Raw genomic sequence first — 144179 nt, 5'->3', positions numbered from 1 at the left:
AAAAAAAAAAAAAACAAAGAATAACCTTGGGAAAGGGAAGGAAGAACGGTTTCATTTTGCTTGCATCACTTCATTTCCTAGGACAGCATTGGTCAGCACAGAGGTAAGTTTCCCTGACTTGCCAGTTCTCCTCGTACGGAAAAGGAGAGTAGGGAAAACAACCAGATTCCCCAGCCATTGGGAGCACTCCAAATAATGAGCTTCAGTTTCACCACCACCAACACCACCACCCCTGAACACTGGGGTAGCTGGCATAGCTGAAGCACCTGGAGACAGCTGGGAGCAAAGAAGAGGTAGAGGGGCTGTCATATCAGCCATGTGGTTGGAATTGCTGCAGTTCACAGGTACCTGCTCTGTACAGGATGTCGTCTCAACAGCAGACTTCTGTGCTGAGGACCTCAATAGACTCACAGCCACTGTTTACTCCTCACAGCTTTCATAACTGTGTACCCTGCACTGTTCACTGTCCTGAGTCCCAGCAGCTTACTCCACTGAAGACTCTAGCAGATTTCATTGCTGATGAAACCAACAGCCAGAGCAAGTATAGAGGACTCCCTGAAGCTTTTACCACCAAGGGCCTGGCAGATTTTTCCTGATCCCCACCACTGAGCTTGCATGAGTATGCACACCTCCAGCTCAGGCTTTCAGTTGCCCTTGTACACATAGCTAACTGGACCCCTGCCACCAGACCTCAGCTATTCTCTATAGCCCTGCAGGTACACACTGCCAGCCTCCACCACCATTGGTGCTCCTATAGTCCATCCCAGCTATTGCCTCTGGCCATGGCCTTTGCCATCATGCACAGGCCCAAAGCTTGCCCAAGCCACCATGCACAGGCCTACAGCCAGCCCACAGATGAGCATGTGAACACCACTGGCTATGCCCCCACTTCTATCTGTCCTGGCCTTTTGCTGCTGGATGCTGAAACACTGTTGAGGGTCCCAATAGTCCTTGCAGCCACCACAGACCTCCCCCAGATCTTGCCACCAAGGAGCAAACAGTTGCTGACATTGGGGACCCCAGCTGCCTGAGTCAATGAAACACTGTCTTATATCTTCCCCATCCCCTGGACCTGGAGCTATAGGTAAAGGTCTTTACTTACCAAACCCAATCCATAAGGTCTGAAAGAAGTGATTGCTTCATCAAATGCAGATACCTTCACAAGGCTCTAAGGATCACAAAAAATCAGGAAAACCTGATACCACCAAAAGAACATAATAAACTTGTGTTAACTAATCCCAAAGACCTGGAGATCCTAATATTATCAGACAAAGAATTCAAAATTATTGTTCTAATGAAGTTCATTGAACTAAAAGACCACGATTAAACAGTATCAGGAAAACAATATAAGAACAAAACAACAAGCTCAACAGAGATTTAAAACCTGAAAAAAAGGAAAGAAATTTTAAAACTGGAGAATACAATGAACAAATAAACAAACAAAAAAAGCAATAGACAGCATCCACCACAGATTAAATCAAGCAGAAGAAAGAATAGGATACTCAAAGACAGAGTATTTTAAACCATACAGTTAGAGAAGAAACAAAAGAAATAATAAAAAGGAATGAAGAAAGCCTATAAAATCTATGTGAAATAATCAAGAAAGTTAAGTTTATATATAAGATTTTCAGAAGGAGAAGAGAAATAGAAAAGGATAGAATGCTGAGTAAGGAAATAATAGCTGAAAACATCTCCAAATTGGGAAAAGATGAGAATATCAAGATACATGAAGCTCAATGGTCCATCAAATTCAACCAGAGATTTTACCAAGAAACATTAAAATAAAACTTTTAAATATCAAAGACAAAGAGAGAATTTTGAAAGCAGTGAGAGAAAGAAAGTATATTACATACTAGGGAATCTTAATAAGTCTATCAATTGATTTCTCAGTAGAAACCGTTTAGACCAGGATGGAGTGAGATGATATATTCAAAATGCTGAAAGAAAAAAACCTGACAACCAAGAATAATTTACCTGGTAAAATTGCCTTTCAGAAATGAGGAGAAAAAAGATTTACCTAGGCAAAAATAAAGCCAAGGGAATTCATAACCCCTAGGCTTGTTTTACAAGAAATGCTAAAGGGAGAACTTTGAGCTGAAAGGAAATGCCACAGATAAGTAACATGGAAACATAAGAAAGTATAAAATTCACTGGTAAAGGTAAACATATAGTCAAATTCAGAATACTCTAATACTGTAATGATAGTATATAAACCACTTACAACTGTAGTATAAAAGTTAAAAGACAGAAGTGAGAAAAATAACTATAGTTATAATAATTTATAAGAGAAACAATATAAAAAGTTATAAATTGTGACATTGAAAACATAAAATGTGGAGCAGGGAAATACAAGATATAGCTTTTGTATCTAGTTGAATTAAGTTTTTATCAACTTAAAATAGACTGGTATATTCAAAAGAAGGCAGAATAATGGCCAGCAAACACATAAAAAATGCTCAACATCTCTAATCATTAGGGAAATGCAAATCAAAACCACAATGAGATATCACCTAACCCCAGTGAGAATGGCCTTTATCAAGAAATCCCAAAACAATAACTTTTTTTAAAGTATCCAAATTAGAAAGGAAGAAATGAAATTATCTCTGTTTGCAGATGACATGATCCAGTATGTAGGAATTCCTAGACTCCATTAAAAAAAAAAACTGTCAGAACTAATAAATGAATTTAGTAAAATTGTGAGATGCAAAATCAACATGCAAAAAACTAGTTGTATTTCTTTGCACCCATAAGGATCTATCCAAAAGAGAAATCAAGAAACAATCCCATTTATGACAATATCTAAATAAAAAATACTTAGGAATAAATTTAACCAAGGAAGTGAAAGAGCTATACACCAAAACATAATGAAATCTTGATGAAAGAAACTGAAGAAGGCACAAATAGATGGAAATATATCCCATGTTTATGAATTAGGAGAATCAATATTGTTAAAATGCCCATATAATACAAAGTATTATACATATTCAATCCAATCCCTATCAAAATCCCAATGTAATTTTTCACAGAAGCAGAAAAAAACAACTATAAAACGCACGTGTAACTACAAAAGACCCTGAGTAGCCTAAGGAATCCTAAGAAAGAAAAACAAAGTTGGTGACATCACACTCCCTGATTTCAAATTATATTACAAAGCTACAATAATGACAACAGTATGATGTTGGCATAAAGACAGACGTATAGACCAATGGCACAGAATAAAGAGCCTAGAAATAAATCCACATACATACAGTCAAGTGTTCTTAAACAAGGGTGCCAAGCACACATATGGGGAAAGCATACTCCCTTCAACAAACAGTGTTGGGAAAACTGGATATCCACATGCAAAAGGATGCAATTAGACCTATATCTTATATTAATACTACACACAAAATCTACTCACTGTAGATTAAAGGTCTAAAAGTAAGACCTGAACCCTTAAAATTCCTTGAAGAAAACATGGGAGTAAACCTTCTTGACAGCAGTCTTGGCAATGAGTTTTTGGATATCCCACCAAATTCCCAATGTAGAGAATGAAAGAAAATATTTGCAACCATATGTCTGATAAAGATTTAATATCCAAAATATATAAAGATCTCACACAACTCAATAGCAAGAAAACAAACAACCAAGCTATAAAAAAGTGGGCAAAGTTCCTGAATAGATATTTCTCCAAAGAATACATAAAAATGGTCAACAGGTATATGAAAAGGTGCTCAACATCACTAATCATCAGGGAAATGTAAATCAAAACTACAATAAGATATAACCTCATTCCTTTTAGATGGCTACAATCATAAAGACAAAAGACAAGTGTTGGTTGAGGCTGTGGAGAAAAGGGAATCCTTGTATACCATTGATGGAAATATAATTGGTCCAGCCTGTTTGAAAAACAGCACAGAGGAGAAAACAACTTAAGTGGCCATCGATAGATGAAAGGATAAGAAAATTGTGACACACACACACACACACACACACACACTGGCTTATTATTCAGCCTTTAAAAATAAGGAGATCCTGCCATTTGCAACAACATAATGAACCTGGAGGACATCATGCTAAGTGAAATCAGTCAGGCAAAGAAAGACAAACAAAAAGTCAAATATATGAAAATACAAACTATAACATTGGTTATCAGAGGCAGGGATGAGAGAAATGGAGAGATGTCTGTCAAAAGTTATAAAGTTGCAGTTATGTAGAATGCATAAGTCTACAGACCTAATGTACAGCATGAGGACTACAGATAATAATATTGTTTTGCATAATGGAAACTTGCTGAGTAGATTTTAGGTGCTCTTACAGCATACACACATATGCGTACACACACTTTAAAACAAGCAAACAGAAAAAGAAGTCTACTGGCCACACTATCCAGGGTTACTATAAAATATTAAAAGTGGAGGCAGGTTAAAAAACATCTCGAGAATCTATTTCTACCTCAATATCTTATTTTTCCCTCAGGCTTTGATCATGGAAAATGATGACTTTCAAAACCCTTTTTTTGAAGTTTTGTTTTGTTATCCTATTTCTATACTTGTTTTGATAGATTTCCATGTAATGTCATATGATGTAAAACAGGTGAAACATTAAGAATTCATCAAAAATTAAAAAAAAAGAAACTTAACACTATTAGTACTTAATGTTTAGATACCTATTGAGAACTTGCCAGAGCTACAACAAAAGGGAAGCAATAATTTTCTGGACAAGGCAACTGGTGCAGTGAAGTCATCTGATTTTCTGCACCAACTAGTATAATTCAAAGAATTCTGACAAAGCTTACTGCCAATATTCATTAAAAGAATCAGCTAGAAAGGGCACATTTTATATGCCAGTGAAAGCACAGTGGTTAATGTTAGTGTATTTTTTTCCTATGTATTTGTGTTATTCACTTAACAAATATGTATTGAACCCCTTGTATTTTGTTCCAGGCAATATTCTAGAAAACTGCAATGTATCTGTAAAGAAACATAGTTGCAATTTGTATTCCATATCTTGGATTCTAGTTGCTGAGGTTTCCTACTACAGTTGTTTAAGGTGGGATTAAACCCAACATGTTTTTGTCTTCATAAACAAGACCTATTTTTGCAGAGTTCCTCAACCCCTGCGTTATGAGAAAGTCCACCACAGAGTCTTCTATGGATGTCTAAAAGTGAAGAAAGGAAAGAAGGAGGAATGAGGGAGAGAAAAAATAGAACAAGAAAGAAAAAAGACCCAATTAACTTAAGGAAAGATGAATGCAAGAGTAATCTTCTTATCAACTATTTTTTTATATTAGAAATGCATTCATCTACTGAGGGCCTACTCTGGGCATTACGTGGTGTTCCAGGGATCAAATAGTAAGCAAAACATAGGCTATGTCCTCATGGAGCTTATAGTCTAGGGAGCAAACAGATATTTATACCATAAAAATGTGAATCTATAAATAGAAACTGTAAGCCATACTATTCAAAAAGTGTACAGGGTTGGTCTGGAAGACTTCCCTGCAGAAATGACATTAGAGCTAAGCTCCCAAGGATGTGAAGGAGGAGAGGGCACATTTCAAGCAAAGCAAATAGCAAATGCACAGGCTCTGAGTGGGGCATAACAAAATCTAGCAGCAGATGAAAGGTGCGTTCAGCTGGAGTACCGAAATGAAAAGGAGACCAATGGGCGCAAGAAGTGGAGGCAGTTTTTTCTGATACACCCAGAAAGTGAAAGTATTGAGCGGGTACAAAGTAGAAATGTCTGCCTAAATGTTCTTCTACTTTCTAGAGGAGAAATTTTGTTTTTTATTTTCCTACAACCTGGGAAGTAGTGAAGCTTGATGCTAACAGTTCTCTCATTTACCTTAGTGATAAAAGCAATTTCTTCACAAGAGTGTCATAATTCCAGATTGATGGGAAGGAAATGCTGATTGTCAGAATAAGCCATCTTATAAAAACATCTACTTCCTGGTTAGGTGGCAGTAGCAGAAATTTTGCTTTACTTATGTTTACAAATTGAAAATTTAGTTCAAAAAAATTATAACGTGTACCTGTCATGGGCATGTATACACTTACGCGTAAGGAAAAATGGGGACTTACAGCTTGAGGAAGTGGTTGATCCTTCTGAGTGGCTTTCACTGGCACAGGAAAACTGATTCTGTCCCTAAGGTGCTCTTCAAAGAGTGGAGTCAGAGAGTAGAATAGGAAATGAAGTGAAGGGCAGTGACCCTCGCTGGCCTGAACCGTAGGGGCCAGTAAACACAGGATTTCCACTTTATTCATAGCTTTCTTCTGGGAGGGCCCCGTGGCTATCTTTCCGCAGGCAAGCCTCTCTCCCTGAAAAAAAAATGCATAAACACATCGATATGTAAACTATACAATAGCATTATTTATCATATATTAACATGTTAATTTGAATTATTATCATAACTATTTTGGGGGCAGTGTCTAGTTTCCGAAATATGTTGGAAATAGAGTCCAAGTAGGTCATACAATTTCCTTTGGGTTTTATTAGTGATAAAACTGCAAGTTCTTCACCCAGGTCTCCTTGAAGAATGATATAAAATACAGCTTTCACCCTAGCCTATAATTTTCTGTGTAATGGAGGTGCTTCTTTTGTCACATATCAGAAACAATACTCAGGGAAAGAGATTATGAACACAGCCATCTCATGATGTCATACAAGAGAGGTTCGACCTTATCACCTAGATCCATTTTCATTCCCTTCCAGAAACTTTACTAACACTGATAAAAGGTTTAACTGTCATCCTATGTCTGTCCCTAAAATTATATGTACATGAACATATTATAAAACTGGACTATACACATATAAAAGCACATTGAGGCTATAAAAATGCCAAATGATCAAGCATTATATCCTCGTAAAGATCTTTTGTGTGTTTTGCTTTTCAGTAACTAGAGATCTCTTGATCTTTTAAACAACTACTAGATTTTGTAATGATTTCTTCTCAGGCAGAATACTTACATAATTAGATATAGTTTTACTAATATTGGATTGGCTTTTTTTTTTTAACGATGAAGAAACAACTCAGATTTAATTAGCTCATGGACACTCAGAAAGGGAAGGAGGGTTGAAGAGGCCGGCTATTTCAAAACATTTAAGAGAGTCATCATGCAAGTTTTTGCCTTGTGTTTTTCTTTCCTTTTTTAATTTTTACATCTTTTAATACAATCTTAGAAACTGTAGCTCAAAGACCAAGATGTAATGTCAAAGAAGAACTTATAAGAAAGTCTAGAATTTCTGATTCCAGCCATGACAGAATAGCAAATATTTGAATAGTCTCCCTTTATAAGCAACTCTAACACTGGACAAAGTATAGGAAACAACTGTTTTCAGGTGTCAGACAACAGGCAGTGGAGTGGAAAGAAACACAGGTGAGTGCTGCAATACCCCCAGCTCTCTGCCTGGAGGAATCTATCAGACTACAGCAGAAGGAGGAGAAGCTGAAGGAGAGTTTGAAGGTCACCCTCAGAGGAGGAGTCAGGGGTCACGTGTGGGGCTGCTGACGGGCAGGAACATGAGGAGCTCAGACTCAGAATAGCCAACTCAGTGTTGAAGGAGAAAAGCAAAGTCTTTCGGACTGACGACTTCCGACTTCACGTCTTACTATAAAGCTAGTGATTGAGACAGTGTGGTATTAGTGAAACAGATAAATAGATCAATGAAACAGCATAGAGAGCCCAGAAAAAGACCCACACAAATATAACCAATTGGTCTTTGACAAAGGAGCAAAGGCAATACAATGAAGAAACGATCATCTTTTCAACAAATGGTTCAGGAACAACTGGACATCCACATGCAAAAAAATGAATGCATCCACATGCAAAAAAATTAACTCAAAGTGATCATAGACTTACATGTAAAACACAAAACCATAAGCCTCCTAGAAGATAACGTAGGAGAAAATCTAGATACCTTTGGGGTTGATAATGACTTTTTACATACAATATCAAAGGCAAGTTTCATGAAAGAAGCAACTGATAAGTTGGACCCCTCATTTACATATTGTCTAGGGATGCTGTGATGCTACAATGGCAGAAGGGAATAGTGTAACAGAGATCTACCAACCCATACAGACCACAAAGACTAAATGTTTACTATATGGCTCTTTAAAAAAAAAAATTGTGCATTTTTACTCTGCACAATTAACTTTTTCTCAAAGGGTGAGTCTTTGATTAAAAAAAATAAAAATTAACTCGAAGCCCTTGCTCATAATGTTACACCAGGCAAGTTATTTAACCTCTCTGCATATGTTCATTCAGATGGATGGATATATAGATAAATAGATATTTAATAGACAGATAGATAGACAACTAAAGGAAATGATAGTTTGAAAACGATGTTCCATGTTTGATGGATTATTTGTTATATGGGCTATCAATTTATGTATCACAAAAAAATTGCATGTAAAATTACTGTTGCAAACAGTGGTTTAAAATAAACATCCTAAACTGAAATTTACAGAATCCCTCTAGCTTTTAATGCTATAAACTTCCAGAGAAGAATATATCATGCAGGGTATAAAAGCCTACCATGTAACCCCTGCTGTCTCTGAAGTATTGACAATTCTGCCTCCCATGCTTACTAATGGTGTGAACTTGGGCAAATTATTTAGCCTTTATAAACACATTTTTCCACCTATAAAATAGGGATAACAAGAGTACACATTTCACTAGGTTGTCTAGAAGATTAAATTAAATGAATAAAAGCTCATGCATAGAAGGGCACATAATGAGCACTCCAAAAACCAGGGTTCTCCTTTCCTTCTCCTGTCTCTCTTTGCCCTCCTCTTGCACTATTTCTTGATACCTCTTTAAACACTCAAAATTTCAGCTATTTGGGCCCAAATATTTTGTCTTAAAGATATTAACTAACTAGGTATTGATGTTTGATGTGTTTTTCTTTTTTGACTATTAAATATCTTTAAATTATTAGGGGAAAAAAGCAAGCAGTCATTCTATTCTTTGTGTTACAATAACTAATTTTTTTAAGGCTAATCCTTCACTTAATTTAGGAGAACCTCTATTTTCCCCTGTCGAGAAGACTTATTTATTTTTTAAATTATACCCTATATTAACATATAGCAGGACTTATGTTTTGGAGTTTGGCCTTTGCAAAATTGAAATTTCTTGACACAGAATTCTTACTTATAGCATTCGTTATTTTGATAAAGAAGAGAAGTCTCGTATAGAACAACATAATGCTCAATAAGGAACCTTGAAAGTAAGTGCTTTAGAAGGGAATCAATGTAGTTGTAATTAATTATGCACAATAGAGTGGTCAAAGTAGGAGTTCTTAGAAAACAATGGCGTTATTTAAATTCCACCTAGAAAACTAAGTGACGGTTTGCTTGGGGAACTATTGTGTTCCAAATCCCATCTCAGGACAAGTCCTGCCTTCCCATCAGCCACTGAAAAGCCTTTTATTTTGTCATCTTCTTCAAAAGGCTCCTTCAAAACCTTCCCCACAAACCAGGATTTTCTGCCATGAGAAACAAAGGCAATGTTTTTAAAGAAAAAGAAAATATCAACTCCTTCAAATTAAGCTTCGTGACAATGAAAATTCTAGTAATTTCTCAGCAGATTTCAGAAACTAAACAATCTGAACACTTTTTAAAGTTTTTCTTATACCTAATCATTTCGATTTCTTTTTATTCTTGCACTCTTTATTGCTTAGCTATTTTACAAAATAACTACTTAGCACTATATTGTAAAAGTAGACTTAGCTGGCTAATAAAATCAACGACACATTGTGGAACTTTCTTAAGAACCTGTGTTTAAGGACCACTCACTTAATCTGAAATTCCTAAATATTCACATAAACTTTTTAGAATAATTATATTTTTGGAAGGCACTCTCAGAGATTATTTCCCTAAAGAAAACACTATCAGTTTATAAAGAGTATTGTAAAATACATAAATTTAAATGCATACACACACACAGAGTTTGTAAAGCTATTTAGTACTTGTTAGGGTGGAAACTTAGTAGTTGCTCACGCCCTTTGGAGAAGGAATTCTCACACAGAGTTTAGGATAGAAAGAAGTACAAAGTGTATTTATTTTCCTGACCTTACTGTCCGCTTAGGGCTCTTCAAGGCTGAGAATGAACTCTTGAGATAACGGGTTAGGCCACAGGTGTTTTAATGTAACAACACAAAGGGCAGTTGTGTTCTGAGTTTCCTTTTCAAAGGGGCAATTATGTGCTATGAGTTTATTTCCTTACTTTCTGTTAGATAAGTTATTTTCCTCTGTTAGATAGGTTATAAGTAAGGCCACCTTTCAGTACTTTCATTAAAAAAATATATCCATAACCCAGAAGGATTGCTTCTGAGATCTATGACATGCTCTAGAATGAACATTAAGAACTTGAGTGACGGTGTTTTGTAAGTTACCCAAAGATAACTCCTTTCCCAAAGTCACCTTAAAGAGGAACCATGAAGGTACACATTTTCACAAGGCTCTGACTTACTGTCTGGACTCTAGGTAGACCCCTCCCACACTCACAGTATAAAAACACAGAATTCAAACTCGCTGTCCTCTTGGGCATCCTTTTCCACTAGCCTGGCATCTTTACTCCTACTAATTCTTCCCGCGCAGAACAGCTTCTTCTAAAAAGTTCTATCCTGTGTCGTGATCATGGCACCGGACCTTTTCAAGTCTCCCGAGGTGGCCTCCTGTAGACCGTATAAACCAACCAGGATAGTGGGGTGGCCGTGGGGCACTGTCAACCTTTCCACAAGCTTAGGTTGCAGGCAATCGCCACAACGCTGGCAGACAAGGGAGAACGGCAGCTGCAGCTCTTGCTGCACCACGCGATCTGGAGGGCTGCAGCCGTGACAGGTGCGGGGTCAGTGAACGCCATCTACCCGCCTTGAATACCAAAAAGTCACGCAGCCTCTGTGCACACAAAAAGTGTTAAGGTAATCTCACACTCCCTTCCCGGAAGACAGAACTCCGTGAAGAAAAGCCTCTGTGGAGAGAAACCACAAGGTTCAGCACTGAGACACTGGAGTTGGAAAACCTGGGGAACTTAATGCTCAGATAAAGCTCAGATCCCAGAAGTCATTGTACCAACAAAACACAAAATCTGAAACCAAAAGCATGGCACTGGACGGCAAGGTCAATAAAGCTCTATGATTGAGGCGTGCACCTGGACACAAAGATACTTCCTCAACATAATTATAATAACCCAGAAACAGGAAAACAACTGCAGGCCATATTTTGAATCCTTCCAAGTTAACTGAGTTGAGAGAACTAGATCAGCGAAGCTGGGAAAACTATATTCGCCCATTTCAGCTCCTGCCACCTCCCAGCCAGAACCTTTTCCTAAAACTCCAGGAAAATCCACTTCCTTTAAAGATAAATAGCTGCAAACACAACAACAAAAATACAAAGCTATCGAAAGAAAAGGGTGGAAATAGCTTTAACAATATGCAAACATACATGAACATACTAGAAAATGGTGGTTGAAAACACCTATAAGAAAAATATTTTAAAAATATTTTCATATTGGCCAATGAAGCCCAATCAATGCTATGTTGTATTAAAGAAATAATCCTCTATAACAAAGAGATTCAGAAAAGTAAAAATATAAGGGTAGGCAAATAATTATCAAGCAATGAAAATGGGCCATATACTTACTGTTAGACAAGTTAGAATTCATGTCAAAACATTTTAACAAGACAAAGACACTTAATAAAGTCTAAAATATACAATGAAAATATAACACTATTGAAACATGCAAAACAGAATTAAACCACCTCTTTAAGATCTAGGTAATTATAGATTAAGTGGACATTAACAATAAGGGCAAGAACCATTTATAGTATAGATACTATGCATATATATAATACAATGTGGTAATAGACAAGACACTTTCACTGTAAATGCACATGGACTATTTGTGAACATTTTCTATATATTAAGGCCTAAAAGACACCTCAATAAGTTAATAAAAAGAAATAATACAAATTGCATTTTCTAACTTTTATATACTATATCAAAAAGTTAGGACAATGAAAAGAGTCCTTGGAGTAAATTAATAGATTTTACTCATTAAACAATCTATGGGTCAAAAGAAAACTACAAAATTAAAGTGTAGGATTCCTAGAAATCATGATAATGAAAACTTAGCATTCCAGAGTATGAGATGTGGCTAATATTGTCATCAGAGGAAAGACCATAGCATAAAATAACTACATCAGTAAAAATAAAAATAAAATAATTAAATATCAAAATAAGAGTAATTAAAGCAGAAGGGTAAGAGTTCAAAAATGAAATAATAAATTCAAAAACAGCTTTTAAAACAAAAATCCTGCTGGTCAGCCTGTTTAGAAAGGGAGAGAGAACTTAAGTATATAAAACAAGAAATAACAAATGAAAAACAATCATTGGCAGAGGAAATTGTTTAAAACAATAACATTCAACACTACTATAAATTATTCAATACAAAATGAGAACAAATGATATGATAAAAAAGTTTGCAGGAAAAATATAATTCACTAAACCTGGCTTTAGTAGAGACAGAATGGCTAAACAGACCTATTACAATGGAAGGAATAGAATAAATTATTAAAGAAGTCCCCTAAAAACAAAAACAAAAAAGAAACAAAACAAGAAAACAAATAACAAACTTCCCCAAATAGATTCACAGGGGTGCTTTACTAAACCTTTAAAGATCATATTTTTCTAATGCTTTTTAAATAGACCAGAGCATCTAAAACAAAAAGATTTTCAATATTCTCAATTTGAAGTAAATGTTAGCATTGGTATCAAAACCTGATAATAACTTTGCTAAAAGGACAATTATAGACTGATATAAATTATGAATATTGATGCAAAAATTTAAATAAGTGATTAGAATATAGAATCTAATATCCTGTTAAGAAAAAAAAGTTGTCACCAAGTAAACTCCATACCAAAAATAAAAGGATGATACATTATTTATGAACCAACAGATATGATTTATTATTTTAATAAATTGAAGGAAAAATATTGTTTATTTTCACAGTTTAAAAAAAACACATAGGACAAAATTCAAAAATCCATCCTGATTTTTTTTTAGAAAACTCAGTAAGAAATAATTGAATACTTCCTGAACAGTCCCAAATCAACACCTCAATTAGGAATTGTTAATTAAAGGCATTGCTATCAACGTCTATCTTGAGCAACACACAGATGTCTACTATTACCTCTACCCTTTAACACAACCATGGAATTATTTGATACAGTAGCAATTAAATGCATAAGAATTGTAAAGAAAGAGGTACAACTATGATTTTCTATCAGAAAAAAATCAAGACAATTAAAGGAAAACCCAGTATGAAAAATAATAGAATTTAGTAAAGTAGCTTATAAAATTAGCATGTAAAAATTAAGATACTAAAATAGCCATCATACCTATAAAATATAGTTAATTAGAAGGTATACTAGAAAGGAACTCATTTTAATAGCAACAAAAGGATAAAGTGCTTAAAAAATATGTAAAAAATTTACATGAAGAAAATATTTAAAAAATGTTGTACTTTTCTGAAAAGCACAAAAGAAGAGTTGAACAAATGGAAGAGACCTAACTTAGTTTTGGATAGAAAGACTCATCTACAAAAGATCTCAATATCGCTAAGTTTAACATAAATTTACTGTGATCTCATAAGTATACCGAAATTTGTGTTTGTTTTTTAGCTAGAAAAGTAGATTATAACATTTATATGAAAAATAAACCAGCAGAAATAACCAGCAGAAAATCCTATAAAAGAAAAAATGGAATAACAAGATAGTATTGGTTAATGAATAGGTGAACAGAGCAATAAAAATGGTTACTTAATAAAAATGATTGTTCTCCAGTTCTTTAAATATATCATTCAGTTTTGACTATGTACACGTATAAATATATCATATATTTGAAAGATAAAGTAAATCAAAAAGAAAAGAGCAGCCATTGATTTAAAACAAACTGAAACTAACCAACTTAGTTATCAAGTTGGTGACATCATTCACAAAGAATAGGATTATTCTAATTGACTATAGAACATGATATATTAATTGTATACTTAATATGTACCCACAGCAACATGTTCTAAGAACAGAGTTATAAATTTATCTTAAGTTATTAATAAAAACAAATATTCTAGTGCAAGAGAAAAGCTTAAATATAAAAGCAAACAAGTTAACTAAAATTATTCATGTTAGATTTTAGTTCAGTAAAATTCTGTGTTATAGAAAGATCTATATAAGTTTGTATTTTGTTTAAAAAACAATTTACTAGCCTTGCTTTTAAAAATGTCCAGAAGCAATGATAACCTAATAGCAATGAGCATCCATATGCCCAGATTTTGTATCCCATATCCTATTCTCCACTAACATGAACTAGGGCTTCTTAGAGTAATGCCTAATTCCAGATGTAAAGCAAGAAATATACATGATGAGCTTAGAATGTTTTGTGACAGAAAATAAAAAAATGATCAAAGACTGATGGGTTGAGTCTAAAGGACAAAGAAGGCAACATAAAGGTCTTCCATAATGCAAACATAACAAAATCTTAGCATCAAAAAGAATAATTTCTTTAAATACATTGCCCCATAAGTTCACAGTGAACTTATGAAAGAAAGAGAGAAATATCTAAGACACCAAATCCTTGCACAAAAAAATTGAAAATGTCAATAAAAGGGAAAAAAATTAAGCATTTATTCCAACTCTCCTATATATACTATAATTCACAACAAATAAATAATTTGATGAAAGGAATTTCTCCACTACAAAAGAAATATAGCTAATAAATGTGCAAGAAATGACAAAATTCAAAAATCACCATTTTGCAACAGCTAATGAATTGGGGAGTGATTCTGTTGTCAAAACTGCAAGGGGTTTTGGCCTAGGTCTGATTACTCAGGGCACCAAATAACCAATTGTTGAAACAAGGAGGACTGCCAAGGAAGAAAGGAAATTTTAATACAAAAGGCATCTGTCAGGAGAACTGGAGAAGCAGCCTCAAATCCTTCTCCCTGGCTAAGGGAGAGTTGGGGGCTTTTTAAAGAGCTATATGCATTGGGGAAAGTTGTCTTGAAATTAACAAAAGTTTACATGGTAGGAGCAGGTTAATGAGGAATGGTGAGTGTTGGCATCAGGAAGTCTGTCCAGGGGCCTTTGGAATCTCAACTCTTTAGTCTTGCAGAAATTCTGTCATTTCTGGGAAACAACTCAAAAAGATCAAGTGGTTAGTCAAAAGTTACAGGTTTCTGGTCATCAAGCCCTACTGCCTGAGAATCTAAAACATGAAACAGAGAGGAATATTTATATATTTCAATGAGATATATATTCATATGACATGAATATATATCTCATTGAAATTTGTTCATAGAGCCCTTGTCAAGTCTCAGTGGGGTAAAAAGATTGATGAGAAATCTGGTAAGGAAGAGATCAGGATTTCAGCACCTGAAAATTATCAATTTCAGTATTTCTAAAAATGGGACAACCAGACTATTTGAAAGACACAACAATTGCTTGTGATGGGTTTTTTGTTTTTTGGAAAAAAAAATTGTACCTGAATTTAATCTAGTCTCTAGAGCCTCTAGGATTTTTTTTAATACAGTAAATATGCGAGTGTAGAGAGCAAAGGAAAAAAAAGACCCATGAGAAGTTGGCACAGCTATAGGACAACTGCCTATTTTCAGCAGCAAGTCACTGACATCAAAATAAATGAAAAGAAGGGAGTGAGGACAGGGGCTGCTCTAGATTTTAGAAGTTTGAAGTGTCATGTGACAAGTAAATATGATGTGTGGACTCTTTGGATCCTGATTTGGACAAAACAATTTTGCAGATATTTTTGAGACATCTCGTATCAAAGAATTATTGTTAATTCGTCAGGTGTGATAAAGGAAATGTTATCTGAGGGAAAATTACCTTCTTAAAATGCATACAAAAATATATAGGGGTGAAAAGACATGACATCTGAGATTAGCTTCAAAATCCTATAGCAAAGGAAAAGAAAAAGGAAGAGATACAAAGAAATAGATGAGGCAAGTGTGGCAGAATTTTCATAAACGTTAAATATGATTGATGAGTACATGACATTCATTATATTGCTCTCTGTGCTTTTGTGTTTATTTGAGAACATAATTCCAAAAATACTTTAAAAAAAAAAAAAAAAAGATTGTCTCAGAGAGCCTGGTAGCTCAGAAAAGCATTAGGCTTGAAATCAGACAGACCTGAATTCAAATCCAGCTCCACCACTTAATCTTTGGCTTGGAGAAAACTGTGTATGTCTATTAGACAATTCCTACTGGCCTCTGTTGCCGCATCTATAAAATAGGAAATAGATTTTCTAAGCTAGTACCTGAATAATGGAAAAAGAGTCTCCTCTTAACAATGTTTCCTGGGAACTACTGAGAAAGTTTCTCACAGTTCCTAAGATATCTATATTACCTTTAATCTCAAAGGAGTTGTTAGTTTTCCTTAATCTATGAAGGTTTTATAGAATATACCACCCCTATGCAGTGCTAGTCTAATTACCATTAACAGGAAACTCTCCTACTGAGGATTTCTTAGAAATAGTGCTGTTATTAAGGAAGCTAGAAAGATTATTGTGATATATTAACAAAATTGTGGTGTGTAATTACTTCACCGTATCAACACCAGCTAAAGCGAATTGCAGGGCCTTCAGGCATGTGTGCCTACTGATAGGAAGGGACTGAAGAAGGTCCAGAAAGCATTAAAATTAAGAACATTTGTGTATTATGAGAAAGTTTTAGAAAAATTGGGGTAAGGCATTGCTTATAGAGAAATGTAATGATCCTCTTCAAAATTATCTATGGTAATTTTAAGCAGCATGGGCTACACTGTGGGACAAAGGGTTAGAGGAAATACAAATAGAAAAATGATTCATGTTTCTCAATTACAACTCTGTGCAGAACATATAGGGTTATTTCACAAAAAGATTCTCTTAGCATATTATAGAAAAATGTTTATTTCTAAGAATGAGTGAGCAGAAAGATACAAATATTTCAGCTCTGAATGAGCCATTTCGAAAAAAAATTTTGAGAGTCTGTTAGCAAACAACATGGGCAGAGTTCAGGCTACAAGAGACAATTTTATAGGATCTTCTTAAAAAGGAAAGGGAAGAACAACCCAGGAGTCTCTTTAGTAAAAATTGCTGTTTAGGAAATCAGAAATTGTACACACATATGTATGTGTTATGTTCTGTATGTTAGGGTTTATAGCTGGATGGGATTGCAAAGGTTCAAAAATAAAACATGATCCAGTTTCTTAAGAAGCAGCAATTTATTAAAAGGGACTGAAAAAGAAAACAAATATTTAAAATATAATGTGATAAGGATTTGGCCTAAAGAGTTATGGAAAGGAGAACTAAGGAAGTGCCTCTGATTGATCAGGTGTGTCCACAGCAGAAATCACATTTGAGCTGAGCGTCCATGGAAGAGAGTGATTTCATCATGGGAAGAAGAGAATTTCATACAGAGGAAGAAGCATTCAAAAAGCCATAGAAGCTTGTGTTATAGGGAAGGCGAGTAGTTTTTTGTACTTAAGCACTCGACCACCAAGACCAAGGGTACAGATGGTTCACCTATTCTGAAAGTTTCCCATGACCCTTTGCAATCGGTCCCTACCACCTCCAGTGTAGGCCCCAAGCAACCACTGATCTGCTTTCTGTCATTTCTAGAATTTCACATAAATGGAATCATACTGAAGGTAGTTTTAGTGTGACTGACTGCTTTCTCTCAGCATACTATTTTTAAGATTCATTGTGTTATTTCATGTCTAATTAATTTTGTTTCTGTTTATTTCTGTGTAGTATTCCAGAGTATATTACAATTTGTTTATCTCTTTATCCATTGCTAGTCATTTCAGTTTAGGGGTATTATAAATAATGTTGATATGAACATTCACATACAGTTTTTGTGGATATATGTGTTTAATTTTCTTGGGTAAATACCTAGGACAGAATTAAGAAAAGGTATTTTGACTGTTTTCCAAGTGGCTGTACCATTTTGCATTCTCCCCAAAGTAATTCTTGAGAGCTCCAGTGGCTCCAAATCCCCACTCACACCTGGTGCTATCAGGCTTTTGAACGTTAGCAATTCTAGTGGGTGTATAGTGATATCATGGTGGCTTTCATTTGCATTTCTCCAATAACTAGTGATGTTGAGGATAATTTGATGCACTTTTGGCCATTTATATATCCTTTTTTGAGAAGTGTCCATTCAAACATTTTGTCCATTTTCATTGGCTCTTTTTCCCGTAAGGGTCCCACTCTATTCTATTAAGGGGTCATAGTTTGGCAGCTTCAGTTTTCTGGTTCTCCAGGGAAGAAAGTCCGGGCTATTCCATATGTACCTTTGCTGCTGTTATTCATGCCCCACCAACTAGCCTCAATCTCAGACACAAAGCTGGGGAGACAGGAATTTACTTATACAGCTCCCCTCTTCCAAACGTGACTTTCCTACCAGACCCTGTCTGCTTCTAATCACTCCCCAATACCTTTAGATGTTGCTTTTCTTTATTATGTCCAGGTTTTCTGCAGCAGGGAGTTATTCAGAAGGTTCTTAGACTATCATATATGAAAGTTTGGTATATTTTCATTTTCATTATCATTTCATTATCATTCAGTCTAAAATATTTTCTAAACCTCTTTGTTAAATTCCCTATATTTGCGATTTTCCTAGATATCTCATTGTAACTGCTTTCTAATTTAATTCTACTGTGGTTAAAAAAATGGACTTTGTATAATTCCAACCCTTTTACATGTATTAAGGTTTATTTTATCGTTATCAGGGTGAATGACCACGTGCGTGTGAAAGCCATGTGTACAGTACTCTGAAGTTGTTGTGTAGAGTATTATAAACGTCAATCGGGTTAAGCTATCATCCAAATCATCTACAACTTTGTTTATATTTTGTCTACTTATTTTTTATCCTTCTCCAGTGCCTTGGGAGAGTGTTTTGTATTTTGTCCAGAGTTTATAGTTGTTGTCTGTGAGAGGGCTGATTTGGTAAGTACTTTCTCAGTTATATGAAAAAGGATCTTGCCTCATTTACTTGTAAATTCTCTTGAGAGTATATTTATACTTCTTGAAATGTCTATTTTTAGTCTAATCAAAGATCTTTTTCTTAGTTTCTTCTAAGATTCCCCAAGCTATGCTTTATGAAAAAATATTCTTAGAGCTGTTAGTAATTGTTTTGTTAGTGCAACAGAGGTATAGAATGCTTTCGGAACACAAGTTTTGGGAAACACTATACTCCCTGGTCCCTGCTTAGAGATATACAAGACTCATTAGCAAGTAAGTTCTGAGAAATCTTGGAGTAGAGAAATACGCTAAACTTTGTTTAAATCATCAATTTCCTATACACTTGGATATAGGACCTTTCCTTCACGTTAACACTTCACCTGTAAGAAGGTTAGTGGGCCCATCTATTTCAACCCATTCAGTCTCTTGTGCCACCCTTTTCATGACAGTCCATTTTCATATGGCATTTTTTGTGTGTGTTCATTCCCACAATTTTTTTCTCTCTGAACTTAATGGAAGGTAAGTTAAATCTATGCAAACCCTTACTCACTGTTAGACACACACCTTTGTCATGAAGCTAAAGTATAAGAAAACAATGGTATCTCTCATTTGGGAGTTTGGGGAGGTTATAAGCAGTCTGATTTTCCACCATTGTGAGGCCCCAAATTTCTGGCATCTTTCTCTTCCTTTTTCATTTCTCTTGCAAACTGGCCAGTGTTTTGGGGTTTTTTTTGTTGTTTTTTGTTTTTTGTTTTTGTTGTTTTTTTGGGCTCATCTTTCTTTTTATACCTTGCCAAAGAGAGAGGTAATAGCAACTAAAACCCACAATTAACATTCTGTTTTCCAATCTTTTCCTCTTAAGCACAAATCTCTTAGGTAATATGAAGATCTGCCTCTCAAATATTTTGCAATGATTCACCATCTCTACAGAATGCTATATCATTTTCTTCACCACCCAGCATGTAGCAATAAGCCAATGCTAGACACCTTAGAGTTTTGTGGAACCCCATGTTCAGTACTAACTTTGGTGTTGTTTTATGGATTTTCTTTTAATATTCTTTAAATCGTACCCATTTGTAATTCCAAACAGGGTTTTTTCATACATATTCAGGATTATGATCAATTTTGTTTTATAGGATTTCTGTTCACCTGGAAAAGTATTTTATATCCATACTTTAATGTTTATAGATGGCATTACTAAAATTTCCAATTACTTCTAACAGGTTTTTATATTGCTTTTAGATTTTCTAGGTAATAATTTGGTCTAAAAAAAAGTATTTGTATTTTCTCTCTCATTGTATTGATTTATATCTCTAAGCCAATGTTAAAGAATATTGGTGATAATGTCATCCATACTTTATTCTTGAGTTTAGTTCCTCCAAGGTTTGTCATTAAAAGTGATGCTGGCCGTTAGATTTATATAAGTAGTATTTATAAAAAAGGATGTAATCTTCTGGATATATTGAGGATGGATTTTGAATATTGTCAAAGGTCCATTTACATCTATTGAGATTAATTATCTAATTAATTAATTCATTAAGCACTGTTGCCACTTATTAAGTCCCAGCACTGCAGTGATGAATAAGGGAGATAGAGCCCCTGCCTCTGTTGATTTTCCAGTTCATAGGTGAAAATTATGTTTACCACTATGATTTATTTAAGTTATGTTCTAATTTTATATCATTCTTATATTACTGCCAGAAACAGTTCTTTCTATTCCTTTCCTTTTCAACACTCACCCTGTGCTCCCATAATTAAAAACTCAAGGGTTTGATCAACCAGGAAACCTGGCAGCAGACTTGCTAATTTGTTCTATTCAAGGCACAGAAACCACCATCCAACTCAGTCCCCTAACTCTCCAATGACCTCCTCATTGATACAAAGATTCACTTTTATTATCCCAATTTTTGTCAACTGACCCATTAGTGCCCTTGATGGTATATTCTTTTCCTCCAGTACAGCATCCAGTAGGGTCAGGCACTGCGCTTAATTCCATGTCATTTTTATCTGAAATATTTCCATAGCTTGTCTTTGTCTTTTATGACATTGACATTTTTGAAGATTATTCTTCTCTCCCCCATTTTCTTTTAATGGAACAGTCCTCCTTGTGAGAGTTTCTGAGGTTTCCTCGTGATTAGTTTCCAATATGCATTTCTGGTCAGCATGTTGCATGCATAGTGGTGAGCCCTCCCAGGGGACCACGTATGGAGATGCAGGGGGCAGTTCTACCGAAGGCTGCCCACTGTAGCCTGCAGCAATAACGTTGTCTTCATTGCTTCATTACTTAGCGCCCTAATATCCACCACACATTTTAGGGTTTGTTGTTGCTGTTACGGTCATAGCAACAACCCACGTCTGGGTACAAATTTATGTGTCAGTTTATGCCAGATTATACTGTGGTTATAAACACCCTCCATGTACTCACCAGGGCTTACAACAGCAAAGGTTGATTTCTCCTTCATGTTAAATGCCAGCTGTGGAAAGTTCTGGCTTTGTCCCATCCCATCTGCATTCTGGAAATGAGGGTGAAGGAACAGCCCCTGTGTGGGACATGCCGCTCTGCAGCAGAGGGAAGAGGGCGATGGTCAAGCCACCTGGCTCTTAATGGCTCTCCTTGGAAGAAGCATAGATTGATCCCTCAGCCACTTTATTGGCTGAAGCAAGTGATACGATCAAATAGGATATGGCATCAGTGGGGGAAGGGGATAAGTGTAATCTCCCACGAGAGGGGCAGAGAACCCATGAGGACAACAACACAATCTACCACAGGAACAGTCTTAACCAGGATAGGATATGGGGGAGAGGAAAGCAGTATGTGGAGGTTGAGGCCTGCTGAGAGATGGAGTCAGCCTTAGGTACATAGAACCTATGGTGATGTTTAGTTATTTGTGGATTTCATGGCCCAGGGGAAGGTCTGGGTTCACATTTGATAATTCTCTAAATTGAAGATGTCTGGTTCCCTGAAATAGAAAATCCACTCAAACAGGCAGAGAAGAAAATCAAACTCCTTCCAATGGCCCATATTACGCTGCCTCATCTGTCTTCTACCCTACTCTCCACCTAGCTTGTTTTGTTCCACTGACACATCATTTTTCCAGGTCTGCAAACGGGCCCCTTCCTCACTCTGTGCCTGCTTCGTCCTTCTCTTTCCAAGAGCTCTCACCTTCTAAACCTCCAGTCTCTGCATAACAATTATTTCCTCTGGAGGTCTTTCCTGATAGCTTCTTCTAAAGGAGCCCCCCACCCTCCACATGGCTGTTTTTCCCTATCACAGCACTCTGTTTGTATTCATCTTGGTCCTTCCCATAATCTGTAATTATTTTAATTATGTATTGCTGTATTTTTATCTTATCCTTCCCTACACTAAAATGCAGCCTCCTTAAAGGGAGGGACCGTCTCTCTTTGGGTCACCATTTATTTCCAAATCCTTGGCACAATGCCTGGCATACCGTAATTAATATTTTTGTATTAATATTTTTCAGTGGGTTTATTATAACAATAACATGGTAAATTTTTTAGGTGGCATTTTGGCAATAAAAAGATGCCTTAAAATATTTTATTGTTTTTATTGTGTCTTTGTTCTGTAAACATTACTCAGGGAGTCTCTTAGTTTCATAAATATGAAACAAGTGAGCAGTTTGACTCTGAGTTTGCTATAACTGGAACATGTGTATTAATTGAGTTTGTCTCTTCTAATATTTTATTTTTAGAGAAGGAAGAATGTGAGTCAATGTGCTCATGGGATAGGAGAGCCCTGGGAATAAAAGGATCAACAGAACTACCCCTTCCCTTTTGAGATCCAAATGGTATTAGCACCTCTTTGTTGGACTGAGATGGTCTTAGTCAAGCCTCCCAAACAGAGAAAAAGGAGCTGTGGACTTGTTGCCCCACTCTCGGTATTAATGGGAGAGGTCTACCTACAACAGAGAAGGAGCACTAGGCCATCCAAGCTTCTAACCCAGCTGCCCCAACAGGGCTTTATGAGTGGAAAGTGGAAAGTTTTATTTCATTTGCTCTTTAGTGAGCCATTCAGTTCATCTGTGCAGGAATATAGACTTAGGTCTGTTAGGATGTTACTGTGGCAGCAGCCAGGAGAATATCTACAGCACCGGCTTCAACATCAGCTCTGCAACATCACAGATGCAAAGACTGCTATGTGAGTGGAGTTTCTCTCAAACCACATGGCTAGTTCTGTTCCGCTTACAGCTAGCCATTCCTTTTCCCTACCTTCCACCACTTCTTTTCCCTTTTTGCTTCCTTTTTCCTTCTTTTTGGCTGTGCGTGAGTGCGTGTGTGTGTGTGTGTGTGTGTGTGTGATCCAAGCCTCGGCAATCAGATCCAAGCCTGTTCTCCTGGTCTCAGTGGCTGGTATGAGGTAGACACAGGACCCAGAAGGACAATGAGAATCCTCCCCAGGACATTTCTGATACAGGAGTCAGAAAAGATACTTCATTGTCTGGGGTCGCAAGTCACCAGGGAAGTGTTGGGTGGAGCTGGTTTTGCTTTTTATGGGCAGAAGAGAATGAGAACAATGCACAAAATCCAAAGAGGAAAATCAAGAGATTGGTGTGAACTTACTTGCGCCCCAGACCTCCACATTCCTGCTCGGTCAAGGTCAACCCAAGAATTGCTTTTGTAGGAACCAATCAACATCCAGTTTTAAGTTAGTATGGGTTCAGTTTTGTAATTTAGAGCTCAAAGAGTCCTAACCCATATAGACTAAAATTGTGTAAAAGAAAAAAATGTTTTTTTTCTCCAATGAACAGAATGGTTGTGAAGTAGATGGCATTTGGAGGAGATAAGTTTTTTTATGCAATCACCAACCAGCAAGGAAAACAAACCAAATAAATTACAAAAACAAACAACACAAAAAAAAAAAAAAGAAAGGAGAGAGAGGAGGAAAAAATGAGAGAGAGAGAGAAAGAATCTCTTTCTGTGCCTAAATAGATCCTGGGCTGCCCATGAGGCACTTAGGACAGAGTGAAGTGTGAGCTTAAAGAAACCATTTCTTCTCTATGATGAGCATACAGGTCCCCTATTTATGAAGATGATAACAATCCTTTAAACCTGACATGTAAAAATAAATAATTAAGAATTAATACTCGTTCTGGCATTTTAATAATAGAAAGACTGGATTATATATGTAAGTTTCTAACATCTCTCCCATACCTGAGTCTTGGATAAAACATAACCTGCACTACAACCGTGGAGCTAACATCATGGGCCACCCTGGACCAGCTCCCAGAATCCAGCATTACAAGCAGGAATAACCTATCATTAAGCACCTGCAAGAGCAACCTATTATATAGGGAGCAAACATCATACTCCTTACAATACTGTAAATTTCTTACATACACTCCCCCCCACACACACACACACAATACACACTGTCTAGGTAAAGGTGCTCAACAGGCAATTGTTGATGTGCTACCCATTTTTAAAATTCCATTAGCCATCTATTTTAAACCATTTGGGAACCCACTCAAAAGGCATGTTTGAAGAGAGTTTACTGAAGGAATGATGTAGGCATCTGGCAGGCAAAATGGAAACCAGGCAGGGTGGTGGGGCATCTGGAAGATGCAAGGGAGGGAACCGTTCCTGGAACCTGCAGAGTTGTGGCTGCAGGAGAGACCTGCCCAACAGGAGCTGTGGCCTTCCTAAAGGAATTCAGCCAACCCACAGCCCAGCAGGGATGAAAAGGGAATAAATATCCTGACCTCTCCCTCCTCCCACCCCTTGATCTTCTGCCAGTGCCTCTACATGGCTCAAGTCAACTCCACATCAGAGGATGAGGGAGGCTGTCCCTCTGTGCTCCACAGGGGACAGCCTCTGGGACACAGGACCTATTGCAGGAGAACGGAGAGCAGATTCAGAAAAGCAAATGGAAAATGCTCAGCACCCTTTTCCAAGTACAAATTATTATCTTTTTTACTTTAATGATACTATGTTTTTGAGAGAGTAGAGAACTTATTAGAAGGATATTTGAATTTTGACGTTACAAACACTGACCTTGACGTTTTCAACGTGTGCATTACATAAATACACCCTTTCGTATATTGTGTTTCACTCTTTTCCTTCTTTGGGTGCATTAGAAGGTCAATTGGTTTTCTGTTTGGTCTTGCTTTTGTATGGAATTAAAATATATTTATACAAGATTGGTTTCTTTACATCAGGGAAAACTATCTGGGGAGCAGGTATTATTTCTGGATGTGACATCTCAAGAGTCTATTTGACAGGCTGGGTAAGGACCTTCCATTCACAAGAGAGCCAGCACTTCTTTGCTGACTACTCAAACCCTAGAGGTATTAGTAAAGAGGGCTTGTTCTCTCTGCAACATCTTAGGAACTAAAGATTTCCTACCCTCTGACAAGACAGTTCTCTGGCCAGGAGAATGGATTCATGTTATTCAACTAAAAAGCAGAGGAAGAGGCCAGGAAGAGCTCTGAAAGGAAAAGTTTAAAAAATTGGAGTCAAACTTCTTGATCAGAAAATATGTATATTTTTACAGATATCACAAAAAAGGAGAGATAAATAACTTGCCACTGTGCTTTGAGTCCTATTAATAATATGTGGAGTTCTTCCGGCAATTTCTGAGATAATATGCAAAAATATCCAAGGGTGAAGAAATCAAAAGTTCAGATCTTTTTGAGTAAATGAAGCATATTTTGGATAATGTTTTAAGGAAATATTTTCCTGCAGGCAGACAGTTAGCCAGTTGAGTGACTGTGATAACACTAGAAATCGTTCCCATTCTCAGCCTGTCTGGTGACCATCTAAGGAATAAGCTGCCTAGATTGGTGTTGAACTGCACAGAGTTCAGGGGTTCACACCTCTCTTCAGTTAGACAATTCACAATTCCTCTGACTATTATCTCCCCCACATGGCTCCGTTGACAACTGGGTTTCAGCCAGCCCATGCAGTGGAAAAAGAATGTGCTGGAGACAGCCTGTCTGGACACGGATGGTCACGACACACGTGTTTCAGGGAGAATGTAGCACCGCATCTGCACGACTCCCGAGGACACAGGACTGCTTTTGCTGTAGCAATCAAAACAGTTAAATTCACCATCTTCTAGATCTGGATTTAGAGGTTATTATTAATGCAAAATCTTTGAACTGACAAGATAAATGGAACTGCAAAGAGGTTGGTAAAAGTAGGGATGGTAGAGGCTGGATGCGACTGTCGCCTCTGCCTCCCCAGCTATCCATACACCACCCCATCAGGCCCAACAACAACACCAAAAAATTAAAAATTAATTTAAAAAAATTAGGGAAGCAAAGAAAAAGAAGAAATAAAGCCAGAATAAGAAATGACCAGAAGAGGCAGAAACAAAAAATTCATTAAAAGACAAAGTGAATGATTTCACAGTGCTGTATTTCACAACCTGGCTACACGTGAAAAATCACCTGGGATTAAAATTCTGAGGCCTGAGCCCCACCAAATGGACTGAATCAGAACCTATTGAAGTGCACACTGGTTTGGAATTGGTTTAACCTTCCCTCAGGTGATTCTGATCTAAAGCAGTCTTGATGACCAGTGATGAGATGGTCACAGTAGGCTTAACTCTTTCAATGTATGTATGTATGTGCATATGTGTGTATTTTGATATCACATCTCTCCTAGATTTCAAATTATTGAAAATCATTACTCTCATGTGATTTATTTTTTGCTTGGTTATACTTTTTCAGGATTTTATGATATCAATAATATTATATGTTCTATATTTTTGGGTTTCCATTTTTAAGAAATCACAGATTCCTTATTATCTTTATTAATGAACAAGAGAGTAGAAAATGATTCATGTTATAAGATATTGTCCAACACATACATCATTTTACTAAAACTCGATGCCATCTCTGCAGAGGAAATAAGTTCAGAACATCAAAAAGCAAAAATAAATAAATAGATAGATAGAATAAGCCAAGTGCATATTCATATGTTACTCTTTTTTACCTAAAAAGTCTTATTATTTTCTAATGATGCTCACAAACCAATTATAACACAACTTTTGACGACTTAAAAGCTATTAATGCCATAGTATTTAGATTAACTTATCTATTAATATTAAAACTGCTAGCCAATAAAGAAATACGAGAAAAACCAATCAAGAAAAATGCTGCTTCCAGAACTCTGTTCCAATAAGTAACTTATGAGAAACACTTGCTTGTAAATTTCCACGTGTCTTGCCTTCGGTGAATTTTTCTATTGAATACCAGGACTGCAGTACAAAATGTGGGCTTCTACGAAACGCTATTGCTTAGTGTACTGTAGGAAGAGTCCCACTTCCTTCTCTAATAACCAGTTTTCTCTTAACAAGAAAGGAATGGCTTTAATGCACAGGTCTATGGATTTCCTGTCCTCCGAGATGTTTGCGTAGAGTCTCCAGCTCACTGCAGAGCCCCGTCAGCCTGCATTATGCGAGGGGATCACAGGTACCCTTGCAAGTGGAAGTTTCAATATCACACACACCAAGGTTTTGATAACATATGATGGTGTAAAATTTAACAATGTATTAATATTTTTCTGACTCATGAACATAAACTCCTCCAGAACCCAGCGCTAACATATAAATAATATAGCAGACTGTTTAATTGCCGAGTTAAAGGCTGTTCATGTGGTCCACTTATTCTTTCAGGTATAAACGATGTAAAGGGTTTTTTTTTTTTATTTCTTTTTTTTTTTTTTTTTGTAAATTCATGATTTTTTTTCTTGCATAGAGGTGATACCTAAAGAAGGAAGAGCAGCCAGTGGCATGGAGGTCTCTTAGAGTCTGCCCACATGTGGAAAGCCATTAGGCTCCCCTCTCCATTTAGTCAAACTCCACGGAGCAAGTGTCAAACCACGGGGCAAGTGTCAAAACCTTAACTGACTGTGGAACTTCAAAACGTACTTAGTCACCGAAGGACTTTGACACTGTTTTGGTCCAACTCTACCTGAAAACTCTGCATTTAAAATTATTTGTTTAATGATTACAGGGAAGATACTGGTTTCATTAGAAGATAGGATATTTGTTTAAAAGGGTATGTCTTTTTTTAATTCCAAATCCAATGTCTATCTTCACAGGGTTCCTTTTATATTTTTATAGGGGATTATGCAAAAAGAATAAGTGATAAATCGCTTGAAACTGGCCTAAGAAGCATGATAGAAAGGCAGCTGTTGACTGCAGTTAAGCATGCTTGGAAATTTAGAGGAGGAGATTTATTGTACTAGACAAATTTGACTTTGGGTATGAACACTTAAAAAAAGCAGAATCTAAAATTAAATCAATATCCTTTCATGATTCAAAGGTCATCATATCATGCATAAATTCACATATATAGTCTGCTACTTTTCCCTAAAAAAGGGAAAGATAATATACCAGTAAACTTAAAAAAAATTCTAATGGGAAGTATACCAAAATATTACCTCAGTTTGTAAAAAGAGAAATGACTTTTATTTTCTTCTTTGTTTTCTTAAGATTCAACAATGAATATACTATTTTTATAATAAAAATAGCAAATAAATCATAAAGTATTTTATATCTTAGAGTTTGCCCATATTTTACTTGGTTACTCCTTAACACAACTATGAAAGGAGAATTCCTTCTGATGAGAAAGTTGATAACAGAAAGACATTTAATTCCATTGACACTTTGCATATTTATATTTTCACCCAATTGCCAGAAATAAAAGTTGGAAAGTTTAGTAAATTCATACTTCCTATTTTTATCCAGGTCAGAGAATGATGCCATGAAGTTGTTCACAGACTGAAGTTGAAATTGTTATAAATATAAAGAAATTATACCATAAAAACAATTTATATCATAATCCAATTTCTTCTGAGTTACAAAGAGTGGGTTAAAAGTTGTCAGCATTTAGCGCGGTAATTCTAATAAGTTTAACTTATCTTCATGTATGTTTTGTAAGAAAAGAAATGTAGGGATATTGAATAATGATACTTGTTTTGTTTTCCTCGAACAGCTAGAATGCTGGAATATCCTGCTATATTCATGAAAAGTTCCCAGGCAGTATATAGGCTTAAAATGTGCCTCATATTGTAGATAAGAAAGCTGATTCTTAAAGTTAAATTTTGACAACAAAATATTATTAAAATGTTCAAGTATACAAAAACATGGAAAGAACTCTACAGTAAATGCCCATATACCAACCACCTAAATTCTGACATTAACTTTTAACTATATCTCATAATAGTGTCTAGAAGTCTGCTTTATCAGATGTTAACGTAGCCATAGTCACTTCAGCATTCTTCTGGCTATTATTTGAATGGTGTAATGTTTATCCAATTAATTTCAGCCTCTTTGTGTTTCTATATTTATTTATTTTTTTATTTGTTTTGAGACAGAGTCTTACTCTATTACCCAGGCTAGAGTGCCGTGGCGTCAGCCTAGCTCACAGCAACCTCAAACTCTTGGGCTCAAGCAATCCTCCTGCCTCAGCCTCCGAGTAGCTGAGACTACAGGCATGTGCCACCATGCCCGGCTAATGTGTTTTTATATTTAAAGTACACTTCTCTTTACATGGAATATAGTTGTGCCTTACTTCTTTAACCTATAGTGTTAATTTTTATTTTTTAATTGGAAAGCATAGGTCTTTTATATTTAATGTAATTATTCAAATAGTTACATATGTTTCTACCATTTTACTTTTTTCTGTATCCCATCTGTTTTTGTTCCTTTCTCCTTTACTAATTTATTTCAATTAAGTAAACTTTTTTTAAAAAATTTCATTTTAATTTGTTTATTGACTTTTTAGCTAGATTTCTTTACATCATTTTTTGGAAGTTTTTCTAGGGAATTCAATATACAGCCTGACATGCCTACAGTCTAATTACAGTTAACATTTTATCATTTCGTAAAAAATGAAGAAAACATGCAACTACATAGGTTCTTTTTCCTTCGCATTCTTTTGCCTATTTCCATCATATGTGTTGTCATAGGTCATATATATGTTTAATCTTCATACATATTTTATAATACAGTGTTAAGTTTTTTGCTTCCAATAGTCATATATAATCTAAATAAATATAGAGGAAAATGGTCTTTTATATGTATCCAGATGTTTACACTTCAATACTAAAAATCTCAGATTGCATCTATTATCCTCAGCCTGGAAAACTTTCTTTAGTATTTCTTTTAGAGTATGTCTGCTGACAAAGAAAAATTTACTTAGTTTTCTTATAGATGTAAGTGAATTTATTTCACATTTATTCTCAAAGAGTATTTTTAATGTGTATAGAATTCCAGGTTGATGTTTTTTTTTTTTTCTCCAAAAGCACTTTAAAGCTATCTTTCCACACTCTTCTGCCTTTCATTGTTTCTGATTAGTCATTATTCCTCTGATTATTTTCTTATATGTAATGTGTTTTATTGTGGCTGCTTTCAATATTTTCTTTTTACTTTTATATTTATCTTTCTTGGCCTTTGTTGAGCTTCTTCAATCTATAAAGTTATGTCTTCCAGCAAATTTAGACTATTTTTGGAAATTCTTTATATTCAAATATTTTTTTCTGCCCTGTTTTCTCTATTTTTTTTTTTTCATTCTGAGACTCCAGTTACACCTGTGTTAGACATTTTGATATCATCTCCTGGGTCCTAAAGGCACTGATCATTTTTTTTTCCTTCCTGATTTTCAGATTGGTAAATTCCATTAATTTCTCTTCTCATTCAGTGGCTCTTCTTTCTGTCATCTTGAATCTTGTATTAATCACATTCAGTAAAATTTTAAAATTTCAGATATTGTGCTTTACAGTTCTAGGATTCCCATTTGATCTTTTTTTCATACTTGCCATTCTGTCCTGAGATTTCCTGTTTATTATGTTGGTTACAAGTATGTTTTCAATAACTACAATAGATAAATCAAAAATCCTCTGATAAATTCAATATCTGTCTCATTTCAAGGTTGATCTCCATTGATAGCCTTTTCTCTTGAATATGGATCATATATGTGTTCCTGTTTCTTTGTAGGTTGAGTAATTTTTTGGATTATATCCAGAAAATTTTGAATATTAAATTGTGGAGATTCTGAATTCTGCTATATTCTTCCAGAGAGTGTCAATTGTTTTGCTCAGCAGGCAGTTAACTTGGCTGAACTGAAACTTTAAAATCTGTGGTAGGTGGAAGCTGAAATATTCTGTTAACCTTGGCTGTACTGCGTGGAGTCTGCTTCATGCATGCATAGCCCAAGGTCCAGCCAGAAGTTTGGGGAAAGTTTACATACAGAATTTGGGGCTCCACATCTGTGATTTTCTCTTTCCAGTATTCTCCCTGTCCTTCACTTTCCAGCTATTAGGTTGCTATAAATTTTGCCCTTGGGTTCTTCAAGCCAGTAAGACTGAATGTGTCTATCCCAGTTTAGGCCAACCACATGTTGAAGACTGGGTTTGCCCCAAAGCAAAATGTGGTAACATTTGGGAAATTTCACTCAGTGGGGTTTCAGTCTTCCAACTGTAGATCTCCCTTCAATTTCTGCATAGTTCTGATTGTTCTCCAGTTTATAGCTGTTTTCTAAGGAACTATTTGTTTGATAATAACTTGATATGATGCAAAATAAAACCATGTTAAAACTAACTTCGTCATCTCTTTGTTTAGTACCTTTTCTAATTCTTGTGATAGTTAGGGCATATTGCTTTGTGGTTATGAGCAGAGATAGACTGCTTGGGTTCAGATATCAGCACTTTCACTAACTGTGTGATCGCTTTGTTTCTCATTTACAAAATGAAAATAATAGTACCAATCTCATAGGGTGGTTTTTAAGCACTTCAGGGATATAAGAAAACACAAAGTCAGTTTCTCCTACTATTCCCTTCCAACACAGAGCGCTTCTGTGACCAAATATGTGGTGTCCCCCTGCCTCAAACACTCACACCAAGCAATTCTCCGGCAGCAGAGTCTCCAGCAGACACCAGCTGGGTGTCCTCTAATTCAATTCAATTCTGACACTGTAGACTGGAGAGTAGTGTCAGACCCCACAGGCTGAGGGCTCAGTCCCACAAGACTGTCCCTCACTTCCGATGCCAGTTGCAAGCACAGGTTGTGCCCATGCTTCTGACTGACCAGCTCCTCAGGTTCAATAAATTTAGTAGGGTGGCTCACAGAACTCAGGGAAACATTTTACTTAAATTTACCCATTAATTATATAAAGGATATGACGAAGATACAAACGAACAGCCAGATGGAAGAGATGCATAAGGCAAGGTGTGTGGGAGGGGCACGAAGCTTCCCTGCCCTCCCCTGGTGTGCCACCCTCCAGGACCCTAAAAGTTCACCCCTCTAGTCCTGCCTTGGCCTTTCTGGTGACAGACCCTCATCTTGAAGCTACCTAGAAGCTGCCAGCCACCAGTCAACTCATTAGCATATAAAAGCTCACTCATCACTCCAGAGAGTCTAAGGGCTTTAGGGCTTTTCCTTGGAAACAGGGACCAAGACCAAATATATATTTGGCAATTTCACAGCACTAAATAATATGCTATTTGCAAAGTGGTTAGGATAGTGGCTGGTATATAATGGACACTCAAATGTTAACTATTAGCTATTAACTATAATAATTAACATTTTTTAAATTACAGATTAAATAATTTCTACCTATGAAACTCAGGCCACTAAAATTCACAAAGATCTATCATTGGGTATCTTTAAAATCAAAATTTTCTACCATTCCAATCTACAATATTCCTTGGGAAGATAAAAAAAAAAACAAAACAGGTAAACATACAAATGTACTCAGGCCACCTACCTTTGAGAAATGACTGAAATTTGGCTAACTGTTAATAGAAATCAATTACTAATATTTTATGAAGTTCTCTACTTCTGGCCAATTATTTTATGTGGCTGACTAAGCTGTACGTTTGCTCTCTGGTTGACCAGACAGAAAATATGGACATGGATCAGATCCTTATTTATTTAGGAAAAAGAGCCATGCACACTTTGATCACAAGAGCAAGCTGATTTTCTTGCATCTGGTCATATGACTTTCTGCCATCCTGTTTTGACTTCCAAAAGTCAATGTTATAGCAGCTGAGGAGCTATTAGAAATTACATAAAAATGATTTTATAGTTTTGAAGATGGCTTTTTCAGCTAAAAACTAAATTAGAAACCAATCAACTAATGAATCCGCTCTTTCTCTTTATTTGGACCACCCCTAACTGTCCATTTGCAGGGGGCCTGTATTTGCAGACATGCTAATGGAAAACACTGACTGTAGAGGAGAAAGTAAGTCTGTCTCCTTTTTTCATCTTCTGCAGCTGCCTCTAGCTGCAGATCTAGAGCTTTTAAAATTTAGGGGTATTATGGAAATTATAGAACTTGTGAAGGGATGCCTCAGGGAAAAAAAAGTTATAAACTTCACAAGACTCATGAATCATAGGCAAAATTTATTCAGAGTAGAAACTTCTATGATTTTCAGACATCACATCAACAGAACCTTTGCAGAACCTTTCTAGCCTGAAATCTATACCATTGCTGAAACCATATTATGTCACCATCATTTTCCTGCATCGTATTTATCTAATTTAGATTTGTCCCTCAGGCAAGGATCACATAGGGTTTTTCAAATATTGATAAAGAATTTTTACATGTTGTCATCTTATATAAATATAAATTAATAATAATAATAATGCTCTATTACAAAGCAGATATTTACAGTAGGCATTAAAAGCAATCCAACAGAAAACATCAAGATTTAGCATGAAGCAATGCTTAGCAAAATATTACAAAAGCTACTAGTGCCTCTAGCTATAATATTTTATTCAGTTCCATAAGTTTGAAAGCTTTTTCCCCAATAAGAACTGGAAAGTGCTGTTGAATCGCTTTACCTCATTTCTATTGCTTTCCTTTTCTCTATATGAGGATTGATGAAGGAAACCTTCCTTCATTTGTAGTTGAATATTTATACCCAATATTTTTTATTTTTTTTCAAATAATTGCAGCCAAACTTCCCTTGAACTAAATTAAAAAGCAAAATGCAAATTGTCTGTATATTGTGGTTGTAATTATGTAAAAATATGACTGCATATGAATAAAGGACTGGAAGGGAATATACAGAAATTACTTTAATTATATAAGTATGATGGAAATTACAGGAGTTTCACACACACACAATTTAAATTTTATGTAATATTCTGTTATTGTTTTTACAATAATATTTTATTTTTAGGAAAGTTTCCCCACTGACAAATGCAGTTCTGTCAACTTGAAAATAAATTAGGTGATTTTTACATTAAATCTGCTGGGACAGTGCTTATAATAATCATTACATATATATGATTGTATATGGTACATATGGTATAATAGTATGTATACAGATACCATTATAAGAACTAAATTTTATTGAGGGCTTATTATATGCCAAGTTTTATACTCATAAGCACAGACCTTGTTTCCATAATTTCATTTTATCCTTGGAGTAACCATAAAAGATAAAAATACTTATTGTCTTTAAAAAAAATTTTTTTTAGGGGAAAACCTCTGAGCCTAGAGGGGTAAAGACACTTTCTTAAAATGGCACTGTCATGAGTGGAAGAAATGGTTCCCACTCCGCACCTGGCTGCCTGCAGAGCCACCCTCCTGACTGCTGGGCTGTGGCTTCCCAGCGTCACTCCAACGACTCCCACATCTGACTCGGCTTCTTTGGGAGATCATTTCCCCTCATTCCCACCCCACCCAGATATCTCCTAGCCCTTTCCACAAAAATAACACAGCAAGACCTTATACACCACATTTAAGACGACAAATGCTCTTTCCCTAAAATATTTCCTTCTCTGATTTCTCGACTTATTTCAATGCCATCATTGCTGTCATGCATATTCAAAACACAGCTCTTCGTCTCAGTGTTTTCCTTCTCTCTGTCACCCACATCTACAAAGTTACCAAGATTCATTGCTTTTTTGCTTCAAAGCCGCTGTCAATTTGCGGGAAGGAACACACACAAACACATGTGCACAGACATATATACAACAGCAAAAGCCACCTAGCAAAGGATTTTTTAAGATAAAGAATAAAGAAAACATACATAAAAACAGATATTTAATAAATATCCTTCAAATAAATAAATATAGAAGGAATAGAGTTATTAACTAAAAGAAAAAAACTTTCAAATTATATCAGAAAACAAAACCAAGGAGTGTATATGTATGTGTAAAAGCTATAACAAAATGAAATTACTTAGTAAGACTAAAAGTAAAAGTGTGCAAAAACTGCCAGACAAACACGAATGAAAAGAAATTAGGAACCGTGTATTCAAGGCAAAAATGCAAGACAAAAGCGTGAAATAAAACAAAAATCACACATCACAATGAGAAAGCATATGATCCCTAATGACAATAAAGTGTGTAACCTTTACAGCCAGTCCTCCATCTCGTTTGCATTTTTATGACTTAATGAGATTTTTTTAACTGCCTTGACTCCAGTTTCCTCTATCTCCAGTATAATTTTACATAGTCAGAGCATTCAATGTCCTATAACACTAACTCACCCCCTAAAGGCAGCATAGCACAAAGGCTATGAGATCAGGCTTTCGAGCTCTAATGCCTGAGTTCAAATCCCAACGCCAGTACTTACTGTTTCTGTAATCTGGGCAAGTCACCTCTCTGTGCCTCAGTTTCCTCACAGGCAAACTGTGCCTAGTAGTTGAAGCTAACTCAAAAGGACCTTATAGAAATTAAATAAATTAGTATTTGTAAAATGCTTAGAATGCCACATAGATTTATAGTAAACTATAAATACATGTTATTGTTAAATAAACATGTATGCTTCTGCTATGATTTGAATGTTTGTTGCCTCCAAAACTCATGTTGGCATTTAATCACCAATGTGGCAGGATTGAGATGTAGGGGCCATTGGGTCATAAGGGCTGTGCCCTCATGAATGGATTAATCCATTTATAAACTAATGGATTTATAGATTAATGGGTTATCAAGAGAATAGGACTAATGGCTTTAAAGGAGAGAAAGAGAGACCTGAGCTAGCATGTTCAGAACTCCCTGGAGAGTCCCCACCAGCAAGAAGGCCCTTACCAGGTGTGGACCCTCAACTTTTGACTTCAAAGCCTTTATAACTGTAAGAAATAAATTTAATTTCTTTATACATTACCAGTTTCAGGAATGCTGTTATATGCAACAGAAAACAGATTAAGACAGTTTCTCTGGTTAAATAACTTCCGTGGCTTCCCTTTGGCTACCAAATAAAATCATAGTGCATCAACTTGAAACTTAAGTCTTTTATTTTTCAGAAGACAATCTAATCTATTTTTCCAGCATTATATCCCTATACTCTTTTACCTCACTCTAAATGCTGCTAAATCAGATAGCTCACCCAGTGGACTTGGCCACTTTCTCCTTCCAGCTCCTGTGCAGCCCTTCAGACTAAAATGCCAGCCCATGGTCTCTGCCCACACATCCTTTAGGCTCCAGTTCAAGTGCCACTTCTACCTGAAAGCCACTCCACGATCATCCCTACTGGAGATGAGCTAGGCCTCCTTGTAAATCATATTGCTCTTTGTTACTACCTATGGGATTTATGGACTAAGTGACAAGAATGTCACATTTTTGTCACGTTTTTGCATCTCTAGATTTTAAGCTCAATGACTAAGGGTATATGCTCATTATTCCTTTGTAAATTTGCTGTTTCTGATACATGTTTTTAAATTACTAGGTATTCAGAAACATAGTTTGAATCGGTGAAGGAAAAGAATTTTACATGTACTAAAACATAAAATGCACATTTTTATGCCAAATACATTTCTAAGTTCCTCTCAAATAATGAAGTTCAATTTTAATCACACATCCTCATTTGTTGTTTAGGAAAATTTTGTTATAGTATGCCTCTGATTTCTCTTTTTCTCTCATCATAGACCCAAAAGATCGTATCTTTCTTCCAGACTATAACATAGTAAAAGGAGACTAGCAAGAAGCATTAAAAGCATTGCTTGAATTCTGTCTCCACCACGGGCAGCTCTCTGAACTTGAGTGTTGTATAACTTCTCTGAGCTTGTTTCTTTATGTTTAAAATAAGGTAATGCCATGCAAGATTAATGTCAAGATTAAACAAGAATTTTGTGTTTGGCCCACAGCAGGAATTCAATAAAAGATAGCCAATAATGATAGTTTTAATAATAATAATTTTCCTTATAGGCTTTGTTATATCACTCTTTTATTTTTGTTTTATTTTATTTGGATTTTTACATTACCAAAGGCATGATTTATTTTATCTATGTTAACACTAAAGTTACAGGGCTACTGCTGTGCCTACTTTCACTTCAGATTCCTTATTTATAAAATCTTCCTATAAAGGTAGATCACATTTTGGGAGTTATCACTAAGCCCATTCATCTTCCTAATGGGTTAAGGCATCACATATCACAAATCTATTTCTTCTCATGCTAATAGTATTCTTTCCCTGTAAATATTCTAAATATTCTATAGGATCATCTACCCGATGATGAGATTAGCATCTGATAACGTAGGCAGCTTCCAAGACAATATATGTTTGTGTTATCCATGATTAATGTATGATGTTCCAGTAATACCTTCGGAGTAATTAATCAATGGGACAACTTCTGAAATGCTTTCTTTTCTCCTTTTCACATAAGCTTTGCTTTTTTCCTATGGCTTTCTCTCTAGCCTTAGTTTTCTCTCTCCCTATTTGGTTTCTTACTCAGCTTTCATTCAGAACGGTGGCCGTGACCAACTGACTTGATCTCTGACTGGAACTTTCAGCCTCTGGTTAGGGCCACTCTCATGACAGTTACTTTGTCTCAAATACTTTCAGTTTCAACCGAGAGCACCTTGAATTGTTTTATAGGAAGCTAACAATTGCTAATTTCCACAATTCATATGCCTATTGAAAGATTTCATCATCTCTCAGTACCCTCACCTGAACCTTTTGGTTTCCTCCCCAGCTGCGCGGCTGCAGCAATGCATGACAGGAAGATTTGGGGCTTTGGACTCAAGCAGACCTGGGTCAAACTTAAGTTCTCCTATTCGCTTGCTTTGTCTCTTCAGCTTCCTTTTATGGGGTGTTGGTGGAATGACGCAGTCCATCTGTAAAATGGGGATGAAAATACCCACTTCAAAGGGCTGCAGTGATCAGAGGTGAGGAATGCGCAGCACTCAGCCCAGGAGCAAGCACTTGTGGGGGAGCATAGAGCTAAAATAAGCAGCAGTGGTCTAGCTTGAAAAACAAATCACCTGGAAAATTCTATTTCCATGGGAAAACACATTTTGAGTTGTAAAGAACTAATTTACAAACGTGTTGGAAACACACTTAAAATATCAGATGCTGGGGTATAGACAGACCTAATCTGTGAGTTGTGTGCAAATATCATATGCAACATAAAATAAACTGTTAAATTTTTATTATTTTGCTTAATTTTAAGAATAATTTCAGTATTTGAAGCAGCTGTAGGAATAAAGTTGGTTATTGAAGTACAAAGATTAATTTTTCACTTAGCTTTCCCTAAGGAAAACAGGAGAGCTACTCTTGGTAAACATTTACTAATGGGCCTTTGGACTCAAGAGTGTGAAGATACATTAAATTACTCAGGGCTTATCCTTTAGTAGAGGGGGAAAAAAGTGAGATGTTGATTTTTCACACCCAGAAGACTGGGGAGGCATTTTGTGGTAGTAGAAGTTACCTTGTCCAAATGACGGTTCACAGATATTTTTATTATACCATAAAACTTGACATTTACATTAACGGGCTTAAGAAACCAAAAGATGTTTATACCTACCCACTGATAGGAAAGCAAGTTAGCAAACTGACTAAAAGAAAATCTATAGACATATTTTGTCATAAGCAAAGGAAAACTACAAATGAGATATGTTACGTGTAGAGGGCTTGATAAAATGCAAAGCAGCATATTCATTTGTCATTTTTTAATTTAACAGCATATTTACTGAGCACCAACTTTGTGCTGTGTACTGCACTGGGTGTTCGGAATTCCTGAGAGCAAAATAGACAAGTCCCCAGTCCCCATGGACCTTACAAACACGAGAAAAGCAGGTAAACAATAAGCACACAATTTGGATAAAGCAGTTAAACATATGCAGAGAAATTGTTCTGCTACCACAAGAAAGGACAACCACTCCAAAAATCCAAAGACTGTTAAGGGGAGAAGTGGGAAATACCTGAATGCCCACAGTGATTCAAAATGGCTTGTATCAAAACTTGGAAGTAGAAATAGCTTGTTTCAGAATCCCTAATGCCAGCCTTTCTTCTTTGTCCAACTCAGGTAGGCACTACAGCACCACATTCAAACTACACTGCAAATGTACACCAAAACTTCACCTTAGAGCCTTTCTACCTAAGGTAAAATTTGAACATTCATAGTAGAGTAACTAATTGCTCAGAGTGGCTTAAATTTTTACTGGTAAAATCTCTAAATTAGGATGTAGAGTACAGAATTTTACAGAGTTACAAGGTAGGACGAGACATAGCAATGGCCGCTGTTGGTTGATGCTGACTAAGCCTCAGGGAGATGCTGTTTATGGATGAATAAATCCAACTAAAAGTACAGTAACTAGATTCAATTTGCTGTGACTAAAAGCTTTCCTACAAAATAAAAATTAAAAATATACTGAGATAAAACTATAGGTGTTAAAGGTTTCATTTCTTGGCTAATTAGCATGACTGCTAAGTCCAAAATATTTGTCTGGACAAAGTATATGTGTTTCTTGAGTAGAAGCAACAAGTGGCCTCAGAAATTGGAAAACTGTCTCATCTTGAACAAGGCCTTCCATGGTCAACCTTCTGATCTGCCAGCCTTCACTCCTTTCTCATGCCTTTTCTTCAAAGCCCTACTTCTCCAGGAAGTTCATACAGGGCAGCAACTCACCTGAATCCTACCTTGTGGGTAGAGTTCTATTCTCTGTCCTAAAAAAGAAGAGTAGTTCATCAATGCACACAGTGCACAAATCAGTGAAGACAAATTCTTTCAGTGCCTATGCCAATACTTGTTTTGACCTTAATTATTAAGATTATTTTATGTGCTCATTAGGGGTAGCAGTTGGATCCCACTTTAATTTTTTCTAAGCTCATGCCTATTTTTTGGTGGTAGGACAATTATAAAACTAAATTTTGGTAAAACAGATCAGCATGATTCACTGTGGCCTGGAGTGGCACTTATTCTAATCATGTAGCCTTGGAGAAAGTTTGTACCACTTGGTTGAACTTAAAACATATTATCAAATGAATGATTCTTAAAATAGTTAATTATACAGGCAAGGGCTAATATAGTGGTAGCCAGTTATTGGAACTGTCCAAATTACAGACAAGAAACAATTTAGACATAGATATAATGCAGCTCAACAGAGTAATAGAAATGATTACCTCTAAAAATATTTAATCTCCAGAATGTTGTTTGTACTTAACAAGGTCTGTGCCTGCTCTTAGGGACCCTACATGTAAAAGCAGTGAAATGAACTAATCCATATGTTGCACATTCATTAAAACTAGGCAGTGTCTTGCAATTACAAATTAAATTGGTACATCTGGAGAAAGGAATGGTGGGATTTTCAGGTTTCTGTGATTTTTCCTTATCATAAAATAATGGAAATTGTGGCTCTGATTTTTATTTGATTAAAGGAGTTATTTCATTGTTCTAATTGGAAAGGTATGCAAAACTTTTGGAATATGGACATATGGATCAGCTTTGTTGATGGTGTCTGTTAATTTGGCATTGTTAGCAGTCTGCTTGTTCCCCAGTGTACATATTTTTAGTTAGTCAGAAAGTATTTAGTTGAGCAGTTTTCCTTTAATTTCTGCTTTTTTTTTTTCCAGAGGGCTTTTTACTTAAAATGTGTTAAGAATTTTTATTGCTTTTATGTCTGTCTGAATTTTCTCAAGTAACACAGTTTTTATGTGCTACTTGGATAAAGACATTTGAAAATCCCTGTAGAATAGTTCAGTTTGGAAAACATCCTATAGACATGATTTGCTGGAGGCAAGCTAACTTTACAGATTAAAAGTCTACACTAAGACAATAAGAAAAAAAAATCATAGTTCCTTCAAATCAAAAGGGAAAGATATTTTTAATCTTTTTTCACTGAGCCTGAAATACCTATTTAAAACTTTGTTGGGAACAGAAGCACACGGTCACCAACCTAGTAAGGTATCACTCATTTGTTACATCCTCCACTTGCACGATGTCCCAGGTACAGATATGTGCTAGAAATTTACAGAAATCTCTTCCACAGAAGGTCGGCTGATTTATGCAAAGCGACTACAGTGGTAATCCTGAAAACTGAGGAATGAAACAAGACAAAACATCTCTAAAATGGGCACTTAGCAGACTCTCACTGATTGGAAAATACTTGCTATCATTTGCCTTCTGGAGCCAATTTCCTGCTTATTTATGAATAACCATAGAGAAAGCAAAATCAGTGCTGTCAAAAATAAACCAATACATTCAGAAACTCCCTAGTAATTTCTACAGTAGAAAAAGTTTTATTAGTTGCTAAAGCTGGTCTTTCTTGCATCCCCAGTTATTCCAGATGAGTCAGTGGAGACACCACAGTGGATTCCTCTTTGACTCGTGTTACCCAAACTGCAGTGAAGAGTTGTTTGCTTGGCTTACATTCAACCAAAAAAAAAAAAAAGATACGATCTTATTATTTTATAGTTGAAAACATCTTTTTACTTTTTTAATATTATAAGAGAGGCTAATATTTTAAATGAATTCCTTTCATAAACACTCATCTTTTCGTGTCTCATACAGATATCGTGGGTTGTGCTCATAAAAGGTCTTTGCAATGGCTGCATAAATCAGGGATCCACACTCTCCTGGAAGCATCTGCTCCTTCCAGAAGAAATGTTATATTTTACCTTCTGAGTTCTCCATTAGGGTAAAATACAAGGTAAAATAAACGTGGTCTCAAATCAAAGTCAATGGAGCCTGAGGAAAGTACTCAAGAGCAAATTCAAGCCATCTTTGTATCTTGAGCAATGCTTTCACAATTGGGCAACGTCATTGACCCAAGACCTGAAAACAAAGTCAATTCTGTAGGAATGTGACTAATACCAACTGCCTCCATGGTGTTGCCTGTGTGTAGGGGAAAAGGATAGAGAGGAGAAGCAAGGGGCAGGGAATCATCTCCAGCGTGCTTCCTCGAGCAGCCTTTTATGACATTACCTTCCCTGTCTAACTTCCCTGAAATTCCCATTGCTGGAGTCACAACAGCAAGCTCTGTGTTCCCTTACTGAGTCAAGATGTCAAATTATTTATTCACCGTAAAGATACATCTGATACGCAACAGGCACAGACCGATGCAACTGTGCCACTCGTGAAATACTGAACCATGAGTTTGGAACAGCCACCTTCAAGGCACCACGGCTTCCACAACCACTGCTCTGGCCCCATGCAAGAGCTCTCAGAATCCAGTCCAGCCTCCTTCCTTCTGGGCCTTGCTGAAGCCCAGTGGCTGACATTCATTCTTAATGGTTACTGGCCTGGCCCTAATGATTGTTAAATATTTTAAATATTATCCCCAATTAAAGGCAAGCATTCTTCCTCTAGAAAGTTGGAAAAGGGGAAGACCTTTCCTTTTCCATCTCTCCTTAGCTCACAAAGATGTGTAAGCAAGCAGATTTTAACCCATCTCAAAGACCCATTAGACCTGAGTCTGGAGAAGGAGCATCCAGACAGGTGCTTTTTCAGGGATGATGGCAACAAATATTTAACACAAGGCACATGCCAGGGAAAGCACCTTCAGCACTCTTCATCTGGGGAAGAAGTCCCAGAGTCTCAGACCACTATATGATTATCTTAATCTGTTCCGGCTGCGATAACAAAATACCACAGACTGGGTGGCCTATATTATAAACAATAGATATTTATTTCTCACAGTTCTGGGGGCTGAGGAGTCCACAATCAAGGCAGATTCACAGTCTAGGGAAGGCTGCCTGTTTTCTGGTTCACAGACAGGCATTTTCTCGCTGTGTCCTCACATAGCGGAAGGAACCAGGTGTCTCTCTGGGGAAGCATTTGTAAGGGCACTAATCCCATTCATGAGGCTCCACCCCACAACCCAATCACCTCCCAAAGGCCTAACCTCCTGATACCATCTTCTTGGGGATTAGGTTTATACCTATGAATTCTGGCCAGGTCACATTCAGACCATACCTGTGACCAAAAAAATGGGACCCTGAATCAGTTGGCACTGGGAGAAGGTGGTGTGGGGAGTGCACAAAGTAAGGGAAGAAAGGAGAAATAAACCACATGCAAACTTGACCTACTTTATTATAAAATCTTTCAAGAGCTAGTCTGAATGAATGCACAGTCCTAAGAGAAAGTTTTGTTTCTTTTAAACAATTTCACTTTCACCTGCACAATGCAGTTCACTTGCCACTTTCTCTCTCACCTTCGGCACAATGAATAGGCTCCCAGTTCATTGCATTATAATTTATGTGTTGCCCCCTTTGGGCTCTGAGATCCTTAAGGCTCCAGGTTACATTTTACTGTCTCTGTATAACCAGAGCCCCCACAATGCCCATACATAGTCAGTTCTTAACAAACATCAGTGGAATACTCAATAAGAAACAGTAGTAGCAGACAGAAGTGGTGGTTAGGAAGTAGGGTGGTGGGAGATGGCTTCTTTGCATGAATAGATGATGTGTAAGTTCTTAAGCTTCTCTGGAAACACGTTCCCCTAAGTATTTTAAAAATCTTCTGTATTATTGTTTAGATTTGAATTTTCTCAACCAGAATGGAAAGGTGATTTACTCAGCAAGAGAGTGTCATTTAATCTTTTTCTATGTTTTCACAAATACAGGATTCAAAGAAATTTAATGTGTGCTTTATTACTACATGTATATACATAGGCAATGCTCCCTTTGCCTTGAGCTATCTCAATATGTGTAGCAAGACCTTCAACAGAGGGGAGGGACACCCAGGTGACAGTGCCTAGAAGTGTCTTTGAAAAGTTAACCTCAAGAGAGCATCCCATCCTAGTTTAGCAGGATATAACACATCCCTTGAAATTTTATGGGAAAATCTGTCTCTCTCTTTCACTTACTTCAGAAGGGGAGGGGTGGTGGTGATCTGAAATCTTTAGTGACCAGGACACTTCTCCTATATGCACCCCAAGTACCAGCAGGGCCCAGTAGAAATGGAGGGTGTATGCCATCATGTGATGAGACGATGGCCAACCCCCCCCACCCCCACCCTGAGGGAAGAGTAGGTTTGCTGTACCCTGTAGAGACCAAATCTGTGTACAGGCTTCCAGTTGAACCTGAGTTCCAAAAATCATGACCCCTGAGCTCAGCACTGCCCATGTCACCCAAAGGTGAATGCAGAATGAGGAAACGGGTGCAAGAACATTGAAGGCAGCATGTATCAAAATGTATGCCATGGAAAACTAGTCCAGAGAAATGCTCCTAAGGCTCTTTGGCCAAATATTGGGTGATTTCCCAGTGATCATGAGCACAATTCAGGCTCTGAGAAGCCAAGTACCAAGAAGACTGTGGAATGTTAATTAGCCTGGTATGTATCAAACACACATCTGACTGAGGAATCCTTCCTCTACGTAACTCCAGTGGATATCCCACAGAATTAGCATCCTGCAGAACTCTCTCTGGAAAAGGTTTACCTGAGGAATGCCACAGAGTCCTGTTGTTCAATGATCATTACTACTAGGACAAGTAATGAAGAGTGGACACCACAGGACCTTTTCCATCATGTAGAAGGTGCTTGTTTAAGAGGGCATTTTGAAGGTCTAGTGGTTGTAGGCAGAAGGGGTCCCCGGTCCCTTCAATAATAACAAGCCCCACTGTCAGTCAAAAGGTAAGCTCACCCACCCACCACCTGCTGCCGCTGGGTCCTCTCCCTGCTCACGGAGGTTTTGTTCAGTCAATGCACATGAATGGAATAGCATTCATGATATGCCAGATCTGGAGTTTGGGGCTGAGGATGCAGAGCTGAAACAAGGTGTATACACAAGTCCCTGTACCTGCAATTCAGCCTGATAGGACACCAGCATTCCTTAAATGTTGGAGCTTGAAAGATCCCTAAGAATCATCTAGCTTCATGTCTTCATTTCAGAAATGAGACCAAGAGAAGTGATATCAATTCTCTGTAGTTAAAGTAAAATTTCCATATTCTCACTCTTAGGGCTCTCCCTACAGTCAGTCAATTTGACTGGCCTTAGAAACAATGTGTATTGCTTTGATAAGGGAAAGGAAAGGGAAAAGGAAAGGGAAAGGGAAAGGGAGGGAAGGGGAAAAGGAAAAGGAAAAGGAAAGGATGTCTGAAGTTAGAAACCTTGTCAAATACTTAATCTAGTCACAGTATTCATAGAACAAGTGACCAAAACAAAGATCACAATAATTTTCCATCGTGAGTCTTTAAATACATGAATCTCAAAGGGATGTCACACAATTATGGAGGAATTTTTTCAAACAGTATTAATTAATCTCTACCATTTATGATATTAATGGCAGTTACTATTAATTGAACACTTGCTGTGTGATAGGTACTGTGCCAGCCTTTAACCCTCCCAATCACTATAAATAGTAGATGGCGTCATCATTACCTTACAGGAGAGGAAACTGAGGCACAGGAGGTCAAGCCTGTTATTGAGAGTCTTCGCAGTAAGAAGTGGAATTGAGTTCTAAACCCAGTTCTGTGAGATTCTGAAGTCCATGCTTTTGGCTACAATGCTACCGGTTCCTTAGGGAGAGACTTGGGTGAGTGATAGTGTTAGAACTGCCAACACATAGAGAATTACTTCTCTGGGATGGCACCAAAGAGAGATGGCACAGTGTGGTTCGATTGTCCTTATTTTACAAATGAGGAAACCGAGATGAAAGGGAAATGGAAACAGCTCTGGGTAAAGAAATGATTAGAGTGTCTGCTTTTCAAACGCAGGAACAAGGTCATATTTATCCTCTCTCCACTGCCCAGAAGTAGCAGTTGGATGGCTGTTAAAAATGAGATAGGCTCAGAGCAGAGCCTCATGCCACTCCTGAATAAAAAAATAAGAAATGAATTTCCTAGTAATTTGGAAATATCTGATTTCAGTTTTTAATAAATGGTCTTTAGAACATAACTGAAACTAAAAGTTCCTGAAATTTCAGTTCTTTGGAATTTTTAGTTATAAAGGAGCTGAATTTAAGTTCTGCTTTCTTCATTAAGAAAATAATGTAGCTACCCTTGTCATGGGGATTCTGGTAAGATTTACTTGACATACACAAATTAGTCATGCCGTTGTCAGGTATTCCAACATAATTTAGAACAACACTTTTTTTTCAAGCAAAGTGATAAAAATTCGGGATATTAGCCCTTTGTCAGATATATAGTTTGTGAATATTTTCTCCCATTCTGTAGGCTGTCTATTTACTCTGTTGATTATTTCCTTTGCTATGCAAAAACTTTTTAGTTTCATTAAGTCCCATTTATTTATTTTTGTTTTTGCTCTATTTGCTTTTGGGGTCTTACTCATAAATTCTTCGCCTAAGCCAATGTCTAGAAAAGTTTTTCCTACATTTTCTTTTAGAATTTTTATGGTTTAAGGTCTTACATTGAAGTCTTTAATCCATCTTGAGTTAATTTTTGTATATGGTGAGAGAGGGGGATACACTTTCATTCACCTGCATGTGACTATCCAGTTTTCCCAGCACCATTTGTTGAACAGGGCATCTTTTCCCCCAGTGTATGTTTTTGTCTGTTTTGTCAAAAATCAGTTGGCCATAGCTATATGGTTTTATTTCTGGGTTCTCTATTCTGTTCCATTCTTCTATGTGTCTACCTTCATACCAGTACCATGCAACTTGGGTGGAACTGGAGACGATTATCCTAAGTGAAGTATCTCAGGAATGGAAAAACAGATACCACATGTCCCCACTTGTAAGGGTGAGCTAAACAAAGGATACGTATGTACATTGGAAACTAAGAAGGGAGGAGGGTAGAAAGGTGTAAGGGGTAAAAAAAAAAAAAAAAATCTACCTATCTAGTGTAATATACACTATTCTGGTGACAGGTACACTGAAAGCCCTGACTTCAACATGATACAATTTGCCTACATAACAAAAAGACCACCTGTACCCCCTAAATTTTCAAAATTAAAATAATAAAAAGGCCGGGTGCAGTGGCTCACTCCTGTAATCCTAGCACTCTGGGAGGACAAGGCAGGAGGATTGCTTGAGGCCAGGAGTTTGAGACCAGCCTGGGCAACATAGTAAGACCCTGTCTCTACAAAAAATAGAAAAATTAACCAAGCATGGTGGCACATGCCTGTAGTCCCAGCTACTCGGTAGGCTGAGGCAAGAGGATCACTTGAGCCAGGGAGTTTGAGGTTGCAGTGAGCTATGATGACACCACTGTATTCTAGCCTAGGTGACAGAGCAAGATCCTTTTTCAAAAACAAAAACAAAAACAAAAGTGATAAGAAGAAAAGTTTCCTTTATGCTGAGATTTCTAATGATAATTTCCTATTTAACTAGTGAAAAATAAATTTAGGCAAAACTGTGATTGCCTGAATTACCCATTGAACCAAGGAAAGCTGTCTTGAAGTATTTCTGTCTCTGGGATTGGGCTCGGAGGGTTTGGGATTTGAGGAGGAGCCTTCAAACGTTTGCTTACCCTTCTCATTCACTTTGTACCCAGCTGATCTGACATAAAGATACCTCTCTGTTTTCTCAGATATTATTCATTAATTAAAGCATTTACTGGGTGCCCTTATTTCCTCTCTACCTAGACTAAAACATCTCCAAATTCTGCAATTCTGCAGGAGATGCTTCCCACTCAGTGCTGCTGCCTGGCCGTGCCTTGGCGGTAATTAGTAAGCACGTGGAGGGAGCTTTCCAGTGTCTGGCTGCACAGAGGGAAGACAACAGGAAGGTGCTGAGAATCTGTTATTCATGTTTTGGACAAAAAGCAGAAATTAAAAAAAAAAAAATCTTGAAATGGAAATTGTGGTATTTCTCTAACTTTACCAGGCAGTCCAGTCCAGCGCTGGTCTGGAACTGTGGAAGGAGAGCCCTGTGATCACCCGCCGGCCACAGCAGCTTGAGTTGTCAGTGGAAAGAAATGTCAGTGAGAAACAAATGACTTAACTGTAGATAAGGAAAAGCATCAACAGAAACAAAACCCCAAAAGCAATGTAAAATGTAAATTAAGAGTCATTGAGCACTGAATTGTGTAAACCATCGAGTTTCTAAACTTGCTGGGAACAGGAGAGGGGGGTTGATGAGTGTGCGTAAGAAGGTGGAAGTTCATCAGTAATCAAAGGGCCTCATTTTGGTAGATAATATCAGAGACAGCAAAAATAGAAGACACATATTTATAAATGCAAAATAATTGAGTATAACTAAGAAACCATGTTTTTCAAAACCCATATTCAGAATTCTACATGGCTTTTTAAAAGCACTGTTTTATTCGTATGGGGGCGGGAGGAAACTTCAGCAAAACGACTCAGTGGCATAGTTGAAAGAGTGAAAAAGCAAGTTAAAATGATCTCCAGAATTTAGAAGTAGAGCTGGTTTGATACAGTATGCTTAGTACTTTAAAACCAGGCATAAATATATATACACACACACATATTACACGTGTTCACACATACATATTTCAAACCCTGTTTGAACAGGTCCTGGGGGTGGAGGTGCTGAGAGTAAAAGTCATCCTAATCCAGCTTCATGGGGATAACCACTTTTAATAACTTCTGTATACATTTCTAGAAATATAAGTTAATGCTATATGTGACTGTCATAAAAATTATACTAAACAGAGTAACTGAATAAACAGCTTTAATATCTTGAGATATTTTGTGAATGTATTTATCACCACTATTTTGCAATATCATTCTCCATGTGTACATTATATTCTATTTCATGACTGTATCACAGTCACATTAATTAGTTTCCTAACTATTGGATATTTAGGTTGTTTCTATCTATTCCCACTATCATCAACTAGTCCCTGATGAATATTATTGTGTCTAAATCTATGAAGGATTATATCCTAAGGGTGAAATCTTAGGTTTTTCAGAGATAGGTCAAACATATTTTAGAGTGTTTGATGTGATAGTGAGAAAAATTTCCAACAAAAGTATTGAATCAATAATGCTATTGCCACATGTGAACATGATCTCACAACCTTGCCAACTTGGTGTCTCCATTCTTTTTTCAAGGTAAACTTGATGGAGAGAAACATTACCTAATTTTATAAAAACTTTTAGTTATTAGTGAATTTAAGGATATTTATCAGCTATTTTTATATATTCTTTTATGAATTACCTGTCGGAATCCTTCGTTAATTTTTCCCCTAAGTTGAGAAAATTTGTTCTTTTTTTATTAAGCTTGTAAATTTTGTTGCTTTTGGCAAATTTTCTGATTAGCCTTGACATATGTTTGCCTGTATCTCTAAAAGGATAAAATTTGGCTTTATAAACTACTTGTTAATTCTACTGTATCTCTGTTTTCTATTTCTTTTCCTCCTCTTTTCCCTAGCTTTATTGAATGGTTTCCTCTAGAACTTGTTGCGATGAAAGTTTAATTCATTTATTTTCACTTTTATGTGTCTAGCATGGATCATGTCTATTTTGCTCACCATTAATGTAGTGTTTAGAATATCATAGAGCAAAAACAAAAAACTTTTTCTTGAATTAATTAATTAAAATGTAAAGACAAGAATTTCCCTCTACATTTGGCAATTTCCACAGTTAGTTTTGAAGATGTGTCATCCCCAGTTTCACTTTTTTACAAGTAATCTGGAATTATAGTATGACTACTTATTGGCATAAAACTATTAGATATTATTTCTATAAATTTCTATAAATAGTGGAATGACTATTGCAATATTGTTGGGTTTTTTCCCTCAGAGAATGTGACAGGTATAAGGTCTACTTTTTATAGTTTATTGTGTTGCCTGGAAAATTATCAATTTTTAAAAATCAGTTTATAGTTGAAGAGAAACAGTATTTGCATAGTCTTTACATAGCTCTGCTAAGATATTTCTTAACAACAAAGAAAAAAACAGAAAACTTACAGTTAGAGAAACTCAACAGACACCACCTTACTAACTGATCAAAGTTAACCTCACTAATAATTAGACATATCAATCTTGTGACCCTCATGATATGAGATGTACTGAGAAGGAAGCAACATCGTTCTTTGGCATTCCTGCCCAAACTGCATAACCCCAGTTCTACCTGATAAAACATCAGAGGAACCCAAATTGAAAGACTTTCAAAAAACAAATGATCTTTAAGAGTACCAAGGTCCTCAGGTCCAAGGAAAGAATGAGGTACTAACAGGGACTGAAGAGGGCCAGCCTGCAGCACCCTGGTCCTGAGTGCCTGCGGCTTTCCTGGGAACCTCGGGGACTCAAGTATTCCCTCCGTCTTGTTGTCCCCTCTTGCTGCTCTGCTCTCACCTCACTGGGGTCCCTTCTACCCACACCGCTGGCCAACCTTAGCTTCATCTAAATGTGAAATCTAATTTGGTCAGTTTTTTTTCAATCTGATCTTACCTATGCTGTATTACCCAGAAACGTGGACAGACCCCTCCTCCAGATGCCAGTCCAGTTCCAAATATTCCCCTACTGCTATGTATATATAGTCATGCATCACTTAGCAACAGGGATATGTTCTGAGAAATGCATTATTAGTCAATTTTGTGCTTGTGTGAACATCCTGGAGTATAGATGGCACAGCCTACTGCACCCATAGGCTATGTGGTAGGGACTATTGCTCCTAGGCTACAAAACTGTGCAGCATGTGACTGTACTGAATACTGTAGGCAACTGTGACACAGTGGTAAGTATTTGTGTATCTAAACATATCTAAACATAGAAAAGCTACAGTAAAAATTACAGTACAAAAGATAAAAGATGATCCACTTGTACAGGGCACTTACCACGAATGGAGTTTTCAGGACTGCAGATTTTTCTGGATGAGCTAATGAGTGAGTGGTAAGTGAATGTGAAGGCCCAGGACATTACTGTACACTACTGTAGACTTATAACATTGTGCACATAGGCACACTAAATTTATTTTTTTAATGTAATTGCTCTATGACCTTATGACAGCTATGATGTCACTGGGCAATAGGAATTTTCAACTCCATTATAATCTTATGAGACCACCATCATGTCATATACGTGGTCTGCCATTGACCAAAACATGGTTACATAGTACAAGACCATACCTTTGCCAAGGTTGGTGTTATTTTAGGAAATTAGGGGAGATAAATGTGTGAAGTTAAACTGTCACATTGAACTGAAAAAAAAAAAACCTTCAATTACTAGAAACATCAAACATTGTCAGATGATTAATTCTGATGGAATAAAACAAGGTTGAAACAAAGCAAGTGATTCTTGGTGGGATCCATTCTGTTTTAACTGGGAAAGGTGAAACGTAGAGACATGAAGAAGGTGAAAAATTGGGAAGGGATGGAAGCAAGAGATTTTTTTGTGCTTTTCTTTCATCACTCTCAAAGTTTACTTAAGCTATTAAAGTTGTTTTAGTTGAAAAATGAGGATAATAGCTGAACTCTTGCCTTAGAAGGCTGTGTCAGGGTTTAAATATATTATTCTCTGTGGAAGTACTTTTGTAAAGTTTAAAATCCCTTTACAGTGTCGAGGCACCATGCAACTCGAAAGGCCACCATTCACATTGAAAATGGTGCCTGCCCTCAGAGCAAAACTCATATAGAATTTGCATAACATACAAAGTGAACCATAACCCTGCGGTTTTATCAGTGGCCCTGAAACATGTTGAGCATTGGGACCACAATTACAAGTCAGATGCAATAAATAGAGGATGAGATGTTGCAGGTAAGATTTGCTCAAAGGGAGACTTTTTTATGAGAACATACCAAGTGTCAGAGAATCTAATGAGTTAATTCCAGGGAGTCAGGGGGGTATTACAAAATCCCACACCATTTCAAAATCAGTGAGCCAGGGTACCTGGTTCCTGGACCAAACATCATGGGAGACTGCATTGCTCGGACATGCAGTGGTTTATTGGGAAGAACCCATGATAACTGGTGGATAAACATGATGAAGAGTGCCAAAGCTGTTGGAAAAGCTTGAGCAAAACTTGGACCATATCCAAAAGGAACCCTCTAGCCTGGAAGGCTGGACCTGTGGATCCGCAGCATCATCTTCACCTGAGTGCATGTTAGAAATGCAGAATCTCAGGCTGCACACCAGACTTACTGATCTGGAATCTGACTTTAACACCATCCCCAAGTGACTTGTGCACGCTAAAAGTGAGTCACCTTGCTCTAAAAGGATCTCTTTATTTCAGGTCTACTGCACGTGGCATTCAAACTGGTGACTACAACAATGGTGACTAAGCACAATTTAACTCTTTGTATTTTGGTAGCACTTGATGTTTTCCACATATATTTCTCACTTGAATCTATGAGAAAACAGCTTAAAGGGCATAATTGCCTGGCCAAAGTAAGTGGACTGAACCAGGCTGGCTACAGAGGTGATCACCTCATTTATTTTTAAGTAATAGTTTATTGAAGTGAAACCTTCCTTCCTTCTCATAAAATCCCCTGGGAAATTGCTTATATCTCTATTGTAGTAATTTTAACAACTGCCTTATATTAAAGCTATGTATGAAAGTTGATTATGCTTTCGTGGAGGGCCTGGTATTCCCTCGACATACCTGAAATGTTATTTGGTTATAATAGGTACTCAAAACTTGAAATTGAATTGAATCTGCTACAGATTTTAAAAATTATATTTATTGTTTTAAAATTCTACATTGCTGGCTGGAATGTAAAATACTCCACCACATTGGAAAAATTTGATAATTCCTTAAAAATTACACACGCACTTACCATATGACTCAACAATCCCACTCCTAGGTATTTTCTGAAAAAAAAAAAAATATATATATATATGTATGTCTACATAAAAATTAGTATGAAAAGTCCATGGCATTTTGCTTCTAATTACCAAACACTGGAAACAGCCCAAATTTACATCTACAGGTGAATAGATAAACACACCGTGGTATATCTCAATGGAGTACTTCTCAGCAATCAAAAGGAAAGAACTAGTGAGATGCAGTAACACAGATAAATTTCCAAAGCATTATGCTAAGTGAAAGAAGCCAGATACAGAATACCACATACTTTATGATTCCGTTTGTATGAAATTTTAGAAAAAGCAAAACTATAGTAACAGAAAACAGATCGGTGGTTGCCTGGGGCCAAAAGAAGGGCAGAGACCAATTGCAAAGAAGCAGGAGAGAACTTTTCCAGGAGATGAGAACGTTCTTTCAATATCTTAATTGTGGTGAATGTTTTATAACTGTATATAGTTGTCAAAACTCATCAAATTGTATGTTTAAATGGGTTAATTTTATTATATGTAAATCATAAATCAATAAGGCTAATTTTAAAATTATAGCAAGAAACTCACTGGGCAGTGTCACACCATGTAATGTCTAGGTTAAGATAGTGTTATACCTTTTTGATACAAACACTTATTATCCCAAGTTGACCTTGCTTTCCTGTGTATTTTCAAATGATGTGATATTGGGAAAAGTTACCAAAAGATGTTTTCATCTGAGAAGAAGCAACTACTTTTCCTTAAATGGCTTCCAGTGAGATTAAATGGAGCCTTTGAATGTCTTTGGGAAGGAAGGAGGGAGACAGAGGGAAGAGAGGGAGAGAGAGACTAGACCTGTAACAGAAAACCAAGTAACTGATTGTAAAGATGTCCACAGAGAAAAGGAGGAAAGGAGTCCCACACATGCAGTGAAGACTGCCAAAGACCTCTTTGTGCTCTTGAGGAAGACTATGGGCCACTTCGGGTGCCTCCCCGCCCCCTACCACAGGAGCTTACACACTAGGACCAGTGCTGCCTCTTCTACCAGGTCACGAGCTGCCGCTCTCTGCTCTCTGCCACATGGAGTGACTTCATGTAATGCCACCTTTTAGAATATTACCCACCTCAATCCATCTGACCCAAGTCAATTCTTTTCTTCAATCTTCCGGACAGTCAATGTGGCAAATGATGATAAACATTTGTTGAGTAAATTAAAAAATGAATGAATCTATTAACCGCTAGCATTCATTGAGGCATTCAGTCTACATTCAGTCTGCGAGGCAGCATACCTGGAGAGCCTTATGCCACGTAACTACCTTAACCTTTGCAAGAATCCTCTGAGATATGTGCTATCATCATCCCCATTTTCTGGTGAAAGAGGCCCATGAGGATGACTAACTTGCTCAAGGTAAATCTTGCTCAGGTAGAGCCAAGAGCCTCATGCCGAGGCAGTGCAAAGCCAGAGCTAAACTTGCAACCACCTTACCATGCGGTCTCCAGTGCGGAACCAAGGGCAGGATTTCCCTGTCCCAATGGTGCTCAAGTTTGCCTCCAAGGAGGTCACTTTACTTTACTGATCTCAATAAGTAAGCTGTGAGAACTTCAAAGCTGCTCGGCCAGAAAAAATTAAATGTAACCAAACCTTAGCACATAGGGATATTTGCAAACATTTTATTTCCAAAAAGGCAATCCACCTCAAAAGTACTAAAAAATAAGTTTTTGTTTCCTTTGACATGTCATTTCTGGAAGCAGTCTTCTTAACTCGCTGCTCTTCTGACCTGCTTAGTAGCAGATACAATTCATTTCTTATGCAGCCTGACAAAAAAGATGCACGGTATATGGCACTGCATATCTTGACTTCATTATTTCCTCGTAGCAAAGACTTGAAACTGTAATGTGTGAGAAGGAAAAGGTGCCAACATGACATTTACTACTGCTAATATGAATCTGATTAATTCTACAACAAGAAACATCATCTTAACTCTTTGTATTCTACCAGGAGTGAGACCGTTGGAAGTAAACAGGATAGTTTGACCGAATCACGCATATCGTAGGATTTCTTGGGAACAAAATAATAATGTAAACAGTACCTTGGTAAGAAGCGTCTGCAAATTCTCTGATGCAAAGGGGACCATTTTCCACAGTAAAAAACTCCAAGAGAGGCAGAGGCACTTCCCAGCTCAGTATCCAGTTCTGAGTCCCTCCGGTTTCAAGGGGAATTCTGCTCCAACACGGGAAGGCAAGCCAAGGTGAGAACTGAGGCCACTAACAACAATATTATTGCTTTCCAAAGAGTGGTAGTGCTGGTCTTATTTTTATTTTATCGACTCCCTCCAAATGTTCTTCATTGTCCTATGGCCTTAGGCTATGTGTTCAAAAATGATTCTACATTTCAGCAATCCTGTACTTGAAATTGCTATTAAAAAGAAAATGCCAGAACACCACTCACACGTTTCACTAAGGGACTGCTAGAATAAAGAAAGGCACCCTAAATCATGACCCTCCAGTAATTTAAAACAAATAAACAAGCAAAAACTTCAGGTTTCAAGATTTTGTGAGAAACCTATCTCATAAGGAAAAGAATAAAAATAACAGCTTATTCTAGACCTGTTTTCTATGAAGGACTTCTCATTTTAGCAAACTCTGATTTCTTCCAGGATTTTATTTCTACTTAACTTCCTTTCCTCTTCTTCTTTTCACAGTATACACATCTCAAAATATTTATACATTAAAAATCATTTTATTATCTCTTGTGAATTATTGGTAGTTAACCTTTGAGTTCTTAAGAATTATATTAAAAGATCATCCCCCTAAAACTGTACTTTTCTTCATTTAAAAAAAGTTTCTGTATTAATTTTCTTTATTGAAAGCTAAATACTGTCATTCTTCAATTTGATTACCCCTCCTAACAGATTTGGCTAAAATGTCAAACATGTAGAAACTGTGAAAAATATCATAGAATGTGCCGAATAATGTATAACAAGAAAAATGTTTTTCATTAACATACACACATACACATATACACACACACACACACTCTTAAGAAAAATGAAAGAAAACTGGCTCAGAGATTTAAAACATGCATTTGATCATGTATCTGTAATCTTTTCCTTATGTATACAGCATGTATGTACTTGGGAACCTTGGCAGTTATAAAGAACGAGACTACTTTTTTGAACTAGGTTGAAAAATCCTTTCCAAAACTTTGTCTTTTAAATGAAAGCACAAAGTAGCTATTTTGTGCCTTTGTAAATAGCATTCACCTTAGAATATTTACAGGTTTTGTTATTTTGTTAGGAGGAGGTAGTATTTACATGTTCATGGCAATGTTGCAATGGTAAAAAAAGCTATGGCTTCCCACACAAATAATATAGTTGGTTTTAGGAAAGAAGAAAGAAGGGGGTTGGAACTGAGGGAAGAGCACATTTTGGAAGGCAAATCGTACAAGCTATTGGTGACCAAGTGAGGTCCTGGTAGCAGTTGCTTTGCAAATCCGAAGAATACAAATAATTCTGAATGCAGGCGTATGGTGCATGGGGCAGGGTTTTAAATACGAACACATGCTCCAGAGGAGCCCATGCAGGATGAAAAATTGTTCCTGTTTGGTTAGTTTGGATTCTGAAAGAAGCTTTTGTGTGTCAAGATGTAAGGGGATCCCAGGGCTGGAGCCCTGCTCTGTGGCATATAGGTCACTGTGTCTGTCCCAGGAACCAGAGCTGGAGCCACGAGCACGCCTTCGCGCTCTCGCCTGGCACTCACTTTTGTAAGCCTTAATTTGCTTTTGCCAGAATGATTAAGAAAGGGACCCTTTTGTGCCCCTCTGTGGAGGTCTTTAATAGGGAGCCCAGGAGGCCGGGGAGAGGTGTTTCTTGACTATCGATGCTCACAAAAAATTAAAGAGCAGTTCTGTTTCAGTATTATAAAACTACTCTCGCTGAACACCGTCCAGAAATCTGCTGGTTCAATTTCTTCGTCCCATCTGTTTCCCTCTCACTGGCTATATTTGTTAATATTTCCTCAAGCAGCAGGCTGTATTGCCCTCACTGTGCTACAGAAAAGGGCATAGATTGATCATTTTTGCGGGATGGGGAAATGTTTATTTTGGGCAGGAGAGCAGAGCATTTACTTGTTTCTTAACCAGAGTTAGAGACAAAACTTCTTCAAGAAAAAGGCAAAAAAAAAAAAAAAATCGCAGAGGTTGTTTTGGTCCTAGAGGGTGGGGGTGGGCAGGGGCGAGCCTGCAATGTCAGGAGAGCCATCAGCCGGCTTATCTGTCTTTCTCCTTTGGCACGTGAAAGCTCCCAGCTCAGCACGCCATGTGTCAAATCTATCATTTCGTATGTCAGCAACCATTATTCCCTCTTTTGTCACCAGTTTTGACCAAAGGATGAAAAATTGCTGTCTTACTCAGACAAAATTATTGCTGGGGGAAAAAAAAAAGGGCAACTCCAGGCTAGAGGAGTAGGCCAAGGTGAAACACAGGGAGACTCTCCTCAGATTAGGTCTGGGTTAAGAGAATATTGATCTGTGTGCTAAAAACTGTTGATCTCTCTGAGCAGAGGATGACAAATGGTGGCAAACAAAAAAAAAAATTGAGTGTCTCCAAGGACATTTGAGCTGCTCTGAGTTTTCCATTAGTATTTGTTTGGTTTGTGGGTTTCTGCACTGGGGATTTCAACAAAAATAAGCAAATATTAAACAGAAATGAAGCAGCCACAAAAATGATACAGAGGAAAACCTAGGGGAAGAAGACCAGCCCAGAAACTGGGCAAGGTACACATATTAAATAGCAGGAGCATTAAAAATATAAAGTGCTGCTTGTCTGAGCTCTTGGATTATGTGTGGGGTGTTTTTTTTTTTGTTTGTTTTTGTTTTTGTTTTGGTATGTTTAGAGCTGGATTGTTACAAGTAGGAGAGAAGTGTTTTTGTCCAAAGTAGGTATCTTTAATTATGACAGGTTAGGCATTTAAAAAAATCAGGCCACATATAAAGTATGATGCTGACGTTTGTAAACCCACAAATGAAAGGAAATATAGAGGCTTGCATTCATTAAGCAAATACAGTATGACAAGGCATAAATTCAAATTGGTTGGGGGTTTGAGTAATTTTTCCCAACTGTAGAAACTGAACTCCAAGTATGGAGAAGAACTGGAGGGCATAAAGTACCAGCTACTTGCTTTACATTCAGAAAGAATGAAGGATTGTGGCTAAGTGTGGGGGCACTGAAGCTGTACACCCTGGTTTGAGTTCCATCCCATTGATCCCCAATATATGATTTGGGGTGAGATTTTTAACCTGTGTAATCCTTAGTACCCTCTCCTGTGAAGATATGGCAACTCTGCTCCTCTAGCTCACAGTGTTGGTGTGAAGATTTAATTCATTAGTATGTGTAAAATACTTAGGACACAATGGCACAGTCAGCAAGAAATAAATGTTGCCATTATCTATTTCTTCATAAGGCTATGAATTTCCTTTAGAAAATCTCTTCTCTCGGTTCCTTGGTGACATCAAGCGCTGGACCTTGTTCATGAAACGGGCTTGCCAGCCCACTCCCCCTGACTCTTGGCCAACACAACTTTCAGTTTCCAACTCAGCTTGGCAGCCACAGAAGATCCTAACTCAGCCCACCCCTTCCCAAAACAATATCAGAAAGTCCTTGTTACTGTCTCTCATGGCTCCCTATTCTGTTCCCTAATAATCTGTTTACTGTAGTTTCTCTCATACTTGTTGGTAAATCTCTTTATTTAATGAATTGCACTAGAGTTACTTGATGGCTTCTTATTAGTGAGTATCTAGTGCTTCGTTGGACTGAAGTGTCCCCCATGAGGGGCTTATCTCTTCTGCTCATAATGCACCCTCAGCCCCTAGCGGGGTACTTTGTGCCTTGGCTCACCTGAAGAAAATGGCCAATAAATATTTGTTAACTGAGTGAGCCAACAAATGAATAAATGAGTGACTCCTTCAGTGTTCTTAGGCAAGCCAGTGCCCTGTTTGAGAACAGACTGGGGAGTCAGTGGACAAGGGTCCTATCCTCACTTTTGTTCTATGGCTTTGAGAAAATCACCACCTCACTCAACTCCCAGGCTCCAAGAAAACGCAATGATGGAGGCCCTGGAAGAGCTGAGTATTCAGAGCACCTTATCAGCCTGATGATGCTCTAAGGATTAGGCCATTCACGAATTCTACTGGACACTTGTACACATTTTTTAAAGCACGTATCCCAAACATTTTGAAATTTTCAATGTAGTTGAGAAGTATGCTTAGACACAATAATAACCAGTAGTAGCTGAGTAAAGGTTGCATTTATGTACTATATAACATGGTCATCTCTATTCCTACAGAGCCTGGTGGAACATCTAACACATGAAAATATCTGTTGAAATGTAATATTTAAAAATTATTTGTTGAATGAATGAAAGAAAGCACCATATTACAGGTCAGTTAATAAATCATTATTTAAATTTTAGTAGAAGGAGTTGTCTGAGAGAGTTTCTGTTAACACTGACTGTAATGGTTTTGTGTAAATGCTCATATTGAATGTATGCAAATTAGTTACTTGCCTTGGATTAAAACAATGTGTCTTCATTCTCTTTTACCAGAAAAAAGTTTGATCAAGTTAAGTAAGAGACCACAGTTTAAAATCTTGGAAGGCAAAAAAGATGTTGCTTTTATTTCTCATACCCATAAATTTGGTTTTGACTATTTGTTTCTTTGAAGTAAAACCATAATTAAATACCTTGACACCGAAAGGTAATCAAAACCATGTACACATGGTTTTTGAGAAAGTTCTGTCTTGTTCTGTACTATGTGAGTATTAGTCATAGACTATTTGCTTGAGATGTTTTCAAGAGAAGTTTTAGTTTATTTAAAACATAATGTTTTCAATTTTATGTGTTCCCTAAAAATTTAGTGAACACTGTAAAATGAAATCTTCACAGAAATGAATTTTCATGTTTCAGTGAAACATGCACACTTTTAAATTAATTGCCCTCAAAGTATAAATGCTAATATTAACTAACGGTATAATTAGAAAAGCATGGGGTTTGTAGTTAGGAAGACCCATGTTCCAATCCCAGTGGTGTGATTTTGGTCTTTGTGGTCTTTGTGTGATTTTTGGCAAGTAACTTAGTCTCTTTGTGCATCTAGTCTACTCATCTATAAAATTCACAATTCCAACATAACAGATTGGAAATTAAATTAACTAATATATATTAAGTACCTACCTACACAGTTAGCATGCAATAAAAGACACATCAAGAGATTGCTATAGGTATTTAACTGTGTTTTCATTTCAGTATTTGTCAGATATCTTATCATGCAATGCAAGCATGCGAAACAACTTGGAGATTCAAGATTTTTTTTAACCGAGTAAGCACACTTTGATAGTATTTATTGCAAAAGCTAAAAAAATTGTCTATGAGAATATTTTTTCTCTTCATTAAGAAGATATCCAAGGTAATGCAAATGAAAGTACAAACCCTCATAAATGCATAAGTATGAAGCCTGCACAGTTGTTTTGTACTAATAAGAAATGTTTGCTCTTAATCTACTTGAGAATTTGGTGTCTAACACATTGTCAGGATACTATAAGAGTTATTAATAATAACTCCACATATTACAATTATTAGCTGTAGAGTTAAATTATAAAACAAAATTGCCTAGCCCCACATGAACCCAAAAGTTTTATTTAGAGGGTGAGGAATGAATTGGCTGTAAGTTAGAAACCTGTCCTCTGCCATTGATCCTAAGCATCTTCCTTCAAAATTGTCGTAAAACATATCCAAATGTTCTGATCACTTTTTAAAATTTCTTCTCTCTCCTTCCCTCTCTCCCTCGCTCTCTCTCTGTCTCCTTCACTCTGATTCTTTCTCAGTCATTCTCTCCCTCTTTTTCTCCTTCATTTCTTTCTACCTTCTTCGAACATATTCTTACCTTATTCCAAAAAGATATTGGAAAGCATCCCAGCAGGAAATAAATGACACAGTCAAATTAAGATAATTTGGGAGTTTAGTAAAAAGACTTTTGTAAAGTGTGGGTGAGGAAGTAGGAAACTACAAGAACCAGAGCAGGGCTACAACAGAAGAGTTCCTTACTCCTACACCTGAACAAGCTAAATAAAGCAGGAGGTGGGGCCTGGGGGCCAGGTATAAGGAGATGAGGGACACTGGAGACAGAGCGTGTGTGGACAGGCTGGCCTGAGGGAGCAAGAACCTTCAGCAAAGCATGAGGGGAGCCCAAGGGGCCCCACACTACAAGGAAAGAGTGGAGGAATAAATAGCCCAGGCTCACTCTTGGGGCTCCCTCCCTCTGCTGGAGCACCCCATTCTCAGGGCTTCATCAGTCCCTGCAGGTCAGCACCCCTGCGGCACAAAGCAGGTGGGGAAGAGTGGACAGGAACCCCGATGGGTAAGTGGAAGCCAGCCAGTCAGTGGTTTTAGGCCCCCCACACACATACGCACGTGCACGGGCACACACACACACACACACAGACACACTATTACACTATAAAATAAAGTAAGTATGAAAAGTGAGTCAGTATTCTAGGATCAAGGCAGGAAACACACAAGATGAGCTCGGAGCAACTTTGTAGTGCGGGAAAATAAGGAAGTGCTCAAACAAAGAAACAATACAAAAAACAAAACCTGCAACACGGGGGCATGTCAAATGAACCCAGAAGCCAAGTGAAAAAACTCTCAATGACCAAAGCTGAAACAATTTAAGCAAGAAAATAAAGTAGCATTGGATGATCACCCAAAGTATAAATACATATCCATGAGTCCACACTGATATTAATATCAATAAATGATAGAATAAATAAATAAAAAGACAAATCTCTCTTGTAGAAGAATTCCAAATCATTTTTGTATATTCTCCACCCTCAGAAAGGTGGAACATAACTCCTCACTGCTTAAGTGCAGGCTGTAACATAGTGACTTCCTTTCAAAGAATATATTAATAGTATGGAAGGGTTGGGTAGGAAGGGGATGGAGAGAGACTTTACAGTGGAGAAACCTGACAAATACTACTTCAGCCAGGTGATCAAGGGCAACACCCACAGTGGCAAGTTGCATCGATAGTACATAGGCTTAATACAATATAATGAGAATAGCACTTTACCCCTGCGGTCTTCCTCCCAGAAACTCATAACCTCAGTCTAATCATGAGAAAAATATCAGACAATCTTGACTAAGGGATGTTCTGCAAACTCCCTGACCAGTGCTCCTCAAAACTGTCCAGGTCATCAAAAGCAAGGGAAGTCTGAGAACCTCTCCCAGCCAAAAGGAGCCTCGGGAGACAAGATGACTGAATGGAACGTGATACCCTGGATGGGACCCTGGGACAGAAAAAGGACGTTAGGTAAAAACTAAGGATGGGGAAATAAAGTATGGATTATACTTAATAGTCATGCATCAATATATGCTCATTAAATGCAACAAATGTATCATTTTAATCTAAGATGTCAATAATAGAGGGCGGCTGATTCCTGCAATGGGTGCCCTAATACAGTTGGCAACCCAAGCTATGTCAATTCTATCCATTCACAGTTTTGGAAACTATAGTCCTTCCATTACTAATCACAAATGCTATCATTCTAGTTGCTTTATAAATGGGCAGGACTTTGAGTCCGCCTGTATCCTACAGTGGGAATTTAGAAGCATTAGCTAAAACCTTTTCCTCACAGACAAATTTCAACTGCACAAACAGCTCCTCCTACACCCACATAAACATACCACTTACCCACAGTTGCACACTGAGCCCACACAGGCACGCCAATCTCTGTAGAAAGGAGAAGCATGAACCAAAGGTCTTCTGCCACAATTAACCCCACGACTCTGGTTAAATCCTTCATCTTCTTTTCATCTCACTTTTCCCTATAAAATTATAAAATGGAACAAAATTACCTTCTGCCCTTTCCACCGCTAAAATTCTTTTCCCAAAAGTAGCTGAGTGATTTATTCGAGTGAGAGAAGAAACTCTTTCTCAAAGCTCCTTTTCAGTAATTAAGAAACAAAAATAAAAGGTCAATATCTTACTAACACCTCACTGCTTCAGGATTAACAGTGTATAATGGCTTGATGAGGACAGCTGCATCTGTGGTCTCCTCCAAGACTCTGAGGACATACATTCTGAAAGCATATTTGTTACATGTCTGCATTTGTATTATGGCCAAATCCCTGAACCAATCAACTACCTAACATTTGTATACATTTTATGTCGTGTTTTCTGACTCACAGCTTTGGGTTTTTTTATATCAGTTAGTTATAGAGAATAATAAGAAAGAACTTAATTTTTGCTTTTAGCCTGTATCCAAATGCCTTATAAGGACTTGAAAGAAAGAACATATCTCTTTTTTTCCTTCCATCCAAACCGACCTTTGAAATTCTTCACAATACTTAATGACCTTGAATCTAAAACAGGTGATTAGACCTAAGTTCCTTCAGTTCTCTGGGCACCAACTTCGCTCATCTGTACAATGAAGGAACTGGACTAGATGGTTTGTAAAAATATTCGAAAGGTCACTAAACCAGCCATCTCTTTGATCCTTGAGTCCCCTGCACACGATCCCTACTAATGGGTATCTCCTCTTTCTAACACTTGAAGATATAATTATTGACTTATTATAATTTGTGAATTAAATGTTTACATGGGGCTTATAAAATGTTTAGATACATAAACATGAAGCTATAGCCATGATTTTTAAAACTCAACTGTATTTTTCCAACATAGGCTCTTACGTTGTCATAGGCTCTGATGTTTTATTGTTTTAGTACCAACAAACTTTTAGCTCAGATAAGGCACTGAAATTAAGTAGGTCTCTTAAAAAACAGTTCCAAAAATTGGAGCTTTTGCACTCCTTTGAGAATTTCATGAAAATTTTGGTGCATCTTTCCAGAAATCATAAACTTATATGTAAATACACATTTACAAACACACACACGCACAAAACACACACACACACAATAAGCCCATGGCTACGTGTCCGTGAGGTGCATCTCTATTTCCATAGTGCATATGGATCTCAGTTTAAGAAACACTGATCTAAAGACTGATACTTGTTGAACCAGGGAAGATGATTTTTTTTTTCCCATTTATTCTCAAAGCCTCTTAAGGGATTCAGACTCTACCCACTAATAACTTAAAAGTTTATTGACTAGATACAGAAAACACAGTGTGTGAAAAAGGAGATACCGAACAATATATATAATATATATGACATTTAAGTAATTTGTAAACTGTCAATCTATGTGTGTGTGCATATGTATGCTTTAAAATACACAAAATATAATAGAAGAAGCTGCACCAAACTCATGATAGCAGTTGCCCTTAATAAGAAAGATATTAATAATAATGATTAAAGTAAACTAAATCGCTACCTATAATCTTGTACAAATGGACGGCAGAAATTTGATACATTGTTGACGGTGGTTAATCCAGAAAGGTAGGCATATAGGTATAGCTTGACAATTTTTTGTACTTTTTTGAGACATTGTTTACATTCTCCACATAGCACCCAACACCCCTCATTCTCAGGACCAATTCTCTGCTCTTGACACAGGAGAGTGAGAGTTTGTAGTGGGGACTGTAGAGTGGCTGTGTGGGGCTGGAGATGCCACCGTGAGTGGTCAGCAGTGTGGGCGTGGGAGGGCGCAGGCAAATGACAACCCACATGGAAACTCTCAGGAAGCCTGTGCATCACACAAAGCAGGGGTGCTTGTTCATACACCTACACTCTATGCTGCTTGCAGTCCCGACTCCAGCCCCAAACTATCTGCCGCAGCCTTTACATCTCAGTTACATACGGACATAGCTGTCTTAGCCTCGATGCAAGCAATACTTAGACACATTCTTTCAAAATAATTGATTGCCTGAATTAAAATTAGCTCTTTCGACTCCAGTATTTAGTATATTTTCATGTTTTGTAAACTTATATTCTCAAGTACATCAAAAAATACTGAAAACTTAATTTCTGATTAAATTTATTCTGAAATAAAATGCTGAGTAAATTTCAGGTAAAGAACTTATATCAATCATTCAAATTTTTCTAAGCTCATCAGTGGAATAATATTTTTCTGACATGCCCTTTACAATAAATTCAGTTCTGAATAAATATTTTTTTAACAAAGGAGTGAGTGAATTTAAAACATTGATGATTGATATATAATATATACCTTTTAATCAGCTTTTGTTGTTGATTAAGAATTTAAATGTCAAATTGCATGAGACTAATTTCATTTAAAAAAAAAGTGTATTGAGTACATACTAGGTGGCAATTACTGGACTAGTTGCTGGAATAGAATTAGCCAACCTGAAGAAATGTATAAAATGATTTTTCCAGAAGGCTATGATTAAAAATAATACTAACTTTCTCTTCGAGAGTTATATCAGATCTGATTTAAAATATGCTGTTCTAAGATGAATTATAAACTGTCAGAATTCATGGTTATGAAAAGGGATTTCCAGATATATCTAATGACTTGGAATTTGTGTTTAATCTAACAAACCACACCGACTATTGAATTTGTGTGTCTGTGAATATAAAGATTTATTGTCCCTGGAGGTAATTATTGACCCCAACATCTTATCAGTCAATATTTACCTCTTGGGCCAATAAATCTTGATATAACCTCATGAAAGTCAATATCTGTTTAATAGCATACATGGAAATCTGTAATAGTTTGATTACAGGCTTCAATGTCATACTGCCTAGTGCACCCCTTCACATCTAAGGGACATTGAATCATTCTTTCTTTTCAACATAGACAGCAACGCCTCTTGTGACTATGATTCTCTCGTTCTCAATCTAACACTTGATTGGAAATTTTTACATTATTCTTTAATTCTCTTTTGCATACAAGTTTTGCCTCTTCAATCAACATGTAAGCCCATGAAGTTTGGGACTAATTTAATGCTTTTGTAGTTATATTCTTTGCTTCTAGCATGACTCTTCATCATTACAAATAAAACAACTTCTGTGGATGGACAAGTCTTCCAGTACATGGTACTCCAGAGGTTACTAAGTAAGTCATTGCCCCTCCAATGTGCATATTGCAAAACATCTCCCAGATCCAGGGAGGATTCAGTGCTCTAAGATGCCAAGACAACAGAAATGAGTATCTAATAATGAGTATGATTGTTCCTTATTCTGAGAAATCGGTTAAGGCCCATAGGGTGGTGCAGAGTTCAAGTGTCATACTGTAACATTTGACAATATATAACTAATTACAAAGCACAGTAGTTGCTTGATGTCCCCCCCAAAAAATGTTTTTTTTTTTTTTTTTTTTTTTTTTTTTGAGACAGAGTCTCACTCTGTTGCCCAGGCTAGAGTGAGTGTCGTGGCGTCAGCCTAGCTCACAGCAACCTCAAACTCCTGAGCTCAAGCGATCCTCCTGTCTCAGCCTCCCGAGTAGCTGGGACTACAGGCATGCGCCACCATGCCCGGCTAATTTTTTCTATATATATTTTTAGCTGTCCATATAATTTCTTTCTATTTTTTTAGTAGAGGTGGGGTCTCGCTCTTGCTCAGGCTGGTCTCGAACTCCTGAGCTCAAACGATCCGCCCACCTCGGCCTCCCAGAGTGCTAGGATTACAGGCGTGAGCCACCGCGCTTGGCCACCAAAAAATGTTTTAACTAGCCTCCCCCATTTGCAAATATTGAAATCATTTTTGTTGTTTCATGTGCAGTTTCCGAAACATTACAAACTGAAAAGAACAATTAGGCTACTTCAAAGAGTCCTTTGAATTAGTCAAACAACACTATAGGCCAAGCATTAGGTTAGATGGAAGGGAACATACTCAGCAGGGTTTTCCACACTATCTCAGAGTTTCAACAGCACCATTGGGCTTCTGATGGCCTGAGATGAGAAGTTCCGTCAGGTTTCAGATCCTGGGATTGATTTCCTTGCTAATAGACATTCACCTTTGTAGACCTGCCTGCACTGTCAATGGTTTGGGAACCAAATGCATCTTCAGTCTATTGTACCTTTCATATTGTCCAACAGTATGCAATCCAGGCCAGCTGAAGCAGCAAACATTGAGGAAAACTCATGTATACATGATCAGTAGCAGGTCTGGGTTCCTCATTTCCTGTTCATACAAGCATAGCCCCTGAGATCTAGCAGGGCTGATGTCAGTCAACAAGAAGGAAGGCACCTGATCCTTGGGCTGTGCAGCTTTTATGACACATGGTTAGCAAAATACTAGTCTCTCTCCTGATAAGATCCAGGGATGAGAAACAAAAGCAATATAACATGGTCAAACCTTGGTTTCTGCCCTAACCTACCAGCCCAATGGGTGTGGCTGGGAGTAGCATTAACTCCTCTTCTGGCAATGGGTGGAGAGATTAAGCATAAAAGGGAAGACCTAGGGTCCAAGCATTGCAGTGGACTAGGATTGGTTGCCATAAGCATTAGTCTGGAGCCACTTTGCATAGAGATTTGCAAGAGATCAACTCTTTTCTGAGATCAGTCTTGTTTAAGATACTTTTTCCTCCTCTGTCTATGGCACAAACCCAAAGGATGTCCTAAGCATAATACTCCATTCTGTTGGCAACCCTTACCATTTGAACTGCTAGGATGTATGAGGCTTCAGTTGTAAGAACAAAGCTGGGAGACATACCTTATCCAGTACAGAGTGTTATAAGACCAGCATCTCTAGCCTTTTTGGAAGCATTGCTTCCAAATCTTTTCCAGCAACCTGGGAACCTGTGACATCTCGAAGAAAAGAAAAACCTTCACATACAGTTCATTTAACATTCAGCCAGGAGATAGTAGTGTCTAAAGGTTAGTGTCTGCTCAATCTTTGGCAGAAGATGTAATCAGGATATCCCAGCTGCTTGAGTAAGTCAGGGTTGTGGGGAAAAAATATTCTCTGCAACTGTGTTGATCCAGATCATTCTCCAGTCCTGACTCTGAGGTCACTAAGAGACAACTGAGAAAGAGGAAAAGACACACTCTGCAGCCATAGGAATATTCAGGATTTGTATAATTTTGGACAAGTGGTCCATCTAGTATACCAGTTTGGGGCAACAACTAAGTTGTCTTTCATTTAGCTGTTCCAGGGTTCAATTTCTCTCTCACTATGTGAGCAGTAAAGACTGCTGTATCCCCTGTAGCACAATCTAGGGCTACTCTGACTGAGCAGGGAAAAGACCATTGTCTGATTGAATTATGTCTCAATATCCTAATTCTTGACTATGATCAGTGCTATTGTTTAAATGTGTCTCTCAAATTTAATGTGTTGGAAACTAACATATTTTTATGTTGATGGTATTTGTAGGTGGATCCTTTGGGAGGTAACTAACATTAGAGAAGGTCATCAAGGTGGTTCCCCCATGATAGGACTGGTGGCTTTGTAAGAAGAGGAAGAGAGATCTGAGCAGATCTTGCCCTCTCGCCATGTGAATGCCGTCTGCCATATTATCATGCAGCTCAAAGGCCCTTGCCAGATGTTAGTGCCATGTCTTGGATTCTCAGCCTCCAGAACCGTGAGCTAAATAAATCTCTATTCTTTATAAATTTCCCAGTCTATGGTATTCAGATACAGAAACAGAAAACAGACCAGGACAATCAGCAACATCTGCATTTGGACATCTACTGCCTCTGCCTTGATTCTGAGGTCTGTCCTGAAGACTCTGGTATTTCCAGAAGTCAGCTGACACCACCAGAACCCATCCCTTCAGATGATGCTTTGCTATCTGAAACTCATAAGAACAATGTGCTATTCTGGGGGTCCTCTCATGTCTGCCCTCCTGATGGTATGCATTCTCCCTAACATCCCTCAATCTATGCTCTTAATGATTGGTATCAGTGTATCCCCCATATCACAAAGATAGCCACTCATATATCCTTGTATTTTTGCTTAATTCTATTACAGGGTGCTGGCTTAGCCTTCCCCTGACTGGAGTCTTGCATCTCTAAGGTGACTCCCTTCAAGATCTTTACTACCTACCAAACAATTCTGCTTAGTGTTCAGGATTTCACGAGATTTATTCTTAAGAGCAGTCTTTGTCCAACTCTGCTAAAGGCTCACAACTCTACTTCAATGAAATTGCCTGGCCCCCACCCCCAAGATAGATCTTTGATCTTTTAGCCTCTTGATTTGCTTCCAAATGTCCATGATGTGCTGGCTCACAGCACTAACTGCCACACAAACTGGGCAAATGGTTGGATGGCACCACTCCAGACTTCCCAGGGTAGAGTGCATAGGGTAAAGCTCTTGGAGTAGGAGCAGTAGCAGTAGCCAGACAGGTCACCAAAGCCCATTCATTCTGGGGCAGCCACCAGAGACCTCTCAGGGGCAGACATTAGGCTGTGTGATTTTTAAGCTGCACAGCTCCTCCCATGGTGTGATTATGGGGCCAGCGTCCAAGCCTGATGTTGACCAGGATTGATTGCTTCAAGGCCTGGACCACAGTCAGTTTCCATGGAGACTTGCAGGAGGCCAACTTCTTGAAAGGCCAGACTGCAAGGGATAATTCTTGAACATTTCTCATATTGGTTTTGAAAAATTGCTGGCACTTCTGGGAGTAGCCCCAAATTTTACTGTGTGTAACAGATTACTATTTGACAATTTCAATGAGTACTGTTGATATTTTAGAGAGAGAACTTAAAACAGTCCTTATAAAGAATAATGTCTTCAAATTTATTTATTTGGTCTTAAATTTACTCTTTCATTCAAATATTTATTTAATAAAGATTGAGAGTCCCTAATCCAAAAATTCAAAATCTAAAATGCTCCAAATCTGAAAAGTTTTGAGTTTCAACATGTGAAAAATTCTACACCTGACCTCATGTGATGGGTGCACAAAATTATTAGAAATATTATATAAAGTTGCCTTCAGGCTATGTGTATAAGGTATGTATGAAACATAAATGAATTTTGTTTAGACTCTGGTACCATTCCCAAGATATCCCATTATGTATATCCAAATATTCCAAAATCTGAAAAAATCTGAAATCCAAAACTCTTCTGGTCCCAAACATTTTGGATGACGGATATTCAGCCTTAGTAATTATATGTCCATATGTTGATCCCTTAAAAATACATAAATACAACTTCCAACCTCAAAGATTTTACCATACAGTTTGAGTGAAAAAACAAATATGTTATATGACCAGATAAATCAGTGACTTTAATAATGAATCAAAGATATAAGAATATGAGATGTTATAAGGTGGTGTGGACTTAAATGCCTAATGTGGGTTGAGGTATCTGAATTAGTTCAATACTACAAACACTCCAATTACCAACACATCAGTTTAACCACTTAAAGGTCTCCAAACTTGACCGCCTACATGATGTACCCTGATCCATTCTCCACACACCACAAACAACAAAATCTTTTTAGGTGGTAAATCTGATCAGGTCAACCACCGCCACCCCACTCATCCCAATTTAAATGTTTCAAGGACCTCCATTGCTCTTGGATGGACAGACCGACTCACCTCTCCAGATCCATCTCACAACTTACCTTCTTTCTTTTTTCTTCATTTTATGTTCCCTCTTGCCCCAAAGTTTTCACTCCTGTTGTTCTCACTGCCTAAAAGTCCTCCCTCTAAATGCTACCTATTCTTCAGCCCATTATCATGTCTTTGGGAAGTCCTTTCCTATATTCTTCCACTGGTTAAGTTCCCTTGTACAGATTCTCATGGCACCAGGTACCTCTCCCACATAGTCACTGTTGGACTATTACCTTTATTTCATAATTTTTTAATTGATATTTATCTTCCCTACTAGTCTATAAGCTCCTTGAGGATAAAGCCTGTTTCTGTGTTTGCTCATTCTTTTATCCCCAATGCCAAACACTATGCATGGCACATAATGGGCACTCAGGAGTTGAGGATATGAAAAGATCACTATAGGCTGGAGTGTCACAGGAGACTTCAAGGGATAGGAGGTATTTGGGGGACCTAAAGGGAGATAGGTTTTAATCAGCAGGAAAGAGTTGGGGAAATCATTTTAGCAGGGAAGAGCTTCATGAACAAAGGCAAAGAAACCTGTAGAAGCATGACACCTTTGAGATGATGCAAGATTCATATTAGAAATGAGTGGATGAAAAGTTGAAAAGATAAGTATGGCAGGTTATATTAACCAGAGATGGGAACAATAATATCTTCTTCTATAATGTCAACTGTGTGGTTATCTTCTGAAAGATGTGGTTATCTTATGAAAATCCCACCATTATTTGCAGGGAGTTGGGGAGAGAGAGCTTGTCTCAAGGAACTGTACTCAAGGACCTTGACCTGGGAGCTTCATCTTTATCCTGACTTTATCTAGATGAGGAGATCCAAAACTTTGAGTTTGAGTTGTATTGGCATGAGATTTTGTGGTGTTCGCAAGAGGTTTTTGCAATTTCCATGGGTAACAATTGTGGCCAGAGAGTTGACTATGGCAGATTATGTTTCCTAAAGATGGCAGCATCAATGTCTCCACCCCACAATGTAATATAGACATTCCTACTAACAAATAATGGTGTCTATGTCCCCTCCTATGCAACTTGAGTAGACTTTTGTGACCACCTGAACTAATAAAGTACAGTAGAGGTGAGGTCATGAGACTTTTGAGGCTAGTTCATCAAAGTTTGTGCAGCTTCTGTTTAGATTTCTTAGAACACTGGCTGCCCATATAACTCTTATTGCAACACTCCCCCTTGGAACTGAGCCATCTTGCTGAAAGAAGCCCAAGCCAAATGGAAAGGCCACATGGAAATGCTCTCGTCAGCACTCCCAGATGAGCCACCCTTCAAGTTATCCCAGCCCGGGTACCAGACATGTGAGTGAACAAGCCTCCAGAAGATTCCAGCCACAACCATTTGAGCCTCCCCAGCTGAGGCTGTAGACAGCCAGATGGCAGAGACACGGCATTCCTGCTGTGCTGAGTCTGAATTCCTGACCTACAGATTCCATGAGCATAATGTGGTTGTTCTTTTATGCCACTATGTTTGGGGTGATTTTTATGCACCAGTGTATAACCAGAACAATAAAACCAGATTGTAGAGGCCCTGCATACCAGACTGAGGAATGCAAATTTCATCCTGCATGTCAATGATTTTCTTACTCTGGTCCACAGAGACACCTCCCTCCCCAGTGGCCTTGATGGAGGGCAGCACTGGGAAGGGGAGACAGAGCACTCGGGGTGCACAGCCATCTACCACCACATTTATCTACTTTACATACTGGGCTTCCAGGTAAGCCTTTGCTTGAAGGCTATGATACCAAAAATAATAGAGTATAGGTACTTTTCTGTCTATAAATTAATAGCTATGACTCTATAAAGTCATATTCATAAGACAGAATAGCTTCTCATGGACATGCTGCTGAAACAGTAGTTCAATGGCTCCTCCAGGGATCTGCCACATGTGTATTTGCATATTCTCTGTTGTGAGCCGTGACTCTGTTATGGTCATTCTAGCAACCTCTTGCCTCCCTAGCTCTCCACGCTCTCGTCAGGCCTCTGCTCCTTCACAGACTGCATCTTTCACCTGGTGTTGATTTCTCTCCAGTTGAGCTGCTGTACCCACAATGCTTCTCAATTTAGGTCTCCAGATACGTCCTGAAATACAATCACCTGCTAACAATGGGTTTTCAGGGGCCTTTCCCCACATCTACCCGTGGAATCTGAATCTTTGAGAGTTGTTTAACAGCCAGCTCTTCAAAATGTGAGAAATAGACTGCACCTCTTGATGGGAATAGCCACAAAATCACAACGCAACAGGCATGGATCCAGGGAGGTCATTAATTGGGGCCCACAATCTACCATAGGAGTAGAGGCTGGAAATATAATTTTTGAACATGCTGTCCAGGGCCTAAGAGCATTTTTAAGCCACTTTATTGAGGTAGAGTTGACATATAAAAAGCTCTATGTATTTAGGGCACACAAATTGATGACTTTGGAAATAAGTATACACACATGAAACCATCACCACAATCTATGCCATAGACCTATCAACATCTCCAAAAGTTTTCTCCTGCCTTCTGATTTATTATTGTTATTATTAATTTTGCTATAAGAACACTTAAGATCTACCCTCTTAGCATATTTTGAAGCATACACAGGCACCATGCTGTACAGTAGGTCTCTAGAATTTACTCATCTTGTATAACTAAAAGTCTCTACCCTTTGACTAATATCTCCCCATTTCCTCCTTTTCCCTGCTCTTGGAAACCATTATTCCATTCTCTAATTCTCTGAGTTTGACTATTTTATATATTCATCATATAAGTAGTACCATGCATTATTTGTCCTTCTGTGTCTGGCTTATTTCACATACGATAATGTCCTCCAGGTTCATCCATGTTGTTGAAAATGTGGCTTATCTATACAATGGAATATTATTCAGCCTTTAAAAAGAAAGAAATCCTAAAAGCATCTTTTACACGTTGAAGCTTAGGAACCTCAGGAATTATGAACAAGCAACCAGGCTCTAGAGCCTGTGTGTCTAATAAAGTCAACTCTGTTAAGTGGTGTCAGTGTCACAAGAGCCATGGAGCAGCATTTCTGGGGTGCTCTTCAGAGACAATAGCCTGTTGACACAGTGCAGGCTGGACTGAAACAGAAAGAAACTGTGAACAAGAAGACCAGTCAAGTTATTTTAATAACTTAGATATACAGTAACAAGAGCATGGAAAATCAAAGTATTGGCTGTGCTACATTCTTTTCTGGGGTTTCTACAGGAGAATCTCTTTCCTCGCCTTTTTCAGCCTGCATACCAGGGCTCGTGGCCCCTTTCTCCATCTTCCAAGCCAGCAATGTAAAATCGTCAAATCTCTTTCTGACTCTGACTTTCCTTCCCCCTTTTTCCCTCATGAGGACCCTTGTGATTAGATTGGGCCCACCCCAATAATGTATGAGAACACCCCATCACAAAATCCTTAGCTTACTCACATCTGCAAAGCCCTTTATGACATGTAAGGTGATATAGTCATAGATTCTGGGAATTAGGACATGGATTTCTTTGGGAGCCATTATTCTGTCTACTACACCATCCCGCTCCCCTCTGGGGACCTTCTAAGGAACTTCTGTGTAGAATGAGGGGTAAGCAACCCAGGGTATTTATCCATTGATTTTCATTCCTAATTGTCTGGGGGTTGTGGGGTTGTAGGGTTGCCCTGGGAGCATTAAACTGTAGGCACTTCCTGATGGCCCGATGGCCCCATCCATGGGCTGAGGGAGCTCCCATGACACAAGAAAAAGCCCTCAGGCAGAGAACAAAAGAAAATTGGGTGCATAAGGTGAGCTGCTATCTTCAAGGGTAGCAACTCTGCCCTGAGGTTGCAGGTTAGTTCAGGGGTCGGGGAAAGGTTTACGGGGCAAGGCAAGAGCCACGTCTGCTACAGGCACCAATCATTTTCACTCTGAAATCCACAGCACAGTACCAGGTCCATCTAGCCTTAAACTACTTTTTTTGCTCCTTCTTTTTCCATTTCCCTTATTGACAACATATCTTATAGGCAAGGACCAGAAGAAATTTAACCAGCTCTGTAAAGTGATCAAAGAGTTAGGAACCTCTGCCCTTTCGGGGGTTCGTCCTTCACAATTTATGTGACCTGACACCACCTGTCTTTATTCTAATATCTGCTGTTTTAGCATCATCTCTGCTCTCTAACTAGGCAGCTAATTCCTTGACAGCAGGAGTTATGTATATTTTTTTAAATAATCACTTTATTTCTAACTGGACTCATGGTGTTCAGTCCACGGTTGGTAACCAAATCCACAGAGAACTCAGTGCCTGTGTGTGTGCAGGTGCTGCTTTAGGACTAGAACATGGATTTGCCCAACCCAACTGGTTCTCGATGTTTTTTCAGATTCAGTGGGTATTTGTGCTTAGGTTGAGAATGACCAAAGGGACTTCACCTAGGGTCTTCCTTCACAGTCTCTTCTATTTTTTTTTTTTTTTTTTTTTTACTTATACTTAAACCTCCACTTTTACAGATAGAAAAAGTCATGGATTTGTAAATCAAAGATCACATGTGATTTGAGCACCCAGGGCAATTGAGCCTGAAAGTCTGCCCAAAATTCAACCACAAAAGAGTGCTACCTTAACCGCTGAATTGCTCAGGGCCCAGCACGCAGGAGCAGTGCGCTCCATAACACTGTGCCTGCTGGAGAAGTGGCGGGAACCCAGAGCTTTAGAGCCAAAGTAGGTAGGAAACCATAGCAGGAACTTCCCAGCCTGTAATTTCTCTTAAAAGGTGAAATAAACCCTTCATTTTAAAGAGGCAAATGAATCTGACAGCAAAGCTATGGGCTTTAGGAAATGCATCAATTTTATTTTAAGCTGTGGATGACACAATTGTGATGTCAGCAAGTTGGCTGCTTTTACTTAGAAAGGTATTATTATAATGATTTCACATCTCATTATCTATTTATTTTGAAAAATGCACACTCACAATTTTATTGTTCATGGGAATTGCAAAGCAGTTACCTAGAGCTTCATCATTTAAATTTCATACAAATCAGTCTTTGTCTAATGAGTTTAATAGTGCCTGAATGAGTTTAAATGAGATACACATATAATTTCCAGGTGAGGTCTCTCATTTTATTTTCATGTCATTTGCTCTTGTGTTCTCCACATCAACTGTATACTAGAATGAAAGATTATTTCAAGGAATAAGCAAAATTGATGGGATGACCTTATTAAAGTCCAGATAGAAGGTGAGCTGAATTCCATGGTCATTTCCATGGCCATCTCCACGGATTGTCTTCTTTGCTAAGTTTCTCTTCCTATGCCAGGTCCTCTGAAGGACAAATAGAGGGCAGATATGCTTTATTTACTCATTTATTTATTTCCATTCAGGAAACATTCATTAATATCTCCTTTACTATTTTATAACACTGTCACAACATACAGATACACAAAAAATGGTAATCACTATGTCATTGGATTGAAATTTATAGCTAGAGCAATGATATAATGAATAAGAAATAAAATAACAAAATTATAATACATGTTATTCAATATGTTTCTGGCAGAATCTAAAACACTCTGTTAGGTCAGATTTGAGTCATAAGTTATGTACAACTGGACAGGACTCATTGGCACTTGGGAATCACATGAAGATAGTAATCACTTCAGTCAAAAACTTCCTTTATGCTAGTTAGAGAGCCGATCTCACTGTTGAGTTATAATGTCCTCTTTTATTTCTCATATAAATCTATCACTTTATCTGCTTTTTCTCTCACACTACCAGAATAAGCTTAAGAATCCTATACATTGGCCGGGCGCGGTGGCTCATGCCTGTAATCCTAGCACTCTGGGAGGCCAAGGCGGGAGGATCGCTTGAGGTCAGGAGTTCGAGACCAGCCTGAGCAAGAGTAAGACCCCGTCTCTACTAAAAAAAAAATAGAAAGAAATTATATGGACGGCTAAAAAATATATATATATATATATAGAAAAATTAGCCAGGCATGGTGGCACATGCCTGTAGTCCCAGCTACTCGGGAGGCTGAGGCAGTAGGATCGCTTGAGCCCAGGAGTTTGAGGTTGCTGTGAGCTAGGCTGATGCCACGGCACTCTAGCCCGGGCAACAAAGTGAGACTCTGTCTCAAAAAATAAAATAAAAAATCCTATACATTAAAGGATTTTATCTCTATTCCTTAATTTAGAATGCATCTCACTTTATTATTTTAGGTAGCATGTATAAGATACTAATATTTTTATTAGAATAAAAATAATAATTTTTTTAAATGAGTGCATTTTTCATTGTCCCAATCACCTAGTCTGGCAGAAACTAATGGAGGCAGTTTGGAGTTATCTTTGACTCTTTCTTTCTCTCTCTCTTCCCATAGGTTCAGTCAAGCCTTGTAAATGATATCAGACAGAGCCATATAGCAAGGGCACAATCTAACTACTAATTTTACAGTTTGGCCTAAATGTTATTTACTTTCAACTGTACATGGATAAATTCAAAGCATACTTAAAGCAATATCAGAGAAAGCAGTTTAGTGTGATCATTGATAGTAAACCACAGAATACAAATTAACACAGTTTTAAAGGAGTCATTTGTGCATGTGCATGTGTTACTTTTTAACATAGTCTTTTACTTATAAAAGAAATTTATTTTTCAGAAATATGTTAGTCAAAACTTCATAGTGGTTCCTGCCAGTTCACCACCTCTACTCCAATCCCACCCCCCATGCCACACACACATTATTATCCTCATCTAGTCCTGATCATGGCCCAGGCATCCAAAATCCCTTTGCAAACTGATGTTCACAAACTCTGTGTTTGCTTGCTCCCATTGTCAGTTCACAACAAAACATTGCAAATTTCCCCAAATTCTCAGAAAATACGGATCTCCTCAGCTTGACATTCAAATCTTTCAGAATCTGGCTTTAGTCATACTCTCAACTAAAACAAGTCCATTCCTCCACTAGACTGGCTGACAGTCTGGTCTCTATCTCATTTGCCAATTATAACCCTAATACCTGTCTTCACAGTGTCTACCTCCCACCCATCCAAACATACCTCTCCTACATCAACAACCTTTTAGAAACTTTCACTTATCAGCCCAATCCACAGCGATCACTCTTGCTTCTAAATTCCTGCAGTAATTTTCCTTTCCTGTTGTCCTGCTGACAAAACCAGGTGGGTAGAGCAGCATAAACAAGTGGGAACTATTATGGGCCCTGCTAAAAATAAGTAGCCCACCAAGCCTGAGACTCCCTTCCTCCACAGAAAGACACTGGCAAATGAGAGGTTCCAGGCAGGGCAATCCTACCACAATAAGCACCTGGTCCAGGAAGCATCTTTGTTCCCTTATGAATAAGACTCCCCTCTCCTACCTAGGGACAAGTAGCTGGGATGGGTGACAAGGAGGATTCCCACTTCAACATATGACCCAGCCTGGGAAGCTTAATCGTCCCCAAAATAAAGTAAAATATTCATAAAACTAAATGAAAATGGTACCACAACATATCAAAATATGTAGGATGCAACTAAAGCAGTATTGATAGGCAAATTAGTAGCTAACAGTAGAAAAGAGGAAAGATCACAAATTAATAATCTGTTATAAGTTCCTATATCAGGGCACTAGAAAAAGAAGAGCAAAATTAACTCAAAGCAAGGAAATAACACAGACAAGAGAAGAAATCAATGAAATTTGAAACAGGAAAAGAACAGAGATAATAAATAAAACAAATATCTGATTCCTTGAAAAAAATCATTAAATTGATAAAACTTCAACAAGATTGACAAAGATTAAAGAGAGAAAACAGAAATCACTAATATCAGGAATTAAACAGGGAATATCACTACAGATCCTGCAGGCATTGAAAACAATTATACTAAGAAAATATAAACAACTTTATGTATGTTCATAAATTTGACAACTAGAAGAAATGGATCAATTTCTCAAAAACTGCAAACAACCAAAACTCAACAAGGATGAAGATCACCTGAATAGTGTTATAACCATTAAAGAAATTATATTTGCAATTCAAACGCTGCCAAAAACAAATCTTTAAGATCAGATGTTGTCACTGAGGAATTCTACCAAACATTAAAAGAATAATTAAAACTATTTGATACATTTTCTTCCCTAAAAACAGAATCAGAGGGAGCATTTCCCAACTCAGTTTAAGAGTCTGGTATTACCTTGATACCAAAACTAGAAAAATACAACAAAAAAAGAAAACTGTAGAGCAATATCTGTCTTAAACTTAGATACAAAAAAAAAAAAAAAAAAAAACCTCAAAAAAGCATTAACAAGTTAAATCCAACAAGGTATAAAACAAATTTTACACCATGACTAAATGGAATTTATTCCAGATATACAAGTCTGGCTCAACACTTAAAATCAATCACTGTAATCCACCATATCAGTAGGCTAGAAAAGAAAAAGCATATGATCATATCAATTGATGCCAAAAAAATATTTGACAAAATCCTACACCCATTTATGATAAAAACTCTCAGTAGGTTAGGAACAAAGGAAATTACTCTAACTTGATAAAGCATGTCCATAAAATATAGCTAATAACATACTTCATGGTGAATATTTCCTCCTAAAATTAGGAATAGATAAGAATGTCCATTCTCACCACTTTTATTTAACACAGAATTGGAAGTTCTACTCGCTTTAATAAAACAAGAAAAAGAAAAGGCATATGGACAGTAAAGGAAGAAATAATCCTGTTCTTATTTGCAGATGACATAATGATCTACTTAAAATCATTCAAGGTATCTACAAAAAACTCTTAGAACTAATAAATAAGTTCAGCAAAGTCACAGGAAACAAATTTAATGGCAAAAACTAATTTCATTTCTATATAGTAACAATGAGCATGTCAAAATTGAAATTAAAAACAATGCAATTAACAATATTTACAAAGGAAATGAAATACATATATATAAACTTCACAAAATATGAACAGAACCTGTATGCTGAAAATTACAAAGTCCTGATGAAAGAAATCAAAGAAGACCTATATAAATGGAAAAACATCCTGTGTTCATAGATTGGAAGACTTAGCATAGTAAAGATGTCTATTCTTCCCAAGTTGATTTGTGCATTTAATGTAACTCCTACCAAAATCTCAGGAGGATTTTTTGTTGTTGTTTTTGACCTATACAAGCTTATTTTAAAATTTATGGAAAGGTACAAACCCCAGAATAATTAGAACAATCTTGAAAAAAAGAATAAAGAGGGAGAAAACAGGGTGTTCAATATTAAGACTAACTATATAACTTCAATAATCAAAACTCTGTGGTATTCATGGCAAGATAGATGCATAGATCAATGGAACAGAATAGAGAACCCAGAAAAAGATTCGTACATGTATACCAGTGTGAATGTACCAGTCCCAGAAACATAAACAGGCTATAATATGAAAGGAATTCCATTGTGTACCTTGATCACATACTTTATTTTTTGATCCAGCAGAATGATTTCATTCAGAATGGAACAAAGTCACAAAAGCAATTCAAGAGAAAAAGGGTAGCCCTTTCGACAAATAATGCTAAAGCCATTGGATATATTTTATACCAAAATTAACTCAAAATAGATCAGAGATATAAATGTAAAGCATAATACTATAAAATTTGTAGGAAAAATGTATAAGGAAATTTGAGTGATCTAAGGCTAGGCAAATAGTTCTTAAACATGACACCAAAAGCATAATTAAAAAGGGAAAATGATAAATTGGGCCTCATCAAAATTAAAAATGTTTGGATGAGAAAACAAGTTACTAGAAGAAAATATTTGCAAATCATGTATCTGACAAAGGACTAGCATCTAGAATATATAAAGAACTCTTTATATGCAACAGTAAAAATAAATTCAATTAGAAAATGGACAAAGAACATGACAAAAACACTTCACAAAAAAGGACATATATGCATCAAATTAAAAAGCTTCTGCACAAGAAAGGAACTAATTAACAGAGTAAAGATACATCCCACAGATTTGAATAAAATATTTGTAAACCATGCATCTGATAAAGAGATAATATCCAAAATACCTAAAGAACTCAAACAACTCAATAGTAAGAAAATATATAACCCCATCCCTTCCCCCCACCCCCATCCCCCCGAGTCAGAACTTCAAGTGTGTCCATTCCCCAGACAGTGAGCATGATGAGTGTGATGTGCACTGTCTGGGGAATGGACATGCTTGAAGCTCTGACTCGGGAGATTAGGGGGAGCATGGGGGAGCATGGGGGAGCAATATATATAACCTGAACTTTTGTACCCCCATAATAAGCTGAAATAAAAAAAGAAAATAAATAACCCAACATATTATAAAAATGAGCAAAAGACCTAAATAGACATTTCTCAAAAGAAGACATACAAACTGCCAATAATAGGTCTAGGAAAAAATGCTCAACATCATTGGTCATCAGGAAAATGCAAATTAAAGCTACAATGAGATATCAGCTCATATGTGTTAGAATGGCTACTATCCAAAAGACAAAAGCTAGTGTTGGGGAGGATGTGAAGAAAAGGGAACCCTTGTACACTGTTGGTGGGAATGTAAATTAGCATAGCCATATGAGTAACTATATGAAGATTACTTAAATAACTAAGAATGAAATTACTATATGATTCAGAGTTGGATATATATCCAAAGGAAATAAAATCATTATGTGAAAGAGATATCTGCACTCCCCTGTTCACTGTAGCGTTATTCACAATAACCAAGATATGAAAGAAACCTGTGGCCATAAACAGATGAATGGGTAAAGAAATGTGGCCCTTCGTTTCTGGATCATAGCCATAGACCCATGATTCATCTCCAGTTATGACCTTCTTGAGGAAATCTGGTTCATTGGTAACGGTTTGAAGCAAGTCATTAGCAAATGAAGCATCGTGTTCCCTCTGCTCTGTTAGCTGAAGCTGTGGAATGCATTCTGCAATGACACGTTTCATGCCAAGATCCTGCATCAAAATCTCGGACACAGTAGTTTTTGGAATCCTTAAATCAGCTTCTAGTTGTTGCACTGTCAGTTGCAGATTTTTGTTGATTGCAGCCCGTATTTATTCAACATTCTCATGTGTTCTGCTTATTGCAGGCCCTCCAGAACATGCGTCACTTTCAGCAGATTCTTGACCATCTTTGAAGCATTTGTGCCACACTTTTATTTGTGCTGCACTTATTGCATCATCCCTGAAAGCCTCCTGAATCATGCAAATAGTTTCCGCAGAGGAATGTTCAAGCTTAACGCAAAATTTGATGCAGATTCATTGCTCTATTTGCTGGGTCATTTTGAATGTGATGACCACACTGTACACATGCTCACTCAATGGCATTTAGCACCCCACTGATTAGTACAGTGAAATCATCATTGTCTACGCATGTGCATTCCAGTCCACTCTCCTTGGCTGCCAGCTTACATTGATGTCATGCAAATCATTCTTGTTATATTAGCAACGGCTGGATACTTTCCAGACAGACCTTGTGTACAATGGTATACTATTCAGGATTTAAAGAGAAGGAAATTCATGATCACATGGAGACAGAGAGGAGAATGATGTTTACCAGAGGCAGGGAAGGATAGCAGGGAGGGAGGGATAAAGTGGAGATGGTTAATGGGTGCAAAAATATAGTTAAATAGTTAGATAGAATAAATATTTGAGAGCACAACAAAGTGACTATAATCAATAATAAGTTAGAGTATACTTTAAGATAGTTAAAAGAGTAGAATTGGAATGTTCCTAACACAAAGAAATGATAAATGCCTGAGGTGATGGATACCCCAATTACCCTGACTTAATTAATTCACACTGTATGCCTATATCAAAACATCACATGTATCCTATAAAAGTATAAAACTATTGTACCCATAATAATTAAAAATTTAAAAAGAAGGAAATTTTGTCATTTGTGACAGCATGAATTAACCTGAGGACACTAAGCTAAGTGAAATAAACCACATACAGAAAGACAAATGCTGCATGATCTCATTATATGTGGAATATAAAAAAGGTAGAACTCAGAGAAGTAGAACTGTGGTTACCAGGGGCTGGAGAGAGAGTGAAGGAATGGAGAGATGTTGGTCTTAGGGTAAAAACTTTGAGTTAGGAGGAAAAACTTTTAAGATCTATTGCACAGCATGGTGACTATATTTAATAATAATGTATATTTTAAAATGGCTGAAAGAGTACATTTTAAATGTTCTCACAACAATAATGATAAGTATGTGAGATTATGGATGTGTTAATTAGCTTTATGTCATCATTCTGCAATGCACACATATGTCAAAATATCACATTGTGTATCATAAATAAATTCAATTGTTATTTATCAACTAAAATGATATAAAATAAAAATAATTTAATAATAAATAAAGAAGATATATTAATACAAATGGCAAATAAGCAGTAAAAATAGCATCAACATCATTAGACATTAAGGAATTGCAAATTAAAACCACAATGAGATATCACTATATACCCAGCAAATGGCTAAAAAAAAACTAGTGAGAACGCCAAATATTGTCAAGATTGCAGAGAAATCGGATCACTCACACATTGCTTGTGAGAATGTAAAATGGTATAGCAACCAGTTTAACAGTTTCTTATAAAACTATTCAAATACCATACAACCCAACAATTACATTCTTCAACCTTTATTTCAAAAAAATGAAAATTTGTGCTCACACAAAACATACACAAATGTTCACAGAAGCTCTAGTCATATGTCATTTAACAAGTGACTGATTAAACAAACTGTGGTATGTCCATACCATGGAATTCTACCCAGGGATGAAATGGAACTAACTTGATACATGCAGCAACTTGGATGACTCTCTCAGGGGAATTATACTGATTGAAAAACAGCCAATACAAAAGGTTACCTACTGCATGGTTCTATTTATATAGCAATCTTGAAATGACAAAATTATAGAAAAGGTGAAAAGATTAGTGGCTGCCTGGTCAGGGTCGGGGTGCTGTGCAGGTAGTTCATGTGATTATAAAATGGCAACATGAGGGATCCTTGTGATGTCAGAACTTGACTATCAAAGTCAAGATCATGATTGTGCTCTTATAGTGTAATTTTCTGAGATGTTATCATTCAGGGAAACTGGGTAATTGTTACCTATATCTCTCTGTAATATTTCTAACAACTACATGTAAATCTACAATTACTTCAAAATAAATAGGCTGATGTATTAGAAAAAAAAGAAAGAGAATGTGGGATGGATGGTGTCGTTACAGCCATCATTGGAAATAAGATCTACTGCACAGTCCAGCAAGAACTGCAGGATTCCCTCTGGCTGGGCTGAGACTGCTGACCATTCTCTGGAGCAGCACCACTTGGAGGCGGGGAGCCTACCGTGACACCCCTTTTAACAATGGTGACATCCAATTCTGCTGTTATCTTTCCTAAATTTCACCACTGCTTATTACTTATTCTTCTTTGAATCTTTTCTCCTACCCCAAAATTAGCAGAGGAGAGAGAAAAAACTTGATAACTGCTTTCTTGGTACCACTGAATTAATTTCCTGCTGAAACAGGCTCAATGGAAGAACCATGGAAAAAGGGAAAATGCTGGGAAGCTCACTTTTCAGGTCCTGCATTTTCTCGAACACCTTCTACCTTTTCAACTGAACAATCCTCGCTCTCCAACCCAGCGGGCTGGGGACTGGCAAGGAGGTGTGGGAGAGCTCACATGTATGCCTGGCAGGACCATTTTAAAAGCCTCCAGCCCCAGAAGAATAAGCAAGAGGTCACATGGAAGGAACCCCATGGTGTGCCTGGATCACACACTTTGTTTTCTGGTCCCCTAGAACTGTTCCATCCTTCATGGCTTGAACATTGCAGACATGAAATAAATGTCAGTTCTTCCACACCAATTCCCCATGTCCAGATTTCCTAACTTGAAAATAGAGAGAAAGCTATCATTTCACTATGCATTTCAGTTTTAATCTATCAGAATTCTTAGAATTTATCTGATTCTTTTTATCTTTCTCCAGCTGGTGTGCCTGGGAAGAAGATGATCACTTCTGTGTACATGAGAAAGCCTGGGGAAAGGGAAAAGAGACACAGGTACTGCCATCTGGGAAATGACAGGAGGCAGCAGGACTCTCCTGTAGTAGAATTCTCCAGGAGAAAGCCTGTCTTACACATTTGTGCACACATTGAGTACTCCTTGAACAGCAGGCTCAGGGGTGTAAATTTATCAAGGAGGCAAGGGCTTTTCTATCAATAATCAGCCCTACTGGTTTCTCTACTTCAGGTTTCAACCCTATTCTGTTCTATGCTAATGGTTCCCAATACCAAAGTCACCAGAGGAGCTTTTAAAATATACATACACTTAGGTTCCAGGAAAGGAACTTCTCCTTATATAGGTCTGGGGAAGTGGGGGTGTCCTAGAGGTGTGTGTGTGTGTGTGTGTGTGTGTGTGTGTGTGTTTGAAAGGTCTCAAGGAGGTTCTGTGCAGCCGGGTTGAGAATCAATGATCTATGGTCAAGAGTGATCCTCCTCAAATGCAGCTGTGATCCTGTTTCTCACTTTTGTAACCCAGGCAACTGCTTCTCAGCACTTCCCTGGTTCCTAGCCTGGGATGCAGGACAGATTCATTTCTGGGGATTTTTAAAAGTGCAGATGTCCTAGTCTGGAGCCATTAAATCTGAATCAGAGGGCATTGTTTAACAGCTCCACAGATAATTATAGTGTCCACCCTGGCTAAGAACCATTGATAGAATCTAAAATCTAAACTGCTTTCAAGACTGCTGTCCCCATGACGGGCCACTGACTGGCTTTGCTCAGTCGCTGTTTTGCCTACGGGCCTATTTGCAACCATATGAAACTACCTGCACTTATCTGAACGGAAGCCCCGATTCCTACAGCAGCTCACCCTCCTCACTTTCCCTCTATCTCTCCGGCCACTCCTTTTTCTGTCTCTATTGCAAATTCCACTTCCTTTAAAAAGTAATCAAATAAGTACCCAAGGCTCTTAATCACAGTGTGTAATTCAATGTTTATTTTGGATGAATTAAATAAACATATTGTATATTTTCACAACTTCAGGCTCCAGGGTGCTTTATTTTCTGCTAGGACTATCCCTTCCCTTTCCAACTTTTAAACTCCTATTTATCATTTAAAGTGCAATTCATTCTTCCACTTCTCTATAAAGGAGATAGTAAAGTTAGGTACTCCCTTCCTTATGTATTCACCATATTCACTTTATTGTAGAGTCTGTTATGAATGACCGCTTGTTTGGCTATCTGTCTCCACCCAGTAAACAGCAAAATCTTTAAGAATGGGAGGATGGAAGAAGACATTGAATACTGTGACTGGTAAGATTAGTATTTTTGAGTGAATGGACTTAAGAAATATTACCTTGTGCCTACTCTGTGTAGGAGTCCAATGCTACTTAGATGAATTTAGTTATGTTATCTAATTTGTTTTTGCTATTCCAATAGATATGTGATCTTGTTGTTTCTCTTATTTTAAAGAGAAATAATAAAAATATTCACCCACAAATTTCTTCTCAAATATGTAAAAAAGTTAATTAGTGGAATGGTTGTTACGTATGTTTAAATCCTTAGAAATCTCCTTTGAGAAAGGAAAAGTTCCAAATTGATATGAGATGGCAAACAGGGCTGATCCAGTTGGGAAAAAAATGAAATATTTGGTATCAGAAAAATCCAGATTTGTTGAAAATAGAAGTGTGGAGCTTTGTTGTCTGGGGCTTAACTATCTTGAACAAATTTCTGACAATTGTTTCGGATACATTTATTTAATATTAAAAATCTAACTGTCATTAGATTATCGGGGAGGTATAAGAATCACAGCTTTGACTCAACTCTCAGATTTCAAAACTCAGAGCTACAAATCAACATTCCACTACATATCACATTAGAAATAAAGTACCCTGCAGGATTACAGGTTTAAAGACTAAAGGAAATAAACACCAACATTTAGGAAAATAAAAGTTGTAACAAACATTAACAATAATGACAAAAGCTTTCAGATACTATCTCAGAATCCTAGAATCACACTGAAACTCTCTTTCATCAACAAACACATGAGATTATAAATATTCCCATAGACTAATAACTATAACAACAATATTAGCAACAACAATCATAATAGCTAACTTATTGAAGGAAAAAAGAAAAGTATACAAATTTAACTGATCCAAAAATTAGAGAACATATATCAAACAACAGAAGAACAAAACCAAATTTAAATATCTAGATTTTTCCTAGCTATATTAAACATAGAAAGGGTATGATATTTTATTCACCCAGCAATAATTTTTGTTTACTAATTGCAATGTCCTGTTCTAGGAGCTTTGAAACTAAATAAACACCATTCCTGCTCTTAAGGAGTATAAAGCATAAACACATAGTATGTAAGATGTTTGAATACAAACAAAATGATGTACACATTCAGAGAGAGTTGCAACTGTTTCAGAAAAAGTCTTCATAAGGTCAGTACAACTTGAACAGGGAATGTGATTGGGTTAATATCCAAAATATATAGGGAACTCAAACAACTCAATAGCAAGAAAACAACCCAGATTGAAGAAAATAGGCAAAGGACTAGAACAGACATTTCTCAGAAGAAAACTACAAATAAACAACAGATATATTAAAAGATGCTCAACATCACTAATCATCAGAGAAATGAAAATTAAAACCACAATGAGATATCACTTATACCTGTTAGAATGGCTATCAAAAAGACAAAAGATAACAAGAGTTGGTGAGGATACAGAGAAAAAGAACTCTTGTACACTGTTGATGGGAAGGTAAATTAATACAGCCATCATGGAAAACAGCATGGAGGTTCCTCAAAAAATTAAAAATATTAATAGAATTGCCATTTAATCCAATAATCCTACTTCTGGGTGTATGTCTAGAGGAATTGAAATCAGTACTATCTACATTCCCGTGTTCATTACAGCATTATTCCTAATAGTCAAGATATGGAAGCAACCGAGTGTCTATCAATAGATGATGGATAAAGAAAATGTATATACACACAATAGAATGTTACCTGGCTTTAAACAGAGGTTCTGTCATTTGCAACAACTTGAATGAACCTGTAAGATACTGTACTAAGTGAAATAAACCAGGCACAGAAAGACAAATACTGCATGATGTCACTTATATGTGAAATCTAAAAAAGTCAAACTCATAGAAACAAAGAGTAGAATGGTGGTTACAGAGGTTGGGGGCAGGGGGGAAGCAGTGAATGTGGAGTTGTACAAAATTTTAGTTAGGAGGAATAAATTTTAGAGCTCTATGGTACAGTATAATGACCATAGTTGATAATAATGTATTGTGTACTTGAAAATACCTAAGAAAGTGGATCTTAAATGTTCTCACAATGATAATGATAAGTACCTGAGGTGATGGATACGTTAATTAGTTTGATTGACTTTCTACAATGTATATACATAGGTCAAAATATCACCGTGTACACTTTAAATATACACTATTTTTGTTTGTCAACTATACCTTAATAAAATAGATAAATAAAAAGGAAGGAAGGAAGGGAGGGAGGGAAGAAAATAACAATGTCAGGAACAGGGAACAATGGGATGTGATTTGGGAATGGCAAATTCTCAAGCTCGGCTGCTACACTGGACCCATTTTGAACAATAAAGACGAGGCTGTAGAAGACAGTAAAGCCTTCAAATACATGCTGGTTAAGCATTTTTCACAGTAGTCTCGTGGGGAGACAGTAAAGCGTTCTGGTTAGGAGAATGGCAGAATCAGTTGTACTTTTAATCTGACAAATGTGTATCAAATGTATCAGAATCATCAGAATTTGGCCACTGTCAGGCCAGAAAGAAAGCTGTTGTAATTGTGTTGAAGTTACCTTATTGCAACCTGAATTAATAATGGCAATGTGGATCTAATGGACAGAGAGGTGCATTCTGGGTAGATCAAGAAGGAAAGAGGAATCAGAAAAGTTTTGAGTCTAGGTGTCTTGACAAAAACATAGATCATTGGCTTGAGCTTGTTGGAGGGAGAAAGGGTCCTTCAGGGAGAGTAGAGTTGAGAGAAGATGTTTAGGTTTTACTTTAGATAAGGTGGTAGAAGTTGGTCTTTTGCCACATAGAAAGGAAGGAGTCAGTTAAAAGATAGTGAAGATTTAAGAAGGAAAGGAATTAAGAGAAATAACAATACAGCGAACAGGAAAAAAACAAGATCAAAATCCAGGTGGAAGGCATTGACTTGGAAAAAGGTAGGATCCTTCCTACTCTGACACAGATGGGAGGGAGAAGAGTGCACAAAGACAGACCTCAGGCATCTAAATGATTGAAATTTAATGAAACAATTGAGCTTCTTTGGCAACAGCGATAAATTTGCAGGATCAAAAAGAGGGCTCAGAAAAAAATAGAATTTCTAAATTTAAAACAGGAAAACTAAGTCTTCATCTTGTGCAGTTTCCTTTGTCATGTTGTACAGATTTTAAAAATATACTCAAGGATATTTTGCACAAACAAAAAACATCAATGTCAATGTGGAATTGAGCAAGGCAAATGAGCTGAGTGCTGTTTCATTATACTTCAAGATTTATAGCAGACAGATATGAAAATGTAGGATGAGCAAACTTCCACTTGTCTAAATGAACTAATTGCAATTTTGAGAGAGGAAAAAAAGCAAAGTTATAGGGAAAGTTAAATGTCACTATTCCTTTCCATCCTCAAACTTCGTATTTTCAAATCCAAAGAGACTAAATGTCTTAACAAAGACAACAATAAAAAATAGACTCAGATGATCCTAGAACTAGCAATTCTCAGAAGTCTTTTATAATACTTCACTCAATGCAGAAATTCACTCATAATTTTACTGATACAGAGTTGCCCACCTGCTGTCTGAATGATTTCCAGTATGGTAAACTCACTATATTTCTGGACACACCCTTCCATTTGAGGGAGATATTTCCTTTTTCCGTTTATGTGGAATCTGCCAGCCACTTCTGGAGTAAGGTGGAGTAAGTCTGCTCCCTCCCTGGGCAAGTATTTGAAGAAGATAGTCATGCTCCATCCCCAAGTGTTCTAATCCCCAAGCTAAATATCTCTCCCTCTAATCTTTTTAGTGAGAGAAGCTTCACTGACCTAGCACTCTTCCTTGGTGAACTCAAAGTCCCCTTTTGGTGGAGAGGGGGAAATCATCACACTGATGGGCACAGGTTCAGTCGTCTTGCTCCCCCTTCCCCTGCAATTGTGTCTCTATTTCTACTACTTCAGCTTTCAGTTGTAATTTGTCTCATTCTTGACTCATCTACCATGGCCAAACTCTCCAAATATCCCATGTGCTCCCTTGCATTTTCCACCATCCCTGGTAGTTAGGTTGGGGGCCTGCAACTCATTTTGTCTACATGATTCTGAAAAAAAGTGACAAGTGACATGTGTTACTTCCTGGCTGAAACAGTTGGAAGCCATTGTGCCCTCTTCCTTCCTCCCTCTCTTCCACTCCTGTGGCCACCTTGAAGGTCTACAAAATGGAAAAGCATCACCTAACTCACTTAACCAGCTAAATAGCTTATTGTTAAACTACTGATATTGGGGGGGGGGAATTATTTATTTACAGATTTTAAAAATTATTTGTTTTATTCTGCAAAGCCTTTCCTCTTCTGACTGTGATCAACAAATATTCATATCATTTTTCACATGGACTTTTTAAAGCTAGATATTCCTCCTTTACCTTAGTCCCTGAGACAACAGCTAAGGAGATATTACAAGTTTCCTCTATAAAGTAAAAATAAGACTTTTTAAACTGTTAGCTTATATTTATTACCACCACATATTCTCACTACATTAAATTGTGTTGAATCAGAAGTTAAAGCTAAAATATTTTAAGAATCCTGGCTATCATCATATTTTTGATGCTGAGCAATTATTTTGTAAAGCAAGCAACCATTCTAACTTCTTTATTCTCAATTCTCACACATATCCTATAAACTAGGTAATTTCTCCAAATATTCTATAAAATGCTGGTAAAAACAACGTGTTTTTTGCCATTTGTTTTTATTTCTACCTTTTGCAGCCCTAGTACTAGAAATAGGTGTTCTAGGATGCAAACTTCTTAAGGAAAAGAGCCATGTTGTATTTTTCATGTCTTCCCCTATGCCTAGGACAGTGCTGAGCAAGTCATGAGTGCCTGATGGCAGTGACAGTGCTCCAGCTTTAGAATGACATGGGTTTTAACCCAGTTCTACTACTCAATGATTATGTGATTTGAGACAAGTTATGTGGCCTTTCTGGGCCACAATTTTCTCACCTGTATGTTTGGGTAAAATAATTCCTGCTTCACAAGGTCTCTGGCTCACACCTCTCTTCTGAGTCAGAGCTCTTAAGTAAAACTTGCTTTTTGACAGGCACCTCCAGTGGAATGTCTGAACACTCCTTCAAACAGCTCTTGATAGTCACAGGCTGAAACCTGCCCATCTTCTATTGGTTCTCACCTCATTACCTGACACAGCCGTGAAATCTCCTTTCCTCTCTTTCTCTTACATCCACATCTAATCCATCCACAAGCCCTGCTTATTCTATCTCCCTACTATGTCTGAGCACCATTCACACCTCTTTTCTGAATCAGCATCCTCTCTTGCATTGTTTACTGACTCTTGTTGTTCTGATGTTCACTCTTTCTTAATCTCTTCAAACAAACAAGAATAATATCTCAGATATATAAATCAACAGATCTTGCTAAAATTCATCAACGGCCTTTATAAAGGTTTCAAAGAAGGGGTGAAGAGAAAAGACTTCTAATATAAAATTAATTCTATCTGTCTCTCCAACCTAGAAGATTGGAGCTCTGATACTAACAGGAAAGTTGTTCAGTAGAATTACCCTAAAAGATAGGACTACATAATCTTCCCTGAGAAGAAATAGACTTGACACTTAGAGAAAACCACTGATGGACTTGAGTATCAAAAATGAATTAGTTGGAGTAATATGTTCTGGCCATTTGCAGTAGGTGTATATGTGCTGAGAAGTAGATTGTAGACAGGAAGCTGACAACAGTAATCCAAACAGGAAAAATTAATGGCACTGAAAACACCAGCACTGGTGATGAAGATGGAGAAATACAGTAAATCTAAGAGAGGCTGTTAGGAATAGATCCAGTGAAATTGGGTGAGTGATGGGATATGAGCAATTTGGTAGCATCTCTTTCTGAAAGAGTCCAGGCTGGAATGTGAGAGTCTGCATGAGGACGCTGATTCGCTCATTTCCACAGTCAGGCACACTGCCTGCTGCTCAACTGGCACTTAACCACAAGCTTAGCAATCTCAGCTATTAAAATATGCCTACCAAGAATTTTTTGAAAAGTTGTATTTCTTTTTTGTCTCATTTTTTGTCCTCTTAATCAATTTGAATACAAAATATTTACAAACAGATCTTCTTTCAAAATAATTCAGAAACTAATTAGCTCTACTGACCTACCTTCTCACTACCAGTAGTCGATTTTCTATGGAAATTTGTGGGTCATTAATATCTCTTCGTAGCAAAATACATTAATTTTTTTTAAAAATGGTGTGATGGATAATCTTAACCTTTTGTTCCTAAAATAACTAAGTATAAAGAATCTTGAAAAAAATATTTCTTAAAAACTTGGTAAATTCTCAGATAGAGTCAACTAGTGTTAATCTAGAATGCTGTGTTATAACTGATTTCACTCTACTGCTGTTAACTCCGGGCTTTCCAGTGGGCTCAAGTCTTAATGGAGTGTTGGTGATGACTCTTACCTGAACCATGATTTAAACCAAAAAGAATCTTTATCTTTGGCATTGAAGATAGGGCTACATCCTTAACCAAGTTATGGTTGTCTGGAAATTTTAATTCCACTTATTAGAAAGTGGAACTCCTGTATTCTTGGACATGGAGCATAATGTCTAATAGTCACCAAATATTCAATACATCATAAGAATTATAATAGTAGTATTAACAGTAACAATAATAATAATACTGGTTAATATCTATTGAGGACTTTCAGGCACATAAGGATTTTTTATTACCTTATGAAAACAAATGTCTAAATGAGGCAGATCCAAGGTTAATAATTAACTTATGCAATAATATCAGGCTTTTAAATCTGTTTGTTTGCGTAGCTCTTGGCTTTCCCCTTCTGCACACAAGACAGCTGCTGCAGTCCCAAGCATCCCATCTTCAGAAAGTGCCTCCAAAAACAAGGGGGGTTGTGGAGAGGGAGAGAGATTCTTTTAGATACACCTTATTTATTTTTCACAAAAGAACATTGTTTTCCCCAGAAGCCTCAGCAGACTTCTTCCAGGTCCTATTAGGCAGAATGGAATCGTGCCCATCGCTTAACCAACTCCTGGCAACGGGTGATGGCATCGCTACAGTCCTATCAAGTCTCATCCCCTGACACTGGGGAGGAACCTATCTACCCTGAACACATTATTACTCAGTACCTGGACAAGATCTGATTCTCTTATCTAGGGATAAGGAGAGGGAGCTCTCAGCAGAGCACTGTCTGCCTTGGGTAGGTCTTATTAGTATCATTAAATAAATGAGGAAGCTGAGGTTCAGGGGGGTGGGGTAAGCAGCTCAAGGTCACACAGCAAGCATGCTGGCGAGGCCAGGAGGCAGGGCTGCAGGACCAGGAGAGGACATGCTCCACCCTTCCCCAGGATGGGGTGAACACCCGGACTGTGGGAGGGGATGGCAGGGTCCAGGGCCCAGGATCTCCTGCCCACCACGGAGGCAGAAGTGAGATGGGGATGGGAATGGAGATAGAGTTTGTGGACACATAGTGCCTCTTGGAAAGTGCACCCCACAAGCAGGAGACACAAATGTTTAGTCTAGACATCAGTGCAGCCTCTCTAGCCCACACAGCCTGTGTAGCTCCCAACCTACGCCCATCCCACTTCTGGCAAAGTGTCCCATCCACACCCCAGCAATCTCTAAGTCCTAGAGAACAAAAGCCTGCAGATCACACTGGCTAAATGTATATTACGCTTCTTAGTTAGTCATTCAAAGCCTTTCATCATCTCATCCCGTTTCCCACTTGTTTTCTAAATCTGCTTATAGGAATGGGTCAGTTCATGTGAGTTGCCCCTAAATTTGTTTTGCAAAGTACCTACTCACACATGTGTTTTTATTGGGTTTCCTGTGACTACATGATCTATGCTGTCTCTCTGATTATATTAATTCTACTTAACCCTAAAGGTGTTCAATCCACTAACCATTTGTATGTGTGGGCACATGCAGGTATATTTTCTAAAACACACACACACACAGGTTAGATGGTTAGGAAGCACCACACTAAAATAAATTCTAAGTGGATAAAACATTAAATATAAGAAAATATAACAATAGAACTTGTAGAAGAAAATAAATGTGAATTTTTTATAATACTTTTTGAAAGAAATTTGGTGCACATCACCAAAAACAGAAACCACAAAAGGAAAGAATATAAAGAAACATCAAGTTTAAATATGAGAAAAATCACTGTGAAAAATGAAAGATTAAAAAAGAAACTAAAAAATATTATGATGTATCAGACAAATGGTTAATGGTTTTAATATACAAAGAGCTGTTATATGTCTTAGGAAAGATTAGCAGCAGTAAGGAACATGGACAAAGGCTTTGGAATGTCTAATATAGAAAAATACTAATTACAATGCCCCTGTTGGCACCTGTGTAGGTGAGAGTTCAGAATAACATGACTCTTACAGTAATAAAATCATTAAATTGGTTTAACTTTTCCAAGTGTGCAATTTGGCATTATATGCATCATGTTAAAAGATTTGAAATATACCTATATGCACTTTGATTTAATTATTTCACTTTGAGAAATTTATCCTTAGAAAACCATTAGAAAAGATTTGCCTGAAATAATTTTTATTGTAGCATTGTTGAAGACAAGAAAATAAGTAACCTACATATTTATCAATAGACAGTTAAATTATTTATGGTATATAACATTAGCTGGATTGCAAGGCAATCATTTAAGTGGAAAGTAACAAAACTTTAATTTTATAGGAAATTTTTATAATATATTGGTATTAACAAATGATGTTCAAAAATACATTTTAAAAATATATGTGTACATGTATATAAGGATGGTAAAAGTGAAGGGTGTTTTGTGTGCTTTTCCTTTTTCTCTAAATTTTCTATAATGAAAATGCATTATTTTTGTAATAAAACAAGTTTTTCTTTATTCTATCCATCTTACCAGGCCCTCTTCACCTATAATTTTCATATAATGTTCTCTGATTTTCCCAAAGAAGGCATTCCTGCTACAAAGGCCTACAGCATTCATTGTCTATAGCAAACTCATAAAATATTTATGAAATCCCACTTGGGTTTTAGGTTTTGGTGTTGTCACTGTTCTCTGCACATGGCCCATCTTCCCCACTAAACCATCGGCTCCTAAAAGTCCAGAACTTGATGTATGTGCTTCTGTATTATCTCTAAAATACTTAGTAATTCATATGTGTTTAAAAAACTGAACCATTCTTATGAGGTTTTATATTTACATTAAGCTTTCTGAAATATTGTGTGAAAAATAATCTTATAAATGCAAGAAGAGCGAGAGTGATGATGTCCTTTTACCTGGGAGGGAAACTGAAACTCAAGGATCAAAGGTACATCTAGTTTATGTCAGGGACAGACTGAACCCAGCTTCGTAAACCTCTAGACCTCATTTTTACCCACTGTACCAGAAAAGGCAACTGCGCTGCCCACCGTGGGGCTTGCTAGAGTAGTGGCTCCCATGATGTGCACCTCCCGGTACCCATGCCTGTGTATGGCCCCTCCCACGTGGACTCTGGGCTTGCCCATGTGCTATGCCTTAGCCAGCGGAACATCACAAATTTGGCACTAGCAAGGACCTGACAAGGGCTTGTACATTGAGGCTTGCCTTCCTGGGACACTGCCACCATCATAATAAATAAATAAATAAATACAATAAAAATCCCAAGCTCTCCAGTTGAAGAGGCCACAGGAGGAGAACCGCAGAGAGCCTTGATTAACTGCCAGGCATGTGAGTGAGCTCCAGGCAAGCCACCCGTTGAAAGCAGTTGATTAAGTAACCCCCGACCGAGACCAGAATTACTCAGAAAAACCCAAACCAAAATGCAGAACCATAAGCAAATAAACAGTGGTGGTTTGGGAGTAGCTCATCACGACTGATGGATGCACACACCTACCACAAGCTGCCACCCCCACCTGCGGCCCCAGCTGACTCCGTCACAGAGTGAGCGGAGGGATCCCGGCATCTTTCACATCGAGTCCTGGCCCCACTGCAGAAACCTCAACCAGGACGGGACAGCCCCTTCCAACCACAGAGCCAGCAGGTCAGTGTAAAACTTTGCAATCCCTGAATAAGATGATACTTTCTCTGATCTAATGGGGCAAACTGAGACAATGTTTTGAGTAAGATTTAAATGTGTCAGATCTTTCCAAAATTTAATGTGAGTTAGATTCATTTTTAGAACCAAGGGAGCTCCGCTGCTAATTCACTCATCCATAATCTCACTGTGAGGTGGACGGCAGGGTGTGTCAGGCTCGCCTCCCGATTACGGCAGCACCGGGAAGCGGTGCCTGCTCTCTAGGTTTCCGAAGTGAGAAAGGAAGGTAGGGATGGAGCAACAACTACCTTTGCTATCCTCCACTTTCCACCCTCCTGTTTAAGCAAAGGATTTAACATCAAATCACAAAAACCACAGTGGAAACCAGCATGGTGGCCAACTTTACTTTAGGCAAATTTGGCCATCTGTACCTCACTTTGCTCATGTGTAAATTGAAGACTGGTGTATTTGTCCCTTACAGGGATTTTATAATAACAAACGAGATAGTGTACATGAAAACATATTCTGCAGAGGAAAGTAGCTATAATTATTATAAGTTAAGAGAACACAGAAATCAACTTGTGTTTACCAAAATGTGATATATCTTTTGATTGTTGTCAATAGAATTCCTACTAGGTATGTGGATTTTTCGTAGTGTTTACAATGATTTCAATGAAACCATAATTTAGCTATTTTAATATCAGTCCAGCTGTTTTATCAGCAATTTCAGTTTGGATAAAAACCTGTTCAATAAATTATATGTGTATTGGAAACTCTGGAGTATTTCTCTGAGAAACAATTTTGTTTTATACCCTAAAAGGAAAAAAAAAATCTTTGACGTCAATGATATTATATAAAACAAGAGATTTATCAATAAAATTTTGCAGATAAACTTGTCATATCTAGAACTGCAAACTGTTTATTTTTTAGCCTGAAATAAAACTTTAATTGCTCGAATAGGCAAACTTTTCAGCTATCTGTGAATCAAAAGAAACTTTTTCTTAAACTGAAAATGCAAATGTAAAAGCATCTCTAGTGATTAGAAAAAAACTTGTAATCAGTTGTGAGTCTTAGAGACTTTGGTATAGAAAAGAGCCTAACTGATCATTTCAGAAACCTCCAGTTTCCTCCTCTAACTAAACAATAGGAAAAAGAAAAAAGAAAAAATATCCATGTCACTTCTTATCGTAAATGCTTAGTTTAATTTACAAACTCAGCAAAATAAAAAAGAGTTGAGACAATATGTAAATAGATCAACCCCAACTCCCCTTTTTCTTTCTCAGATGGTTTGTCTTCATCATTCTTTAGTTAAACTTTCATATTAACTAAATTTAATAAACATTAGTTAAATTTTCATATTATTTTTATCTTGTGTAAGTATAGGTCCCTGAACACAATTTTCAAAACCCAAATTTAAATGCAAATACTTCCATGGCAACTTTCTCTCTTAATATGTTTTGCCTCTTTTGTCATACTTAGTTCTCCCCCAACCTCCTTAGTGTAGTTGAACAGATACAAGTATTATCCACATTTTAGGGATGATGCATTCCAAGCCTGGAGAGATTACTATGATTGAATGAAAGTCAACAGAATTAAACCTCGTTGTCTGGACTTCTTGCCTAGGCGTGTCCTGTTATTTGAGGCCACCTTCAGAAACACTTGAGTCATGGAAACACGGAGGGAACTTCTTTCCAAAATGGTGTGGTTAGCATGCGGACTGCTGGCCTTGCTGGCACTGCAGTGGGAAGCTTCAGCCCAGACACAAAACAGCTTCCTCTTGGGTCAGGGTCCACAGCTGTACTCTGGATGGAGGCTGCTGCACATGTGTAACCTCTTTTCCCGTCTTGTGTCCAAGCCCATGACTCAATTACTTACTTTGGTTTCTCAGCAGTTACTATCTACAAGATTTGCATTTCTTCCACACTCTGGAAGTCTGAATGGCAAAGTCAAGCTTTGTAGGGGAGCCGCTGGAAGTGCCTGCTCCTGTCCCCAGCCCACCAGCTGCAGCCCAGCCTGGGCACAGATCACCCTGAGTTGAGTCCAGCCCCCTTTAGATAGACACATGTGCAGTTACAGCCTTTCTGACTCAGGGTCATTCTTCAGAACCTGAGCAAGCGAAATAATTTGGTGTAACTGGGCCTTGTTAGAGGTAGAAGGACAGCATTTAGTAAAAGAGTGGCTGCTCTTCAGAGTCCTGGATTTGATTGGATTTGACCTTGTGAAACTCTGTTGAAAGAACAGGGGGGAAGGGAGCTATGAAGGGAATTTAGCAAAAGGTGTTGCGAAAAGATCACCAAAGAGTGGGTAGAATGATGGCCAGGCAGGACGTTACCCTGTGCCCTGGGGATGATCTCTCCTGTGGACAAGAGAGGACAGTCCCACTGACCACACCACCCTGATCTGACTCCAGATACATCAGAACCTTCTAAGACATGGAACCTTAGCTAAGAGCTCCCCAAACCTAAACCTATAGCCCCACCCCTATTTAAATCAGTTGCCTAGTGTCCTGGAGTTTTCATTTTAAAATGGATTCCAGCCACAGGCTCTCCAGTTAAATTCTTGCTCTGTTTAAAATATGGAGCAGAATTTGGTGTCTGGATGGGAAAAGAAAGTGGTATTGTCAAATGAAGTCGTCTGTTCTTGGAAGGCTGTCAATCAACAATGTTGAGCACCTGCCTCTGCGCTCATTGCTTAGTCCCAAGTGTTATGTTGAAAGCACATGGGGAGCCAGAGAAAGGAACCATATCATTTCTAATTATCATACCAAAAATATGTGTGTTTTCTCATATGGAAATTTTTCTGTGGATGGGGTCGGAGGAGATTATATATATATATATATATAGTATGAGTCAACCAAAATGGGTAATGGAGATAATAACTTTTTTAATGGAAAATGATTCCAGCAAATACAAATGTTCACCAAAAATAGCTCATTCTCTTCAGGTCCTGTATCTCTATAGCACAATTCAGCATTAGAAATTAAGATTCATGGTACCTGTGCTTGACGGCTTGGGGCAGGACAATTCATCAAGAGTAAAAAACCTAAAACTAGTTTAAGGATCACACCATTGGACATATTTGTGGGAACTTGGACTCATGTCATCCTGAAGCTTTGGGGCCAATAAAACAAACTTTCAGTACAATGAATAAGTTCATTTATAGAATTTAAACCATATTTTCCAATCCAAATCTTTGTGAGGGAAAAAAAATAAAGGAAAACAAAGTTAGAAATATAGAAATTAAGCATGGCAGACACCTCTGGACAGCTCACGTCCAGCAAGGAGTTAGCCAGGCCTCTGGAAAGGACTGTAAATTCACCTTCCATCTCAGACACACTAGATCAACTAATAAAATCTTATTATGGAAGGGCTTCAGAGAAATGTTAAAAGAAACTTCAAAAATATCATTTTTATTCCTTTTTGTCTGGGAAAGGCCAACACAAACTATACCTAAGAATTACCCAGGTCCATGGCCTTCTCCCATACTCTCCAAAATATAACTATGGAACCTGGTACAAATTTCCACCTTTTCATCCAATCCCCTGATGGCAACAATGTCTTGCAAATAGCTGTGGCTCTCATAAATTTCATCTACTGCCTCTGCCCTTGAATGTCCAAAAGCTTCAAGGACAAAAGGCCTCAAGTTGCAACAGGATGTGTGAATCACTTCAGCCTAATACCACATCTCAGAACACGTGCACTCTAAGGCTTCCCCGAATATGTCTCAGATACAGCCCCAAGTACAATTTGCATAAACTATACAATAAACACCTGGCTCCTCCAAGACTCTCAATTCACTGGGTTAGAAATAGGACACAAGCATATGACTATCAATCCCTGCTTCAGATAAACAAATCCTCCTTTTCTGACTCTGCAACTTTCTGGTCATTTTTAGATATTAAACCCATTCCAATACAGAATGGCTTAGAAGTTTGAATGTGCCATCTGGTTCAAAGCATTTCCAGTCCCTATGGTTCCATGAAAGTCTAGACTTGTAGTTTTTGGAGCACGGAGGTGGGAAGAAAGAAGTGGTATTTCCTTCCTCCCCCTCATCTGAGTGTGTCTTCCTCCAGGAATGGGTGGTTAGGCATCAGGGAAAGCTATCTGGAGGTGTTAATGCCTGACATTTAGGGGAATGAATGCAGAAAGCCGAGATCGAGATGCAAAACATGCCATTTTGAGAGAACTGCACATTATTTTACATAGCAGGGGCATAGGGCTCATATGGGCATAAGCCTAACCTAGGAGGCACAGGACATCTGCCAACTTTGCAGAGGGTAGAGACATAGTTAAGTGGTAAAAACAGCATAAAACTTTCCAAATAAATATTGAATTGTGTCATGGATCTATATTTTTCTTCTAATGCTATAAAATATAAATTTTTGATAAAAATGGAAATTGAAAGCAGAGGAAAACTGAGTACTTTGGTAAAACTGAGCTTATGATTACACTACAACTCTGTCATCTCTTCCTAATTGATTTTAGATCCAACCACTTGCACACACATTTCTGTTCATGTCTATGCTTGTGAAGTTTTTCATTGTTTGATGAACACAATTTCATATTCACCTCCAGGTGATCAATATTTCAGCCTTGATTGTTTGAGGTTTGTTTTTTTCCTACATCTATTATTTGAAAACTTTTTCAAACAAAAGTGAATGTTGTCATATTTTTCCACAAAAATTTCTAATAGGTCATCAGGAGAGTCCCAATATGTTGCTAATGGAAGTTGTGAAGAAACACATCGTATTTTATCATCATAATAATTAATTCATATGATGCGAAAATATAGAGAATGAAGCATCTGAAAACCTGGGGTCCATGTATGGTTGAAATTATAGTTAATACACACCAAATTTTATAAAAATTTATGTCAAGTAAAATTTAATTTTGACGTAAAAACATTTGAGGTGAATCCTAAGGTTTTAAGGAATCTCGTGTTTATGATTTTCAATGATTGGCTTGCAGCAGTATAAAGATTAAGTGCTATTACACATTTAGTTCCTCCAACAAAAAACCAGCTGTGGGAAAGGGTTGCTTACAACATAAGGACTTCCAACTAGAAAATAGTTCTGGAAATATGCAGAACATGACAAAGATGAAAAGTAAAGCACATTTGAAACATTGTAATGATGGAGTCAGTGCTACCTTTTATGACAATTGTTGCTGACAAATTATTATGTGCTCAATTAAGTTTGGGTCAAAAAGTAGACTTTACTTGAAATTAATAGTTGAAAGATTTTATTTCTTAGGAAACAGAGTTTACGATTAAGAAGGCATGATAAGAACATTTTGCCTAGGTATACAGGAAGTTTTTGATGTTGTTAGAAATTACCATGAAAGTTAAAGGACAAGAATTATGTATGAACTCCCAATTAATTTCTTTCAAAAGTGTGCAAATTCAAAATTAAATTATTTGAACAATAAAGATTAAAATATCTCAGGACCTCATGAATGAGATCAATATTTATTCAACTTGTACAATAAACTAAGATTAGATTGTCTGAGATACATGCAGAATCATCAAAGACAATTTTAATTAAAAGAAACTGTTCAGTTTTAGCAATGCCGAAGATATGACTGACAGCATCTGAGCATCTTACACAATGCAAAACTTATCTGCTGTAAATCAAAGTTAATATTATTAACATTGTGGCCAGGCCTACATTAGCATAGACTGTGAGTGGAAATTTTAATGGGGCTGTAATAAATTATAAAGAGGAAGAGCCCAAAGAATCTATATATGCTTTCCTCGTATCCTTTAGACTTAATAGTAATGATATTTTACAAGGAAGTGAAACTACATTAAAATGCCCTCAAACTGATTCTTTGCATGGCACTACACACACACACACACACACACACACATATATGAATATATTTGTATATATGGAGGGATTGGCAAATATTTTAAGGAAAAAGGTTTCTTTGTACTTTAAACACACCATATCAGGGAGTACACTATTAAGAATCATTAGCCTTATTAATTTAATTGCACTAACAGAGATTAAGGTCACACCCCAAGTATTCCAGGCTCTATGGACAGATTTTCTTTTGGTTTAATTTATGTTCAAAATGAGAAGCAATATACGCTTCTTTATCATCTGATAAGAATAATAAATATGGCGAAACCATTTAGGGAAGGGCAAAAAAATTATGCCCAAAATAAGCTATGAGAATTTCAAGGTTGAGGTTTTTGTCCTTCAGAAGAAAAAAGAAGAATTTAAAATAAAAATACATCATGGCAATTCAGAAAGTGTGCTTCCCTCCCCCCGCCTCCTCCCCACACACACAATCAGAGAAAAAGAGCAGAAAATGTAAAAGTTTTTGCCAAAGAGTGAAGGCTACATAACTAAATTGAAATACATGGTTTTGGAGAATGAATTCAGCAAAAGGAAGGAAATTTTAGAACCACTTTTTAAAAATAGAATGAACCATTAAATTAAACAATGGCCAAACCAGCCAAGAATTTTACAAATTTGATGCAAATTCCAGAACTCTGGTTTTTCTTGCAAACTGTGAAAAACTCAACTGTATCTATGATTGTTGATTCAACTGATCGTGGCCATTTGTTTAGTCAATGTGTCCTTCACGCTCATGCTCCTTTTACCTCCAAGCATCTAGATATTGCATTTGATTGGCCAACTGGGGCAATACATTTTCTATGTTGTACTTCTTAAAAATATACTTAGACAGCATGTAGGAGAAGACAGACTTAACTGCTGGGTAATGATAGTGTTGAGAAGAATCTGTTTGCACCTACCCATGCATGCGTGTGTGCGTGCACGCACGCGCACACACACACACACACACACGCCTGAAAGACTTCACAGCATTGAGAACAGGTTGCCACGGCACTCTGCCACACCATCAGAGGGACAGATAATTTAATCCAATCTCTAAGAATGTTGCACCTTGCTAGTATGCTATTGCACTTTAAATTGCAAACTTTATTTCAAAGCCTCAAAGTGCTTAGAGTTGACCGTGAAGTTAGCAAGGTTCCTGATATGTCCTGATGGGTAGTAACAAGACATTTATGACAATGCCCTATCCTATTCCAAAAGAAATACCATGTGAAACTTGGCACCTGAGATTTGTCATAAAGCTTCTCATTTGCTCAATTAATTTGTCCTTATAGAGTGACTAATCACTTTGGCCAGCAATATACTCTCCTCCCAAACCTTAGTCCTAATTTTAGAACATGGTAAAATGGAAAGATATGGAACTAGAAAGGTGAACAAGAATAAAGTCTAAAATCATGTGTTTATATACAAATAGGGAAGGAGCGTGTGTGTAAATGAAATTATATATATATATATATATATATCTTATCATTTCTTGAAATTTAGTTGAAGGCACAAAGAAAGTGCAAGATGGCTCTAACTTACAGAAAGTAATATCTAGGTCATGCCTAAGACCAGCTTCCTTACTTCAACCATCACAGAAGGCACATGGTACATAGTATATTTATACGGTGTAGCCCAAGTGCCCAGTGAGAAGGCAGAAATAAAAAAACTGAAATTTCAGCATAATTTAAATTTGGCAGTGACTTTATTTTTCTTGTTCTCCATTTTATTTTCAGTACCCAGACTAGTGCCTGGTACCCAATAGGCTCTCACTGCATATATTAATATATTGAATGAATGACTGACATAGTTAATTTCTATAATGGTTGAAGTGAGTAAAATCAGTTCATTTTTAACTGAATTTTTTTTCAGTAGAAAATGGCCCTTTGGAAATTGGGATGAAGTTTGATCAGAAAGTAAGGAAAAGATATTTAAAATGGTATAAATTATATCTGTGAGTAGAAAAAGTGGGTGGCAAGGGAAGAGGAAGCATGTGGGGGGAAGGGGTGCCTGGAATATTGAGAAAAAGGCCAGAGTATACCAAGAGAGAACAAGAGAAAAGAGGACCTTAAAGCACAAAAAAGCAATTTTAATTTGATGTCAAAGTGACCTGAGTGTTACTGTTGCATGGAAAAAGGGACAAACTTGGTCTCTTAGGCATCAAAGAAGATGTTCTTTGGTACAGAAATATTTTAAGAAGGGAATACCCAACTTACTGTAGCTACACAGAAGATATTAATAGTTTCACCAGTCTAAAAGTGAAAAGGGGAATTTGTTTAGAAAATTTTATATGGGGAAAAAAGTCAGCCATAGTTTCTATTAGGATGGATTTGAAACATAAAGGAGGAATGAGTGAAAGAGGTTCTTTCATTCATTCAGTGATATTTATTGAACACCTATGATGGAATACAGCAGTACACAAAACAGAAAAAAAATTCTTGCCTTTATTTACTTTACATTCTTTTTTTTTTCTTTTTTTTTTTTCATTTCAGAATATAATGGGGGTAGAAATTCTTTGGTCACATAAATTGCCTTTGCACTGCCCAATTCAGAGCTACAAGCACGTCCATCCCCCTGACAGTGTGCACTACACCCATTAGGTATGAATTTACCCATCCTTTCTTCCCCCCTCCCCCCTGCCCAATCTCCAATGAGCGTTACTTTCATATGTGCACATTATAGTTGATTGATTAGTTCCAATTTCATGGTGAGTACATGTGGGTGTTTGTTTTTCCATTCTTGTAATATTTCACTTAGAAGAGTGGTCTCCAGTTCCATCCAGGTTAATACAAGAAGTATTAGTTCACCATTATTTTTTTATGGCTGAGTAGTACTCCATGGTATATATATACCACATTTTATTAATCCACTTATGTATTGATGGGCACTTGGGTTGTTTCCACATCTTTGCAATTGTGAATTGTGCTGCTATAAACATTCAAGTGCAGACGTCTTTTTTATAGAGTGTCTTTTTTTCCTTTGGGTAGATACCCAGTAGTGGGATTGCTGCATCAAATGGTAGTTCTACTTTCAGCTCTTTGAAGTATCTCCATATTACTTTCCATAGAGGTTGTACTAGTTTGCAGTCCCACCAGTCATTTATGAGTGTTCCTATCTCTCCGCATCCACACCAACATTTGTTGTTTGGGAACTTTTTGATAAAAGTCCTTCTCACTGGAGTTAAGTGATATCTCATTGTGGTTTTAATTTGCATTTTGCTAAAGATTAGCGATGTTTAGCATTTTTTCATATGTTTGTTGGCCATTAGTCTATCTTCTTTTGAAAAGTTTCTGTTCATGTCCTTTGCCCACTTTTTAATGGGGTGGTTTGATTTTTTTCTTGCTGATTTGCCTGAGTTCTTTAGGGTAGACAGAAACATGAAACCAAAAATATTAAATTGAATTAAATTAAAAATCAAAAAAGGAGTCATGCAGAATTTTAGAAGGTTATGGAGAGAGAAATAATGAAGTGGGGGGAGGGGGCAGAGGCAGCCCAAGGGAGGGGTGGCAGTACTCTCAAGCAGAACTGGTCAGGGAACCCCCACTGAGAAGACTGCGGTTAAGACTTAAATGAGGTACTAACATTACTTATGTTCTAGAAGGATAGAGATACCACCATATGTACAGAGAAGGTAAGAGGCATAAAGTCTTAGGGGCAAGTATAGTCATAACCTTTGTCTTAAAAATTGAATTTTTCTTCATAAATTTTAGTGATATATTTCAATGATGTGGGTGAGGTTTGTTTTGTTTTGTTTTGTTTTTCCCTCGTGGGAAAGAATGGGGAGAATTCCGAGAGGCTGAGGTGCCATCTCACCTGGAAGGAACAACCGGAGTGGAGGAAAAGTCCAAGCCTATTTGGGAATCCATTTTGGCTGGAGCCTGAGAAACAAAACATGAAAAGAGCCTGCAAAAATAACTTTTATTCACGTACTAATGAACAAAAAGCAATCAATTTGTCCTCTGGCTAGGTTTTTTAAAAGTCTCCCCACCTCCTCTCTCCAGTTCTGCCGCTAGCAGCCATGTCACTGCAAAGCCTCCGCTTCCTCAACTGTGGACCAAGGGGCTGGTGCTGATTAAGGTCCCTTAGATACGAAAATCTCATACCTTGCAATGCCTCAACACCAAGTGTTACTCTATCGTTGACATTTCAAGAAGTAGTATTTATAACTTAAAAAATCATAGACAGCCATTCCCCCAACCATCACTTATATTCCACCATTTCAAATTTTCCAAGACCTTACTTAATATCTTTCTACTTCACGCTGACAACTGCTTTTACTTTTTCTACAGTGCTTAGTCTTGAGACTTCTCTAGCTGGTAAGTGAAGTCCCTCTGTGTTCTCAATTACATCATCTTTTTTTGTTTCTTTCTGGGTTTTTTTTTTTTTTTTTTTTTTTGTAGTTTTCTGGTTGTGCTACTGAACCAAGGATATTTGACCTAAATAAAGTGCTAATTTGAAAAAGAAACCCAGGGAAAAGGGAGAAATGATGATAGTCACAAACAAGACAGAGCAAACAGTGCTGGGGAAAGCAATTCAGCCCAGGCTTTAGTTGAACTGCCTGCTAAAAGAAGCTCCCTTACATTGCACTTCTCAATACATCACTTTAAAACATAAATATATTGTCTATTATTGATGCTTTAAGAAAATGTTTTGAAGCCATACTGTCTTAAACTTTGGCTTATACTTTTGTGACAATATTTATTCCTTTTTATTTTTTCTCAAAAACTCATAGTTACCAATTGATTTTCTTCACCAAATTTTCTGATTATGAATAGCAGGGAGCAGTTGCACACTATGGTTTTGTGGCATAAATTACATTTTCCCCTTATGTGAAGCCCGTAAATCACAGGAGTATGGAAGGCCATGTGCTCTACAAACATCTTCAGATGGTCTCCGGATCTGGTTGCTATCACTGCTTTAAAAATAAAAGCACAGAGTTCTTTAAAAAATTAAAAATAGAATATGATTCAGCAATTTGACTTCTGGGTACACATCCAAAAGAATAGAAAGCAAACTCTCAAAGATATATCAGTACATCCAAGTCCCCAGAAGCACTATTCACAATAGCCAAAAGGTGAAAGCAACAAATAAATAGACAAACCAAATGTGGTCTTTCCATACAATGGAGGATTTATTATATTCAAACTTAAAAAGGAAGGAGATTCTGGCACATGCTACAACATGGATGAACCTTAAAGTCATTGTGCTGAGTGAATGAAGCCAGTCACAAAAGGACACACACTGTATGATTCCACTTGTATGAAGTAGTCAAAAATAATAGAAACATAAAGTAGAATGGTGGTCCCCGGGGGCTGGAGAGAGCAGGGGACGGGGAGTTAGTGTTTAATGGATATAGAACTTCAGTTTTGCACGATGAAAAAGTTCTGGAGATCAATGGTGGTGATGGTTGCACAACAATGCAACTATATAATACCTAATGCCACTGACTGTATGTTTAAAAATGGTTAAAATTACAAATATATGCTATTTATATTTTACCACAGTAAAAAAATACTAATCAAAGTACAACTCGTCTTCCTAGGAGATGATAGTGCCTATGAACTGCCACCCCTTCTCATGCCATACTGTGGTTGTTACATTGAGGTAGAAGTGCAGTCTGGATAAATCATTTGTTGGACAGCACTGAGAGACAGCTGTCTCAGGTGAAGTGCTCAAGTCCCATTTCTGGAGGCTGAGAAGCACTATCAGAATGTTTTGACTCAATTACCCTGAGCCTTCATCAGCCGATGAAACTAATTTTTTTATCAACTGATTAAGATTCAAGATAATGAGTCAAAACATGCCAGGAGTAATTCCCAACTGCATTGAAGATGGGATGTTAACTTTCCCATGCACATATATGCACGCAGACAGGCACGAAATGAACCAACACAGCCTCCTTGCATATAGAAAAGTTCACTTCATCAGTGAAAAGGGAGACAATTATCCCATACACCTAAAAAGGAGAAACAAAAAATTAGTTGACCAAACAATTGAATTGATTGCTAATAATTTTAATAAGAGAGGAATGGCATGAAATTAATTCATGAGCAAACACAACTGGAGGAAAGAAAATCAAAATCCCCCAGGAAATTGCCATGCACAAATCTGAACAGATTCTAGGAAAAACCAAAATTCCAAATGCTTTGTGCTTCCTCCTGAATCAACAAATGCACTTCAGAATGTTTTTGATGGCAGCTCTATCTAAGCTTAAAGTTCCAGGAATTTTCCACAACTGTTCTGCATTCTGCAGGCCTTTTGTCTGACTACGGAATATTGAGTTTTAGCAACAAAAGCATTTGATTGAATACTATACCCTTTAATATCAGATATATGTATTTTAAATCCCATTAGGCATCCATTGGGAAACTACCTAATATTTGGAATGTGTTGCTTAATGTGCTAACTGATCTTATTTCGTGTGGAGCTCACTGTCAGAGACACCAAAAGCGTAGTGACAGTTATTGCTGTTGAAAGGATTCTGTGGGGGTGTGAGCAGAATGGTTAACGGACCTGCAGTCAGGGGAGTTAAATATTTCCTAAATCTGGTAATAGTTCAGCATTCCAAGAGCTGAGGAAGATTGGACATAAAATCTTCTACATATCAGCCTAGGTTTATCTTCTTCAGTAGTTTGAGTAAATCAACTTATAAGATCTGCTATGAAAAGTGTCTCTCTAAAAATATAATAAATGCTAAAACATGGCATGAGATAGTCTCAATGGAGAACTGAAAGCAAACAGTTTACACTGGGAACAAACAATGACTGTGATCCTAATGTCTTTGAATTGCAACAACGGAGTATGCAATGCTTTTAAATGCAAGATTCAGAACAGAAAAGAGACTTCGAAGGCCTATAAACGATTAAGGAAAACTTCTACCTACAGCTCTCTGCTGATCGCTGATCGGCAGGCACTGTGAAAGCTTTCCTGCTGGAACGCTTTGTGAGAATTTTGTCTGAGGTTTTGGGGGGGAGGGAAAAGCATAGTGCTAAAAAGATGTAAACATTCTTTTCTCTTTTTTGCTGATGTTTTTCTTTCTTCCCCTGATGGCTGTATCTCTACCGTACCAGCGCCTGTCACTTGCAGAAGAAGCCATCACTCAGCTTATTAGGAAAGTATTGCTCCTGCTATTTATTCAATTTAAAATGTGCGTCTTAGAGGTCCCACCTCTCGGAGACCAACTCATGCACATGTTCAGAGACGGTCTTAATTGAAGCGTGATTTACTACATGAAGCAAAACTTTGCTTGGATAGGCTAAAAGACTATGCTGAGAAAGAGCCCTTTATACAATTTTATAGGCCTATCTCCTCATTGGGAGCATACATTTACTAACTGTATAATTGGTGGCACAGTTCTTCCATCATAAACATTGTTATCAGTTAATTAAACTTGAAATGCAGCTTTGTTCCACAACATGTTTTGTCAGATTGTTTTCCTTATTTATTTATCATCATAAAATTTTACTTGGTGACTGGCAGCTTCTCAGCCCTCCAATAATAATATAAATCAAAACATAAGATTTTAGTCTTCATGCAATTTCCTTTTGGTCTGAAAATATGAAACCAGATGTTTTTGGCATGCTAAAGATGCTTTTCATCTTTTTTTAGATTCTTTCAGTGCAGTCAAAGTAAATGCATTTTTAAAACCAACTTATGAAAGTTAAATTCCCTTTGTTCATCTGTGTGTAGTCTGGTTTGCATTGATGCAGTGGCATCGAGAGACCTTTCAGATAGCATACTGGCTGTCTTGGAGGAATTATACATGTGGGGCAAAAAACTCAAAGGGCAACAGAAATTATATTCATCGTAGAGCAGTAGACCATGAACTGTGATTCAGCAGAGGGTCTTGCCAAGAAGCATGCCTAAAGGTGCAGGTTCAGGGTGGACAACAACTGCTATGATCTTAACTATGTATATGTTATCTGGGTGGTGTGCCTAATTTGTTCACATAGTTATCACATACTTGTTCCAGCTTGAAAATGTGGGGCCCATGAAAGCATGGCCATTGGAATTTCCTGTAACAGTGAATCTCATTTCAGTAGATATTACCATCTATCTCAGCCTAAGGCTATCACTGAAACAACTAACCATTCCCAGATGGAACCTGCTTTGCTGATATTAAAGGGATTTGATGTCAGTGAAAGACTTAGGGTCAGTAAATAGAAGCAGGAATAGAGTAGCGCATGGACTAATCTCATTTGTACATGGTCTCAGATTGCCATTACATCCCTGGGCTATCTTGTGGTTTGGGTATTGGAACTCTTCGGACAAACTGAAATACTCTGGGATCTTGGTGGGGTGGTGTATGGAATTATTTATAATCAGCTTTGCTATCTAAGCTTTGATGTGGTCACCCGCAACCTCCGCCCCCAGCTTCATTGCACAAATTCCATGGGCCAGTGCACAGGACACTTCTACCTCTTCACCACCAGCTCCCCCCGACAATCTTGGCAATCTCTTTATTCACAAAGAGTAGAACTCCCCCACCTCCTACTCTGCTTGGTTTTCAAGCAAGTTTTCCCAGAGGCAGCCCTTTTCCACGTACACAGACTTCACGGACTTCCTTATTGCCCATTGCAATTGGCTTTCCATCCCTGGCATTCCACTGAATTTGCTGTGTCAAAAGTCTCCAGTGGTCCCTTAATAGCCAAATACAATGTTCTTTTAGTCTTCAACATCATTAACCTGGGTTATGCTGGCCTCTTCCTTCTTCTTAAATGTCTCCTCCCTTAGCTTACTCAAACCAAGTGCTTTTGGTTCTTCTGTTCCTCTGACCTTTTTTCCCAATACTTTCTGCTCATTCCTCTTCCTCTGCCTGACTCTAAATATTGTACGGTAGTCCCCACTTATCCACAAGGGCTATGTTCCAAGACCCCTAGTGGTTGCCTGAAACCACAGTAGTGACAAACCCTGGATATACTATGTGTTCTATGCATATATACCTGTGATAAAAGTTAATTTATAAATTAGACACAGTAAAAGATTAACAATAATCAATAATAAAGTAGGACAATTATAACAACATACTGTAATAAAGGTTATAGCAATGTGCTTTCTTTCTCTCTACTCTCTCAAAGTATCCCATTACACATGGTATCTTCAGATTGTGGTTCACTGAAAGTAACTGACACCTCAGAGAGTGAAACCATGGCTAAGCGGGGACTGCTGTAATCTGTAAGATTCTGACTTTGGTCCTCTTCCATCTCTATTCTTTATGATCTTCTGAGTGTGGCACTTACTCCCATGACTGTGTGCTGATGTGGCCAGAATTCGATTTCTCATCCATATCTTGCTCCTCTGCTGAAAAACTCACTACCTACCTGCCTAGTAGAAATCCACACAGAAAAGTCCCACAGGCACCATAAACTCAGTGACAAAAAAAAAAAAAATCTTCACCCTGAAATTATTGTTTTTCCTAAGTATATAAGCCTAACTAATGTCACTCGGATATCCAAGCCAGAAATCTCTTGGCCACCAATGATTTCTTCACGTAGATTATCTCTACACCATGTCCTTAAAACCTTCACATCTGCCTTTGAATTATCTTTTACACTTGTCCAATTCATTCTGTTAACACTCAAAGAAAAAAATACAATATTTAATTAAGGAATATTTGGTGCTCTGGAATTGGGTGAGAATTACATTTGGATAAAGATTCTTGCCAGACTAGCTTCAAATTATATAACATAAACCACCACCCTTTCACAAGTCTGACCTTGAAAGACTCACATCAAAATGGGAGATATAAGTTTTTAAAAAATGGAGAAAGAAAAATGGCAATGGAAGAAAAGGCAGTAAGACAAGAAAAAAGGCATGTCTCCAAATTATCTTCTTATTTTTAAGAATGTTACGGAAATCTATCTGGTTACTCAAGTAAAAAGATTTTTGCTTTTTTTTTTTTCCCTTATTTCCTCCTTTTTCTCAGCCCCAAGGCCCAATTATATTAAGAATTCCATGGTTTCACTTGCCTATCATCCCCCATAGACATTGCCATTAGCACTGACGCACTTCAGGTCCCCATAATATCACAACTAATCTTGCTGCCCTGTTCCCTCCAATCTTCTTACTGCTCTTGGTTGCCTGTCTAAAAATAAGAGCTGCTTAAAATCCTCTGATGCTGCCTCATTACTGTCATACTTCGTAGCAAAACCAGTCCTACCATCATCTCTTTTGGTGCTTGTCTCTGTGATCAGCCAACACTGAGGTGGGCTGAACAGCCTGTGTTCTGAAAGTGCCATTCTGATTCCCACCTTGTCTTTGCTCATGCTCTCTGGATGTCCTTCTCTCTCTCACCATCCTCCACCACCTGCCTGGGGAGCTAAGCTCCGTGACTCTTCCAAAGCTTCGCTTTCTCCATGTCCCCTCTCCCCTACCACTGCCCAGGTAGAACTAACCTCATCATGCTTCTATTCATTTCTCCTTAGGCAACTTTTACCATCTTCCATCTCTTAGCACCTGTAGCACCATATAATACATTTGTGCACAGTCTCATCAACTGGACTAGAACCCCTGAAGTTCTAGAACCCTTCCTGGCTATGTTTGGTGTGCTAGTTCTCAGCACAGTGACACAGAATGTAAGAGGCCAGCATATATAGTTCATGCTGTCCCTTCTGAATACTTATGAGCAGGGCATTCTGTGAACCACAGGCCTGTGAAGCAGATTCACCATGTACCCGTTATCAACCCAAGGAAATCATTATCCCACTCCATGGAGGACAGCAAAGATCATTACTATGCCAACCACTAGGAAGAGGAGTCCAAACATTCCCACCCACTGCATCTTGGGCTGCAATTTCTAACACTGGTATGAGTCCAGGAAGATAAATGAAGCTGAGCAACTTTATTACTCACAGATAGGCAGCAATGGATGGCAGAAGTCTAAGATCCATGTCCAGCCAGTCCCCCAAGGCTCAGGAAGGCTGCCCAGAGTGGATGGAATCTTCTGTATGCATGCCCAATGTCGCACAGCAGCTGTAGGACCCCAAAGGCACTCTGCTGTGGGTGTTATACCCTGGGGTAAACCAGAATCTCCAGACTAAAGTACTGTAGGACATCCTGAGCCAAGAGAGATTGGAACAGGGCTCAGCTGTTCAGGACAGTTCTGCCTTATTTCAGGACGCTGCATGCCCGGCACACTCTACAGTTATTCTGAGAACTACACGCAAGAAAGAGGGAAGAGTTAAGTCAGCCACCATCATCCAGGAGTCTGTCTGGTCTGCAGGCTGTTTTCCAGCCTCTGCTATTGGAGCTGTGGTCCCAACTCCACCACCTACAGGCCAGCATAACCTCTCTCTGTTTCTGTTGTATTGATACCTAATAGCATTGATGAAAGGAAAACATGAGAAAATGTGTCAAATGCTTAATACAGTGCCTCACATACAGTGAGTGCCTAGTATGTTAGCTATTATCATCAGCTCATCAATGAGTGCTTATTAAATAAAGGAATGATTAGAAAAAGTATTACTACCAGAGGATATCAAGATTTATCAGCTCCATGAAACTAAGAATCATGTCTTGAGCTTCTTTGGGTTTTTTTTTTCCTTCTTTATTTACTCGGCAAAATGTCAGACTCAGAATAAGAATTGCATGAGTGTGGTTGAGCACCAGGTCAAAATGATAATATATAGACAGGTTCCAGTTGCAGGGTCGGGTAGATAAACACAAAGGGAAAGAAAATCACCAGAGGTGGGTAGAGTCAGGGGCTGGTCAGAGAAGAAGGAGGACAGAGGAGACCCCGGAACAGTGCTGAAGTAGAGGTGGAAGAGGAAGCTCAGCAAAGTGTCCTGAGGTCACTGATCTGTGGGCCTTTGAGGGAGACCAGCCATTGTTCTTGTGATGCACAGCAGAGACAAGACAGTGGAATAATACACTGACTAAGATGGTGGTAAAAAGGGTCCTCAGTCATTTCAGTCATTTTCTTTGTTCTTTTTCTTCACTATCATTATTTGAATCATTTGCCTTCTCAAAATTTTACAATCATGCATTAATTATCATAGCATATCTCAGGGTCAGTGTTACCTTTTTGCAGATGTACCTGGATTCTTGCTTCCATAAAACCCTTGCTAAGCTCCCTCTCTCAAAGATTTAATCTCTCCCCCTGTGATGAGGTCATCTCTATTTGTAGTTAAGGGAACTTTTACAATTGAGCTCAAATTTGCTTTCAGATTTCAGAAAGGGACTAAGATAAGAGGACCTCTGTGTCCTGCTTATGTTTAAATTATTCATTCATTCAGCAAACTTTAATGTACACCTACTATGGGTAGGAAAATAGAAGTATATTTCCTGTCAAATAAACTAAACATGACTTGTTTGAACTGTATTTATAAATTTGATTCATGTTACAGGATACCTTGGGAAATCCCTGAGATCCTCTGATATCATCACGCAATATTTCGTTGTCTTCTCATTCGAAGCAGACAAATTAGCAGGCTCTGACTGCTGTTTGTTTACTTTAGGAAATACGTGCCAGATCAACTGACTGAGTAGGCTGCCTCTTTGCCTTCAGGTCCTACCCCAGGATGCCCAGCCCTGCTCTGTAGAACAACCACACTTCCCAGAGTCCTCTGCCCACTGCTCCCTGTGGGTTCCACCAATGGAAGCCCTGACAAGAAATCAGAAGGTGGGGTTGAGGAGGGGTGAAGCCACAGTATTTTTACTCCCTCACAATTTCCACAGGTTTTTCCAGCAATAGCTTTGTCTTCTGCTAGAAGACGGAAATTTGTTTCCACCAAGCCAACTTGCCCTCAATGGCCCCAGCACCCCCGCCCTGGTACTTACCTCTTCCCTTTGGCCCTTCTAATCATTGTGGTGGTGGCAGCTTCCTGTAGTTGTTAATGTCTGAATTGCTGCATTCCTACCCCACACACACACCTCATTTTCAGATCTTCCAATAGCTCTGTCACTTGCTTTTGTATTAGACTCCCATGATTAACCACCTGGGCAGACCCTAGCTGATACAGTCAACCCTGCTCCCTGCAGTGTTTTGACCCATTTCTGATATCTCTTCTGGGTTTGCCCTTTGACAGTAACCTGACTTCCTACAAGCACTTTAGAAACTGCCTTTAATCCTGGAGAAGGGAGGCTTCAGATTAGATTTATTCCTCAGCCTCTCTAGTTTGAGGGTCTCTTTGTCGAGTGTCCGCTGAGGCATATCAGATGGCAATTGCTGAGAAGGATCTGGGGGTGTGTGAGTTGCCTGGGGCCCTGGTTTCTGGCAGTCTCACATGGAAGGTAGTTTCTCTGGATGAAATATTATTTTGAATATGATAATCTTTTGGTAAAATAATGTTGTCGTCATCTGCCTAAGCTTTCCTCAGTAGCGTTGCTGAGGAATGTACAGCACTTTTATCAAACAATATACAACTTTCAGGAAGAAAAACAAACATCTAAAAAGAAAACACACACATTCGGTGGGAACATCCAAGTATCAAGACCTGGCTCACTGAAACAGGTAACTCCATCCTGGTTATTGTTAGTGAGTTATAAAAGTTTTTAAAATAATCATTTGATTGCCTTCTCTTCAGTCGTGCTTACACCCCGTCAATGTCCAAGATTGTTCAAAGAATGGTCTTTCCAAAAATCAAATTTGATCATGACATTTCCCTGCTTTAAAACCTTTATTGGATATTCACAGTTTTCAGGACAAAGATCAAGCATTTCATCATAGCATAATACCTCATGCTTCAAATATGCGGTTCCTACCTTTCTCTGTAGTCTCTTGCCTATTTCTGCCTTCCCATTATTCCCTTGGGCTTCCAAAAGTTCCCTAAATCTGCCATATTCTTTTGTATATTAACATCTGCCATTTTGTGTTTGGTGATCTTCTTTCTTTAATATCCTTCTCTCCCCTTTCCTTCTTTCCCTGATTCACTCCCTCTGGTCTTTTCAGGCTCAGCCAATATGCCATCTGAAATCTGTCTCTGTCTGCCTGCCATCCCTTGCCCTGTCTGGCTGAGGTGTCACCCCATGGTCTTGCATAGAATCTGCTGTATGATCTGCACTTTACACAGTGCTGTAATCATGTGCTCACCTGACCCAGTGTCCCCCACAGACTAGTCATCTTCTGGGCAGGGACATCCTCTTATGCTTCTTCATTTTTATCAGCATGCATATAGGGCTTTGCATTGAATATAATGGGCTTTGCAATGCATATAATGCATTGAATACATGTTCCCACCACCAATGTGTAAGAGTTCCAGATGCTCCACATTCTTACCAACTCTTATTATTTTCAGTCTGTTTATATTTTAGCCATACTAATGCTTGTGTGGTATTTCATGGTAGTTTTAACTTATACTTCCCTGGTAACTATTGATGTTAAACATCTTTTCACATACTTATAAACCACACATACATCTTCTTTTGTCAAGGGTCTGTTGGGGTCTTTTGCACATTTTAATTTATTTTTTTATTTTTTATTATTGATTTGTAAGAGTTTAATGAACACAATTTTGATGATTGGATAAATATATATGGGTAGAACTTACTAAGAGAATTTTTGTTACAGAGTCTCTGAAATTGGTTTTTACTTTTTTATAACAAGAAAATAAGTCATTATTTTGAGTTATATGAATGATTGACTTTAAAATAATCCTACATCATATGAAAAGGAAAAATTCCAAATGATATATGACTAAAAAATATAGTTTTTTATTTAACACACATTTATAATATATACATGATGAAGATTTAGGTTTTTTTTTTTCCTTTAGGGACGATCAAAATATACATGAGAGTCACAAAATAATATACTTCTTCAGAAAAAAGAATTTACTTTAACTAAAAATATTCCTCTCACATTTTGGCAAAATACACAGTGGAAAACATGACACTAACCATTTTCTAGGAAAGGAATTTGGATCTAAATTATTTTTTATAGGAAATGGATATGTTTATCACAGATTCCGAACACACCGCACAGATAACAGAATTGGTTCTTAATGTTTTGATCATTGCCAGAACAAGCACATTTCCGGATTTATTTATTTTTTCCCAAAAGGTTGAGTAAGACATAACAGATACTTCCTGCCACAGGCATGGCTTGGCGGTAGGTCAGATACCTGGGTTATATAAATCTTTATGCTGAGTGTTTATGACATTTCAACTTAGAAGTTCATTCAGTTTGATGATTGAGGCAGCAAGCAATTATGACATTAAACAGTTCACAGACCTTAACCCAAGACCCAAATGGTTTAATTTTTTTAATGGCTGACTTTGCCTCTCCCGATATGCACAGACCAACGCAGAGTTTAAAACCCTCACCCATCTTAATTGCCCCTGCTTTGTTGCAAGCACCACTGACTGCCTGCTAGTTCCAAATGTCTTTGGTTATTAAAAATTATCAATAGAAAGTAATAGAAAGTAATCCAGACTTACACTGGCGATACAATTGGCCACATATGCCCTAGTGGAGCATAAAATAAGAAAGATCGTTACTATTACTACTGAAGTGTCATATCGAAGAACATACTTTCAAAGTGAATCACATTATGTCTGTTCAGTCAATTATTTATACTTGCAAAGACAGGGTTTCTTCCTGAAGATGTCTTTTCTTTCTTAGGTAAAGACACGGTCTTAAATTCAAATGTATCCTTGAGTCTGAAGATACTACTCACCAGAGTTACCAGATAGGGGGAAAATGTAAAATTTAAATAAAAGTCACATAGAATTTTATTTAGTGATAAACATATTTACACCTAATATTTCTTTTGTTCCTGAACACACTGCAATTAATAGGGTGGCATCATATTAAATTTTTATAATTTTCTAATATTGAATTGGTTTTTCAGAACTTCATAGTAAATGTAATCAATGTCGGTTGTGAACTTCAGATAGCAGCAGTAGTTTTCTAGAAAGATGACTGAAGGCTTAGGGCAATGCTTTTATGGAGGCAGGTAGAGTTAGAGTGTGTACAATATCTGCCCCTTACAATCATTAAAAATCCGTGAGATGGGAGTTTGAAACACTTATTGCTTACCTGAAATAGGCCAAGTTCACATCAACTCTTTTATTTGAGGCTTGAAATATATTTTACTAGTCACAGTGCTAGAAAAGAACATTAAAGATATTTTAGTTAATTTATTCTTTCTTACCATCTGCACCATGAAGTTATTTTCAAAAGAGTATAGCATACTTTCACCATAGATGTGGTTCCCTTAAGAACCTCAAGAATCTTGACAGTATTTTATCAATAGGTTATTATAAAATTGAGTTGATATTTCTCAAAATCATATCCTGTTTCATTCCTCCCAGGACAAAGTGCCCCACCTCCGACCCAGCGTACACTATCAATCACGACGTTAGCAATCATATTTTGCAGTCTTCAGTTAAAAACAAGATAGTATATGTTATTTAGGTTATTAAGTATGAAATGTCCGATTTCCTTAAGTACTAAGTTTGACAGGTGATATCTCTGACGTGTCACTTTGACACTTGTTTTATTTTTATTTTGAAGGTACATCCTTAGTCTTTCAAAATGCACATTTTAGCTTGTGATTATCTTTCAAATTTTTTTAGAGGAATTTTTGTGAAACCATGGCTAAGTCAAAAATTCATATTTTCGAGTATGAGTTCCGTCGTGGAACCAATGCAGCACAGAAAGCTTGAAATAACAACGAAGTGTTTGGGAAGTATCTGGCTAATGAAAGCACAGTACACTGATGGTTTGAGAAGTTCTGTTCTGGTGATTTTAATCTTGAAAATGAGCCACGTGGGCAACCTGAGACCAAGGTGGATAACCATGAGCTGAAAGCTGTAGTGAAGGCGAATCCATCTCAACCTATGCATGAATTAACAGCAAGGTTTGGTGTTACTAATACTTTTCAAGAGAGATTGCTTTTATCTTCTCAGAAAGTCATTTTGTTACCAATGTATCCTGCTCATCACTCAGAAAAACCTGGTCAGAACCCTGATGGTTCCAGGAGCTAGTCATGATGGTAACTAGAGGGCATGGGGGAAATTGATAGCTCAAATCCCTTCTACATCACCACTTACTGCAATATTGGTCCTTGAGCTCTTGGGCTTTATGAATTCCTTGCTGGTCCTACAAGAGACAGAACATTCCATATAACTTTATCATTCAAAGTAGAATTCATAATTGTCAGCGATGAATGGATTTTAGAAGGTCAGTGATTCGTTTATCTTACATCCAAAATTTTGTGATTGTTTTATCTAGGGAAAAGGTTTATGTATTCTTCAGCTTCTAGGAGGTGACCTAAATACTGCTGAGAAAATCTGCATTATATGATGCTCACTGGGCATGCTCTGTCCCAGTCCCCGCAAATGTGAGATGCTATCATCTCAGAAGAGAATTGCCAGAACAAAAGTGTCTGGTCCAACCAGTGGTTGGACATGAACCTCTTACTGTTACAAAAATGTGCCCATTTCACTGGGTTCCTTCTATTTTATCCTCCATCATATCTCTCACCTGTGTTCCCCTAAGAGCTGATTCCTAACACTAGCTCAGTGCTTCCCATAGCTGTGTTATTCTTATTTATTTTCCTCTCTGTCTCTCTTCCAAGACTCTGAGTGCCACTATGTCTACTCACTGTGTACTCTTCAGCATGGAGAGGAAGGTGCTGACACAGGGGAGTTAACAGATGTCTGATACTAAGGGAATGTATGGATGAATGAGTGAATGCATGGATGCAGTGTCCAGAGACGATACAACTAGCTCATTTTTCCCGAAAATCCAGAGTAAAACTAAATCTTATTACCTAGAGAAAGGCAGCAACAGGAGTTAAACTGGGAAACCAAGTGTTTCATGGAGGAGTGAGTCAAGGAAACCAGCACAGTTATAGAAGACAATTCACTGTCAACTACCTGGGCTTCCACTTCATTTGAAATCTTTGCCTTGAGAATTACATCTCATTCAAAAACTCATCCTTCTTTGATATCTATGAAATCTGGCCCTGCAACTTTCTGCTTCCCTGTCACTACCCCCACCATATCCCAGGGCATCTCTGTACTCACCAACAGCTTTGTTTGCTGCCCACCCCTCAGTCGTGAACCATGTTGTTTCCTTCCTTTTGTTCCTCCCCTTCCTTAGACATCCTTCTTTCTGCTCTTCACCTATTAATTAATATTACTGTCATAGCATCTTCTAATGAGGGCTTATGTGTCTCAGGTACCATGATTTCACCAAAGTACTTTCACCAAATTACTACATTTAATTCTCATAACAACCTATTTTGATCCCCATTTCGAAGTTGAGGCATCTGAAGTTTCAAGAGGCTCAAGGTCACAAGTCATACTCATCCTTCCCCGATGAACCCATGCCTTTCTTACAGGAAGCCTCTTCTGACCTCACAGACCCAGGTATGTCTCCTCCTAGGCCTGCAGGGCACACATGTCACTGACTGACTGTTGTCTGTGTGTGCCTCAGGATGCCACACAACACTGTGTTCCTTGAGGATGGGACCATGTTTGATGAACCATTGCAACTCCAGGGCCAAGAACATTGATACTTGACAGGGGTTCAATTTTTTTGTTTGTTTTGTTTTGTGTTTTGGTTTTGGTTTTTATTAATTTTTAAAATAATAACTAACTCTTGTCCATGGACTTGTGGTCTACATTTCCACTCTGACCCTTCCGGACAACACATTCAACACCAATGTGCTTTACCTTTGCTCTCACACCACCAATTTCCAAGCCAGGATCAGGCCCCCTACTTGCCTTTTCTGTTTGTGCTTCCAGATGACAAATAGTGCTAATGAAATGCCCTTCTTAAGCCACTTTCCTAGTCTAGACCTGCACACACACGGGCACATAGCAGAGTGGTTAACAGCACAATCCTACAGCCACCCTGCCAAAGCTCATATCCCAGCCCTGTCTCTTACAGGCCTATGACATCGGAAAACTCATTATCATCTCAGAGTCTCCAAACTCTCATTGATATGTAAGGGATAATGAAAGGATCTACCACATAAGGACTGCATGAGGATTAAATGAGTCATATATGTAACTCATATGTACTCATGTATGCATGTGTGTGTGTACAGTTGACTTTCATTATTTGAGGTAGTTATATTTTATAAAGTCACCACAAACACTGAATTATCGAAAAGTGAACCATTGTTCCTAGGGGAAATATGTAGTTAGGTTCCTGCAAGCTTCTGATCATAACATTGTCATCAACCAATCAATACATATCATATTTTATGTGTATTTCTGTTTAACGACACCTTATTAAATATATAGTGTTGATTCATTTACACTGAACAGCACCATAACTCATGCTGAATAAGGCTCATATATCTAACACATATATTTTCTGCGTAAGGCACCTCACAGCCTTCTTGCACTTTGGAACACCACCTGGCACTTCAGCACTATGCTTGAGGCCATTTTAAAAAGCAAAATCACCAACGAAAAGCCCCCAAATTTGAAAAACGTGTTCCTAAGCAGATGCGAAAAAGGATACTTGTTCAGAGCATGACAGCTGAAACAAGAAGAGCATAGTCTTGTTTAAATTCAACTGAGAATGTATACAGTGAAACAAATCCAATTTTTGGCCACCTGTACAGGTCTACAGATAACTTCAAAAGCACCAAGAGTACTGATTTGAGGGCTACAAATCAATTTTAGCAAGTAGGCAAATTCACAAATACAGAATCCGCAAACAGTGAGGATTGACTGTATCCACACACACATACTCATATTACCAGCTACTCTCTGAGGAAGAGAAGTCTCTGCAATTCTGGTTCCAAGTCATTTCCTCACCTTTGCCCTCACCACTTCTTGCAGCACTTGCTTCTAACCGCCATTCCTTGTCCTCTACCTCCAGCCCTTCATTTGGTAAATGTTCTCACACCTCTCCCATATAAAAAAAGAAAAAGAAAAGAAGAGAAAAGAAATACACATCACTTTCTCAACACTGCAGCCACTTCCAGCACATAGCCCCATCTCTTTCTTCTCAACAATTCTCAACAGACTGGTCTTCTCTCACTAACTCTGATTCTTCCTCACCCGCACTCCAGACCACCGCTAATGGGCTTGTGCAGCAACCATGCTCCTGAAACTGCTCTTCTTAAGACCACAGCCACCTCCCCACTGCCGAGTTCAGTAGACCCTTTCTCACACTGATCTTTCTGGACTACTTCCCACATTCAACACTGCAGGTCACTCCCTGCCTTAGAGACTCATTGATCCCATCAGATCCTACCACACTGCTACATCACATCTCTCAGGGTGTCCTTTTGCTGTCACCTCCATGGATTCTGCTTCTCTTCCTGCCTTTTAGATGTCATTTCTCCTGGGCCTCTGGCCTCAGTCTGATCCCTTCTTGCACAAATATTTTGCAAGATTTCCAATGTCCTGATGGTGTCCATACATGCATCCCCAGTTCAGCCCTGATTTCTCATCACAGCTTTACTATCCTTCTGCCTAGGCTGGTTTCTCCTCTGACCACCCCCTCCTTTCACCTGTCCCATACCTAAACACATTTAAGATTTAGCCTGGCACTTTGTAACATTTAAAGTTCCTTTCAATGGTAGGACAAAACACAAAGACACTCAGGTGGATGCACCCAGGGACTTGTACCCAGGGACAGGGTATAACACAAGCTGGAGCTGTCAGGCACAGCTTGTGTATGGCAAGCAGGGTGAGCCTCTCTAGGTTTCAAGGTTCCCTGTGGATTGGCTCATTTGAACACTTTCTTGGACTCCTGGGCAGTGGGGCTGTCCCTAGTTGTCTGGCACCTGGCCCCAGGGACATTAAAGTAGGTGCATTAGCAGCCCTGGGGAGTGAGAACCCAACAAAAGAGGTGGTTGAGGTGTAGATTTAATCAGATGCCAAGAAGGGAAACTGACCATCCTCTAGTCAGGGCCTCTAAACTGGGTCAAGACAGCATTTCAGAAATAAACAAACAAAAAACCCTAAATTACATCAGGCATTCAGGCATCAGCTTCTCCAGTGGGACTGAGAACTTCCCTAAGATCCCTTGTCCCTGCTAGGCACCGCATTACACCTATCCACTTGGGTGTCTGTCCCTCTTCCTTGGTGGATAGCTGTAATGGCAAGAATGGAGTCTTGTTCATCTTGGTGCTCCAGGACCTAGAACTTAGAGGGTGCTTCATAAATATTTTTCTCAATGAATTAATAAAACGTAAAAAATAGAGAATCAAATAAAACATCACCTGGATTTTAGACAAAAAGCACCTATGTTTAAAAACATGATCTTCTGGGGGTAAAAAATCAATGCACAAGAACTGTAAGAAACAAGTATGGGCTCTAAAGTAAAACTTGGTGTCTAAGTGAACTAGGTAGTATTAAGTTGCTATGGGAAAAAATTAATTCATTTGAGGAAAGATGAGAAGGGTATAACAGAGATTAATTAAAATTTAGTTTATCAGATTTTTCTCAGGAGATTGGCAATTTAGTCAGAGGAAAATCTTATTTAAGTGCATAAGTATATTTCAGCTTAAAAGTACGATACATGATAAAATGAAAACAGAGAATACCAGTATACGTTAAGTAATTATCACTTTAGAATTTGAAATGCTCTAAAATTCGAAATCTAAAAAATAGATGTCCCAGGGTAAGAGTAGGCAGCTTTCTCAGTCTGATGAATTCTTAAAATACCAGATGCATGGGGTCACTGGTGGCTTTCATGTCCCTAAAGCCGTCAGACACTAGTTGGTATTCATCTTGTCTGTCAAGACACGTGGGACTACTTCATCCAGGAAGCATTCCCTTCTCTTGGCTTCTTTACATCCGTCTCTCTTGGATTTCCGCCTGCTCCTTGGCTGTTCCTTTTTGGCTTCATTTGCTGGCCCCTCCTCTACTCTACCGCTAAATATTACATCCCCAGGAATCCGCCCTGTCCTCATTGCCTCTTCAATGCACATTCTCCCGCAGAGATTTTACCCATTCCCCTGGCTTTACTCAAATCTTTATGCCAACAACTCCCAATTTGATGTCTGTGTTCCCAGATCGAGAAGTAATGAGAACATTGAGTAAGAGTGCAGGTTCTCAAGTAAATATCCTGCTTTTAAGTCCTGATTCTGCCACCTTGGCCTCAGAGATCCATCTGTAAAATGGGGATTATGATGCTGTGAGAGTTAATCCAGGAGTGGCTGGTACCTGCATAGAGCAAAAGCTCTGTGGAAGTTGGACACTGGTATCACCAACCTTTCTGCGTGTCTCCGGAGACCACGACTTCTTGTCTCTGTTTCTATCATGGCTACATTTTCTCTCCCGCTGATCTGGTCACAGCCCCTAACTGGTCCCTTCCCTTTTATTCTCTTTGTGCCACAAAGCACTCTCCAGGGAGCAGGCAGAGTTATGCTAACCAGAGCACAGATCAGGTTATTTTCCTGCTCAAAGCCCTGTGATGCTACCATTTTTTAGGAGAATGCAGAATAATCTCCACATCTGCTCCCCTTCCTTCCAGCTCCATCCCGCTTCCCTCTTTCCCTCCTATCCTATGCCCAGTTCTCCTGTCTCCCCAACAAAGTCACTTCACACAACTAACCTCCTGCAACTGTTTCCTCAGGTCTCAGCCTGCCTCTCCCGGCATGGGGGAGCCAGAGCCCTCCTGCTTGGCCAGCTCCTCCTGTGGCTCTTGTGTTCCACACCGATGCTGTGTCAGGGGCTGATCACTCTGCAGTGAGCAAAGCAACTGCATTCCCCACATGTCTATGACTTCTAGTGGAGTGAAAAATAATACTTTTAAACACATGTCCACCAGCACACACAAGGTCTCAAGCCATAACAAACACTTTAAAGGGAGAGTAAAGGACACTTTTAGAGTGTTAAATCAGGAGCCCAAGTTTAGATGTAGGGTTTAGGGATGGTCTCAGGAAGGAGACACAGAGGTGATACCAAGAACAGATAAGAGTTGACTGGAGAAAGATGCACTGGGCTGGTTCCAGAGCTTCAAGGTTGAGCAGCACAAGGACCTTGCCCCTTAGGACTAATCTGAATGGTTGAGAAGGCAGAGGAGTAAATGCTGTTAAATAGATGAGGAAAAACAATGGAATAATCACCAAATCTAAGAATGGTACTCAAAATTGTTCATGTCATTTTACCATGGAAAACACAATGAAATATGCTTTTACCTTAAATTTAAAATCAAAACTGCACAGGCAACACGAGCAAAAATCAACAAATGAGATTATGTCAAACCTAAAAGCTTCTGCACAGCAAAGGAAACAGTCAGCAATGAAGAGTACAACATACTGAATGGGAGAAAATATTTACCGACCATTTATCTGATAAATAGTTAATATGCAAAATATAAGGAATACAAACAAATCAATAGTAAGAGAACAAATAAGTTGATTAAAAAATGGACAAAGGATCTGAACAGACATTTCTCAAAAGAAGACATACAAATGACCAGTAGGTACATTTGAAAAAATGTGCTAAATCACTAACCATCAGAGAAATACAAATCAAAAACACAATGAGATATCCCCTCATATCTGTTAGAACGGCTATTAGCAAAAAAAGAAAAGATAACAAGTGTTGGAGAGGATGAGGAGCAAAGAGAACTCTTGCACACTGTCCGTGGGAATGTAAATTAGTACAACCATCAAGGAAAACAGTATGGAGGTTCTTCAAAACTTGAAAACAGAGCTCCCATATGATCTAGCAATTCCACCACTGGGTATATGTCCAAAGGAAATTAATCAGTATGTTGAAGAGATACCTGCAGTCCCATGTTTATCACAGCACTATTCACGATAGCCAAGATATGGAATCAACGTGCATGTCCACCAGTGAATGAATGGATAAAGAAAACGTGATCTATATATACAAGGGAATATTATTCAGCTTTAAAAAAAGAAATAAATCCTGCCATTCACAACAACATGAATGAACCTGGAGGACACTACGTTAATCAAAATAAGCCAGGCACAGAAAGACAAATACTGCGTGATCACACTTAGATGTGGAATTTAAAGATGTTGAATTTATAGAAGTTGAAAGTAGAATGGTGGTTACCGGAGGCTAGGGAGGGGATGGAGAGGGTGGGGAGGTGTTGGTCAAGGGATATCAAATTTCAGTTCCATAGGAGGAATAAGTTCAAAAGATCTATTGTATGTTATGGTGATCATAGTTAATAATAATGTACAGTATTATATTCTTGAAAATTGCTAAAAGAGTAGATTTTAAATGTTCTTACTACAAAAAAGTATGTGATATAATATGTATGTAAATTAGCCTGATTTAGAAATTCCACAAGGTATCCATATTTCAAAACATCATGTTATACACCATAAATATGTATAATCTGTATTTGTCAGTTAAAAATAAAATAAAATAAAAACTCTGGGGAAATAAGGGTGAATTGAAGAGACCACACATAAACTCACCTACAGGAGAGAGCAGTATGCTAAAGTCACCTGTAAATAGTGGCTCCATATGAAGTCATAAATTGGATTAATGCTTTCGCTGGTAGCCCTGCTCTCTCTGAGATCCCAGGGTCACTACCAATGCTTAACAATGATCTAGGGTGATGACTAAAATCTGAAGCAGAATTTGGATGAAGGATGGTTGCTTTGTGAAGTGCTATGGGTTACGAGGATGTGACTAAATAAATGCTTCAAAATATATTTAATGTGCTATGTTCTAAACTGGTAGCAGAATGGGCTATCATGTAAATGGCTTTGGTATTTTGGGACAAAGTAGGAAAAATACACTCTAGTGTATGGCAAGTCATTCATAATAATAGCAAAGGCCAGCGATTGTTGGTGTTTTTCCTGTCCAGGCACTGCCCTGTGATCTTTCCGGGCTTTGGCCCATGAAGCAGACCATAATGTGATGGAAGCCCTGACCGCCAGACAGCCCCTCGCAGCCTGCTGGCTGTGGATGAGAAGCTGAGCAGGAAGTTGGAAAGCCCAGAAACAGACTTCTAATGCCAACACCAATAGGGTGTCTGTGACTTTGAATGTATCAGGCAACCTGTCTTTTAGCTCCACTTTTCTTTGTAACTAGAACTTCATAATGACCAGCTTCTCGATGGGGCATGCCAGGGGAGAGGAGAAAAAAGAGCAAGATTTACCCTGGAACTGAACTTTATTCCCTGCACACATGTCAGAACACCCTAAAATGCAGGGACCCTGGAGGATCGAGAGGATGCCACTTAGGGGAAAAGAGGGCTGGTGGTTACTCATCAGGAAAGCAGATCTGAAGTATGGCCAAAAAGTTCACTGTAGCTATGAACTCTGTGGTGGGGGTGGGGTAGAAAAGTTGCTCCAGAAAGAGCTAGAACCACAGTAAGTGGCCACTAGGTCTTCTACAATTTTCAACTGAATTCCTTGGTCACATTAGAGGTTCTCCCTAAAAACCGCTTGACATTGGAAATTCAAATTTTTTAAAAAGCTATTGTTATCTACCTTTCGCTATGAGGGTAATTTTTTTTTTTTTTTTTTTTTTTTAGAGACAGGGTCTTGCACTGTCACCCAGGCTGGAGTACAGTGGTGGAGTAACACGATCATAGCTTACAGCAGCCTGGAACCCTCATGGCCACCTAATTTTTTTCATTTATTTTAGAGACAGGGTCTCGCCATGTTGCTCAGGCTGGTCTCAAACTCCTGGGCTCCAGTGATCCTCCTGCCTCAGCCTCCTGAGCAGCTGGGACTACAGACGTGAGAGTAATTCTTGCACAAAGTCCTTGCTTGCAGACCATAAGAGCACTTCCTTGCCCTGTCCTAAAATTCACTCAGCGTGGGAGATTTTTGTTTCACTTGCCTTCTGCAGATCAGACAGATGATTCCAAATGAATGGACACAAACACTACCTTGAATCATTTCACTAGTCCATCTGTTGGTCAGATAGCACTACCATAAAACTACATACACTACATAAACAATCTCCCACGCTCCCGGCCCTGGAACATTTGAGATGCATGTATATTTCAATGATGAATTATTATGCTCTCTTTAGCTTGAAGAGGAGATTCCGATTTAGATTTTATAGCTCAGACTTTTCCCTTAGCATCTCTAAAACGTACCCCCAAAATGATATTTTGAGCACTTCACAGAAAAGGTGCCAAACATATCAAGGCAGTGGAGAAGAATGTTATTATTTTTTACATTAACTCAACCTAGAGAATATTCCACAAATACCCCAACAAATTTTGAAAACTGATAACAACGTGCCCTTATGCTAATAAGACCTAAATTGAGATGATTTGTGTTTGATTCTGGGCTACATTTTGAAATCATTTCCTCCATCATATTCACTTCAATTTTAATGGAAAGATGAGAACTTTGTCTTCATTCATACATTAATAGACACAACAAATATTTACTGAGTAGCTATGATATGTCCGGTCCGGAGCTGGGCATTACAGAACAGTAGAAGAATGCTTTTCAATTGCTCTACTCCCGCTGATACCATTTAGAAATAGTCACTTGTTTAATCATCTCATCTATTTATTTCCCTAGAAGATGGTTCTACCCAGTAACTTTTAATACAATGTGTGTCAAGATAAAAAGCAGCATGCAATTATCCAATTTTCATCTACTTAAATTTTAATGACCATACTTACTTGCCCAATCAATTTTGCAACTTTTAGCCTATAGGCACTTAAGTAGCAGTTTGAGACCTGAGATTCTCCCAGATTTAGTTCCACATGGCCAATGCTCGTTGGACCACTAATTATTTTGCAGTAGATAATTTTTGCTCAAAACAACCTTCCATTTAAACTGCCAATATTCAAAATAATTAACAAGCATGTGATCCATGATTTTGTATTTAGAGAGTGACACCTATGTACAATTCTTGAATGTTTTATTCCGTTTCCCTCAGGAGCCTGGCAAAATGAAGAGTTGGATGATTTCTACCACACATTTGGCTCCACTAGCAGGTTAAATAAGCAATAATCTCAGGCCTTGAATATTCAAGCACCTAGAGCTGGAACACAGCAGATCCCTGATAGCCCAACCCGAGAATGTAGAACACAGCTGAGCAGGTCACAACTTCCTTCTCTCAAGTGAGCTTTGAAAATAAATCCATGTCATTGTTTTTATCACTTTTTAAATGGGAAAGATTATGATCTAGGGCATTTCCACATATAATCAGTCAGATATACATTCAGTACAGATACATTCAGGATGATGCTATGCAAAGAGTGATGTTTGCTCTGATTCTATGGCAGGAGATGTCACCTCTACCTGCTCACTTGCCAAGCTGTATCTTTGACTGTCTTGAAGCCAATTAGATCACAGCACATTTGTCCTATCGGAATCCAACATGTTCTGTTCACACACCTGGACGTGTTTATTACTTGCTACCAGAATTCAGTAAAGAAACCATAATTATAAATATGGCTCTTTAAAGATAACACTGATCAACTAAAAAAAAAATCACTACTGGTTAGTAGCTAATACTTAAATTATTATAAATTTATCTCAATTGCAGACATAACTTTAAATAAAAGAAAACATGGCAATGGCAGAAAATTTGAACCTAAATATGCAAATAGTCGAAGCAGGTGTCTTGCTAAGACTATAGCTTACTCCATTTTGACTTTGAACCCAGTGCTGTCAATTTCCTTAGCAGATGGTCTTGCTCTTCTAAAAACGATGCTAGGTACCATATGGATACCTCTTGGCATTTCACATACAGAAGATGTGTCTTTTCCAGTTGTGATTCAGCTTCTGACCCGGCTTCCCATATTTAATACAGTAACATTGTTAGTCAGCATAAGCTAGATTTTGCTGCACTGACAAATTGCTCAAAAGTCTCTGTGGCTTCACACACACACACACACACACACACACACACAAATGTATTTTTCACTCATGCTACACATTCAACACAAAAACCACAGGGAGTCTTGGCTTGTTCTAGACACATGAGGACCCAGCCTAATGGAGGCTTTATGTGAACATATTCCCCCACCATGAAAATGGAAATGTAGTTAATTGCAGTTTAGCTTTTAAAACTTTTCTCCCAATGTAACATAATTACAGGCCAAAGCATGGCCATATCTTGCTTCAAGGAGTTAGGAAAACGCAATTCTACCATGTGCCCTAACTAGAGAACTAGAAATATCTGATGATCTTCAAAGGTGCACCCACAGGATGATGAGTGGACTTTTGATTTCGAGCTGGAATGTATTTTGAGACCCTAAACTGACAAGAGAAAAATAATACAACAGATAGGGCCAGGCACTGTCCTCTGTTTATTGAGAGGTGGCAGAACCAGTTCTACTATGGCTCCAGTGAAATCCCCCTCCTTCCCAGTGTGTATAAAAGGACAACAGAGCAGAGAAGGACGGAAGGGCTGTTGGAGAGTGACGGGCCTCATAGCCCTGCAGTGTTAAGAATGAAGAGGTATCTTCCTGTCTTCTCCAAAGTCAAATAAATGAGTCTCTAAGAGAACCAGTGGTTTAGTTAGAAGTGCCTACAAGAAGGAGACACCAGTGCTTCAACTTTCCAGCTGAAAGCTTGCTGAGCTGCTGGAAAGGTAAATTACAAAAGGGGACACCATTGGAGTGGAGCCAATGAGGACAGCCACAAGGAGACTTGATGTGTATATTCTGGTTGTAAAGGGTCTATGTCCGGAATGCCAAGACCAGTGCTGACGACAGGTCTAGTGGTTCCTGGGAAGGAGAAATGTAATAAGAGCCTTTGGCAGTAGAGTAGGCATGCAATATACCCTTCCCTAGTTTCCTGGGCCCCCAGAGGCACAAAAAGAGGAATTTAGTAGTGGACATGACTCCATAGAAGGAACACAGGGATAAAAGGAGGGACACTCTACCCCATGAGAAGGTTGAAAGCATGAAGCATTAGAGGGGCCCAAGGGACTGCCTCACTTTAAATGAGTCCTCAGAGAGGTCCACCCTAAGCAAAACCCCCATACCTTCTACGCAGAGGCCAGTGCATTATAAGAGACCACCAACAGCAGACAAAGTAAGATAAAGCCAAAGGCAATTTCCCCAGCACCAATGCACGACCATATATGAAAGAATATCTCTAGCACTCTTACTTCCACCCCTAATCCTCTCCCAACCTCGAGGGGCTGGGTCCCACCCAAAGAAATGAAACAGGAGGAGAGGTAAGGCAAAACTGGACCCATCCCACGGGGCTGAAGTGTTGGGGAGTGAAAGAACAGGGTTTCTCTAAACTGTATTTACACTTTCTTTTTTCAAGATTCTTAATAAAACATGATAACTATGACAGTATCAAATGTTGCAGCAAAATGCTCAGTCACAGCCACTTAGCATTGACATCTACTAATATACAAGACTTTCTATCTAATTCTAAACCACTCCCTTGGCAGGTGTTTCAACACCAGCCACGGCACAAAGAAGCCTGCAAATGTATTCTGCTATTGTGAACTACATATGGTTTAATTTTGTTTTAATCAAATTAATTCCTATCACATTACATGAGCTCAGAATTATAGTGACAGTCTTAAACCGATTGTAAATACAGACTTTGATTAATCTTTAAAAGGGCAAGTTCAACAGCATTGCATAGAGTAAAGAGGTGAAGCAGAAAAATAATTGTAGTGTTCCTGTTTATTGAAAAAAAAATACTTCACCAGATTTCACATTCCTAGTAAATAAAGGGAAATTTTAGCACCTATGTATACTGTAATATGTATCAGGCATTTCCAGGTTTTCTCTACTTTTCCACAAAACTTGGAAAAGGTATTGGATCTTGGCTCACAAATGCAGACCTTGAATATTTTAATTGGGAGTCACACAATCATACATATGCTATATTAGATTATTTTTCTTTGAAAATTCAGTAGCTAAGCCAATACTAAAACTCTTCAAATATTTCAGCAAATGTCCAGGTGTATCATCCCAGTTGGTACCCTTTGCAATTTGTTTTTTACATTGAAGGTTTCTTGCTTTGTCAGAATCAAAAATAGGCCCAGATGTGAATATTTGGCCAGGTGAAAAGCTCTAAAAATGTTTTACAGTAACATTGAACATCTCTTGATGGAGCAAATTCTGTTGTCATCATTTGTTTTGGGCTATCCTACATATGTTATCCTTGCTAGCTCTGCCTTCTTATATTTAGTAGGGCAAAAAAATATTTAAAAAAAAATATATTGTGCAGGACAAAGTCTCTAGAACACAAAGAGGGGGGAAAAATGGAATAAAAAGGAAGGGGCTCAAGGGAATTACATTTATTTTTAGGCCTGTTCCCTGAGTTCCCTAGAATAGCACTTTCAATAGAAATACAAAGCAAGCCACAAATGTGAACCACATACATAATTTTCAATTTTCCAGTAGCCACATTCAAAGTAAAAAGAAACAGGTAAAGTTAATTTTGACAATATATTTTATTTAACCCAATATTTTCAAATTATTATCATTTAACATGTAATGATATAAAATTGTTAATGAGATATTTTAAATTCTAATTTTCACACTAAGTCTTCAAAATTTAGTGTGCATTTTATATGTACAGCATGTAATAGTTCAAGTGCTCCATAGTTACACGATACTAGCAGCTACCTATGGCCAACACAGGTCTGAAGAATGTAAAAATCTATACAGAAGATCTGTTATTGTGGCAGAAGTTGCCTCTATATCTATGTTGGCATTATGTTGTTAACATCATGCTAATGCTAATAAAAAGGACTATAATTAGCATAGCATTAGAATACCTTTAATCCTTGCTATGATTGAAGCTCTTTAACAGGTTGTCTTGTCTTTGATCCTGACTGTAATTGAAGCTCTGTAACCGTGTTTATAAGGTACATTACCTACTGTTTACAGATGAGGAAACTGAGCCAGCAAAAGCTCTCTAGCATGGATTAAATCCAGATCTAGGCCACAGCTGTGCTCTTTCCAACACATCCCATTGATATTCATCCCAGGACGTGGTCCCGAATAAGACCAGTAGGTGGCTACGTGTGGCCGCCAGGGCACTTAGACACAGTTAGGTTTTGAATAAACCTAGGGTAGGCTTTGCATTCCAGGTGTCCCAGGATTTCTTATAGTGATTGCAAACAGGCGATGATATGACTTCTCTCAGGAATTTAGTCAGCTCTGATGGAATTGCTGCAAGTTTGTATCAAGTCAAGAATGTCCATTTTCCCAAACTCCCAGGAAGCACTGGGGATGCTAACGCCTTGGGGCACAATTAGAGTATTCAGTAATTTAACTTGTCCAATGTCACACAGATAATAACTGCAAGAGCTGAATTTACTCTGTGCCTGATTTTGCATTATACCACATGAACTCCACCACACCTCAGATAATCATATCTGATGCTTATTTATTTTCACTGAAAAAAAAGATTACAATGAAGGATAAGTGGTCCTTTCATCCATACAATGTCTTTGCACAGTGAGCTAGGGAAAAGTCCCCTCGCTCCCCCAAACGAACTGATGGCAGTCTCCTTGGAGATGTCAGGCCGTGCATAAACCAAGGCCCATTGGATACTGACATGTCCAGACACATCTGTGGGCTGGCAGTGGGACTTGTTGGCACAAAAGCTGAAAAAGCCTATGGGAACAAGTGTCTTCTAGGTTGTGGTAGGAAGGATAGGTCATCTGAGCAGAGCATAGTGCTTAAAACTCACATTTTTCTCCTGCTCAATCCTCAGTGACTCTTGGCTGACACTTGGGGTATGGGCTGCAGAGTTAGAACCATAAGCGGTCCCCTCCCTGCCTCTCTCTGGGCACCGACAGTGCAGCAGCTTCGGCAGGAGAACCTTTGCACAGCCAGCCCAGGCACTGCATCCCCCGAAGTAGACACTGTGGGAGGGCAGGAGCCACACTGGGACTGTCCGTGGTCCTCAGCAGCAGTGGACAACCCTCTGTGGTGACAAGCTGTCAAGATGCCACATCTGACATCTGGAGCTTCCAGAGGCTTTGTCACAGCAAGTCAGAGCAGGAAAGGACGAAAGGGCCAGGCTCTGAGGCGTAGCCAGGGAGGGAGGCAGCAGCCCCTCAGACCTCCTTTCAGTGACAGAGATAATCTACTCTGCCACCTTTTTTCTGAATATATTCAAACCGGGGTCACCAGATTTAGCAAATAAAAATACCAGACTCCCAGCTAAATTTGAATTTCAGGCAAGCAATGAATAATTTTTTAGTGTAAATATGCCCCATGCAACATGCCACTAAACATACTGCTAAACAGTTAGGTGCTGCTTACCTGAAATTCAAGTTTAGCCACGTGCCCTGCATTTTATCTGGACTCTATAATCTGGCCCCATGCTAGTCCATACACAAAATGTGACTTTCCAATGCTTACACTGCGAGACTCGGATGGCAAGACAGCACAGCTGCTAAAGGACAGAGTCAGAGCACCTGCATATGAAATTACTTGTGACATCTACCAAATATTTTGGCCCAGACAGATGGAATTGCTTCTCTCGGCCTTACTGTCCGCATCTGTAAAATGGAGATTATATCTCTTCCTCCAGCTTTTATTAGGATCTAATGAAACGGTAAGTAGAGAATATAATTATTCCAGAAAATGTTCTTGTTAAAATATCAAAAAACAATCAACATTGATTATTGTGCACATACTCTGTGTGTATAATGCCCAGTTTAACTGCTGTGGGACCATCCTAACTGCCTTTCAATCTCAGTAATATTTTTTTAAAAAATTAATAAAATTATGAGCATTTGAAAAATGATTTTAGGTCTTAAAAGGTCTTATATTGAATCCCTTAAAATTTTTAGAAAAAGAAATCAAGTGACCCAGGAATAAAGAGAAAGGCATTCTGTCTATTTTAATAATAAAATTAAAATATTTTACTTAAATTTAAAACAAATTATTGTGATGTTTACAAAAGAATCATGCATCAAAAATAGTAAACTATGGAAAATCCTTTTTATTTTAGAATTTCTAAGGCACACCGACTACTCGCTAAATTCTAGACTCATCTATGGTATGTGTTCAGTGTTCAGACAAGTTCAGCCGCTGATACAATCTGATAAATTAGACCAAAACATAAGTCACCCCTAGTGTCTGAGAACACACACAGAGAAACAGGAACAACACTTACACATGCAAGTTACTTTTTTATTTTTAAGCCATAGAGAATCTCAGAATTCTAAGAGGGAAAAGATGTGCCACTATTTGACAGGAACACTTGGCAATGGTTCTGACAGTTTGAGGAGAAGCCAATCTCAGTGGTGAAACCCTTTCATGGGCCCTTGGCTGGGACGTTGAAATAAGAATGTAGCGTTCGGGGAAAGCAGGGTTGGCGAGAACACGAGGCAGGCTTCACTTTGTTTATTTCTGCCTTCACTGTAAACTGTGCTCATGGTGGAATTTACATGGTGCCAGGTTTGCGTCGCCTCACAGAGCACAGACCCGGGGCAAGTGGAAAGGGATGGAAGAAATGAGAGTCGACATGGTTCTCTCTTCTAATTTCAGCTTTAAGAAAATTTCCAACTCATCCAATGGCTTTTGCTTTGCCATTACTGAGGACCTACTATATATATATAATAAGCGCGTGGCCTTGCCCGTGTGCAAAGTGGCAATAATAACTGTATCTGTTTCACAGGATGTCCTGGTGATGAAGTACAAGAACACTTACAAAGTGCTTGTTGGGGCGGCTGGCACAGAGTAAACATTCAATAACTGTTAGGCCTAAAACTGAATGGTAGATTTAGAGCATTATAATTATTGAACAGTTAGTCACTACAGATCCAGGACTCAAACTGGGCAACCTGGCTCCAGAGCCAGCCCTCTTAATCACTATCTTGCACTGTCGCCATTAATTATCCATTAATTTTCATAGAACATTTGAAAATGCATCATTGTGGTTATTCTTAATATTGATAAAATGAGGCTCAGAGAATTTTAATGGCTTGGCCAAGATTTTCAGGAAAGGAAAGCTTCATCTCACAGTGATCATTCTCCACAGTTGTTCAGTAAATACAACTTAATAAATGCATACAGCACACTAAGTATTAGAGAAAGTATTGTAGGAAAAAACAAATAAAAGAACTAGAAGACTGGGTCCCCCCGTTGAGAGGGCTTACTTTCTGATCAAGAAGATGAACCCAATACGGATGACTCAAAAGGGAATCAGCGGGCAGAAACGCATGCCATGTGAACGCACGGGTATAAAATATGCATACAAAGGACTGAAAGGAGAAAATTGAGAGGGAGCAGTCCCAGAAGCTTCCAGGAAAAGGGAAATTTAGAGCCAAGTTTAGAAAGAAAAGAAGGGTATGGGTTGGCAGGGTATTCTCACTCCAGCCACCTTGCCAATCAACAAATCCTCCCAGGCCAAGGGCGGTCCCCAGAGCGAGCCGTGATGGCGCGGGTGTGCGCGCAGCTCCAGCCTGGAGCCCTCTCTGGAGGGAAGCGGGAGACACGGCAGTCTACACTCAGAAAATGGCCAAAAAATTCCCCAGTGTGGTAGAAGGTGACCTAGTCCAAGGAAGAAAGAAAGAAACTTTATAAAGACAGAGTCTTGTAAAAAATTCCAACCTCCTCTTTTCTTTTCTTTTTTTTTTTCTTTGCCACTGTACCTGATTTTCTCGCCAGTCTTTCTGTGCACACTGGCTTTTCACACTTCACTATCTGGCTGTACATACACTTCACTGTTTGCACTCCTTTTTGGTCCTTCCCACTTTCTGTGCTCTTATTCCCACCCCATCCCCTTCCCACACCACCCCAAAAAACAAACGAAAATAAAACAAACAAACAAATATGTAGAACTTCTTACTTGGAATGATCCAAGAGTCTCTATACTATTAAGACACTGAGTAATGATTGGCTGCCTTCCAGGTGGCTCTGCAGTCTGTTAAATAGCTCAATTAGTGAGCAGTGTGCGCGCTTCTCTCTCTCCCTCTCTCTCTCTCTCTCTCTCATGCTTTCTCTCTCTCGCTCTCTCTCTCATTGAATTTTGCCAAGTGCATGCTCATTGTTGGAAGGAGCAGTGCCAAATTAGCCTAGCAACATCCCTTTATAACCCTGACGTCTGGGACACCTGAGAGCAGCAGAGAAATCACCGTCCCCAGGCCCTGTCGGGACCACGAGGCAGCAGAGAGCATTGTGGCAGGATGGCTTTTCCTGCTGAAGGGTGGTTAATTAGCAATGTAGGTGAAGACCCCTGAGAGGCACCTGGGCATCCTGCCCACCCAAATAGAAGCCTGCATCGAGATGGCAGCAGAGCCAGAGCCCATGACCAGAGAGGGGGACGGAGCAAAGGAGAGCCAGGGAAAGAGTACAGGCCATAAAGCAAGAGCTCTCGGATCTATTTAGGTCTAATGATCCTAAGGAAGCCTTGAATCCTTTTTTTTTTTTTTTTTTTGTAAACACAATTCTTTAAAACATGTAAGCCAAAAATATCAGTGTGATGTAAATCAGCCGTGTGTCTTTAGCACCGTTTATTTCAGGGTTCTGCCACTGAGCTCTGGGTCCCTCTCCCTCTGAAAGCTTCAGGCACACACCCTCCTCCCACCAAATGCACACCTAGAGTGAGCCCTCAACTCTACGCTATATTTATGTCTATCTGTGGCTCGACCAGACATAAACAGTGTCAGAAGAGAACAAATGAGAAAGCTGCGTTCTATATGGAGTACACAAGCCCTACATAAGTCACAATTCCTGAGCTGAAACTTGTTGCAGTGCTCTGAACATTCATACAGAAAGCAGGACATTCATGTCATAAGGTAAACACATTTAGTCTGTTGTCTCTTTCAGTAACACATTTATTGGTACCAGCTACGTGATACTGATGTATTCATTACATCTTGGCATTTACAATATACAGTATTTCTCTGTTTGACTCATTACAGCTTTCATACCAATTAGGTGAAAGAAAATATTGTTTGCAAAAATACTTTTAGGGGGATTACATTTATCCGAGAATATTATGTATCACAATTTTAGAAACATTAAGTCCCAACATTTACATATAATTATTATGGTTATACCCTGGAGAAGATATTTAAATGTCTTTACCCTATCTATTGGGTATATGTTTCCCTTGGAAAGAGAACCCTGTCAAACAATTAGAATGCCGAAATAAGCGAAAATATTCTTGGTTGCTAAATTGGAGAAAAAGTTGCCCCAAGATAAAAATTCTTAATGTAAAACTGTACTTTGATTTGGGTGGTTTATTTTTGTTATGGCATTAGGGGGATTTTTTTTTTAATTTTAAGCATAAAATCATACAACTCAATTATCAAGATATTTGTACTGAGAAAATCAAATCCTGAAATTAGACCGGTAGATTTTTATGTGGACTTGAATCTGCTTCTTTGTAATTTCTATGGGTACTTGGAAGTGTTTCGCTATGAATGTTAATGTGCTTTGTATTTTAAGTAGTGATTCTGCACATTTTGAAACACAGACAAATTTGAGCTGGAGACACAGGCAAAGCACTTTGTTGGATGCTACTGAAGGAAATCATAAAGGTCCCCCCAGAATGAAATCTCCAAATATGTCCTTTTTCAGACCAAAAGACGTACCTATGAGTGTCTGCCTGTCTTCTGGCTGTATGTATACCTTAATAAAGAAAAAAAGAAGTGGATTTTAATTTTAATAGCAAGCCCTCACTATCATTGCACACACCTATGTTTTTTTAAAGGACAGATCAAAGGTGATAATGGATACCTGTCTAAGTCACTAGTAAAATACTGCATTAGGATAATCCGTCATCCATTTCCATTTTTTTCTTGGAAAAAAAAAAAAACAAGGAAGGAAAATGAGAGAAAGAAAGAAAGCATAATCAAAAGCCTAAATGACAAAGAGTTGACAGTCAGATTCTGTGGTAAATGATTCCAGAGTCGCTGGCCTGCGGAGACGCTGAGGAAGTCCCCAGCAGACCTGATTAATTCCAGTCTCTCCAGCTGCCAGGGGAGCAGAGGGTAAGCAGTTTCGCAGAGAGGAGCCTATTACCACTACGAGGCTGAAATAGATCTAATCAACTCACAGCCGCTCAAAAGAAAACTTTACAGGTTTAGCTCACTAAGGCAGTGCTTTAAAATGATGACTACAAAGGACCATGGGAGTCTGAAAGCATTTAGTCTTTATTGCAGCTCAAGGAAATTTTCTGCTGTGGTTAGGCCATGCTAATTTACTGAACATGACAAAGCCTCCCAGACTGTGTGACATCATTTGTTTAAAGGCCCCAGTGCTCATACTGGAGTATTTTGAGTATTACTTTTTTTTTTTCTTCAAAAACAGTTAATTTGTTGATATTTCATCGGTTTGGGCTAATTACATGCACCATTATAAATGTCTGGACTAACCTACTTTAACATTTAATTTAAACAACAATGCTCTGTAATTTGTCATGGTGCTCACAAAGTGATGAATATTGCAACTTTGTTTTCTAAGCAATCAACATTTTATCGGTGCATCTTAAGAGGAAATTCCTGGCAGGAAGGAGACCCTGAGAAACTGAGTAGCGTTCACATCATCAGCTTTAGAATTAAACTAAGTTACATAGCAATTTGTATCATAATAGTCTAAATGGATTGAAAACTGTATGAGCTAATAAACACTGTATCAAACAAAGTTCTGGATTTTTAAAAGAAGTATTTTGTATTCCATGTTGGATCATATAACCACCTCCTTTTTAATGGAAAATAAACAGAGGAAAATTATTAAGGCCAGATTGAAACCAAATAACCATTTGTATTTTTTTTTTTTTTTTTGGAAATCTTTATAAAGATTTGCAGAGGTAAAATCTGCTTTTGTTTAAATAATCAAGATTTGGAAACTCTGCACAAGTTACACGATATGTTGTTTAGAATACTGTGTGTGATAGCAAATATGTGCACACACACATGTAATATATTGATTACTAATGAATTCCCTGATCACACCACCAAAAGAAATTAAAGGGGAGTACTCAAATCATTGAATTTAAGTTAATTACAGATGATGATCTGCAAACTGTATCCTTCAGAAATTGTATGTCCATGAAGATATAGCAGAAACCAAAAGATGAACAGCAAGGAAGCAGAGATGAGATAAATGATGGATGGTTTAGAACTTTAAGAATCACTTGTGAGCCTCTCTGTGTAGACATTATTTCAAGCACAGTCCTGAGGTTTAAGGGTATGTGATTGGGAGAGGGTGCAGTTGAGCAAGGCTGCTAGACACACCACAATTTCAGAGAAAGCAAAAGGTAGTTATGTGACAGTCCAAGGAAACAAATCCCAAGATCCCACTGGAATCTGATTTCTAGGTCTAGAAAAACACCCCTGCCTGCTGATCATCTGCACAGAACTTACCAGAACAACACCCAGTGATAACTCGAGTACTGTTATCTGAATTGCAGCTAAGTTGTTCATATGCTTGGAGCTCTTGATGATACGTGTTTCCCCTTAAAATGGAATTTTGAGCTATTGATTCTTAGCTTATTCAGAGGGCAGAGTGGTGCCTGGACTTTCCTTCCTGTCAGGGAGTCCAAGATGCATCATAAAAATCCATATTTGAATATGGATTTGGAAATGTCTGACTTTCATCAGAGCATCACCTTTGGTTCTATTATGTCCTTGAACTACATCACTGGAGTTCAAGTTGGATTTGTGTTTTAGATCAAAGGAACATTTCCTTTTCTGAAGTTTTTCAATTTTATCTCATTCAGGTAATATTAAACTACTTAAAATGTCGACACCAAGAATCCAGCAGTATCCCTAGACTAGACATAAATGCCTGTGGAAATGTAGAGCTGAGCAGGTCAGTCTTCACTACAACTATGACTTCCTCATAGTCACAGGACAGCGAGGGCTGGATTTATGCCTGTCTCTTGCAGTGACAGTTGGTTCCTAGTGGCCTCAAATATGCAAGCAATTAGACAGCTGTACGTATAATTGGTTTGACATACCCCTTTTGTTCTTCCAGAGAGAAAAACTACCTTTAAAAATTCCAAGGATGAATTTTTGACAATAAAGGTAGCTTTTAAAAATATAATGTTTTATAATTCTGCAGTATCTAGTAGAGATCCAAATAAAACTGTAACACTTTGGAAAAGCATGAGATGTGTATGGCATCTGTACTTGGCTTGATCCTTGAACAGAGAACTCGGCTGTTGGGGTCCAGGTCATCAACACTCATATCAAACTCTGCCTGTTAGTTTCACTCTGTTCCAAAGCCTGGTGACAACGTAATACATATTACTGTTGGAAAAAAGTAGTTGAAGGAAGGATATGTAGGACCAGGTAAGAAAAAACCAAAATGGTCAGAATAACTCCATCTTGAAAATAACTCAAAGCAAATGACCTACTAATTCCCGACCAGTAGCACTGTTTTCATCTACAAAGTGGGAGCTCTTGGAACTCCCTCTTTGTTATTTGGAAAGAAAAACAAAATTACTGATAATAAAAATCTTAAAGTTGAGTAGCGTTAAGAGTAAAAAAAAAAAAATTAGAAATATACCCATGAAGTCAGAATATTGAATAAACAGAGATGAGATGAATGATGATAGGAAAGCCCTGAACGAAGCAAACTTTTCATTGGATAACTAGGGATGTATAGTTTTAGGAAAGATTGAGCTACTGGCCATCTTGTTTATGTGTATGTTATTGGAGGATTTATTATGCTTATTTAGGATGTTATTATGGATTTAACTGCAGTGTTTACCAGTGATTTTACACTTTTAACACCATGGTTAGTGTAAAGTATATGTAGTGTCTCTCTAATCAATGCCCTGAACATCCCAGGAAGTCATTAAGGAACATCCTTGTCACTACAGCCTCCAAGGCACAAACAATGGACTGCAAAGGCAATGCGAATGTATGCACAGTGGGGTTCATTGCCAGAGAGTCAAAGCTTGGGACAAGAGAACCTCATTTCCTCCAGAAAATACCAACCAATACTCTAAAAGCATGTTTTATATCATGCTTTTGAAGGGGAAATAGGATGGTTCTGAAATCACCTGGGTTTGTTTTATTATTTATATCTTCTGGCAAGATCACAGTGATATCAGATATGATTCAGCAATAGAGACATGGCCGTATTGGGAGATTTTTAGACTAAATTCCAAGGGCTGTACTTTTTGGCTACCTCCATATGGTTTAGCTTTTTAATGGAGTTCAATAGGCTTCATGTTTCTTATTATGATTTCCTTTAAAATCTCTATGTACTATAGGGTTTGTGCTACTGAATATTGCTCTAGTTTTCTTTCTTTAAATGCCACATCCTCAACATGGGGTAGTAAAGATGTGCTAATTAAACTCAATCAATTTCACAACTATTAATTCAGACTGTGATCTCTCATCAGGTTTTATATGTTAAGTAGGATTTAGGGCTGCTCAACAGATGGAAACTGTTCAGAAATGTGGTGAACAACCAACTCGAATGTCCATTTCTGAGTCAGATTTTTTTTGCTTGTTCAGATGCTAAAGGATTATATTTCAGTTAGACTAGACATTTGGCAACGGCAGAGAAAACTACATTTTATGGCTCCCCTGAGTATATATCAGTTGTAGGTATTTTAATTATTTCCAACATTCAGTTTTTCTCCTGAAAGTACTACTCTTTCTATGATTCTACTGTTGATGAAGTCCATGACCACGAGCACCACTACACTAGACTGAGTGAGAACAGCACAAGGTGACTTTATACCCACTAGTCCAGGAAGCTGTCTGCATTCCCACCAAAAGCACAAGAAAAACACTACCAACACCAAGCATACAACAACAAAGCCCTCTGAGGAGGACAGATGGATAAAGAAAGGATAATTTCAATGAAAGATGCTACATAAAATTATAGGCATTAAAATTATTAATAGGCCTGTTCCTGTGTTCTCATAAAATAGTGACAGAGTTTACATTCCAATGAATCTTGTAGACACTGAAAGAAAATGCATCTCTTGCCTCAAAAGACAAATCTAGGAAATAGGAAGACCACCAAATGCGAGACCCAGCATCTCCATCACATCCCTCTCTAGGGTAACACAGGGAAGTTTACTGGTAAAGTGAAGTTCAGAGCTTAACACAGAACGATGAGATTTCTTTGTCAAGTCTGCAAGGGTATGTCCCTAGTGATGAGAGTGAAGTCTGAGAGTGAGAAAGGCTATTACAACTATTCAAAATCAAAGCTGAAGTCCAAAGATCTCCGGCCAATCGAAGGGTTCCGTTCTGCCCCCTGGTGGATGGAGATGCATTTCCACATGCCCATTCCTTCAGTTGTAAAGCAGGGACTTCCATGGCTTTCTGAAAGTAGGCTTCTGAAAAAGACAAACTATGATGTGGTCAGATTTAATCGATTTTCTTTGTAGTGAATGATTCATAACAAAGTAACCATTTAATATGAGTAATTCTGTGCTTTCTCTGTCCTTCGGTATGTGAAGTGACATTTCTATTGGAGCAAATGGCTGTGTGTATTGTGGTCTTGGGTTATTCTCTACCATGTGTTTCTCTCCATATCAATTTCTTTTCCCTTCTCATCTGTTCATATCCAAAGCAGAAGCTAAGTAGAGAAAGGCAACTTCAATCTCCCATTTATTTTCTACCCTGCATTTTTTCTGGCATCCGTTCCTCTAAGTTTCACTCCTTTTTCTTATCTTTTCCTCTCTGAAGCCCATGGAGGTGTCTGTTATACTATGCTTTCAACAGGTTGATATCTGTATAGGAACAGCAATATACAGATTCCATTTATTTTCCAGGTCAAATAAAGTAAAAACAATATCAGAACAAATTAATAAATGCATGATAGTTCGGCATACAGAGAGATTTTATTTCAATTTTGCCACCCTTATAGAAGTATTTTTGAGTGTGATATGCTCTGAAATTTTATAAAATTCTTGCCAAAGGTAAAAATAATATGTAGTGATGACATTCCCTTTTCACAAATGCACATATTGTAGAACCTGTGCCTAGCCACAGGATTTCACAATCTTTTGGGATTGGCAATTCACACAGTGCAAAATCCCATTTGCAACATAGCTTTCCCCAATCCCATGGGATTCATTGTGAGAGCATTTTAATATAATAGTTTTCTTATAGTTGAGAACTCTGGAATGATAGCTCCGAGTCAAAGACAGAGGGACATTAAGCAGAGTTGAGATAATGAATTGATCACATAAAAAATATTTTACCTTTTACACTTTTATCCTGAAAGTGCATTTCTTACCTATTTTTCTCTGCATTTTTACAATTTCTTCTATTAGAAGGGCACAAGAACACAGACTTTGGATTGCTACCACATTCATCTATTTCTTTCACAGACAACAACTAGAATCGTACTCCTTTAAAGAACAACATGTGCACCCCGTTTCCCATCCCTTATCCTAGAAAATCCACTTCATTTTCTCCAATCTGTGAGAAAACAATGCTTTATGAATATTTTCTCCTTTTTCTGTAGAAACCTCTTTTTCTTGGTAAGTTTTTCTTCAAGACAGATCAATGTTCTATTTTAATCAAAGTCCTCCCTACCCTGGCCCCAGCTTTTTTTCATTTTTATTTTCAGAAGTATCAAGTTCACAAGAAAATGATTCTTTCAAAAATGGTACGTATATTTCCAGGAACAAATACCAGACGGGGTTCCTTATGTTTGCCTTCTACAGAGAGTTCACACTTCAAAATGTCCAGTGATCTCTGAAAACTGAGAAGACCACGAGTGTCAGCATAATCATCGACTAAATATCAATGACAATACTAACATTGACATGTGGTCGTGAGGAGTAAGAAATGTGAAAAGTGCAAAGATGACACAGAAGACTTGTTGACCCAGAACTAGACTCCTTCCCAACTGTGAACACTAGGCTGAGAAATCGTATATCATTCTTAGAGCAATCATCACTTTTAAAGTCGAACTTCTGATTTAAAGAAGAAAAAAAAAAAATCTCCACTCTGTGTACTTAGTGGTTATTCCGGGGTTTTGATGTGAACTGTTTCGAGAGAGCATCCCTTTTGTAATCATCAGGACTTGTGGTTTGCACAAACCTTTTCAAGTCTTGTCATCATCACACATACTTAAGCGTTTAGATCTCTACG

Source organism: Eulemur rufifrons, chromosome 19 (genome assembly GCF_041146395.1).
Source record: "Eulemur rufifrons isolate Redbay chromosome 19, OSU_ERuf_1, whole genome shotgun sequence".
Lineage (NCBI taxonomy): Eukaryota > Metazoa > Chordata > Mammalia > Primates > Lemuridae > Eulemur > Eulemur rufifrons.
Note: the sequence above shows the minus strand (reverse complement) of the source record.